This window comes from Paramormyrops kingsleyae, chromosome 11 (assembly GCF_048594095.1).
Source record: "Paramormyrops kingsleyae isolate MSU_618 chromosome 11, PKINGS_0.4, whole genome shotgun sequence".
Taxonomy (NCBI): Eukaryota; Metazoa; Chordata; class Actinopteri; order Osteoglossiformes; family Mormyridae; genus Paramormyrops; species Paramormyrops kingsleyae.
The window spans coordinates 5424323-5531371 of NC_132807.1; the positions used below are offsets into that span (position 1 = coordinate 5424323).

Sequence of the window (107049 nt, forward strand, 5' to 3'; positions counted from 1 at the left end):
TGGGAGGGGGGTGGTATTTGATATTGCAGGAGACTTTTTCAAACTCTGTGACCACTATGGCACTGGCGTTTTGTGGTGGGAGCGTACCTGTAGTTTGTGCACTGTACAGCGAGGATGCTAACTTATGAGGCTGCATTTTGTAATTGGGGTTTGTGTGGTGTTTTTCCTGTATAGCACATATGCTGATTTATGTAGGAGAAAATTATTTAATGTCAAATCAAGAGTTATGCTGCTCAGATGTGATCACTGTACATTGCTACGGTCATGAAAAAAGACTATTAAAAATGATGAAAGACTTTAGGCTTTTGTCTTTTTTTTTGATGAAACAAAATGTATTTTTGAGCATGTTCAGAGTTCCAAATTTTACCAATAACCTGAGCGTTTTGAAAAACCTGGTGAAAGGTGACCATCAAAGGTCAGAGGTCATTCTGAGCTGGGTTATGAGTTTACGTTCCTAAAGCTCTCAAGCTTGTTTTATATACGCTGTGCTCCAAACTGGCTCGCTGCATGACTCTTTGACCCTTATGCATGTTTTCCACCTAGGGGGGATGGTTGTGGAAGTACAGTACTGTGCAAAAGTCTTGGAAAATGTTTAATGTTATTTATCTGGGCAGTAAGTGTATAATAACATTAGAACATATGCACATTAAAAGTAACACAATAAAAATGAACGATTTCTTCTTTTCTCCAAAATGTTACTGATGGCTTGTCGGATGACTATATGGACGCCGCTTCAGTTCCCAAACCTCCCCTCAGGGGCACCTCAGCCAGTACATGCATTTGTTAAATTTCACTATCAGCTCATTTAATTCATTGACTGAATTAGTTAAACTCAATGAGGCATTGATTAGCCATAGGAGGTGTGTTAAGTCACAAAATATATGGGAGCATTGGACAGGTGCTGCAAATACTGTGGTGACTTCAGGAGAGGTTTTGACGTGACAACGCTGGCACGCTTTGACAGACTTATTACAGCTGTACACCAAAATGAAAGGTCATTTGAACATCATTTTCTTTTAAGATCCTTCAGAAGCTTGCTGAAGATGCTGATCCATCTCTGCCACAGTGGCGGTAGATAGTGGTCCAAGTTACTTAATGTTTTTTTTTCCTAGTTGAGGAGATTAATCTCAGTGCTGGTCCTGCGCCCCCTACAGGACGGGAACTGTAGTACAGAATTTATGGCCCCTGCTGACACGGCTCCTGAGACGGCATGTTTGGGACACACAGGGTTATTGGGTAGGGCCAGTGGGAGCTTCGGGTTCGAGACTACAGATTAGTCTGCTCGTTAGCTTTTAGCATTAGCCTGGCTTCTCCATATGAAGTTGGCTTCCTGCCTTCACCACAGCTGTAGGGGTGCTGTGCCCCTCCCTGGGTGGCCCCCTTTAAGTGTAACCAAGCCTCAAGCTTGGCAATTTGACGGACTGGCTCCCATTCAGCACAATTCACTCTTAAAGGTCAGTGTTTTTGATTAGAATGCAATGGGCAAGTCGAGATGATGCAAACTTCCCGTAACCACCGGGGTATGGCTCACGACGCGCGCTGGGCAAACATTTCCTCCAAATGGTGCCGTCCGGGGGAGGGAGGGGGTATTTAAATTTTTATTAAAAATTTTTTTTGAAGGGCGGTTTGGCTTCTTACGGCAGAAGATTGTGATGTGATAATCTCCCTTTACATGCCCCCCCGACCCCCATTCAGCGTTTTGTTCGGGCACATTAATATTCATTTGTACTGTGCTAAATGATGGCAGCTGTCCTTGGTGTCAGACTGTGGGTGGGAGGGGGTACCGTGCCACAACTTTGTTCAGTTGGCAGGGTGTTTGCCAGGAGGGGGCCGAGGGGGTGGGTTCTGGAGGCCTTTGTTGATTTTCCCATCTGATTAAACTAGTTTCAGTTCCATAAGCACACAGTCTTACACTCTGCTACTGAAACTGCTGAGATTCTGGGCTCGCTTCTGAGCATTTCATCTGTTGCACTTGATGAATTCCCGTCCAGGTCATCGATGCAGGTGCTCTCATCTATCTCTTGCCTGTGTTTTGCCATAAACTCCTCTGCCATATTGTAGTAAACCCTTCTCCTGATTTGCTGTTTTTAATCTCACTGCATCTTCACCAGTCACACATTCTGAGGGCTGCCAATGTCCCCGTTTGAACCCCCTTCCCTGGTGGGCCTCTGTCACGCCTACTCATGATTCCGGACAACCATGTGCCGGATAAGCGGCGTAGGGTCTGTGGACAAGAGGCGACGCATCACGGGTAACACCTGTTGAAGCAGCAGGTTCTGAGGGGTGTCTTTCTGCCTGACAGCTTCGGGCCGCGTGGTAACGAGTATCCAGGAACCATGGTCAATCAATCGGAAAGGGGGGGGGGGGGCTGGCGGCCAAGAGAGAGGAGTTATTTACCGGGATGTGGGCGGAGTTACACGATGAAACTGACGCACACTGTCAAAGGCCAAGGGGGATCTGATTAAGGAGGATGACGTGTAAAAAAACACTCCCTCAGGAATTCTGTGTTAAAAGTCATCTCTCTCAGTTCTTAGGAAGCCCTGTATGACATCAGGAACCACACTACTGCACCATCTGCCTAATTGGATCTATGTACCTTCATGCTGGGGCAGCACATTGGTACAGTGTTTAACACTGTTTCCTTATACCTCTGGGACCAGGGTTCGAATCTCCATCATGGCTCCATCAGTTTGCATGTTCTCGTTGTTGTGGGGTTACCTCCAGATACTCCAGTTGCCCCCCCCCCCCACACACAGTCCAAAAACATGCTGAGGTTAATTGGCGTTACCAACCTGCCCATAGTTCTGCACCCTCGCTTTGAGCTTTCTCTGCAGCAGTCTTGTGGGTCTTACTGTTACTCTGCCTGTTCTGCTCCTGCTTGTCATGGGATGTAGAAGTCAAACGTTGGCTGACTCCTGTGTTCCGGTGTTGTTCCTGCTGACGTGAGAGCTCTCTCTTGCTCCAAGAAAAAGTGGTTTCCAGTTGCCACAGAGGCCAACTGTATCCCTGCCCTCCATAATCCCTATTCTTCTGTAAATTAAGGTAGTATCCATGACAACTGTTACCCAGGAGACTGTGTGGGGCGCCTGTCTTGGCTGGTGACGTGTCATGAAAGTGCTGGGGTGGGAATAAGGTGGCCAAGCTTGAGGGTTACTGACTTTAACACCTGGTCAATTGAGCTCTGGGCTGACGGTGAAAAACCGCAAATGTGTTAAGCAACATTCAAGGATTTGCATTTATTACCCTAGTTGCATTTATTACTTTAAAACAAAGCAAGCTTTTTTAATGTGTCACTGTGGGTTTAGACACTGTACAGCACATTTCAAAGCACGGTTCCCGAAGGTAAGACCGACTGCGTCACTGTAATTGGCGTGCTCTTAGAAAAGCTGATTTAGGCATTTGCCAGTAAATCCTGCCAGAGCAACTGCAGGGAGAAGAAAAGTAGTACTCATAACAAAACTTAATCACATGTCCTGCTCAAAGGTCCATTCTAATCGTAAAGGTCTAGTGGTGACCTCAAGCTGAATAAAATTTCTGTATCCTTTACGGACTATAGCCGTGGTCCCAGTGAACCCGATTAACATTGAAGTTAACCTCACAACCATATGCATACCATACATTATCAGACCCACACTCAGGCGCTGTGGGCAATTTGGAGACACAAACTCTCTCTCTCTCTCTCTCTCTCTCTATATATATATATATATATATATATATATAGAGAGAGAGAGAGAGAGAGAGAGAGAGAGATATATATCCAAAACAAACAGGCTATATATCCCGATTGGGCAGCTAGAAACATAAGCATTTTTGATGCATCTGCAGTTAAGTTTCAATCTTCCCAGAGTGCACGCAAGTGGCAAATGCAATTTTTCTCCCGATGGCAACAGCATCATTTACACTTCGTGTAATCATTTACACAGCCTCTCAAGCTGCAGCAAGTGCGCAAAACAGCCCAAGCTAGCGACTCTCAAATCATCCATTGCTATTTTCATAATTATCGCGGTTGTGTCACACATGGTGTGTGCATTGCTTAGTTAACACTAAGCAATGCGCATCTCAAAACTTTAACAAAGATTCCGAATCGCTGTGCTACCAGTTATTGTTAAATTCGTAAAATAATGCCAGACCATCCTCTCTTACCTGATTTCCTTACGCTTCTCTACTGCGATGGGTATGCGCATGACATCACAGCAGGCGGAAATCCCTGCGCTCACACCCATTGAGTGGCAGCGTTAGCCTTCAGCTTGAATGCAAAAATATTAGGGCTGTACGTCGATTAAAAAAATTAAACTAATTAATCATTAATCATTTTTGAGTTGCAATGCATCATGGGACAAATACTTAATTCTTATGTACAGTATTTGTATCTCTATACACATCAGAATGATAAGGAGTGTCTCTATCAACTTACCTAGGCAATTTGTGGGCGCTACGGTCCTGATTTCAATTTTTTGTCCCAGGACTAGTTGTAAGCAAAAAAGTGTCTGAATTAGACACTGAAGGGCACCCAGGTGGCACCAGGTTTTGGGTCGCAGGCTCCTACGGCCTAGAAGCTATTGAAAGAAATCTATTTACCCACTTTTTCCTTTTAAAATGATACTTTAAAATACAATAAAGTGTTAAAAACGAGTAAAGTTCACTGTCCTGTGTATGTCAGGTAGTTGTAGAATATGCACTCATTTTGTAGTTACTGGGTCCCATTGCATTGAAGCTATTGCAAGCAATTAGTATTTTATTATTCTGACAGTAATTCGTTGACGGTCCCTAAATCAGCGGTGAGCGAGCGCCTCGGAGGCTGTGGAATTGATCTGGCCGTCTTTCGACCGCCTTATGCCGTCTAGCGTGAGTGAAGCCCCCCAGCACTGAAAAATATCTAAAAGTTGTCCTGCGATTGATTGTACAAATCGATTTAACTAGAAACAGGAGCTATGTTTTTTACCATCTGCCGAAAACTAAATAAGTAAGTATCGAACGTGAATAATTCACATATGGCCGATACGGATCCGAATATCGGATCGGTGCAACTCTAGTTTATGCCGTAAATCCAGGGGCGGATTAAGGTGCACAGAGGCCCCTAGGCTACAGTAATCTGTGGGGCCCCCAACCCCGCGCCCCTCCGCGCCAATGGGGGCCCCCTTGCAGGCTGGCACACGTGGGGCCCCTAGGCTTAAGCCATATCTAGCCTGTGCGTTAATCCGCCCCTGCGTAAATCAATAATGATTTATTTGCTAAGATGACACAGAATTTAAAAAAATAATTATAGCGATTCCTCTGACCTCCTTAGTATGATCAGTTTTCTGTTTCTACGGATCATTGCAATTCGAACGCGTTTTGTTTCATTCAGGGGAAAAATGTAATCCCGTACCGCAGAGTCTCTCACAATTAAAATGGTTTTGGATAAATCTATGGGTAAATAACATAAAACCAGATAACATTCTAGCAAAATCAATTTTGTGCTGGCAGAAAAGGCAGGTACCATTGAATTGCCGTCAAATCTGACCTGTGTGTAAATAGCCCTACATTTACCGAACTTCATCTGAAACCTCTACAGTAGTGACGCTATTTTATGTACATAACAGAAATGTTGCTATAATTTAAATGATCATTTATGTTACATCCATAAATATATCTTCTAGAAATTCTGTCTTCATGGGGCCCCTAGTTTTCGGGGGCTCCCAGGCAGCTGCCTGCACGTGCGTTCTGGTGAGTCTGCCCCCTGGCAGGAGGGGCTTTTGTGTCCACAGTCACTCCCCACATGAAACATCTGTGACCTCCCATGTGAGGGTGGCCCATGTGACCCGCGCGGTGATGTCCGGCTCCTCGGGCCTCAGTCGGAGGCAGCCTTTCCCTCACTTCCATGCTGCTTGGCCGCTCTGTCTCTCAAAGCCCCTTTGTGTCGTCATCAATACGCCACTTGTTGTGGAAATACTGAATACAGTTTATTTGAGAAAAAAGAATAAAAAAAATTCAAGGTTAAATGTAATTGGTCTTCTCACTTTCATCTCTGGCTATTTGAGGGAACCTGTCCTCTCATCCTGCGGCTGGCGTGGCTTAAGGCCATACTTTTCATCAAGTAATATACAACAGTATTGTTTAATCTGAAGCCAAAAACGGGGCATTCAGAGACAAAAACATGTTTCTTTCCGTGCACATTAAGCACTCTGCCTTGATAAATGAACACGAATCTGCCTTGTTGTGTTATTTACTGAATCTGCAGTAGTGAAGAAAAAGATCATTATCATTCCAGAGCCTTAGCATCAAAGCCAGCTTCCTAAACCAGTTTTTTCTAACTAAAATACCAATAAAATAAACAGATGTTAAAAAAAGAAGTATTGTCTAACATTTTACCTTCTTTCAGGTCAGTGAGAATATATATATATATATATATATATATATATATATATATATATATATATATATATATATATACACACACACACACACACACAGTACTGTGCAAAAGTCTTAGGCAGTGTTTAAAGCTGTTTATCTGGGTAACAAGTGTACTTTGGCTTAGAACAAAAAACACAATTTAACATTAGAACATGTGCAAATTAAGAGTAACACAATAAAAACTAGTAATAATTTCTTCTGTTTTCTAAAAAGTTACTGATATCTAGTTGGATGGCTAGATGAACACCGCTTCAGTTCCCAAAGTTCTCCTCAGGGGCACCTCAGCCGTTGTTAAATTTCACCAACAGCTCAATTAAATAATTAAATAAATTGGTTTAAAAAGTCAGTGACAGATTGACTAACTGTATGAGGTGAGCTAGTGGCCAAGTCAAAAAATACATGGCTGCACTGGACGGTCGCTGCAAATCCTGGGGTGATTTTAGCAGAGGTTCTGAAATGGCTAAGCTGACACACTTTGACAGGCATAATATCATAGTTTTACACCAACACGAGGATAATCTAAACATCATATATCTTCCAACTGCTTATCTGTATAGGATAATGATGCTGTATATTTTGGCTTGTTTTTAATGTACTTTGACAATGCATTAATGCATGTCCAGTGTTTTATATCCTCGAATCTTCAAAGGGCAGAATTATAAGCCATGGCTATTTTTGTCCAGTGCAAACATGATAGTCATACATAGCGCTGAAAATCAGGGGCATGAGGTGGGGGGGTGTCGCCTTTTATACTGATGAAGACGTGCCGTGTGGAACGACTATCCTTCCCCTAGAGGCCTCACCCAGGGCAAACACACTTCTCCTCTTCGCCCTCTCTCTCCTACTCTCCCCTGCTTTCAAAGGCAGCTTGTTTGAGGAGCTGAATTACTCCTTTCACAGTCTGTACAAACAGCTCTCTCCCCCCTCGCCCCATCCCTGGCTCATTGCACGCCTCCCACAACCCATTGTCCACTTATGTAGAAATGTGAAAAATTCCTCGTACACTGTTCGGACTCACGGCCAACCTGCCTCCAGTTGCCCTTGCCCCCCCCCCCCACATGTGGGACACTCTGTCCCCCTAACAGCATCATACCACCAAAAATTCCCAAAACTGATTCCTGTCATCTACTCCCAGAAGCAGCTGGCTGCAGAGTCTGCCCCTCCCGCTAGGGGGCGCCAGCCCAAAAGCACAATCTGTGTATTGTTCCACTTCCCTGCAGCTCCACTTGCATGCGGAGAGATTAACCGAGGCTCGGTTTCCCTCTGCGTTTTTGGAATTACGTCAGGCCCGATTTCCCGCTTGCTATCTGACTGGGGACTGAGAAGCTTCACTTGGAGGAGGGGCTGCCATCTTAGTATTGAAGGGTCACAGTGAGAACGCAGACCTCCTGCGGGGAACAGGACCCGCCAGCTGACTGAGATTATGACTGAGAATGAAATTAAATGAATTACACTTAGCACAAAATAACAAGTACTGGAGTTATTAGAAGCAAATCAGACCACAACAGATGTGGATAATTAGCAGTTGTGTGGGGGGGGGGGGGGGTGTTGAAAATGCTCCTTTAGCCCAGATGATTGAAAGTGCCCCCCCCCCCCCGTTTGAGGTTCTGAGTGACTCTTTCCGGTCACAGATGATCATGTTAAATTGACTGAGGGGGAACCCCCCCCCTCCCCAGCAGCAAAATTTACAGAGTGGGAAGGGCACCCCTGCCTTCCCCCACCGGGTCAAACACCTGCCCATCAAAAAGTCTCTGCACAGCACTGATAATTAGTATGACCTAAGACATATTTATATTTTTATGAAGAAAAGTTGCAGGTTTCAGTGTTTGTGAACTTGACAGAAAGACAAAGGGATACATTTCAATAAATGTATTTTATTGGTGACCAACAGGCTTTTCCCTTTTACAATAAATTTTCAGTAATTCTATTTTTGTTTTAGGTTTCAAAGAGAAATACGGAATATTGCACAGAAAATAACTGAAGTACTAGGGCAAATACAGCGCAAGAAGAGGAACTATCACGATGCTCTCGGTACGGACCCCCACGGCAGGAGGAAGCGGGGCGGGTAGCATGTGCCATTTTCAGAACCATTAAGACAAGTCGTAGTTATTATTATTATTATTTTTAAGACATTTTAAAATAAGTACTTCTTTTCATTTTGTTTTAAACTATTACATACAGGATATAACTCAAGATTACATGCAGAAACAAGCAGGGCTCCTGGAAATGAAAATGGTCGTCTCAGGGTGAAGTTTCTGGAAGATGTAACAGAAAAATGTCTTTGCACTTTATATTGTGTTTTATACAGCTGCTTTCTTACCCCTCTGGGGAGAAAAATGGAATCACATGTAATTTTTAATGCTAAAAATAAAAATTCTCACTAGAATGATTTGATCTTCCAGTATAGCCAGAGTTTATTGTCCAAGTCTGTGTCTCTCTCTCTCTCTCTCTCTCTCTATATATATATATATATATATATATATATATATACATGAGTACACCATTTATTTCTTTGAAGCCTGTTTTGAGTCTGAAGTAGTTTTGCGGTTGAGAACACCTTGAAATGCTGGCTAGCAACGAAAGTGTTTAGGGCAAACGGTGATGATCATATCACATCTTTCACTGAAGCCCAACATTAACTGTATCTGTAAACAAACAGCACTAACCCTTCAGGACACGCTCTGTCAGAATCGGGGGATCTGGGTAATTAAATCTGCATGTCTCTTTTAATGTCATGTAGTGGCTCCTTACTTTTCAACCTGCAGTGTAATCATACTCGATCATTCTTAGTCAAGACTTTGCTCTACTTTCAAACACGCTACTTTACATAAGCATGCTCACTTGTAATGCTACTGCAAGCCTTTTTAGGAATCATCTCTTGTTTTATGTTTGTTGGGATATCTAATTCTGGTTTTGTCACTTTGGCTCCATCAGCGACCTTTGGAATTCCGACTTTAAGGGACCATATCTGTCAACAGCCAAGAGGCCATGAATAGCATGTCCACAGGTGGCGACTACTGACAACAGAGGAGCGTTATCACTAACAAACTACATCAATAAAAACTGCATTCATACTATAGAAAAATGGAAATGGTTACTCTGGATCTGCCCACTGACTTTAAGAGGAATTAGAGCAGGACGGCCATCTTTAAAATCTGGGTTGAATCAGCAAGGCGAGAATTCCTCCATGTGCGACGGTCACAAAGCCACCAGCCACATGAACCATATTCAAACCCTCTACACCAGAGTCTGACTATTTGTGCGTAAGTAGCTGTTAAGTAGACATTGAAAACAGGCAACTGGAAAATGCACATATAGCTCCTGCAGTATAAATGAGGTGCGTGTAAAAATTAGCGCTAGTTTTCACAAAAAGTACAGTAGTAAGGAAAAATTGATGTAGCCATCTATGGTCGCTGACGCCACTGCACCGGCACTCCATCCGAGGGCAGACTGGGAGGCTGGAGTTGCATAGTGTGTCATTGTACGTTTTTGTTTTGTTTTTTTTTTGTTTTTTTTTTGTTTTTTGTTTTTTTTTGCGAATACTTTGAATGGCACAATTTGTGTTTACAAGCAGAGCCACTAACGTCCCCATCGTGGTGGGATCAGTCGTGTGGAATTCATACGGAACACACTAAAGTGTAAAGCCCCCCCCCCAGTCAGTATGGACCCTCTTTTGCCCTACTGTGTGCATCCTGATTCGCACAAAACACATTCCGAATCACCATGTTATGCAGCATTTTCAAGAGAACACTTATTGTTAGACAATCATTCAGCAATAACAGCAAATGTTTTGAAAGAATACAGTCTCAAAAAAAATGCTGTGACCTGACTGTCTGCTTCCCAGAAACAGCGCAAAGCAACACTAAATAAGAACGAAATGTAAACAACATCGAAATTCTGGTTAGCAACTATGGCATTTTGAAACAATAGAGGTTAATAAAAATGGCAACACTGCAAACAGTCATTAGAAAACAGATGGACTGCAATTAAAACCCTTCAAATATACAACATTGTAGTGTTAAAAAAAAAAAAACCTACAAGCAGTTACGTTCAGATTTTTACATGGAAAAACATGGTGCCATCTGTAGAGCTCCTCACGGCACTCTGACACACAACACAGTCCTTTTTCATGGCAGCTAAAATGCACACCCACACCTACAGTAATGCAGACTCCATGACCCCAAATGAACAACAACACTAGTTCTCCCAATTTTCAAAATGCAACCTGGAACCTCGGTCAAAACATGTAGATATTTGCCTCCACAATCCACAGTTTTCTTGGTATACACTACGTCTACCAAGTATAACATAAAACTTTCATTGCATCATCAGTTAACACGCAAGCTTTCATTTTCATTTACAGTCTTTTAACGTGTTTGAAAAGTGGTACAAACGCTGGTGGTCTACATTACATGGTCACCTCTGAACTGATGTTCTTCTAAATTGATACTGTACATCTATAGCCGTTCATGCTAGGCTCTGTTCACCTTCAGCTTCTGAAAAGGATCTTGGATGATTCAGCATTAATTTTGTTCATTTTTAACCTCCATGTTAATGTAACATTCCATGGATGATCCTTGATTCCAACTCCAGGTGTCTTGCTATAATTAAGGCCCACTTAAGATAACTGACCCGGTGACTTCTGTAAGAAGAACCCTGCATACAACTCTCTACTCCAGTGTATCTCAACCTGGTTCTGAGGAATCCACAGCCAATCCACATTTTTGCTCCCTCCCAGTTTCAGTTGGGAACTTGGAGGGAGCAGAAACATGGACTGCTGCAGGTCCCAAGGACTGGATTGACACATTCCAAGTCCACCCTGGGTTAGAACCTCAAGGCACGTGTGGTTGATTCTCACACCACCCATGTAAATATACCCACAAGAATCCTATCTATATTTTCTGTTACAAAACACTGCAAGGTCAGTCATCCTCACACGAACCAGCAGCTACACAGCCAACAAGATGGGACAAGCCTACTTTCTACTGGAGTAACACGATTCTCAGTCTTCTCAGGATTCTTGCAAGAATAAATATTTTCTATTGCTACATTTGCAAATGCGTTGATCTTATTCACATATGGGGAAGTGTTTAAGTAAAATCTGTTAAAATATTTTTAAATTAAGCTTCTCAAATATGTCTGATGTTCACAAGGATTGCTGAAAATAAATCAAGATATAATAGTCTTAACAAAATAGTATGAATTAACTTTATATATTATACCACAAATGTTAAATATCTCAGCTCTGCAAGAGGAGTTAAGTCTTCAACAAAAAACATAATATGGACCATTTTATGAGTTTGAAACATATTTTAAATGTTCTTTTCTTTGTCATTAAGGTACATAATATATATAAAAATGTGCAGATCTGCTTGTCGTAATATATCCTGAAAGCCTCCAACTAGTACAAGAGAAAACAGCATTGTGTGAATATTCCAGAAAATCAACTGATTGCAGAAAAATATCACTGTAATGGATAGTGTGTGAGACTTCTCATTACCCCCCTGAAAAATAATTCCTACCTAAAATCTGCTAATAGTTGTCCTCTTACCGATTATGTTAAAACAGATATTACCATTTATATTATTATGGGGGCATGTGACTATTTGCAAGTTCCTGCAAAACCAGCAACAATGACAGAGACAGAACCAGAATGATTCAAAAGCCCCATTTTTTTTACAATCAGCTCAAGGTATTGTGCACTGATCAAGAAGTATCTATCCAGCATCAAGAAAAACACAAGCCAGGGTCTACAGCCCGTGCTGAAGCTGAAAGCTTGTAAAAGGGTTAAAATCGTTTAGCACAACTAACCAGCTGTCAGTTGACAAACATACTCTGTAGTATACTGAAAGAAGGCTAGTATATTTTTTATTTCATACTTTAAACCACCAGAGGAAAACAAAAAGAAAACTAAATTGACACTCGATCTACTGCCTGAGACGAAATTTTGACTAGGCCATTCCCTACTAAAATTCCTAATTTGTTTTGATGGATGCTTTCAGTCAACTATTGTTTTATAGTGCATGTAATTTCAGATGAGCTCACCTCATGTAACATATTCAGAGAAAAGGACCTCTTCCATTGATATTAAGACAATCATTCCAAAGAGGACAAGGTTTTTCAGGCATTAAAAATCAGCAAGATAAATGACATTTTAAACAATACCACTGAACCATCCTCTCTGTGTACTAAGTAAAGTGCTTAAGACTACACTGGAGCCTCTCATTTGTGTTAGACGCACCTACAACACCAAGCACAGAACTGGTCAGCCACACTGTTTCAGCTCAGACACAGTTGGATCGATAGCATCTAAAACTTTGGAAATGATGACAATGTGCAAATGATTCAGAACTTAATGAAATATACAGCTGAAGGCAAAAAAAACAAAGCAAGCATAACAATTTAGTCAACACAAGTATTACAAGAATACCATCACTGGTGATGATGCAAACTAGCATGACAGATTAGTGAGGACTGTGGTTTGATTCAATCCAGTAACAAGATTAATACCAAATATCTGCAAATAACTTGGTGAGATAGTATCACTGTCCTATTTTATTTCATTTCACTACAGCACATCAAGTAAGTACTCTCTAGAAAAAGCATCCATAATGTTAACCAGGGCAGCCATGGTCATTTTTTTGGCGATTTAATGTACGTCAGCTTTCTTGCATTAAAAAATAAGCCTTTATTCAAATTTTCTATGTTAGCTTGTATGTGCAACTCAGGTCCTCTTTATGGCAAACTCGACAGTTGCTGCGTGTCCTAGCAAGGCATTCAACAGGATTTTATGATGTTGTAGATCAGTGACCATTCAGTGATGGAACCGGCATATGCAAGCATAGACGGCTAACGACAAAACAACTGCAGAAATTCAAAAAATGGAGATGACAAAAATGTTTCGGTATTACTATATGATTGGCTGCAGAAGGCTGGAAAAATCTTCCCTCTTGGGAAACACAGAAATAGGCATGAGAAGCAAAACAGATGAAGAGTCTGAGGGGTCTCAGAACTCGATCTTGCAGGCAGGGAAAGACTCGTCCTGCATGACGACTGTGCTGCTGCTGGCCAGGACCATAACGTTAAGCTCCTGCTGCTTCTCGTGGGTCTGTTGGTACCATTCTCGTGTCACTTCGGTGTCATGGGTAGGGATCAAAGTGACCTTTGGGGGAGAAGGAAAGAGGCTGGGTATGACTACACGATCATGTTACAGGGGACATTACGTCAATTGACGATAAACCTCTGTGGTGGACTGTCCAAGGTGTCATGTGCCCTGTGCTTTCTGGAAAAAGGTCCACGGGCATTGGAACCCTGCATTTAATAGGCAGTACTGGGTTGGATAGATTGATAGAAATAAGGGTAAGACTTTACTTAATGCTGTCATCAATAGTACATTATAGACACCTCTATGATGCATTATAATGTAGGCATATGAATTAATAAAGCATTGCAGCATCTTCTATTGACAGTCAAAAGGCATTATAGTGTTCATTATAATATTTCATAAGCTCCAATGAAGCTCTCATCTATAATGCACTATAAACACCTTCATAATGCATTATAATGGTTGGTATAAGAATTAATAAAACATTACATCATATTTTATTGATAGTCATGAGGCATTATAGTGTTGATTATAATACTTCAAAAAGTCCAATAATATACTAAACATAACCTCATTATGCATTATAATGGTTAGTATAAGAATTAAGGATGCTTTGTACTGCATATAGTGTGTTCATAAAGCACTCATAATGCATACTAAACATGACCATAATGTGATATGCCTAAATATTTATAGCCATGTTTATAATGATTTATGAATGCATTATAATGTGTTATGAATGTGTTCATGAATTCTTATAGAGATGGCATTCACAGAAAGCGAAATAAGCCCTATTTTATTGAGCAAGGCTCTATAGTATTAAGAACACACTTACTATAATCAATCTTGCATGATCAAGATAATAGAAGTAGGGAGAATTAGTTTTTAAACATCGAAACTGCTGATGTCGGCTTAGGGAACATGATCACTGCATCTGGTCTCTGTTTTTCCGAATCCAGATTTCAGTGTTCTCACTGCTTTTACACTGATAATTTGAAGAACTGCAGTGCAGGGGACTCTGTTACTCTGCCTGTGAGTGTACTGTGCCTTTTATTCAGTCTTGTTTAAACTATTGAACTTTATCCTGAAAATGTTCCTTTGTAGCACAGAATGTTCTCCTGATTGTATCTGACCTTCTGCTGGATATTGGGGACATCCGGCATTTTTAAGATAAGATAAGACAAGAAAGGAAAGAAGAAGAAAGTCAAGGCTGTAGAAAGTCGAGTTATTTTACCTGGAGATTGGACCCCCACTGGGCCTTGCCGTCAAGCAGCGCATCCAGAACCCCGCGGCTGGGTTCTCCATTGGCGGTGTCGTTGCCGCTCACCACGTAGTACGCAGCACGCACTCGCTTGAAGAACTCCTGGTCCACATTCTTGGCACTGCAGTGATTGGGGATGTAGGCCAGGTCTACGTAGATGGGGGGTCCTGGTGGTACAACTGAACTGGACTTCTGGGAACTGGAACCTAATGGTAACACATACCATTTTTAGTCAAATAAAATGTAAACGTAAAAACACTTAGACTCATTTACACTAGAGACATTTAGTCCTACAGTGAATAATCAATTTGCTCACACCTATGCTGCTCTTGATGCCATTAACAAGTCCTTTTCCTGGGTTCTGGCTGGACTTGGATACCTCATCTTTCTCCTCTCTGGATCCCTGTCCATCAGACATCCTTGACAATTTAGATGTCTTTTCTGCCTCCTTTTTCAGAGAAGCCCGAGGTGAGGGGCCCTTGGATGCCTGTTTGACAGGGATGGGAGATTTCTTACCTCTGGTGTCGGTTTTGCGAGCGGGGGAGGATGATTTGGGCTTGTTCAGTGACTTCCGCACAACTTTGTTAGTCTTCCCATCCTTCTTCAGCAGTTTGTCTGTATAGTTAGTGTCATTGGGCAGAACCTCTGGATCAACCATGCACACATCTGGGTGAGGAGGATGAGGGAATGGGTCCTTCATGGGCGCAGGTGGAGGATCATGACTCCTTGATGATGACACGTGGTGACTGCTTCCACCAGCTATAGTAGATTTATCTACAGGCAGGTATTCAGCATCCTCGTCAGAGTCCAGGTTGCCTTCTGCTGTAATTGACGGGCACTCCTCAGTCTCAGGTGGTACATCAGAGTCAGACTGTGTAGGCAATGATTCACTAACAGAGGTTGGAGGGGTTTCTTCTCCAGCTAGAGCAAATCCAGCAGCCATGGCACCAGGATGGTGGTGTGACCCAGTGTCATCTCCAGGTTTGCTGTGAGTGTGGTGCCGCTGCTCTTTGCGGGATCGCCTTTTGACAGAGGGCTGGTTGTCATCACCTTCTTGTGACTGGTCGCTCCCTTCATCCTCTTCTTCCTCATCAGTAGAGAGCTGGTGTGGGCTTGGATTGATGAATGATGGTGAGATTTCTCCTTTGTTGTGTTTGTACTCATAGGAAGAATATCCAGCAGATGCTGATGATGTATGTGAGGAAGTTGCTTCCATGCCTACGTCAGAAGGAAGGTTGGAATCATCCCCTGCTTTTCCAAATGCATCTGGCTGGAATGATGAATGAAAGGACTGATCAGCTGACGCCAGGGAAAGAGGCCGAGCTGGGCGTTCCAGTTTCTCTTCCTCCTTGTCATCATCTTCTTGATATTGTGGAGGGAAAGCCTCTGGACATTTTCCTATTTGCTGCTCCACTTCTCCACTGCTCTGTTTCTCCTTCTCATCCTTTTTCTCTGCGTGCCCGATAGGTTTATCTTCTTTCTGCTCTGTGCTTTGTTGACCTGGTTTTTCAGTCCATTGAGAAGCAGTACCTTCTACAGGGACCTCAGATGAACTTGCACTGACCTCCAAGGGTCCATTTGCTGATGCAGACTGTGAAGTCTGCTGTGATGGAGATGTGTATGAGGTAAGCACATCAGGGAGAGTGCTAGTTATGCTTGGTTGAGTGGTCACCTGTTGCTCAAACATAGGCTGTGTTGTTTTCTTTTCTTCAGCTGGGATTGTAGATGAAACTCTTTGGCATTCAATTCGGCATGGTAAGGTGCTTTGTTCCATTTCACATTCATAATTTTCCTCCTCACTGACTTCTGTCTCATCTCTCTGATGTTTTTCCACAGAATCTGCTCGCTGTAATGGAGAAACATCAAACAGACTCCGGGGTGTGGGTTCCTTTGGTGGGAGTTGAGAACAAGGATCTGGCACTCTTGGACATTCAGGTGACTTAGACACATCGGTGCTTACAGGCTTGACAAAGGACTCAGCATGTTGTCCTTTGTCTGTAGTGGTACTTTTCAGTGCTTGGTGGTCTTTAGCTTCTTCGCATGGAACAGATGAAAGAGGTGGGAAAGGTTTGACCTCCTCAAAAGGACTCAGTGGAGAAAACCTTGTAAGACTGGAAGCTGATTCTGCAGTTGTTGTAGCAGGAGTCAGCTTATCAGAAACCTCTAGGTATTCATCTTTTATCAGTCCACCAGAACTCGAGAAAGGAGAGTCCATCACAAGGGATTGCTCCTCCTTAAAAGATGAATACTCAAAACATGCGCTATCCACATCAGGTTTAAAGAGGGTCTCTGAGGTGGTGGCTGGCGTCTCCAGCTCCTCTCCAGATTGCCGGCTGGCTGAGAGAGATGCAGAGGCAGAGGAAGGATGACTATATGATGAGGAAGAAGAATATGCAGTGGCAGAAGTTGTAGCATAAGTAAAAGCAAGAGAAGCTGAATCCCCAGATGTTTTACTTAAAATATCAGGGGTTGTCTGCTTCTCAACCTCATCTTTTTCTCCAAACCCATATTTATCTTCCCTTGGTTTACTTACAGAGAAGTGTAAATGATCAAGAGTTTCATGATCCTGTTCTTTCCTCAGCAACTGGCTAGTTATAGTAGAGTCTTTAGAGTCCTTAGGGTCAGGATGCTCAAATTCATAGGAAAACTCTTTAGATTCTGTTGTTCCAATTTCAGTGTAGTAGCCAGATAATGAGGAAGTAGTGTCACTCATGGTCTTTTTAAGAAAATCCTCAGCCCCTGTCTTTTGGATACTACTGCTAACAGGGGTTTCAAAGGGTTCTGGTGTGGAAGGTTTTACGCTTGTAGAAGGGATATTTTCCTTTACTTTTTCATCTTCCTTTAAAATTCCAGTCAGCTGGACTTTTGAGCTTACTGCATCAACAAATGTGCTTCTGAATTCTTTTTCAGATTCCTCTTTGGCTCCTTTCTCAACATCTGAATCGCTGACACCCTTCTCCACCCCAAGCTGATCTTGCTCATCATCATCATCATCATCATCATCCTCATCTTCCATTTTCAACCTCATACTGTCTTTCTCTGAAACTTCATCCTTCTCATAATACATCATAGATTTAGATGCAACAGTGCTGGTTTTCACAGAATACTCCGATGCCATAATGTTGTCATCTATGTGAGGCTCTGGAGATTCAGGTGACTCAGGATGGAATGCACCAAGTTGGGTGTCTTTACTCTCAGACTTAGCTTGAGGGGACAGATCTTTCTTATCTACCAAGTGACTGGAGGATGAGTCTTGTTCCTCAGCCATGGAGAGTTTCCCTTTCTCTTTCTCTGCTGAATCTTTTTCTTTCACCTCTTCTACTATGGTTTTTTTTTCAGGAACATCATCGTGTGTTGTAACAGTGGAAATTGGCCCCTCTTGTTTTGACTGACTCCATGTTAATGAAGATGACTCTTCAGTAAATGTGCTTAAACTGTATTTCTCTTCTTCCTTGGCCTTAACCTCTGTCGTCACAGGAAGAGAAGAGTGTGTGCTCTTTTCTTCAGTTTTCTCAATATTTGTTTCCATGTTCAAATTATCAAGGTAGTAATCTGGCTCATAGCTGGAAAGACATGAATATGGTTCTTTTTCCAGAGCTGATTTGTTTTCATAAATCTCAGTGTAAGTAAAGGTTTTTCCACTCACAAAAGGTGTGTCTTGCCTCACTTCCCTTCTATGCTCTTCTTGTTGGCCTTTTTCACGGTCTTCATGGTCTGGAAACACACCGAGACTGAAATGAACACTTTTTTCAGTCTCTGTCAAAGTTTCTGCGTGGTAATCAACTCTGCTGAATGATACTGCTTCTTCTTTATGATGTTCCTCTGTAGAGAAAGCTGCTTCATCTTCAAACCTTTCACCAACTGATGAATGCATGGCTGCCTTATTGTCATCCGTAGCCACATCTTCTAGTTTTTCAGATCTCTGTAGTGTCTCAGTTACATCCCATTTATCATCTATTGGTATTTCCTTTTCCTCAGGACTATATTTTGATGTAACATGTTTCTCTTTTTCTTCTGCATCTTCCTTGTCTGAAAATGACTTTTCTACCACATCCTTTTCCAGAAGAAAATATGAAGAAGGTGAAACTACGCCGGGGAAAGCTGGTTCTTGCTCCTTCTCCATTTCCCACTTTGCCTCTTTTCCAGGCTTCTCCTCTTCTTTGGAAGCCAATCCTCGCATTTCATTAGAGTAATAATCTTCATCTTTTTTTGTAATCACTGAGGGCATCAAAATTTCTGGTTGAGAGGACTCCTCAGCACTACCTTGACTGTCAGTGCTAGAAAGTATTGAGCACATCGATGTGTTTTCAATAGTGGTAGGGTAAGAAGTAGGTTCAGTCTTCATAGCAGAGCCACTGGTAGTAGTAGTAGTATCTGCAGAGGAGATTGTTGTGCTGCTCATTTTCATTGGGGATGAGCCTTCCTCCTCTGGTTCAGGTGAGACTGCATGCAAATGTCTTCCTTGATCTTTGGCAACAGTTTGAGGTAACATCTCAACCTCTTCTTTTGGCAGTACAACAGAGGAAAGTGTGGATGCATAGCTTTCTTTTGATTGGTTAATGGTCTCACCTATACCTGACTGTAGGTCTTGAGACGTGTAATCTAATTTGATTGGCTCTACTGATAAAGGTCTAGATCCTGCTCCACCCATACAAACAGCATCCCCTTCGTCATCTTCTTCATCTGAGTCCTGAACATCAGACTTGATTTCTTGGTGTAAATAAGAGGCCTCGGGCGCTTTAACCCCCATTCTCTGTGTGGTTTGCAGGTAGGTAGTCTCAAAGCTCTGCTCCTGTTCATGTCTTTTCACTTCTTCCTTTACCTTCTCTGTACTGAGCAAGTCATCTTCACAAGTATCGTCATCATCTAAGAACCGACTTTCCTTTTCCTCAACATATTTTTTGTGGCTTGCTCTAAAATCACTCTTCCTGTCCTCTTCCTCTTCTGAGTCATCATATACTACCTTTTCTAAAGAAATATTTAATGTTTGAAAATCCTTCTCATTTTCTTTTTTTGTTAGAGATGTTTCTATTGGACAGTCTCCCTCAAAAGAAGTTGGCTTGGCCTCCTCTTGAAGAAACTGTCCTTTATCAGGGAAAATCTCATCTTTCTTTTGCGCTGATGTTATAATGCCTTGGGTATCTTTTTCTAAAAATGGAAATTTGTCAGCATCTGGAATTGCAAATGCTTCAAATTTGTCACCTTTACTGAATTGTAGTTCTGCAATATCCTTTATATCTTCTGCTTTCAAAGCTGGCTGTTGAATTTCAGAAGTTTCATTATTTTCTTCCACAGGTGACTGGTGAAAAGGAGTATGGCCTGCACTAGTTGGCCCAGACTGCGAGGTCATCTTCACAGTGATGTCATCTGGACTAAAACTTCTCTCTTCACTTTCTGCACTGGACTCCATTGCTAAAGCACTTGAAAAAGAAGGTGGCGGGGAGGGAGATTTTTTAGTAACTCCAAATAAGATGTCCTCTTTGGTGACAGAATCCTTCTTTTCATCCATAACTGGGGGATACACTAATTCCATATCCCCAGCAGTTTCTGAGGTGGCCACTGACACGGACAAAGGAAGCTTCTCAAAGTCTTTGTCTTGAAACAACCCATAGCTTTCTTGAAGTTTGCCTAGTGGAATGTCAACGTTAGGTGTTTGGTCTTCGTCTTCTTCTTCCTCTTCTTCTTCCTCATCATGAACCTGTACAGTCTTTATTCCAGCTTCAACTTCCAACAGATGTAGCTGATATTCCTCAGAAGGGGGTGACTTGAAGTACTTGTCCTCTTCTAAAGAGGAAGTAGGTGAAATGGTCCCAGCAGAGTGTACATATTCTTTCCCCTGTGTGGCCTCAGTTCTTGTAGATGATGGAATGCTGTTGACGGTATCAAGTAGCAAGGAGCTTTTTCCAGTTTCTTCAGTCTGAGCAGCTGTCACCGATGCTATGGACTGATCTTCAGCAACAGAAGTGGCAAAAGAGGACAATTTATCACATTCAGTAATTGACGTAGCAGAGGAGATGTGCTCCTCTTCTGCTAAAGGTGCTGCAATGACATTGGTGGAGAACACAGCTAGGGCAGGGTCCTGACCTTCTATGAATCCCTTTGCTGTTAGATCTGACACATCATGAATGGCAGCACCTTTCATCTCTCTCATGCCATGAATGGTATCAAAGGAGCCCGTTTCATCAGGGACAGAAATGTCATAGGCACCAACCTCATAGCGGAGGTGTGGAATCCTGTCCTCAGTCTCTTCATGAATTTCTTCATCAGAAATGGTCTGTTCAGTTTCTGAATAACCAGGAATAGTCTCATCCTGAATATAGGAAACGTGTTCTGCTGCAGTGGCACCCTGTCCTGTTGCTGTAACAGCAGTGGTAGGAGGCCCAACATCAGACACATAAGCGTCTACGTCCTTTTCTCCTTTGTCCTGTGATGTCTCTTTTGGTGTCACAGTGTCCCACTTCTTCTCAAGCTTTTCTTTTTGGCTCTCCTCACTTTTAACTTTCAACTCTTCCTCACCTGTTATGTGTACATCTTCTGCTTCCTCCAGTTCTGCCTTTTCTATCACATCTCCATCCTCTTCCTCATCTTCCTCGGGTTCAATCTTTGCGAGCTGCTCTTTTATTTCAGTCTTTATTGCATATTTTTCACACTTCTCCATCTCCTCTTCTTCATGCTTCCTGTCTACTGCCTCCGTTTCCTTCTCCTCCTTCCATTTTCCTTCATCTTCCTCCTCCCCCATTCCCATATCTTCTTCTTCTTCCACAGTTTTCTTCTCAACTGTTTTCTCTACCTTTTCATCTTCTTCCTCATCTTCTTCCCCCATAGCTGCACCTTCATCCTCATATTTATCTCCAGCTTTTTCTACCGATTCAGCTTTCTCTTGTGTCAGCTTCTTTTCTTCCCGAGGAGATTCAGTTTCAGCATCTGTAGTCATTATCCCTTCATCTGGAGACTCCAACACTGGAAGTTTTGCATCGGTCAAAGCTTCGGAATCGATCTTTTTCTCAGCTTCTTCCTCTGGGAGAGGGCTTGCGATGGCAGTATCACCTGCAGAAAGCTCTGAAACTAGGAGTGCATCTTTTGCAGGCTCCGCTTCCAGACTGGAAACCTCATCTTTTTTGAGTTCTTCAAAATCCTTAGTAAGGTCTTCTGGTGTGGAAACCCTAGACTTTTCATCCACTGTTACCTGCTCTTCAGGTTTGGGCTGGATGTCCTTAGTTTCTGGTACTGATGTGGGAATTTGTTCAGCGACATGTTCCTTGGCATCTTTAATTTTGTTTTTGTCTGTCTTAGGTTTGACATGCACCTTGGCCTTGTGCAGGGTCTTCCTGACCTCAGGGGTAAAGGGCTTCAGATCGGGTTTAGTGATCTTTCTTAATTCTGGTTTAGTCGCCTCTTTCTTTTTGTCCTCCTTCAATTTAGCCTCTTTTTTCTCATCTCTTTTAGCGACATCGTCTTTTTTTATTTCACGCTTTTCCTTTTTCAACTCCTTCTTCTCTTTATCCTTTTTCTCGTCCATCTTGGATGCCTTTTCTTTGATATTTTTCTTGATTGACTTTTCTTTTGATAATTTCTTCTTCTCCTGTTTTATCGAGTCCATTGTTTCCGATTTGGCCTTGAGCGGCTTGACCGGTTTGTCACTCTCTTTGATTTTCTTGTCCACTTTCTTTTCAATCTTGTTCTCCTTCACAGAGTCACTTTTTGTTTCTGCGATTGAAACCTCTTCTTGTCCGTCTGTATCTTTCTTCTCAAGCTTTACCGCCGCCTGTATCTTGGAGGCAGATTTAAGACTTTCTTTGCTGTCAGTCCTCTGCTTCATTTTCGTTTGTTTCATTAGAGGAGGAGGACTGCCGGAGGATATGTCCTTCTGAGTAGCCACTGGATATCGCAAGAACTCCAGGTGCTTTAACCTTTCAAGGCCTTCTAAGATTTTGTTCTGCGGTGCATTTCCAGGAAACAAAACTCTAACGATCTTCTCTGTGGGGCTAGCCGGGAGCCATACCACGAGAGCGGTAACAGATGTCAGATAAGGAACCGATATTTCTCCCTCTTTTCCACTGGGCAGGACAATTCCAGTTTTAGCCTTGCTGTTTCCTGCCCACTTCTGCATGAGGAATTGCATTTCCTTGCTGTCCTTCACAGGATTCAGAACATACATGTCAAGCCTGCCGACACCCATCTTGTGGAATAGTGTGATGGGCTCAATGGTGTTGCTGACCACTCTGAAGAGAGGCTCAGGCTTGATCCCGAGCTTGCTAAGGTACTGTAAGGTCAATGAGGCTTCCTCGATACTCCGTTTCACCTTCAATGTTGATTCAGGCATTCGAAGTTTATCGGGGACATTAAAAAACACCACACCCAGCTCTGGTGAAATCAGGTTCTTCATCCAGTCGCTGTAGGTGGTAGACCCCTGCGACTGCTCCTCATCTTGTTCGGCAATCTTTCTCTGAAGGAGTCCATTGACACCCGGGAGATTATCGGCTCCAATGTGAGTAATGAGAATGGAATCAATACGGTCCAGATGCCTGACAAGCTTCCAGAAGCAAGATCTTCGTTCGGAGCCTCCATCTACCAGGATGTTAAAGCCATTAACTGCAAACAAGGCAGAGTCTCCTCTCCCACCAGGGAAAATATAGCAGCAGGGTTTAGATAGCTTCAGGAAGCCTCCAGAGGTCGGCGGCTCCAAGAGGTCGAAAGGCGATGGAACGTCCACCGTCTCGGAGACGTACTCCGTGAATTCTGTGACTCCGTCCATTTTGGGCAGCACAGGGTCAGGATTCAGTCTGTAATCCAGGGACTCCCGGAAGTGCTGCTGCCTCAGGGAGCTCCAGCCCACCTCCCCCTGGCAGAACACAGTGAGCCTAGCCCGGTGCTCAGGGGATGCTTTTCTTAGCAGACCACCAACCTACACAGGGGAAATGAAGGACAGCTTGGAGAATCAGTCCAAACAGAATAAGGGATAATGCTTTAAATTAACTGCACCTTCATGATGCCTTTATAATGCATTCATAGAACACTCAGTGCACCTTCATAAACAGCATGTAAGTATACTCTAACATACCTTAATATACATTAATACAGTGTTTCTCAAACCAGTTCTTGGGGACCCCCAGATGGTCCACGTTTTTGTTCCCTCCCAACTGCCAGTGAATTGGGGGTCCCCGCAGACTGCTTTGAGAAACACTGCATTAATAACAAACATTATATGCTTATACTGTTTGTTGTTCTCATATAATGTTTGTTATTGATGTATACTAAGCTGTTAAAATATTTTACGATGTTAAGGTATACTTACATGCTGCTTATGAATGTTCTATGAATGGTTTATGAATGCATTATGAAGGTGCAGTTAATGTAAAGTGTTACCAAATAATGGTAGCCACCCAGGTCCATTTCTCTATCACAAATCACAATTCTAACAAATTCTCAGAAATTTCCAGTTTAAATGCAAGAGGTATATTAAATGTAAAAGAAAGCATGTAAAGCGTCATTCTGCACGAGCCAAAAATGCTGAACTTTAATATTCTGCGCTATGGAATTAAACACAGCTGTGGCTTTCTGCTCACCTCAGGATCAGCAAAGATGTCTGCAAAATTTCTAAAAGTAAATGGGCCACTTTGCAGCAGGAGGTCTCCACCCTGTTCTGAGCTTTGGCCACTCAGGACGAGTAGCTTGTGTGCTGCTTGGTCACCGATCAGAGAATGTATCTGTGAATATGGGACAGAAGGATCACATGACACAAGCGTATGATGTTGAGTGTGTTACATATGACTCAGCAGCGGGGTTAAATTTTCTAAACGAATGCAATATCAGGCAATGAGTTGTTGATGTTATTCAGCACTTTTGCTGTTTAAAAAACACTATGATATAGCTAATTGATATAATGCAGGCTGTTTGGCGTTTTTCACTGTATGCCGTACTTCAGAAGTGAGGGAATCTTCTGCTGGATTCACTAAAACCACAGTTTCGAGGACATCACTTTTGTGCTGCAGAGTTCTTTGTCCTGCAATAGATAAACAGTGGAGAAGATATTTTTCAGCTTGAACCTTCTGATAATATGCATACAGAGTCTAACTTGGAAAAAATATGGAGTCTATTTCTCATGAGCTCTGTAAGACGTCTCCTTTAAGACACCACAGACCAGCAAGACCATGACTACAAATGCAGGAGAACTGTAACAGGAAGTGAATCAGAAATGCGTGTTATCTGTGGACAAGATTTTCCAGCTATAGAGCAGGAAATCAGCCTTACATATACACGCTATTGTTGTTGTATTATAGTTTTATCTGGTGGTTTAAATCAGTCCTCAGACATTTTTTCTAAATGCAACAGCACCAGTAAAATTCCTTCTAACAGGCTTTCAGAGGCCTCCTGAAGACTGAGTGGAAGGCGAAGTACTCTGCTGCCACAGATCTCATTAAATCTTCTTAGCAGATGGATGGAAACCGTCCATGTTAAGCGTTTCGCTCTTGCCAGAAAGCATTAAACATACCAGAAGACCAAAAACAAAACACTAATCAGAGCCAAAAGGGTAATATAAAGCAATGAGAGAATAAAACGATTCAGACTGAACTGTAGGAAAGTGATAATATTCTGCAATGTCTTTCTGTATATAATAACTGTAGTTATGTAAACCATTTAAATAAGTATAATTTAATGCCCTTTAAAGGTCATATTGAATGGAGGTAATTGTTTGTGTGTGTCAGCAATGATCATTCATTGTGTGAAAATAGGGACTTTGCATGTTTTGTTTGACCACCAGTGCATTTTCTAAAAGTATCCACATTTGATGACGCTGATTGTGTTATAATTTATTATTTATGCTCATTTTGCTGCAGGAGCAGACCAAAGACAGAGGTGTAGCTCACCATATGAATCTCTCGGTATTTGCCAGCGACCTTGATTAGTCTGTGATTAAGCAGGTAAGCAGCACTGGAGCACTGGAACACTGGAGCACTGGAGAGCCAAAAGGACCCTAATGCTGAGCTACGAGAATATTCTTCTTAAATCTTGCTCAGGTATATATAAAACATATAAAAATGAAATATTTAAAAATGTGTTTATAAATTCGGCAATCATTTGTTTCATATAGACTGTATGCATGTGTGCCCCCAATCCAACCCTTCTGGGGTTCTAAAGTTAAAACTATACTGGTTTTATCTGAGGAATATTCCTGTGGAATGCACTCAACAAGATACCTAAAGTACCTACAGATATATGAACATATTAGCTGAGTTTTCTTTGTCTTTAATTAATTTCACCTAAGAGAAGAAAGCTCACAATCACAGAAACTAAGGCAGAAGAAAGCAGATTCTTTTCTTCTCTGCATACCTGAGTGTGTATTTTGGTATAACCCCTGTTTCATAATCTGCATTACGAAACAAGTGAACTTACTAAAGCTGTGCATAAAATAGGAAAAAAAAATGGAGGCACATGAACGATATGTTTATTCTCTCACCAAGATGTTAAAAATCAGATCGTTAAAGCCATCTCGTCTGCAAAATCCTAAAATAATTGCTGTTATTCATTTCTAATCCACCCAGCAAAGAAAGACGCTGTTATTTCATCAGACTGTTTCGGAAAATCTCAGTACAAAGTGAGTCTGAGAAGCAAATGCAGGGAGTCAATCAGAACCATTGAACCAGCCCCCGCTGTCATTCCATCGCTAATCTAGATGGTATCCTCTCTGTGAAACCTCTCCGGGGTTGGGTTCCGCTTATATTTTTGCCTTTGGCAGGCAGATTACAGAACGTGGGCCAGATAATCCTAGCAGCAGAGCCACATGCGTGTTCCACCCGAGGCCTTGGCCAACAAATGCAGCTTTTCCATTGGCCGTTGCCATAGGAACGCCATGCCGGCAGTCGCCGCCAGCTCCGTTACACTGACCCAGTCTTTTTTTTTTTTCCGCTGCGAGACGCATTGCAGCATTTCTCTGCGAGGGGGAAAGGAATGTGCCTTGGTGCAGCGTCGCATAGAACGGGACCCAGCGAGGAAGTGACTTTTAGGTGCTTAATCAGACAAACTATATTTAACTGGAAACACTCGTGGGCTATGTTTAACTCTAAAAATCAGAACGGTTCACTCCGCGGGGAGCGGGCCATTTTCTCCGCAGCCTGCTGGGTATTCGGGCAATCAGGGGCTTGTACAATGTGTTAAGGGAGAACGAGAGCAGGGAGGCTAGGCCTGAGGTTGTTTGGCAAAGCTGACAGAACTTTGGGTTTTATCCAGACGACAGACTCCGGTTACCCAGCTGCTGGACAGGCCAGGCAGTGGGGAACAGGGTTACCTTCCATCACAGTGACAGCACTATTCCATACTCCAAAAGACTATACTCCAATGCTACTCCAAAGCAGCCAGATAAACAGTCAGGTGAGTTTTCCACAGAGTCATGAACCAGACTAGAGGCTCACTGTGCCAGTGGGCCCATAACAGCCCTTCGGTACTGACTCCAGAGGCCGTTGCAGCAAGTTGCATCATCTCGTCACATCTCATCCTGTCCCGTCAGCGTAGATGGGAAGACGGCAGCATCAATCAGAGGGTGTTTTCCCAGAACGTTCCGCCACATTTGTGCCAGGAAATCCAAACACATACCTACAAACCCACAGATTGTTACTACATTGAGCTACATTGAACACTGAGCTCTTACTTGTTTTATTTTTTGCTACCTCACAAGAAACACAATTATTTTTCCCCACTTTGGCAAGCAGGTCCATGTAGTCTCTTCTGTGAAATGCCCTGGTTTGGCACTGGCTGAATGAGCCCAGTTCACAAGAACCATGACTGTACTTTCTAGCGGAGTAAGAGAACCAAACTACTCCCACTGTGGTTCTGATACCCAGATGCCTGCAGAAAGAGGAAGTGCATCTCTGTCAACAAAACAGGTGGAGCATAATTCACTGCCTCCATAACAGAGCTGTTGTCACCCTCTCAGTTATAGACAGCAGCCATTCTTTAAACGTGTTACATTAGACAAAGACTGACCTTAAACCACCAGCCAATGGCATTAAAATTTAACACCAAGAATTCTCAATAGCCACTGTTATTGTTATAAAATTGTTATAAAATGTCTATTTGGACAGGACATTATATCAGATCATGATGGATGTTTCATGCCTATGCCATTACTTGTGACAGATTTACAAGTAATGCCCCCCCCAAAGCAGGAATTGTTCTGTGGGGCTGGAGAATGACTGAGGACGGGGGACTGAAGCTAGCCTCATTGGCTTCAGATGACACAAGCTGTAGGCTTCATACCATGGGAGGAAATAGTAGCCTAATTAAAGCCCTACTGAAGCCTCAGGGTTCTAGACCCGGCCCAGACACCCCTAAACTCCTTACAGTTGTGCGGGACACTCCCCTCTACACCCCGGAATTCTCCCATGATGCCATTCTCCTGTGTGTCTTGCATCTACAGTGAGCCACTTACTTTTGGGAGTTCAGGCAAAGCAAAAAACACAAGTTTGTTGGTAACTAAACCAAAGACATATATTTAAGACTGTTCTGCTATTAGTAAAACGTGTCTGCAGATCACAGTGTCTCCTCGTGTACGTCAAGACACATTCCAGCTTTTACTCTACCCTGGTATAAAAGAAAACCAAACAAAATTTTGGAAAGAAAATGCTACACTTAAAACCCTAATCTTAAAACCCTTAAAGCCCCAAAAGTGAAGACAGACCACTAGGCTGACTCTATATTCGACATCCTTAATTAATTAGTCCACCATTTTCAAAGGGGTTCAGTGTAATGCCACCTTCTGCACCACCCATAATGTTAACTGTTCATTATAAAGACAATTCCTTTGTCTCAATGGCCAGTGAATGCTATTATGAAGGTGGACCCCGGCGGTTTCAGAACCCTGGACAGTACCTCTGTCCGCACTGCATAGATTGGCAGCAGAGGTGGGTAGTTCAAGTCCAGAGAGTAAAAGTCCAGGCCAAGATTTTATTTCAACCAACCAGTTGAGTACTCTGTGACTATGACTCTTTATACTCTACTGGTAAGTTTAAACAGAATCTTGATCTGGATTTTTACTTTCAGGCTCTGAATTACCCACCTCTGATTGGCAGCCATTTAATGTGTCAGATGACATATTCCTGCAGTTGGTGCCTAAGCATGTGCAGTTTCACAAAACAAACATGGAAACATTTGCAAATTACAACACAAAACCTCTAACCCTAACTCTTTTTGACCCCAGTCGCTTCCCCTCCCTCTGGCTCCTGAGCATCACTGCTAGTATGCTCCTCACCTACATCAGCACTCCAGCAATGTGGTGAAGAAGGTGAACTTTAGTCCTCAGTTACAATTCACCTCAAGGATATCAGTGCAGGTATCTAGGGCTTCTGTGGCAGAGCTATAAAAAGTAGGTCTATATGTATACGCAAGAAACACCTCTAAATTGGTGTGGATTTTTTTTCCGCGAGAACTACCAAGAAGAAGGCATTAAATCACACCCACCAAATATGTTTCATTTTCAATTAGCTGTTCACGCATCGCCCATCATGTGATTTAGAGCTGTGCAATCTGATGATTGTAATTAATGAAACCCCCCCCAAGCTGTGAGCAGCCGGCTTTGAAGACTCTCTTACACGAGCGCTGTGTGGGACAGTCGCCGACGCCTTTAATCCCTTTAATGAGCTGTGCCAGCCAGCCCCAGTCCCAGCTCCTGGATGTGTGTCGTCCAGCTGCTGCCAGTTTACACTGTTGGTCTGCTCCACACTGCCCCAGCCTGAGGCTCATCTCTGCAGTTGGAACTAACCACAACTGTAAGGTCAGCGCTCATTCACTCGGAACCGCATGTTCTCTCTGCTGGGGATGCTCTGTAAACAAACCTGCCAGGTCTAGGATTTTAAACACACCATGGATCCACAAACAGGCTCAACCTGATGACCATCGAGATGCAGAACGATCCTATGGTTCTACAGAAAATAACAATCAGAAACCAGCTTTTCGTTTAACACAAAATATGTGAGACATTTTCTGTGCCTGACTGTTGAAACCTGCTCTTTGGGTGTAACATTTGATCTCACATTATAACAAATAAATCAGCAGCAAATAAAATTTACCACGGCCCACAAACGAGTACAATGCCATCTGATATCCTGAAGAAAAACAGCTGTAATTAAAAGTCATCCAAGGATGAATTGGCTGTGGTCACGCCCCCCCATAAGGTGGGTATAAATAACCTTGCAGCATCAGCAATGTGCAGGGATCCGCTCCGCAGGATGAATCAGCCGTGTCAAAGGTCATGTTACCATCAGTCGTCCTTAAGCTACAGGAACCGAAGGTGCTGCCAAAGCTATGGCAACTTCCAGAAGCTCGTCCTGGAAATGCCGGCAACTTCCAGAAGCTCGTCCTGGAAATGCCGGCAACTTCCAGAAGCTCGCCCTGGAAATGCCAGCAACTCCCAGAAGCTCGTCCTGGAAACGCACAGCAACCTCTCCTGAATTTCATGGGGTGCCTTTTCAAGAACCCAAGAAAACATGAGGGCAGCCCAAGACCTGCGGGGTTCAACCATGGGGGGGGGGGGGGGGGGGGGGTGAGTGACGGAATCTTCTGGAGCCTCGACAACTCCCTTTCATCCAAACAGCCATTTTCTGTGCCTGCCCACCCACTGTGGCGCTGAACAACAACTCTCGCTACTTTAACTTAAACACCCCCCCCACCACAAAAAATAATCTAAATAAATAAAAAGAGGCTACATTACAGCACTGCGCCGAACTTCCACCAGTGAGCTGTTTGGCACAGGGCAAGGCCCCCCTGGGAGGGGGACTGAATAAAAGTGAAAGAAACAGAGGGCCCAGAAACACAACATACAGGTTGGAGGACCGTGACTAGTGTCTGTAGGTCCAAAACCCAGGAAGAAACCTGCTTTTGTCCATTTGATTGACACAGCCTGAATTAATGTAATAAATACGGATGTGTGTAGATGAATGGAGTCGGTCAGTTTGGGCACAGAGCCAGCCCGGGGAAATAAATAATGTTATGTAATGAAGGGATAGTGTGAGAGAGAAGGTGAGATCAGCACCAGTGGGTGGGGGGGGGGCAAGCCAAGGGTGACTCTCGCTCACAGCGGTCTGCAAAAGGGGGCCTCCTCTACCCTTTGTTTCCTCCCCTGGCGGCTCCATGGCGACGCACTGCTAGGAGGAACGAACAGCGCCAATGGTGAGGTCAGCGCAATTGGCGAGGGTGCCCACTGCTCTGCGAGGGGTCCTAGTGAGGGGGGGATGTCTCACTGGAGTGGGAGGGGGGGATGTCTCACTGGAGTGGGAGGGGGGGATTAGCTAGTTAACCAATGGGGAATCGTCCTGCACCCACCACGGTTTTATATTAGCATTACCGTGGTCCATTATCAGTTCACTTAAAATCTAATGAGATGTGAAATGTGCTAACGGGTCCTGTGCCCCCCCTCCCCAATGCAGCTAGATATAGCTGCCCCCCCGACTCACAAACACAGCAGGGGAGGCGACATAGAGTGGACATGGGGATGGGGAGACATCCTGAGCTGAAGTAGCTCATCCCCAGAGGTCAGATTAGCTCATTTGTAGGTGGGGGGTGTTGTCATGGAAACGGCATGGCTGCAATACCATCCATCAGGGCTGACAAGTCATTCATAAGGGAGTCATCATCCCATCCCTGACAAAACCAACCAAAAAGAAAAGTGCAGTGTTTCCGTTGACATGATCCGAAACCAAACACAGTAAGCATCTCACCCTAACGAGTCCTGGTGCTAGTTAATGCTGATGCTCATCTATCTGCCTTTACCATTCACCTACTAAAAGAAGTCAGACCTAATGCTGTGTTCCATTTACCTCAGTGGCCGTAACTGGGAATGACGTCACACATGAGTTGCGTTCCAGTACAGCAAGTACAGCAGGGACCTGTTTCAAATAGCAAGATTTCATTCTTAGTCAGATAACTTGTGCTGTTTAAGGTATCCCAGATTAAATGGCCTTTATTTTCATCCATTTAGATTTAGCCCAGGCTACCTTAAATCCGACAAGCTATCCAGCTAAGCAAGTAATCCTGCTTTGAAACGGGCCCCAGTTCTAGCCCAGTTAATTGTTAGCCTTTGTTAGCAATATCAGTTGATAACAACACATTATGCGGTATTTTGTGCATAACAACATCGCAGCAACACGTGCACAGACAGTGGTTGGACAGTACTGTGTGTATAACTGATTTAATGAGTAACAAATAAAACTCAAGTGCTAATAAATAGTGTAAAACTGCAGCTTTAACTTCTTGGATAAATGGGGGCAGCCATCTTGAATTCTGAGCTCGGGGTTGAGTCGGTTTCTCCGAGTTCAAGGGTCAGAATCCCTGCTTTAGTGGGCATTCTAGTTCAAATTTCCGACTAGGACCTTGGAATTTCCAAGTTACGAGTTCGAATGGAATGCAACATAAATATGGTAAAAACACTATACAAAGGATGTGCTATGTCAAGATTCATCCTGGGATGACAACGCAGGCCAAAAAAAAACAAAGCATATTGATGAAAGGAAACCATTAAAGTTTCCGGCTTATCCGTGGGCGGGTCCTTTGGAAAATATATCCCAAGAACCAAAAAAAATAAAAGCAAAACCAGAAAAGGGCTCTCGACAATGAAGGCCAAAGGTGGATTTGCGCACTGGCGGCCAGCAGGCCCATGGAAGCTCAGCAGTTGCCGGGCAACACTGCTTTAGCTGAAAGTACCAAATGCAAAAAAAATAAAAGTTCTCAATTTCCTCATGACAATCTGGGCTCATTTAAAAACTGCCATAAATCTTAGTGCTGGGGATAGTACAGAAAATTCCACCTAAATATGGCTGAAAACAAATGTTAGCAGAGTGTGAGGAGCACATCGTGTGCCTGCACAGAATCAGTCATTCAGTACGCTCGTCCCATCCGCCGTTTGGCACGCCGTCCTTCACTTTGTGAGTTTCAGGCTGTCTGCCAATGCATGACGTCACTCCAGCCTTCCCAAAAACCCAAATACACACACAGAGCCATGCAAAATACTTTCCTCCTCGCTGTGTAAACAATTACCAACTGAGTCACAGCTAAGAAATTAGCCATACATGGCTGATCTACTGCATACTGGGTTTGTAATTATTTACTTATTCCCTATCAAAGTTTCTCATCTATAAAAATGTACAGATGCCTCAATAAATAGCATCAGCACAGAGCAGATATGTCGAAGAGTCCTTCTTCATTTTTAATCCAAAATAGAGGAACATGGAGCAACTTCCCAAAACGTTTGGTTTTTTTTTCCAAATCCCCATGGCATTGCCAGATGAGTCATACCAACAGCTGACTTCTGGCTGTAGGAAACAGCAACTGGGTGTGGAGCAGAGGTGGACATTTTAGGTCCGTAAAGTAAAAATCCAGACCAAGATTTTGTTAACACAAAATATGTGTGACATTTTCTGTACCAACCAGTTGAGTACCGGTACTCTGTGACTGTGAAACTTTATATTCAGCTGGCTGGTTGAAACAAAATCCTCATCTGGATTTTTATTTTCCGCACCTGAAATGTCCACACCTCTGATTAATCAACCCCTTCAAAAACCTGACTGAATGAATTATTCTAGGTTTAGAAATCCAGTCCCAGATAAAATGTTCTAAATCAGACCACTAAGTGACGTAAGCTGTAAATACGTAAACGCTAACCCTGATGTGCTAGTATAGTAACTCATAAATTACCATAAGTACTCCTGCTGACACTGAGGATAACAATAAAAATAATGAGGTTGACGGCAATTAGGTTTAAACAAAATGCAAGTTACATGGAGAAAACTTTGAGAAAACTGAGGACCAGAGCTGAAGCGTGAGCCTTCGGGAGGGAAACAAACCCCCAGGGGCCAACTGAAAGCCCAGTACCAGCTCTTCTGATACTCATATGTGAAGGACCTGCTCAGCTAAGCACTTTCACCCCTTCTGGTTGCTCACTCTCATTACGCCACAATCAAGCCCAACGCTGTCAAATTTTAAGGCTAAAAAGAAATCCCGTGTGGCTTTCAGCAAGCAGCCACTGCAGTCAGAAAAAAAAAAAGACGCAACTTATATATTAAAACCTAAATTGCCATTTGGACGTCACTACCAGCTGGGAGATGGTGACCCAGGGCCTTCTGCTCAGCTCACACCCCTAACCCTGACCAGCGAGTGTAAGTGTGTGTGTTTGTGTTTGCGTACATGAGCACAGCTCCCCTGGAAAACACACCGTAACACGTGTGTACAGGCAAACACAAATGTAGAGGCAAACACCCTGCCAGAAACCCCTTCTTTGTCCCCAAACTCATCGGAATAAGGTGTCTGTGACGAGTAGGCAGCATACCCTCCTTAGGACATAACTTCCAGCTATATTCTTCGATAGAACCTAAGATTTTTTGACCAGTTAAAAACCTTTACCCATTCATTAACAAGCAACATAGCACAAAACTTTTCAATTATTCCAGGTGAGTTTTTATATGAACTTCCACTTGTCACATTTTTCCCTGTGGCCTCTAAATTGTATTTATTTTCTTTATTTTAGGTCAGCCACATTACCAACATTGATAAAAATGCTTTAATAACATAATGGTAATCCATTAAGCATTATAGGCTTAATTGCTTAGATTTTTAACCTTTGTGGGTACGTAACATTCATCTGGTATTTCCCCCTTAATTTTCAGTGCTTTCATCCATAATAACTTGTAACAAAAATTCTCTTAGTAAATTACATCCAGCTGACGTATAGGTATAAACAGTCTAGATGGCTATTAATATTACAGATGTGTGAAAAATTGGGTATGAAAAAATAAAGACATTACTCCGCAGTAAATAGTCCCAAGAGCGATGAAAAACGAATCACGGTTACAATACAGCAGTTCTGTGGAATAACCCCAAAACGATAAGTGACACGTGCCTCGCGCCCGTGTGATGGGGCACTTCCGGTTCCGCCCTCCACGCGCACCTGCGACAGTGCTACCCCAACCCTCCCGAGCCATTAACGGCAGCATCCATCAAGCCATTACAGAGTATAAAGTAAAAACAAAGATAGAAAGATCATGATATATTTAACTGGCAGGTGTTACAGTCATGAAGTATTCCAATAAGTATAATATAACACCTATACTGTAATATTTTTCATACCATTATTCATCCAGCCATAATTTGACTTTTTTGGAGGATTTTTTCATAAACAGATCGCAGCGTATACGAGTAAAAATACCCCAGCATCTGACACTGTGAGTCTGCCCGGGTAGGCAGCAGTTTATACAGCGTTTGTCAGCATGCTTCACCTGTTCGGTTATCAAGCAAACCTGCGTTACTTCAGACTGACACAGTCTGCGACTCCCTCTCTGCTCGTCCCTTTTCAGCGCTGGGACGTTTTAACGGGTCATCCAAATAGAGATCGTCTTTTATTCATTTAGGACACATACTGTGGTTTGGTTTTTTTTTTCATAAGAGGCCTGTCATATTAGGCAGCTCTTAAGAGAAAATTCTGTGTAATAAGAGCGCGGACAGTCATTTTCGCAAAGAAACCTAAATATTAATTACAAATAAAACTTAATTCTTAACAGAATTTATACAGCCTATCTCTATTTTATAATATATTGTTTAATGTGGACGTAGCCTACACGCGATTAGGGTCCAAGGCATTTCTCAACAGGTATGCAGGTTGCTTTCACGCGGCCAGTTCGGTCCAGTTTACGTCTCGTAAAGTGTAAAAAGTCTGCCTTTACGCATTTTGAGGTTTCCTTCACTAATCCGACAATGCAGTAAAATTTTCCTCCGTGATGCGATCGAATGTTATTTAATAGCCTACTGAGCGGTTGAAGGCGCGCTTCGGTCTGCCTACCGCAAGTCGCTGACTCATTCCGATGGGAGGACTGGTTGGAAAGCAGGACGTCATTATCCCAAACCAACAAAATTATTTTAAAAAATACACATAATATTAGTCTGTCGGCATTTAGAATTAAATAGAAAATCATAGGTCTGCATATATGGATATTTGTAACGCTTGTACCGAGGTTGTCGTCATCCACTACAAGCGGGCAACAGCGAGAAACTGGTGCCGACTGGCACTTCGGCAAATGAATATTGTCAGGAACGACGGCGGAACAGATTATTACGACTTGACAGCACGTTTAAAATACTGAGGCAAACAAACCAAATAATAAACCAGGAAAATTGATATTTATACGAGTTTCTTGCGTTATAGTCCTATGAAACTGCCTGTTCTAGGTCTATTTTGTTATTTAATAGCAGGCTAATATTTACAGCACCTCTGCTATTGGTCAGGCCTGGACAACGCGCTTAATGTAAAATGATGTGTCATATATAAAGATGTGCCACAGAAATAGATCACATGCCTAAATTTACCCTTGCCTCTTACAGAGTAAATTAGTACATTCAGCTATACTGGGAACTGTTTTGCCACGCAGTGTGTCGGTATAGTGGATCCGTCAGTGTACCTGCCGATCGTATACCTCTGATCTGCCTTCATCCAGATTACGGTCGCGTCGCAGTACGGACTGGGAATCGAGGCTACTATCCTTGGCCATCTGTACCGCTGTAACTATTCTGGTTTCGCCCTCTTTTCATCAACAGAAACGAACAAGGTCACGTACCTCCTGCGAACGCACCTTAGCCAAAGACATAACCCCATTTTAACACTTCGCTTACATAATAAACATCGAGCACGGCCGAATGATTTCCCTGGGAAGCAGGTGCGCTCTCTTCTTTTGACAACCAGGAACAAATGAGAGATGCGAAGACTTCTGTATACTTACTAATAATTATATGGAAATACAGACTGCAGACTAATTATTTATTAATAACTGAACATTAGCTTGCATATGATTATTCAACCAGATCTGAAACGCCCCTCGGCTTAATTAAACTCCCAAATACCCATTTGTTTTTAAATAAAGGGCTAAGCTGTAGGGAAAACCGCACCTGCGTATATCTTGCCAGGCTTCGTTAATACTTTTTTTAAATGTCATTTATTATCGACATGTTCTGAGTTTGATCTCAAACGTAATCTGCGATTCTTCTCTTTTAATCATCGACACGAACTGAAAAAGGGTCTTACATGTTTTTTTTTTATTATTAGAAAACATCACAGACACACATGTTCTGGCAAGAGCCACTGCGATTTTCCGTCCAGCCTAATAGATGACCAATTAATGGCACAGCAGCAACATCGCACTATACTAATATTATAGAGACATAACAAATGTTCCGATAATTACTTTTCGGTCAGAGTTTTTTCCAGATATGGGCGCAGCAGCAGCAGTAGACGCAGGATATCCGGAGGGATACGTACCGTCGCTGATGTCGGGCTGAGATAATCGCAGAGCTGAGCCTTTCGCAGCCGGAGAGTGAAGAGGCGCGCAGCCGCTCGGAGGAGCGCCTGTCTGGCGGACAGAGGGAGGGGTTCGGATGGGCGGGGAGGGGGAGGCGGGTGCGGCGGCAGGGATGCAGAAACGCCGCCTGCAGCCAGGGAGGAGCCGCGGACATGTCCTTACGGCACACCGGCCATTAACCCTTCCGCTGCCGACCTCAGCCCAGCTGTTGCTTTTAGGTTCAAAATGCCACTGCGCGTCTTGTTATGCGGTGACAGTAGGTGCTAGTGTCGGGCTTCATTTCCCCCTGATGCGTCTCATTAAGCCGCTCTGTCTGATACAGCGGATGGAGGGAAGCACCGTCGGACGCCAGCCCCAACCCCAAGGGGCCACGATACGTGTGTCTGTATCTGTTCATGTTCATTTTACCGGCACGTAAAGAGGATGCGGGGAGCAAAGCGGTGTCACGAAAATGGCCTTACAAAGATGATTTCGAAGGACTCTTGTCCAGCTTCCCTTTAAACGAATAACTGATTAACTTTCAGTTTCAGGTGTAATATAATTTGCTGGCATATTTCTATTTATATATGGAGCACTTCTAGCTGTATGTATATATAGATATATATACACACACAAACCAACTCTGTATTAATGCAGTTTTCCTGAAATCACTGCACATTTTCACTGCCAAACCTTTCTTGTGACTGAGTGCATGTGCAGTCCTGCATGCCTCTCCATAGGTCATCCGTTTGAAATCTCAATCTAATGTGAAACCCTTTAAAATTCCATGGGCCACCCGACACATCACAGAAACAGCTATGTACCCCCAATATTTAGCTTCAATAGATAGATAAATAAATAGATAGATAAATAAATAAATAATCCTTTGCATATATCAAACTCTCTCCTGCGCTCTTGAGCAATGGTGGTAACACAGACATTTCAGTCTATTTTACTGAAATATCCAGAGCTTGGTGTACCTTGGCGTACCTTATTGTGACATTTCAGCACAGTCCGTGTCAGCTACAACAGTGTCAGAGAGATAATGTATTGAGCATTGATACATCATGTTTCTTTACTCGTACTCTACATGTTATTCCTCACTTGTTATTCTGAATTGCCCGGGTGGGGGGTCTCAGGTGGGGGTCTCAGCACTCAATCACCATCACGTTCACCAGTCAGGCTGACTGCGTTCTCATCACCTTCATTTCAGAAGTAGCTGCCCTTCAGAACAAGACTCCATGGTGAATAAGCTTATCTGTCCTCTTTCTTGAAACCTACCCAGGGCATCGCTGGTGGGAATATCAGTCATTTTGGGAAACCTGGGCACACTTTTATCATGGCAATTATCAGTCAATAATTAGCAGGAAATAACAACATTCCTCTTGCCGATTTCCAATGACACAAAAAATGATTCGTCTGTTCATACAAAGTCCACTTTGTTGATGTCTTATTCAGTTTTGCTACAAGTGTTGGACAGTTTGGGCACAGAAACACATACATTTTAACGTGTTCTCATGTACCAATAATCTATGATTCTGCTACAGACATAAGCAGCTCAGGTCGCTGCTTCAGTATTAACAGAACCAGAGATCTAATTGTTTCTTCTGAAGAAGCCAACTGACCCTTTAACGTAATTCTACTGAAAATGTAATATGATTAGCTATGAATAAGTCCTCTGCTTGGATATATGTAAATAACCCCTTGGAGTTTTTTTAATGGTACTGCATTACTGGAAGCTTTCATGGCTGTAAATCACAGGCTCGGATATTTCCCTCACCTAACAAAGGAAATCAATACCCTCCCCAAGCCTATGAGAAGATGGACACAACCGGAGAGAAATGAAGGTCTTCTAGGTGGCCGTAAACAGTGGCCTAAACCCCCAACAGTCTGGTGCCGATGTCCAGTGCCACGCCCAATCACAATCGTCCTCACCCCTCCAAAATGACCTCACTCACCCCCCCTCATGAAACCCCAGTCTCCTCTGAGTGGCAGCTGGCTATCGTCACATGACCACACTCACGGGAGAGCCTGTGTCACTCAGAAACATTTGCAGCAGCGCAGAGCCCCGCCCCCTTCAGAGCCAATATTGCCCAGCCTCTGCGTCCTTCACTGCTCACCACAATGGCTCCTTGACCTCTGACCTCCCGGCTACCCCCTCCCCCCCCAGTCCCTCCAATCCTGTTTCCTGCATCCTACCCCACTCCTGTGACCGTCTGCGATGGGAGCCAATGTGCTCACAGGTCTGGATTCAGTGCTGCTCATATCTCTCTGCTGTAACACACTAGCATTCCGCTGCTCTCACACACACTGCAGAGGGGATTGGGGTGGATGTTAGAGTCACGTCATTATATCTGCTGTGTCTGGTGTGTTTCAGCTGGATGACAGGTAAAGAATCTCTGAGTTTCTGACCGGCTCCATTATTAAGACTCCGAAGGTCTCGTCTCTCTGCGTAACAAAGTTTGAGATCCAGTTCAAAGCCAAAATGAATCACTTTTTAGTCAGACATGTTAAGAGAATCATGCTTTCATTTCTGCTGCAGGGGCAGGGTGTGTCCCAGGGTGTGTGTCCCCCCCGTATGTCCACAGAGTAAGATCTGACCCTTTGGTGAAGGGACCTGTGTCTTGGGGCAAAGACACACTGTGCCAGCCTCCATGGTTGGGGGCTGCATACTTATTAAACGAGAGGATCGATGACCTGCGCTCAATTATTCATCTGCTTCAATAATGCATGAGCCGCTCACACAATAAAGGATGCCTCACATGCGTTTGATGTCGTTTCTCAACCTCCGTGATGCTTATCCCCGTTTCTGATGGAATCACGCACACTCCTGCCAACTTGTAGTGTAGCACCCCAGAGACTAGACTAATAATTCATGGGAGATACCGACATTTAAATGTACTCGCACGTGTCACCGTAAATCCACTGTGTCTACTACTTCCTGGCACATTTGCAGACGAAACATCCCATTGCCATATTGCAAACCACACATCGACATGTAGACCATCATGTTTAAGTCATGCATGTGTTTTGTTCATCTAGATGTTAAGAATATTCTACTACATCATCCCTAAACATATCTCTAGGCATGAAATGTTCACAATGCAGGCAACTCAACAGCCGATATTGCAAAAGCAATTCCCTTCCATGTTCACTAATGCATAGAACTTAGCTAGAGAATTATGGCATTGTTCTTGGCGAGGCAATGAACATTCAATATAGCTCTATGCTGTCATGACAAAAACAAGGCCGATAGGATTTTATTCCCAAAGCAGTGGAGCAGTAACACACAATTAATTCCATAAAGCAGCAATGCACTGCAGTCATTTTTACTGTAGAGTTTGTTAAAAATTAAAATATCGTGCCAGCTATATTGTGCGAAGAAATGGCAAGGAATTAACAACATAGAAATAAAAGACAAGATTAAGGAGTGACAGAATTATGACAGATTAGGTATTACTGAGGTGTCTTGTACGTGCAGCACACATACATTTCTTATCCTGTTTAGTAGCCCCTAGTGATTGTCCAACAGTGATGAGTAAAGCAAATTGATTTCTCTAAAGGGTCGTTATGTCTGCCTCCCCATTCAATGTCCCTTTTTTTTTGCCAGAGCCAACTGGAGCTTTATAACTGACGGGTCTGGTTTGATCATGTTCATCCTCAACTTTCTTCAGTATTGTGACAGTCGGTCGGCACACGGTAGATACAATTGAACGGGCAATCAAAGCAGTTTTGTGCTGACATGCTTTTTGTTTTCTTTTTTAATTTGCTTTTTGTTGTTTTCGCTATGAAAGGTAACTGATACTGCAAACAGACGATACGGATGGCTGTTTATCTGTTTCAGTTCTTCCTCACCATCGGATTTCTGGTGACAAAGCTGTTTTCTTGGCCCCTGCACCTTGTTCCAATGATTGTTCCAATGTAGTGAACAGCCGAGGAATGTGGGGGTTGGGTAAAGACCGGATAAAATCAAACCCCAGCGGGTGAATTCCCTCCATTTTAAGCGGAGAAGCCATGCTGCCCCAGAAAATGAGAAGCTGATGATTTCTGACCATGCAGCTGTCTTGTTCCTGCTTGTACTCACCTGGCCTTAGTGTATCTTTACGACAGGTGATCTGTAATGTTGTCTGGGGGGTCAGTCACTCCCCCGTCACGTTCAGCCCCCAATGGATGACTTAGGGCCCAGAAGTCGGGGATTTGATCGATGCCTTATATGCAGTGACACACGTGACCTGCAAAGAGCTGCATGGCCACAAACACCGTCCACTGGCTGAGCTGCGGGTCACATGGGGAGTATTGGCGTGAGGATCTGAGCCGCGGGTGACATGGGGAGTATTGGTGTGAGGGTCTGAGCCGCGGGTCACCTGGGGAGTATTGGCGTGAGGGTCTGAGCCGCGGGTGACCTGGGGAGTATTGGCGTGAGGGTCTGAGCCGCGGGTGACCTGGGGAGTATTGGCGTGAGGATCTGAGCCGCGGGTGACCTGGGGAGTATTGGCGTGAGGATCTGAGCCGCGGGTGACCTGGGGAGTATTGGCGTGAGGGTCTGAGCCGCGGGTGACCTGGGGAGTATTGGCGTGAGGGTCTGAGCCGCGGGTGACCTGGGGAGTATTTGCGTGAGGGTCTGAGCCGCGGGTGACCTGGGGAGTATTGGCGTGAGGGTCTGAGCCGCGGGTGACCTGGGGAGTATTGGCGTGAGGGTCTGAGCCGCGGGTGACCTGGGGAGTATTGGCGTGAGGGTCTGAGCCGCGGGTGACCTGGGGAGTATTTGCGTGAGGGTCTGAGCCGCGGGTGACCTGGGGAGTATTGGCGTGAGGGTCTGAGCCGCGGGTGACCTGGGGAGTATTGGCGTGAGGGTCTGAGCGGCGGGTGACCTGGGGAGTATTGGTGTGAGGGTCTGAGCCGCGGGTGACCTGGGGAGTATTGGTGTGAGGGTCTGGCTGGGTTTTGCACCACCTTCTTGGCTTTGTTAGTCAGCCCGAGCAGCACAGGAGGCTAATTAATCAGGCAGTTCGACCGACCGCTGCCAAACCTGGCAAAAGCAATAATCACACCCCCCACTCCACCCCACTCCGCTGCCCAGGATCGAACCCCATGTGGCATCATAGGCATCACCACCCATTTTCGCTTTGCACTGATGCGGGGGGGGGCTAGGCAGTGAGGTAAGCGTCAAAGCCCCCTCAGAAGATGGCACCCTAGGTCACCTATAGGGTCGATTGCCTCTAGCTCCGTCCACCAATTCCAACGTCCCCAATTCCTTTTATTTCAACTTAGGGTATAAAAAGACCCCCCCCCCAACTGCTTACAACATGTGCAGTTTTAGGGTGGGGGGTTGAGACCTTAAGGACCGTGGGTAGTCAGATGGTAAAATCACCGTTGACGGGCGTTTCCACCTGTTTGTTTATCTGCAGCCTTAGGACTCCGCTTTCATTTATGCAGCACTGCAGCAAAAACGGCTGCAGCGCCTTGATTCACTGTGAAAGAGCATGGTACTGCTACACTGGAGGGATGGCAGCCTTGCTTTTACAATATAATGTAGAACGTCATTGGCAGGAGAAGGCACAGACCTGGGGATCCACCTGAATGATCTCCCATGTCCACCTCAGAAGCCTTGTGCATACTGGAGAAACCCCTCTGGCCTGCTAATGTTAGCCTTCTGTGGTATGATCACTCCTTAGCTCTCCACCTGCTAGGGGCAGTAGCTACCCCAATAGCCACAATGCTTTCTTGGGTCGTCCCCCTTGCCTGCTGCCCCCTCCATCCACTGTAACTCCAGACCTGTTGTACATGCAGGCTATGACCTTATTATTTAGTGACTGCTTTCCACAACCTCTGTATCTCCATCTCCGTCCCATACATGTACCGTACCTCTAGAAGCTTCATTACGATGTCCTAAAGACTTTCCCCGCTGTCCATGTTGAAACAAACTAAAGTTCTAAGCTTGGTAACGCTTAACATTAACTGCACATTCATAATGCATTCATACAACATTCATAGAACATTCATAAGCAGCATGTACGTACACCTTCACATCTTACCATATCTTAACATACATCTTTAATATACATTAATAACAAAGTATGTCAAAGCATGGTTCGAATTACGGGGGGTACTTTACCCCCCGATCAAGACCCAGACCCCCCCAAAGAAACAAAAATAGCAATTTTTCTTTTGTTGTAAAAAAAAACAAAAACAAAAGATAGCCTCACCTTGTAGGAAAAGTTTATACAAAACGATTTCAAACACCCCTAATGTGGACCGTACCATTTTAACCACCTCGGCGCTAGAAGCAGCTAGCCAGTCGGTTGCGTCATTCATTCTCATTAAGTGGAATGTTGGTAAATGTAAGTAGCCAGCAGAAGTCTAGCCTGTTGAAAATGTGTTATTTTACAACCTTCATTTATTCGTTTAAGTGTTTTATCTACTAATGCAAGCTGACGTCTTTATAAGTTGAATTACTTACCATTGTCCTTCTGAGGCCGGTGTTCTGTCGAGTTGAGCTACTTTGTCGAGGTTTACTACCGTAGTGCTAATTGATAGCCCTAACCATAGCTTACCTCGACAAAGTAGCTCAACTCGACAGAACACCGGTACAGTCAACGTTAGTTACGTTAACTAGCAAGATAAGCTAAGTTCTCTATTTAAACCAGGTTTATTTGGTGAGGTAAAATCGATCATGGTCATTTTCCAAGGAGATGAACTACCTATGTTTTCATTCTCATTTTATCACGAATAAATTGTGCCATTCTGAAATTAATTCGCCACTTAGCCTGTGTGGTTTGTTATTAGGCTAATGTTAACGCATAAGAAGGTCTAACGTTATGCTCTGAAAAAACATTACTATAAGTGAAACCTATAGGGGCAACGTGAAAAAAAAACTAGCTAGTAAATAATAAGCCCTATTATTTGAATTTTAGTGGTATTGATTCTGCATTCCACAATTTCATATTTATAGACATTTTTAGAAGCTTCATCTGATAGCCCAGGTACTGTTTTGTTAAATATAGATTAGATTCCCAGATTTATTCACAGACACACTATGATGGAGACATCAGACACTTTTTTGGTGGTAAAAGAAGAGTAAGTAGGAAATATTAATGTTAAGAGCTATAGAACATTACACTAAAAGTATAGGCGCAGTTCTGCAAACTTAATGTGTATGAAGGAAAGTGGTGGTCAGCAGGAGAGGCACAGGAGCAGGCAGCAGGAAGATGGTGGGATGGGGACAGTGTGCAGGACAGTGAGCAGGCAGCAGGAAGATGGTGGGATGGGGACAGTGTGCAGGACAGTGAGCAGGCAGCAGGAAGATGGCAGGATGAGGACAGTGTGCAGGACAGTGAGCAGGCAGCAGGAAGATGGTGGGATGGGGACAGTGTGCAGGACAGTGAGCAGGCAGCAGGAAGATGGCAGGATGGGGACAGTGTGCAGGACAGTGAGCAGGCAGCAGGAAGATGGTGGGATGGGGACAGTGTGCAGGACAGTGAGCAGGCAGCAGGAAGATGGTGGGATGGGGACAGTGTGCAGGACTGAGCAGGCAGCAGGAAGATGGCAGGATGAGGACAGTGTGCAGGACAGTGAGCAGGCAGCAGGAAGATGGTGGGATGGGGACAGTGTGCAGGACAGTGAGCAGGCAGCAGGAAGATGGTGGGATGGGGACAGTGTGCAGGACAGTGAGCAGGCAGCAGGAAGATGGCAGGATGGGGACAGTGAGCAGGCAGCAGGAAGATGGCAGGATGACAGTGTGCAGGCAGCAGGGAGATGGCAGGATGAGGACAGTGAGCAGGCAGCAGGGAGATGGCAGGATGAGGACAGTGAGCAGGCAGCAGGGAGATGGCAGGATGAGGACAGTGTGCAGGCAGCAGGGAGATGGCAGGATGAGGACAGTGTGCAGGCAGCAGGGAGATGGCAGGATGAGGACAGTGTGCAGGACAGTGAGCAGGCAGCAGGAAGATGGCAGGATGGGGACAGTGAGCAGGCAGCAGGAAGATGGCAGGATGAGGACAGTGTGCAGGACAGTGTGCAGGCAGCAGGAAGATGGCAGGATGGGGACAGTGTGCAGGCAGCAGGAAGATGGCAGGATGGGGACAGTGTGCAGGCAGCAGGAAGATGGCAGGATCAGGACAGTGTGCAGGCAGCAGGAAGATGGCAGGATGGGGACAGTGAGCAGGCAGCAGGGAGATGGCAGGATGAGGACAGTTTGCAGGCAGCAGGGAGATGGCAGGATGAGGACAGTGTGCAGGACAGTGAGCAGGCAGCAGGGAGATGGCAGGATGAGGACAGTGTGCAGGACAGTGAGCAGGCAGCAGGGAGATGGCAGGATGAGGACAGTTTGCAGGCAGCAGGGAGATGGCAGGATGAGGACAGTGTGCAGGACAGTGAGCAGGCAGCAGGAAGATGGCAGGATGGGGACAGTGTGCAGGACAGTGAGCAGGCAGCAGGAAGATGGCAGGATGGGGACAGTGTGCAGGACAGTGAGCAGGCAGCAGGAAGATGGCAGGATGGGGACAGTGAGCAGGACAGTTTGCAGGCAGCAGGGAGATGGCAGGATGAGGACAGTGTGCAGGACAGTTTGCAGGCAGCAGGAAGATGGCAGGATCAGGACAGTGAGCAGGCAGCAGGGAGATGGCAGGATGAGGACAGTGAGCAGGCAGCAGGAAGATGGCAGGATGGGGACAGTGTGCAGGCAGCAGGAAGATGGCAGGATCAGGACAGTGTGCAGGCAGCAGGAAGATGGCAGGATGGGGACAGTGAGCAGGACAGTGAGCAGGCAGCAGGGAGATGGCAGGATGGGGACAGTGTGCAGGCAGCAGGAAGATGGCAGGATGGGGACAGTGTGCAGGCAGCAGGAAGATGGCAGGATCAGGACAGTGTGCAGGCAGCAGGAAGATGGCAGGATGGGGACAGTGAGCAGGACAGTGAGCAGGCAGCAGGGAGATGGCAGGATGAGGACAGTTTGCAGGCAGCAGGGAGATGGCAGGATGAGGACAGTGTGCAGGACAGTGAGCAGGCAGCAGGAAGATGGCAGGATGGGGACAGTGTGCAGGACAGTGAGCAGGCAGCAGGAAGATGGCAGGATGGGGACAGTGTGCAGGACAGTGAGCAGGCAGCAGGAAGATGGCAGGATGGGGACAGTGTGCAGGACAGTTTGCAGGCAGCAGGGAGATGGCAGGATGAGGACAGTGTGCAGGACAGTTTGCAGGCAGCAGGAAGATGGCAGGATGAGGACAGTGTGCAGGCAGCAGGAAGATGGCAGGATGGGGACAGTGTGCAGGCAGCAGGAAGATGGCAGGATGGGGACAGTGTGCAGGCAGCAGGAAGATGGCAGGATGGGGACAGTGTGCAGGCAGCAGGAAGATGGCAGGATGGGGACAGTGTGCAGGCAGCAGGAAGATGGCAGGATGAGGACAGTGTGCAGGATCTAGAGGTGAGTTAGAAATTAGGCTGTACTTTAAGATCTACTGTATCATCAAGACAGATATTAGCCTAATAGGTAAATATGTATTTCTGAAGGCTGTTGGAGCTGGGGGGACTGAGAGGGCAGGAATAACAGCAGACTGCTGGACCAGACCAGGCTGTTTGTAAATGTATAGGCTTATTACTTTTACTAGTATAGTACTTCTAGGATAATTCCTGGGAGTTAGGGTTAGGGTTAATTCTTTTGGATAGGGATAAGGACAATGAGATCTTCTGTATTGATTCTCATTGTGTCGCATGTCCAGACCATGACCGTGTGTTGCATACATGTTAGTAAACACCCCTGTCGCATCTTGCACTCTTAACATTGATCCTGGTGGCTATTCGTATTGACGCGGTAGCGGACCATAATGGTCATAGAAGTGTTATGAAGGCAGTACCCACCAATTATGGAGGGGTAATTCACACTCTGTGTCAAGGTATGTTAGGATGTAAAGGTATACTTACATGCTGCTTTTGAATGTTCTTTGAACGCATTATGAAGTGTGCAGTTATGTAAAGTGTTGCCAAAATTTCATTAAGCCAGAAAAGTTCATTAAGATCAAAACAGGTTACTGGCTTTATTTATTTTTCCCTTTTTATTTTTCCCTGATGCTTCAGTATAAAAATAGTGTCAGTTCTGTAGGAAGGCTCCAGTTTTACACAGAGCCCCAGATCCTCAGGAGATACAAACATTCCGATGCTGTTTAGCAGAAAAGTCTGGGGACAGGTGGTCAGCATAGTAACATGGTTAACTGGTTAAAATTTGCAAGCAGAGTTTTGTCCCCTTAACTCATTGTTTATGTAACTGGAAGCTTTTCATCTTTGCTTTGATTGACAGGCACATTTCTACCTAGAGATGTGCTTTGTTTGGCATGGATCCCCGGAGGTACTGAGCTTGCTGCCTGATGACAATCTCTCCAGGGGACATCAAAATGTTTTAAAGAGGAAGAGGTGGGTATGTGCGGATTTCTATTGTGGGATTTGGAGGTGCGTTTAAAACCTTCCCAAATGTCTTGCGTGAGTATCAGCAAACTATTTTTACTTTGAAATAAAAGGTAATTCATCGGAGGGACAAACTGCTTCAAGCATTGTGATTTTATTTGGTTAAAATATTCTGCACGTATCAGATGCTGTGAGATGTTTTTATTTTTTGACAGCGGGATAAAGCGCAGCCTGATAAGGAGACTTCATCGCCCTCCTCTCCCTCCCACACTCCTCTCTCTCTTTAACCCAGCTGGCTCGTATAAAAAAAGTTACAGTTCAAAGAGTTGAAATGACCTAGTTGGGAGTCATTTGTGAAAAACAAAAGCACAGAACCACAAACTACCTTACAATAAAGGAGTAATTCAGTACAAGAGCAGAAGGAAATAGGTAAACACTGATCCCTGAGGTCTGATCGCAGCTGCCTTTTAAATAGCCTGAGCTCTGACCTTTTAGCGTAAGTGTCTTCTCACGCTCTCTCCATGGCAGTTCACTGCAAGACACTGCCCCCCCCCAGGACAAACTCCATCACCCAAAGTTATCCTTGACTCCCGTCTGAGGATTGAACAGAAAAGCTTTGAAAAAAACAATGGCTGCTTTAAGGCAGCAAAGCAGATTAAAAATGATCTGGGACACCTGCTAAGGAGATGGAACATTCACTTTTGCGACATATGTCACCCCGTTGGGGGGATGCCCGTCAGATTCAGTCTGCTGGGCAATAACTGGCACTCTTTGCCCAGTCAGGAGGGTCTCTTCGCATGGGGGGGAGGTTTAAGGGCAGCTTGGCCCAGACTTGATCTATATCTGCTGAGACAACCTTCACTGGACTCTATCCACCTTCTGTTAACCACTGAGATGAATGCGTGCCAACGTACCGCGACACCAGCTATGCCAAGCGAACAGACCATATTATTTCACATCCTATGGTCATCAATGATGCTCTGGTTCCGTCTCTAAGCCGACTGAAACCCAGATCCCTGATGAAAACCGAAACGGGCTTGGCGCCCTTTGGGTGGGTTTCTCTGGCGCCCTTTGGGTGGGTTTCTCTCACACGAGACAGCAAGGAGCACTGACAGTGGTGCCCGCTGACCCCTAATGAATCCTGGAACTTGTGAGACCCCTGTCCTTCTCAGATATAGTTGCATCCACATGGGAACTGAATATAATCCATTTTACTGGAAAGATCCCCCAGCCAGTCATAACAGTCGTATCTTAGTAGGGACCATCCATTCATTTCTGTGGAAAAAACCCTAATCGCAACAATAACGACCTGAACCCCTACCCAGCCCGAACCTTAACCATAAGCAACCAAATAGTAGTTTTTTGATTTCAGTCACAGATTGTTATACAATTCAGTTTCTCCTAGTGGGAATGAAAAAAAATACCCCCTGGAGCATTAAAATAACAGGCTTTTAACACATTGTGGAGACATTTGGTTCATTTGGTCATGCAATATATACTTGACCACAAACAGACACACACATATGAACATCATTAAGGTCATTATATATGAGGAATTCAGAGAAACAAGGCCATGGACGATGTTACAAACCCCAGGGAAACTATCTACGGCTCTCTTCTTCATTTTCGGTTCCTCGTTTTTCCCTACAAAACACAAATGAGGGTAATTCCAGATACTCAGGCCTGAAGGAGGTGCCTGATGGTCTCTCACTGCTCATCGATTCCCTTTTGTTAGCTGTTGGCAGGAGTTTTAAGTAAAACCTTGGATATGAGCTGAGGGCTGTTTATTGCTCCAGAGCCCTGTCATACAAAACATGCTATTTGGAAAATGGCTGTTAGCAAGAAAATAGAAAAACAAACCCTGAGACATTTGTCCTAATAGAACATGTTCCTATTTCCTATTTTCCTATTCAAACAGCGGCAGATAAAAATTGTGTTCAAACCACATTATTAAAAAAAACAACAATTTGCATTATTATTCATAATAGCAAAATATATATATATATATGCTACTTCAACATTAACACAAATCACACAAATTAATAAATGCTTTAAATTGCACTTTGACTTTTATCAGATCTGAACATGATAATTAATTCAGCCAACAGCTCAATCGAGGCTAATTAATTAAGAGCTCAGCGGGACTGGAAACCAGCTTAGCATAAGACCTGGAACCATCCGCCCTTTCTACAGAGCATCCGTATCAGTGTTTGCAGTGCACCACAGAGACCCAGCAAAGCTCACACTGCTTTGGAGACGCTCTCTCTCCACCTGTCTCCCTCTCAGCCTTCACACGCTGGCCTGCAAAGACACCACGCTAGCGGCAAAAACCGCGGAAACACTTCCAGTTTTTAGAGAACTTCATTCCAGTTACTCCAGGTACTTATTTCATCATCCAATGTATGATATTTGTAAACATTCTTTGATTGTAAACATAACTGCCAATATTCATGTAGTAATTTTTAAAACGTTTCCACAGCTTTGGCCACTAGTGTAGACTGGGCTCAAAAATATTATGTACTTTAATAGATGTCTCATCTCCACACCGTTGCTTTTTTTCCACCAAGAAAATAATTGAAGTCAAAGGAATCTGAAAACCCATTGATGAAATTTACTAACACAAGTTTCTAACTTGTTCAGAATGCTATACTAATTTACTTTTGATCAAAATTAATTAATACTTATAATATTGATAGGTAAACGTGTCCTTAAAGCTAATAAAGTGATTCTTCATGTTTCTGAAAATCGCCTTCAAAAAAAGCTTCATGTTTCAGAGTCCTGACAGATGTAATCTAACCAAATTACAACAGATCCCCGCAGTGGGGTTAGGAAAGGGCTGCTCTTGAATTACATCTTGGGTGAGGGAGCTTCCTATGGCTAGAGATCCGCATGCATTTGCAAGGTGACGGAGAAGCAATGAGCACAGGCTTGTCACCAAGGTGGGCCATCTTGGTACACTTTCTTGTTGTTACAGCCCTGACAGCTGTTTGCATTGAGGCTTGAGTCACGCCGCTATATTTACTATGAACGTCTGCCGTTGTGCCTACGAAAGCTAAAACAAAAGCTGAAGACAGTTTATTTGGACTTTAGTAGCTGGGCAGAGATCCATTTGGGCCTCATGGGATCCGCCCCCGATTCACAGCACCATCTACCCAGTTGTTGGTGTGGCCCATAATCATTTCTCAGTTGGGCCTTATAACTCATTACTGGCCGTGGTTCCAGAATATGCCACCAAACCTCCTCAAATTGTCCCTTTGAAACTACAGGTGTTGCCTTGCAGTTCCTGGATGGTTTGAATCTCCTAAAGATGCTAGAGGCCTGTGAGCCGCTGCACTGACCGGCCACCTCCTGAACGTTGTCAGTCCCTCCACCGCATCTAGGTCACTACAGCTCAGCTAACTGGGACATTGACTGACTCCTGTCTGAATGCTTCTGCTGGGGCAGTCCTGTGTATATCTGCTGGACCATCAGTGGTGGGACCAGCGTCTCTCAGGTTCATCACACTACTTCAACTCAAAGACACAGAATTTAGGCTGTTTCTACGTAAGTGTAACTATGTACAAGGACAAAACGTTGGATTGAGCATTTGGGGTTGAAGTTTCCACCCATTTACGGAGGTCCAAGGGATTATATTGATTATTTGATTATTGATTATTGTATTTGATTATTAGGGGGGATTCAACTCCCCCCCATCCCCCCATAATTTACACTCATGACTGTGTGTCATATGTTAATTTTTTGCTTGCATTAATAAATTGTATAATTTAGAACAGGTCTATTCATAATCATGGTGCTCAAGGGCCGAGCCCTGCTGATTTTCCAGCTTTCCTTTACCTGTGAGCTTGGTGTGAAGCCTCTGGCCAATCAAGAATCAGTATTTATTAAACTAACTACTGGGAGAAGTGAAAACAAGGCCTGGATTTGGAATCGAGGGTCAGATTTGAAGAGCTCTGATTTAGAACCTCCTTAGTAGTACTTTAAACATATATTGGATAATCTATGAAAGGAATAATCATTAAAATTGCACAGCTTGCTAAGTTTTTATGACAGAGTACTTAAACCCCCCCACGCTATAAGATCTGTACAATATGAAGGTATGAAATCCTGATCTTAATCTAACTGACTAGTGATGTGAGAACTGCATGTGTGTAACATGCGATGTTTGTATTAATATCACACATCGACCGGCCCTATAATATACTACAGCCATTTTTCAAATCCAGTACAAAGTACCCCACCTCACGTTGTGATGTGATTCAGTATCAGTTTTTACTTTCAGTTTTGCTTTTCAAATACAGGGCCACAGCAAGCCTGCAGCCTGTCCAGGGAAGCGCAGGGCACAAGGCAAGGGACACCCCAATGAAATGCTAGTCCAACGAGGAACACCCCAATGGAATGCTAGTCCAACGAGGGACACCCCAATGAAATGCTAGTCCAACGAGGGACACCCCAATGGAATGCTAGTCCAACGAGAGACACCCCAATGGAATGCTAGTCCAACGAGGGACACCCCAATGGAATGTTAGTCCAACGAGGGACACCCCAATGGAATGCTAGTCCAATGAGGGACACCCCAATGGAATACTAGTCCAACGAGGGACACCCCAATGGAATGCTAGTCCAACGAGGGACAACCCAATGGAATACTAGTCCAATGAGGGACACCCCAATGGAATGCTAGTCCAACGAGGGACACACACCACCTCACACAATATCAGCATTTTAGAGACTCCAATTCACCTAATCTCAAGGAAGCATGGAGAGAAGATGTGAATTTCACACACACACAGCTAGGGGTGGAAGTCTGACCCAGATCCATGGAGGTGCAAGGCTATGTCACCCCCACTGAACCACCGTGCTACCTCCCCTTCATTTGCGTTCAAACGGCGATTAAACTTTGGCTTTGCTTACATGCGAAATCTGCTCAGGCGAGACCTGTAGCTCATGAAATAATTGAAGCGCTCCATGGCAACACAGCTGTGTGGGTGTGCTGTTGGATATACCGTAGGTGCACCCAACGTGACCGATTGATTTTTCTTACCGTAAAAAAACACATTAGTATCAGGGAAACTAGTGCAAAAAACATGGTGACTAACCAGAGGCTTGTAGGAGGAGAATGAGAAGACCTTCTATTACCTCTGAACATTTCTCTGCATTCATACACCGTTCATCCAGTCAGAATGAATGGTGCCATTAAAGCTGTTTAATCATTCGCTCTTTTTGATTTTATAGCTTGATCTAATAGGTTGTCAATTGGAACTCGCCGTGTAGGACTAGTGAGGCACTGTGTGGGAAGAGGATTACTAGTTTGTCTGCTGTACAGATCTTCATTTATTAACCTCCCCCCCTCCTCCACAGCAAAGCACGATGCTAATCCCTCAAGACTCTCCACCTCTTGGAGTGGGAGTCAAGCTCGTTTTGTTCGTTCAGCTCTTGGTGAAGGCAGCTTCCGTCAGGTCCCGGGCGCCGTGTTACAGACGCCTTTAAGCCCTGTTAAAAAGCAACATCCTTTCTTTGAGAATTATTTTAGGTTTTAAAATGCTATAGTTATTTATTTAGCAAGAAGGTCAAGAGAAAAATAGGTTGCAATCGATGCAACTGTTTTTGGCCAGCAGGTTTTGTGGTGTTCCCGCTGATGTGTATTCGCTGCCCTTTCTAACGATTCTTTGTAACGAGACGTTAGACGCAACGTTTTCTCTCCGTGTTATGTGAGGCTTAGAGCTGTTTGCACAGACTGCTCCCAGTAATCCCGGCCTTATGTCTGCCTCAGCACTGGGTATTATGGACTGTCGGGGGGGGCTGCGTGACTATGGATTGCCAGCAGTTATGCCACACTGTACGCTCTTAAAGAGAAACGCTGCTAGCTCCTCACACTGTACGCTCTTAAAGAGAAACGCTGCTAGCTCCTCACACTGTACACTTCATGCTGCCTGAATGTATGCATCCCACTCCTTACAATCTGTGTCCAGGATTCCTCCAGTTATGTTCAGCCCCCCCGGTGGCTGATGGGATAACTTCCTGAACTTCCTCTACTTTTCAGAAATCATTAACATAGCAACAGTGTTGACAGTATGGATTTCATCTACAGCCACTTAAAATATACCTACTGGTGCTAAAAAACACCTGGGAGAAATGTACAAACCCACGGGGAAACAAGATTAAAAAATTAAGTCTGACAACTTTCCAGCTGTTTTTGATTGTTGTGTAGATATTGCTTCGGGCGAAACTTCAGAATCATCAAAACAATCAAACAACACCATATATTGTGACCTGCTCTTGCTGTGTGGAGGATTAACAGAAGTGAATGTGTACAGAGGTATGAAAGGTGTGTACAGCAAACACACCACCTGGGCCAGCGGGGAAAGCCCCTCCCTGCACGGGATCAGGGTGTGACCCTGTTTATAATGACCATCAGCACTTCCTGTTCCCCGTTTTCTATTAGAATGGCTCTTATTCTCCCGTTTGGAAGAAGGGAAAAGAAAGACAAGAGGTGGGAAGAGAGACAGGGCAGGTCACCCGTCGATCAGAGAGAGGGATCACCGGCAAGGGAACGATTGCTCATTTATTATTCACCAGAGCGCAGAGGACAGGGAGGCGATACAGTCACGGGGGGGGGGGGGGGGGTTGGGGGGGGCGGAGGCCGGGATGTGGGCCTGCAGAGAGATGAGTCAGAGAAGCAAGGGACTGAGCGTCTGAAATGGACTGACACCGTCTGAGGGGGGGACACGTTGAGCCTGCTCTCGGGGTGGGGGGGGGGGGGGACTGCATGTGTATGCAGGGGCGGCTGATAGGGAGGGGGTGCTTTACTCAGCCTTATATTATGTTTATCTGTCTATTTCATATATATGCAAATAGGTCTGGCCTGATCTACAAAGCATGACCCTGCCTGGAGAAGAAGCCTTTGAATTTGCCAGTGAGATGGGAGAAGGTGGAGATACAGGGGGAGAGAGAGAGAGAGAGAGAGAGAGAGAGAGAGAGAGAGAGAGGGTGTTTTTTTCCTGCTATTTGTTAGGTGTTTTTATGCTGCTAATGTGTATTTCAGTCTTTCTGTGTTATATGAAAAAGGACCCCAACCATATTGAAGTAATAAGTCACAGAGCCCCCCCCGTAATAAGCAGAGGGTGTGAGAGTCATGCAGGAGGTAGTGTGGAGCCTGGCTTTACTGTGCTGCAGTGCAAGTGGAAACCAGGTCTGCGGCAGTATACGTTACGGGCTCATGAATATTAACACCAGCCTCTGCACCGTCAGGCAGCAAGCGGGACGCCCACGTTTCAGAAGATGCTGTTACGCGATGGGGCTAGGCAACAAGAGCCCCCCCCCCCCCGGGTCTCATCTCTTATTCAACAAGCCTTGGGAGTCAGTTACCCTGCATGAGATGAGATCTGGACACATATGTGTGCAAACACGCCATTCTTTACTGTTAAAACGCTCCTTTTAATGCTGAGTTTAGACACTACAAGGAGTGTACGTGTGCACATAAAACAATTTCTGTAAATCCAAACTGGAGAAAAAATTAGCTGGCAATTTACTTGTAGACCTTGTCCATGTTTAGCCCATGAACACCTCTAGCGGGCAGTGCAGGCAAGATCCAGCTTGCAGTACTCAGTATTGGTCTCTAGGGGGCAGTACAAAACATTGTGGCACACAGCAAGGCTTTGTTATGAGAATCTTGAATAATATTTGCAATGCCATTAAAATAAATTGCCAGACTAATTTCAGCATTGTTATGTGTTTATCTTCATATCTCTGGTTTATGCTGATAAATTGACTGATCTGTAAACCCTAATTCTGCAGACATAGCCCCCACAGTCGTTTCATCACCATTAATCTGAGCTGCATGGAAATCTGCCCTCATCTGCCTGAGGCATTTGAAATTCATCTGCCATTTTTCTGAGCTTTCATGTCGCAAAGTGATAGTTGTTGGAGACCCTATCCCTACCCATAATCCTCAGCGAATAGAAAATAAGCAGTTTATAAAAAATCAAAAAGTGTGTAAAAAAATCAGTGGGGCAGCCTTTGGGGTATGACAGGGGGTGATGGCGTCTTTGAGCCATGTCCACTGCAGTGGTCACTAGTGCCTCTCCAAGCCGTCTCCGCCATGTCACCACCCACGCAGCCCTCCCTGCAGCTTCCATCAGAAGGTATCGTCTGTCATAAGGGTCACTGATGCACGCTGCCATCAAACCCGAGAACATTATGCAGATCGATACACTTTCCAAAACACCCCCACCCACCCCCCCCACCGCACCCTAACCCCCCTGGCAGAAGTCTCAGGTAACTGGGGAAACGGGGGCCTTGAAAAAGCCTCAGTCAACACAATCCGATCTGCTCCCAGCATGCACTTGTGTGTGTGTGTGTGGGGGGGGGGGGGGGCGTGCGCAAACACTGGAGGGCAACTGCATTGCTCTGCAGACACAATTAACTCCAGCAGGCCTCAGACCTATCAAAGCTATTCTGGACAAAATGGCCATGCGTGACTCCGTCTGGCTGTGGGGTGCCGTCCCCATTGTGCTGGTTTATGGTGCTTCGAGTTCAGCACAACAGCCGATGTTTTTATCTAAGTACCAACCTTGTGACATGGCAGCTCTGTGAGTAACATGGTTGCCTCAAACCTCTGGGACTGGAAGCTCAAATTCTACCTCCACTTTTTCTGTGTGCAGTTTGCATGTTCTCCCAAACTCGTGTGAGTTTTCTCCAGGTACTCGTAATTTCTCCTGCAATCCAAGGACATGCAGCTCCGTTTATTGGCGCCTCTATTTTGCCCATAGTGTGTGTATGTGGCCTGTGATGCTCAGGAATTCAGATTCTCGAGAGCAGCAGGACCCGTACAGATTGGCTGCTGAGCCGTCACATGGTGGATGACACATGAATCTGTGATTTGCTACTGTTATAAACCCCACCCTCCCCCATGCGGTGATCCCTTTGCAATCTTGCGGTATTCAGCCCCACAATGTTTGGGACAGGTAGTGATTTCCTACTACTTTAGCATTTCTACAGCTTTTTTTCTCATCAGGACTAATTCCAGTTAGGAGATCCTCCCAGGACCTGATCCACTAACCTTCAGATTAGGAGTCAACGTGCTTAGGTGCTCCTGCTGGAAGGCGGAGAGGTGCTGAGCTGGCAGTGGGCGGTTAGCTGACAGCCACTGGGCCTGAGGGGCGCCTCCGATACACGCGGCCACGCCCCTCGCTATCACCCCATACCACGCGCCTCCCCACCTCCTCTCAGCGCCTCTCACCTGATGCTCCGTCACCTCCTCGTCTCTGTAATCAGAACGCTAACAAACGACCCCCCCCCCCCCAAACAGCTGCTGCTCCAGACCCAGGCAGACTCCAGTAATTCAGAACGACAGAACCCCATTTAGACAGAAGGGCCCAGTGGTCAGGTTCTTTCCGGATGACCTCAGATGGCAAATTTCATACGATACACATTTGGAATACAAAATGTATTCTCTTTGTTCTGACTGTTTTATTAAACACTTATTAGACAGGTTAGAATCTGCAGAAGTACCTGGAAATTTTAAATTGAAACTAAACGAGTTTCTGGCAAAGAAATACGTAAAAGGATACACAAAAGGATGACACTGATCCATAGATGATTTTGTATATGTGTGTGTGTGTATGTGCGAGCGGGTTTACCTATCCTTATGGGGACACAATGTTTCAACCGGTTTCCTGGTCCCCATAAGGGAAAACTCTATTTTATAAAAATCGGTGACTGCTATGAAAAAACTAAAAATGCAAAAACTCTTGTATTTTGTTTTGTTACTTATGGTTATGGTTAGGGTAGGGTAGGGGTTACGGTTATCATAGTTAACGTTAGCATTTTTCCCATTGAAATGAATGAGCGGTCCCCATAAAGATATGCCTACCCTACATGTGCGCGCGCGTGTGTATGTGTGTGTTTATTAGTTTCAGGCCGGGGTCACCTTCCACTTTGAAAAACCTCTAAACTCCCTGAAGTCTCACCTCTGACTTCAGCCGAGAACTGGGCAGAGTGTCGGCTCACGAACAGCTGCAGCTGTTGGTTCAGGTCACAGGAAGTGAGGTCGACGTCCCAGGAGCGGATGCCTGTACAAGACAGGAGTGAGGAAGCTCTGTCAGGGGCACCAGATATTTTCTCCCCAGGAAAGAGGACAGACTGTCACGTGAAGAGGCTTTGTGCCACACTTGATGAGACAGCGTGCATCATGGGATTTGTTTACTTGGTCGACTGCTCTGAAAGTCGCCTGAATCACAAGAGACAGCAAAAAAGGAAGATTTCTATGTAAAACCCGGTGGATAATCTCTGTTACCTGTGGTCAGGCAACATCTTAGGCTTCCACGCTGCCCACAGATGAGTAACGGAGCTTAACTCAGCAATTTCTTATATTCTATATATTCTTATATATTTCTGTGGGTGCCACATTTTAATTCCAGTCCAAGCACTGTACTGCTTTGTTCCATAACAAAATCGCTTTAGTAAAATAACACATGTACTTTAAAATGAATATACTCTTTGTTATGTTAAGTTCTTTGTTGTTTTATTGAAAAGTGCTGTAACATATTTAAACACCGCCATTATACTTGTATTAATTGTCATTATTCATTTGGACTGATGTTGTACAAAAGAGAACACATTATATTTCAGTCAAGGGCGTAACTTTGGCTGGAACATTGGGGGGGTTGAGGTCTCCACCCATTACGTGGGAAACATGATTATTGGGGGGGTTGTATTAGCTGGTTTTGATTTATTGGGGGGGCTACAACCCCCCGTAATTTACACCCATGATTTCAGTAGAAAGACACATCTGCGAAGACAGGACCCAACATGGCTGCCGATGGCTGCCATCCGCAGGAATACCCTGGACCACTTTTTTTTCAGGACCACACAGGCAGCGCTGCGGGCAGCTAACAGACAGCGGTCACCCTTATGGACCTCAGTCACACGTGTGCTTTCTGGAAAGTCGATAAGTCAATAAGACTCCGTATGGCTATGCACATCTGTCCATTACCTTCTCAAACAGTCACAAGTGCCACTTAATAAAATCTCACACTTAAATATTGAACTTAGCGTTATCTGTGTAAAATAAGTCTGCTTATGGAAGCACTGTTTATTTTTTATCTTGTGTTACGGGAGGTTATGTTCTAGTGAAACACAATAATCGATCCTTCAGCTTGAGCTGCCTTTGTTTATGCTTCAGTTGATCTCTTTTTGTTCGCCAGGAATGTTCTGATGTCAGCCGGTTTCCATACCAGACTCTGTCCTCATCATTCCGTCTTTGTCCACCCTGAGAAGGGGGATGGGGGAGTTTCAGCAGGGCATGAGGGCTCGGTTATTGAGTTCGGGTCCATGCCGTATCTGTGGCTGGCTACTTCCTGTCATCAATCCCCAAAAGGCATCAAAGCACCAAGGATCCTATTCCCTAGGATGCCACCCCCCCCCCCCACGGTCGTTCTTCACGGCTCCCTTCACGGAGGACGTTACCTTGGCAGAAACCTACTAGTTTAAACTCAAGGGCCATGGACAGATGGATCTGATAATCATGTGTTTTTAACAACCCATCGACACGCAGGAATGCCGGCTTCTGCACGCTTACCGTGGGCAACAAGAATTCCCCTGACTAAGCATGCGATGGTGCTACTAATTAATAATCCCCCAGTGTTTTTTACACTGGGACTTATGAACGTGATTTAATTCAGTTTATCTAAGACAGGTATCACTGAAGTCAATGTAGTTTTGTCAATGTTGAACCGAGAGGCCAAATTAGAGCTTAAAAAGGGAAGCTGCACTGAATTCACAAGCTTCAGCTGTGATAACCTGGGGGACCCAGACTGCATTACTCTGCATGCTTACTAAAGCCTCCCGTAAGCCCACAGCATTACCTACAGCAGGGCTCTTCAAATCTGGACCTCGATTTTAAATCCAGGCCTTGTTTTCAGTTCTCCCAGGTAGGTAGTTTAATAATTACTGATTCTGATTGGCCAGAGACTTCACACCCGTCTCATAGGTAAAGGAAGGCTGGAAAATCAGCAGTGCTCAGACCTTGAGGACCGTGATTTGATTAGCCCTGACCTATAGGCAGACACAAAGTGACAGAGCGCCCCCTGGGGGCCTAGCTCGGGGCCTCTCACACCAGCATGGCATGACAATGCCCTTGAACATGGGTATATCGCATGCTTTGTTTATGTAGAAGAAACCCAAGAGGTGCCAGGCTTGCACGGAAAAAATTATTCAGGAAGTGTGTAACGTTATTCGCTGACATTGAGGAGTAAGGAGGCCCTGGTGCTGACAGACTGCTGATAATCTGCTTCGGGAAACAGAGGCGTGATTCTCTCAAATCCCAGACATTCCCGTGTCGTTCCTCCACGGCCCTATAGGTCAGAGACAGAGGTCTGGGGCTTCCAAGCATATAACTAGTTATCTGTTATCCATACCACACATGGCATTATGGTCCATCTTAATGAAGCTGGACACACAAACAGGGACGCCACTGTTAAACCTGTCACAGGACAAGGAAGAGGTGTAAGCAGAATTATGAGTCCTAAACACTGTTGTGTCCCTGAGTGTGTAACATCAGCGTAGCCGATAAAGTGCTCCATTCTCAGCGATCTGATGACTCGCTCCTGACACGACCAGCGCGCGTGCGAAGAAAGAGCCGTTTGTCTTCTGATGAAGGAAAGCATTATTGGGAGGGGAGTCCTTGGGGAGGGCCGGCCATGTTTTAAATCCGCAGGGGGGGCACAGGGAGCGCAGAGCCAGCACGCCCTGGCGTGGGGGTTGGGGGGGGGGTGATCCATCAGAGGACCATCCTGTGGCAGGACAGGAGCCAGTCTGCTGACGCTGCATTAGAAGGCCCAGCTGCTACAGCACCCCCTCTCCTTACCCCCCAGCGCTGGAGGACACAGACAGAGTGCAGCTCTCCTCCATCTTGTTCACATATTACCATGGTAACACGGTATTGCCGGGTTGTAATTTGCAGCCAAAATGCAAACCCACTGCCATTTTCTCTATGTATCCCCCCCCCCCCCTCCCACAAAGCATGGGCGGTGAGGAGGTGGGTGCAGTGGCTCAGCAGAGCCCCAGTCTAGGGACTCCACGTTGCATGACTAGAGATTGTGGATGAAGGCATGACACACGCCATGTGGTACCGTAACGAACCACTGACCTTAATCACCACGTCACGCACAAAGCTAAACATGCACAAATATACAGGTACAACTGGAATAGGGTAATACTAAACAGAATTCATATATATTCACACATAATGGTGTGAATATATATGAATGTGTGTGCGTGCATAAATATATGACAAATATTGGGCATCTAAAATGCATCGGTGCAAATCTACTAGGATATATATGCGCCTTAACCTTCTGGATACATGCAGCAGCTACATTTTTCCTGTTAAATACAAGCCAAAGTCAAATTTTAAATTAAATTCAAATTTCGCATGGACGCTTGATAAACAATGGATACACTCGCACAGAGTGTAGTTATTCAAGTTTCTAAACATTATCGGCATCTTTTTTTGTGTTTATACGTCCATGGATGTTTAAGTTTTTTTTCCCTCATTTTCACCGCAGTTAACATGGTTATTAAGACGTTTTTATTATCACATTCTAAGGACAAGAAAGACTTCGTTTCAAAATATTGATATCGAGATGATATCGCCTGGCTTATCATATTTAAGATCGTGATTAAAGCGTTTTGAGACATGACGCAGCGTATGGATAGATGAAGTTGTCCAGTAGCGACGCATTACGCATTTTTAACAAGTCCAGGAATTACGGCAGCGCCACTGCAATATCCTCATCGTCATACATACGCGTAGTTATAACTTCCTATAACAAAACCCGACTCAAACGAGGATCGAGTATCAAAGAGGTGTCACAGCTTTTAGAACAGCGTGTATATTACTTGACAGTTTAAATAATAATTAGTTATAATAAATGATGCTGGTATCCTTTCATTTTTGGCTGATGTGGTACTTTTTGTTCCAGCCGATTGCCACTTCATAGTTCTTCCTTTTACCTTACGTACTGTGTTACATTTTCAGAATTTAATACAACTGCGAATTATTTATTTTTAAAAATAACGTTGTGGAGACCTTAAGTTACGTTAATATTATTGTATTTTTTTCTGGTTGTGTACTGCAGTCTATCCCCTCTATGCACGTGCTAATTACTGCCATGTGCAATTTCTGTTGATAAACATCCCTACCTATATGTTTTAGTGGTGCTGTTGGAGAAGTCTCTCACCCTGTTCAATGTGCTCTCTGACAGCTCGGAGTTGGTGCTCTGTCGCGATCTCTCCGATGACAATCAGCATGTAGTAACTCCGCTGACAGAAAGGTGGTCCCTCATTCAGGTGCTGTCCGAGGTGCTGAACAACCCCGCTCCGCTCTTCGGGCTCCAGATCTCCGCTGATCGCGCCTTGCACCGCTACAGCTATTGCATCCCGGGTTGCGATCTCCATGGCAACATCTCCGCGGGAGGACGCTGGATCCTCTTCTATTTCCATGACAACTTCTGCCACGAGCACTGCGAACCTGGGAGTGGCACGGTGATAAAGTTTGGAACCATCTGGCCTTTGTGATTGGCTAAGGATCGAGGAGACCAGCCTACTGGGGGAGTGTTTGGAAATCGGCGTATCCACCAATCCAAACACAGAGCGTTAACTTTTAGCGAAATGACAATAATCGTTTTGAGTTCTCAGATAATCACCAAATATTTCTCCAGTATTTATAAATATTCTGTGGGTATTACCAAATAAATATAATATTTCAATCATATTTCATGGAACGACAAGTAAAGAACGTAAGTATATCCACCTATACCATATTGATCCTCGTGGGGAAATTCTCTTTACGCTTCCCCCAACTTGCTCTCTGTACTGTAGGTGAGAGCGAGCTAGCTGGGTACGAATGGCACTCATTCACAACTGATGCATAAAAATGTTGAATTATGTTCAGAAATAAGCTGTCAGAATAAGATGTCGAAAACCGAAATACCAAAATGAAATAGGCCTATAGAATTGTTTTGTTCAAAGAAATTTCTACATCTGTGCATTGTAATGTTGCCAAAAATGTGCACGAGCATAGTTACAGTGCAGTCAGCACAAAATCCTACAGCCTGTTCGCCATCGCTGTAAGATGTGTCACAGAATAGCATTAATGACGCATTAGAGGGACCTTATTTGAAAAGGAACTCGCGACGACGTGGTTGTTGTCGCCACGCCTGCCAAACGCATGCAACACTGTTGAGATTTGTATAGTCCTGAGACAACGCGGTTAACCCCAGACCAGCAGCTGGACGAGCTAACTTGAATATATTCTTCTGCTTTGTTTCTGTTTTTTAAAACGAGCCTTACGAGATTAGTTTGCCCCCATCTCAGATTCTCTGCCTAGCTGCTGACGCAGGACTAAACCCTCGATATGCTTTTAATATGTGGATGCTAACTGACTATGGCACTCTTAATCTCAAATAATATGTAAATATCGTGTGAATATATGAGTAAAACTGTGTGTTTTAACTATTTTCTTTTTTTGCCATTGTGCTCGTCTTACTTCTGCACTGTAACAAAATTACATGCATATAAACTTGCCAAGTTAGAGAAATAGCAATGTTGTACCAGTATTGTGTCATGAATGTCAAAGAAAAAAATACAACGTTGGTTATACGTTGTAAAGGCTGGAAAGTACTAGCTATCCTCAGCACAACACGATTGGCTCTATAGAACGTAAACAGGGATTATATTTTATCTGTAAATCATGCCGTGTTATGCAGAGTAAAAATGCAATACTACTGAACTGAAAAACATTTCCAATAGTACATTCTGAATGACAAGGCAGAAAAGCTGTTAACTGAAAGCTGAAACGCGAGATGTAGGAATGTCACCGTCTTTGGCTTTTATGGGAGATGCAGGAGCGATCTGACGCCCGCTCGTGCTCCCCAGTGATCGTATCTGCACTGCAGCAGGCGGCGAAATCCGGGCGATTATCCAAGATTGAGAGGAAAGGCGAGAAAGGAAGAATTATAAAGAGAGAGCCCAAGACAGACGGGGGAAGCAAGGAAGCGAGGCTATAAATAACAGAGGAACGTTCAGAAAATAATAATAATAATAAATGACGGCTACAAAAAAGAAAAAAAAACCGATAAGCGAATACCAAGTTGGCTTTCTATCTAGATTTAATGTGAAGGATATGTCCTGTTATATGATATGGCTTAATATTAGATATGGGGGTTAGAAACTATAAATGTAGGACAGTAATCTAGATCCGTATCCATGCAAAAAGAACAATAATTACTTGATATGTTGTTTTGTATGCCTTTTTTAGATGTTTTTGTTTTGTATGTTTCATCACCCAAGGAACAAAGGGCCTTATTCTTGGCAGCGAATGCAAAGATTTCTGTAATGTGTCCCTCGAAAAAAAATGATAATTGAAGCATTGTTTAATGTAAATGCATCATAACTCTGGGTTGGCCATATCTAATATTTCTGAAAAAGTGAAAGTAATGTACATTTATAAGCATATTCGGAGAGCTTACAAATCGGAGCTATTAGAAATATTTAGGATAAACCTTGAGCAGAACAGTTAAAGGGTGGGACCTCACGTTTTTTAATTAGATCTGGTGAGATTCTCGACCCCGCCCCTGAATACATTTAAAGCGTTTCATTGGCTGCTTGTGGATGTGAGGCAGCTGTGCCAGCGCCTTAATTTTGTGTAATCGATCACATTGGCTCCTCCTCATCGACGCTGCTGTATTTTCTCTGCATTCGTTGCTCGTCTCAGTGAGTCAGCACTCTTGAAAGCCCACAAGACGATCTACTGCCATCTGCTGGAATAACATCGAACTTCGGATATATATTTCCGGTCAAATATTAAGCAGATGATGTAAATTAATGCATGAATCGTTTGTAAATAATTTTAAAAGAATCTAAAAACCATCCAACCAATATACTGTAGAACCGAATAATATACCGCCCTGTCAAGCATCTTTTGTTAATCAGATCAAATCCATAATGCTGCTGATTTGGTGCAATGGACTGGACCTAGTTCATCCATAGTCTACAGTTTGTAACAGTGCAATATACGGACTCCTGAGCATAAAAATCCACCTCATATTTTACACAGTGTTAACTGGCAGGTCACCAGCAGTGGTTATGGTCTCTATTACACCATCATCACACTCAGCAGTGGTTATGGTCTCTATTACAACATCATCACATTCAGCAGTGATTATGGTCTCTATTACAACAAGTATCACACTCAGCAGTGGTTATGGTCTCTATTACATCAGAATCACACTCAGAAGTGGTTATGGTCTCTATTACATCGGGCATCACATTCAGCAGTGATTATGGTCTCTATTACCCCAGCATCACACTCAGCAGTGATTATGGTCTCTATTACACCAGCATCACACTTAGCAGTGGTTATGGTCTCTATTACACCAGTATCACACTCAGAAGTGGTTATGGTCTCTATTACACCAGCATCACATTCAGCAGTGGTTATGGTCTCTATGACACCAGTATCACACTCAGTAGTGCTTATGGTCTCTATTACACCAGCATCACACTAAGCAGTGGTTATGGTCTCTATTACATCAGCATCACACTCAGCAGTGATTATGGTCTCTATTACACCAGCATCACACTCAGCAATGCTTATGGTCTCTATTACACCAGTATCACACTCAGTAGTGCTTATGGTCTTTATTACACCAGCATCACACTCAGCAGTGGTTATGGTCTCTATTACACCAGTATTACACTCAGCAGTGCTTATGGTCTCTATTACACCAGTATCACACTCAGCAGTGCTTATGGTCTCTATTACACCAGCATCACACTCAGCAGTGCTTATGGTCTCTATTACACCAGCATCACACTCAGCAGTGATTATGGTCTCTATTACACCAGTATCACACTCAGCAGTTCTTATGTTCTCTATTACACCAGTATTACACTCAGCAGTGCTTATGGTCTCTATTACACCAGTATCACACTCAGCAATGCTTATGGTCTCTATTACACCAGCATCACACTCAGCAGTGCTTATGGTCTCTATTACATCAGCATCACACTCAGCAGTGGGCCAAACAGGCAGTTACCTAAGATCGAAGAATTTCCTGTGCTGCACAGGAAGTGAAGTGATCATCGGTTTTCCTGGTGGGGGGGATTCCAAAATAAAGCTTTGCCAGGGGCCCCTGAAAAGGTTGAGATGGGGCTGATCGTGGGCAAAGCATGTTTGTACGCGTCAGAATAAATCCCTGATGAAAGGAAATAGCATTGAATAAGTTATTTGAAATGCTGTATGCGGGGGCCTAGTTGGAGATCCTGGTCCCCTGAGAAAATGTCACCTTGGGCTGATTTTGCTCAGCAGGGAGCATTTTGGGTCCCCGGCAAAATGCTGAGCCCCCTGAATCTGTGGGTGTCCAAGCCCCTGCGACGCCCCTTGCCCTATATGTTAAACATTTTTTTAAAATTATTTAATATGCCATATTATTTGAATGATGGCTGATTGGATTGCACTGCGGCCTCATCCTCCAGTGATGTGAGCCCCTAGTGCTGTACTGGGAATCTGCATGCTCTCCACATGTGATGGGGCTCTTCCATTGCCTCTACAGGCATGTGGTTCAGGTGAATTAGTGTTTGGAAACTGCCCTTTTTTGTGTGTATGATTGTGTGTTCTCTGATGGATGCCTTTCCAGACAGGGGGTCTCCCGCCTTCTTCCCAGTGCCTCCTGGGATTGGCTACAGGCTCTCCAGTGATTCTGCATCAGGGTAAAAGCAAGGATTGGCAACATGGCGAAAGTCGGCAATATTCAGCCGCATGTTAAATGATATACTTCATTCTGTTGGTTTGCAATCCCAATTATTAATACATGATTTAAAATATTGCTATTTATAATTAGAATTATAATAGATAGATAGATAGATAGATAGATAGATAGATGCCTGCATGAGAAATTTCAGTAAACATAAAGGTTACAGTGTTACACTATTATTCATATATGTTCCGCAATTTTCCCAGCAGGAGGCACCATGCTCTTTACAAAAACAGGTAGAGTTATTTTTTACAAAACCATGCATAAGCGTTAATTATAGTATTTTAAATCAATATGATAAGATACGTAACGAAATATAAGCATGTGGACAAAAACCTATTGTTGGGGTTAGGGGATCTATTTTGTTGCCAGATAGCTGCAATTGTGGATAGAAGTAAATCAAGTGACTTAATTTACTTAATTTACTGTTGTTCAAAACTCAGTTTGACTTTCTTAATGACGTCATATTTTCTCAAGGGCTTTTCCCTATTCATTTTGATATGATTTTATTTTATTTTAAAATATTTAAAATAATATTCATTTTAGAACTAATATATCAATCTGTAATATTACAGTCGACATTAATTTACAGTTAATTATACTTTAAAACACCTACAGAGCATGGTAAAAAAAAAAGTTTGAGCACTAAACCATTCAACGCCATAATTCATAAAGATCCTTGGAAACAAGAAAGGGATGCCTCTGTCACCATAGCAACCTTTCAGATTATATCATGTATGGAAGGTTCGCAAAACATTTAGATTATTCAGAATCGGTGATTTTACGCTACACATTTGTATCTTAGCTCTGTGATATCGTGAATTATTATTTGTTATTTCAATAGTGTCGTTTTAAAGGGTACTTTGTTTCACTGCATAGGCACAACAGTGGCTCACAAATCTCCGTTATTGGACAAAAGAAGCGAAAACAATTTAACAGGCTTTTATGTTTTGTATGTGGCCTTAGCTTTTGAATTGTCTGGCAAAATAAATAAATAAATGAATGAAGCCGACGTTGGTCTTGCCCACAGTCACGTCTTTTCTGATGGGCTTTTGGTACGTAGGGATGAGACAACGACTCATTTATATGTTAATTGGAAACCAACAATAGATTTTTCCGAATAATAAACCACGGTTGTATATATATTAAATAGATCCACACAGGGAAAACTGTACATAGAGTACATTTCGGAACAAAATTCTGAGTTTATAACGCCTGGTTGTCGTTCCTCTTAGGTCTGTTGGCTGTCCTGTCTCACAATAAATCTTGAATTTGCAAGACGTGACAACATACGGGCTGTTATAAACAAGGCAGCCGCATACTCACACATCAAAAAATGCCATTGCATCTTTAAGTGGCTCTCATGTATCCCACACCCAAGAGTAGCTAGGAGGGAGAGAGAGACGAGAGAGAGAGGCACTGCTGTTCAAGCCAGTTGCAGCCGGGAAGCAAAATTAATACAGACATTGTATTAAAGTAACAATCGGCACTGAAGGAACGATAACCTACTCTGCTTAAAACCATATTAACTTTTTTTCAAAGGTAAGCGAAGCCATCGTGTTTAGATGAATATATGCTTATTGTCGTTAGATTGTTTAAAGATTTATTCGGATTTATGTTCAAGGACGACTGCGATTTCAAACTGATTCCTCTATAAAACCGATATTTTCCTTCTTTTATCTTATACGCATTTCATGATTTGGGTGTCAACTACATAGACGAAGTCCGTTTTCAGTAGCCTACTGACTGCATGGATACACGATAGGATGCACTGTAGGCTATACCTTTTATAATTATGTGCGCTACATCACACGGATAGTTTCTAAAATTATTCTCTTGTTCAAGCAGGTCAGGTCTGTGTTTCGGGCGTGGGGTAAACTTGTTCAGTCCTCAAAATGAAAGCACAGACGGTAGCCTATTTGCATTGTTAGTATAGTTAGTATAGTAGCTTTGGGCAGCTGAGTCATGTTTATGATATGTTCTTAAGTAACGATTTTGTGCCAATTTCTCTGGATTTTATCCCCACCCTCCACCCAACCCCCCATATTTTCTCTGCTGTTAAAAGGGTGGCTCAAGGATGTAAACATGGTTGTTGGTAATACTGGGGGCACCACGCACGTAAAACCACACTGACGTGAACTTTGATATTTTTCAAGGACTGGGTGATGAAGCGAGGGGTGATGACCCGGCGTTACCTCGCCCACGCCTCGTCTAATTTAATCGAGGCCTTATTATTTCGAAATTATATAATCCATTCCAGTGGTTCCAAGACTTAATACGAATTCGGAGGCACAATTGTTTGAATTTTATGGTGTGTCCAGGTGTAGCTGCTTATTAGTATGCGGACCGCATCGATGATGTTAACAATCATCTATCATCTATCTGTTGACTGACTGTTATACAAAAAAGGAAGACGATCCGTCACCTTCATGATCTTATGTTCACTTTACCGTTGTTGCTCTCGTACCTCATGAGGATATTCATTTTCTGCAGTGCATGTATTTTTGCTAAAGGAATCTTTAATTTAGCGAGAAAGTATATTGCTTCTTTGTTTTTCTGTTCAATTTGAAATAATTGTTCAGATGTTTCCCTTATTTGGTGAAGCTGAATTTGATATTAATTGCATGTAAAAACGAGTGGATTTAACTACTGAGTTAACTAATGACTCTTTTTTTTACCTATATTGGCATCCATACTATACTTTTGTAGTATTGTTATATGTAGGCCAGTTCTCGTCTGTATTTATATTAGTTAGTTCATCCATCAATCCATCCATCTTCTAACCCTTTATCTCGGTAAGGGTTTCAGGAGTTGTTAATTTATTTAATTGTAAATACTCATTAAATAGATTTTTTAAATTACATTTACGCATATTTCTTTAACAATAGCACAAATTAAGTTATGATGCATTAACTAAAGAAATGTTCTGTACCAGCTGTATATAGCTTATTTAATATGTTGGTATCTATAAAAGTAAGTGTGCAGTTTGCTCCTGGGTTCTCTTGCAGCCAAAAAATAAGTTAAAGTTTAAGTTAAAGAACCTGTATTTTCAGTATTATTTGCAAAACCAGGGCATAACCTTTTCATGGTTTGATTAACGATGTATTTCTATTGTATTTGGGGAATGTATGAAAACAACTCGATCCAAGATTTGTTGCCATAGTAACATATGGTACCTAAATTGCGTGGCTCTTGGTACAATCTAAGCAAAAGCGACTAGATTGAACAATTTTAGTGCAGTTATCTAATAATTGGCATCACACAGACAGTTATCTACCTTGTATTTATTTTTATTTTATGCTTCACCGAGACGTACCGTGATAATGTATAATTAACCCATAAATATTTTTTTCTTCAATTTTGTTAGGACGATGATTATCATTAGGTGATACTAAATCCCACAGAACCTACTAGCACTGTAATAATCCGTCCCCGTATACAGGTCTGATTTTTAAGGCTTAACCGACAGTACATTAACTTAAATTGTCGCTGATGTTATGGGAGATACTTGGATTTCCGGGAGGAGGACTGAATTTTGCTATATCAGGGGACGAGAAATAAAATGCGTAACATACACCATTTGTTCGGTAAAAGTGAAAAAGGAATGTGTATAGCGCTGGCTGAATGGCTCAGGAAAATACAGTACAATGTTTCCTTCTCTATTGTTCCACTCGGAAGAGTCGGACTTAAGAAACGTGAACCTGCGCCCCCGCTGGTGAAGAGGTTCCGTCCCAGGCCAATAAACGCGAGAGTTTTTCAAGACGAAAGCCAATCAGAAGGCGAGGAAGTTTTTGTGACGCGTAGGAGCCTGGTGCCGCGGCCTATCACAGCGCACAGTGCCAGGCTCCTTTGCCGCGAAGACGGCCGAAGGTAAAAAATGGAGCTTGAGGTCGCACGTTTGTAGCTGGCGATGCAGCGGTTATTTGTTTCCTAATGGAATGGACTTGGTATGCATCGGGATGGTTTACTTTGCTCAGAAACTACTAACGAGCTGACTGGGTCGTGCCATTGGGGAGTTTTTGCAAGCCATAGACGATGAAAATCGCTAGATAGCTGCTCGATTTCAACATGTCTGTCTTAACTGTTTGTGGCAAGATCGGTCGTCCAGACATTGACGGACAACACCAAGGCAAATGGGGAGGTTGTGCTGATGGTGGTTTGGCTTATGTGTGAGCGAGTTTGTGACTCTTTTGCATTTTATTTTATTTTGCGTTAGAACAATAGTTAACTAAATGCCTTAGGGAAGGGGATAGTGTGTGTGTGTGTGTGTGTGTGTGTGTGTGTGTGTGTGTGTGTGTGTGTGTGTGTGTGTGTGTGTGTGTGTGGGGGGGTATATAGCTTGGTGGTGTGGTGGAGGTCGCATATTTTTAGATGCACGTTGGAAATTCGCTCATTTATACTGGAAATACCCACAACTTGCTTTCCACGTTGGTTTTGTTGTTTTCATTTTATGCATATGGGTTGCAAACATACGTAACTTGGTTGATAAAGTTCGCTATACCTCACTTCCTGATGCACGTTGCATTGAAAGCTGTATTGACTACTAATCGCCATGTTAGTTGACGCAGCATAAGATAAGTTCCCGTGTTGTTGTTTTGAACGTTGCCTGGGCAGGTTGGTTCCAAATAGTGTTAACGACACTGGTGAACCAAAGTCACTGACCGAAGTTCCGCCGAGTTAAACTCTATAAAGATACATATTTGTATTAGTTGGGGGGGGGGAACTGTGATGCCTAGTTTGGCTCATTTAGCTCTACAAGTGCCTATCGAAGTGGCAGTCCTGGAGCTAAAACAATAGGCTGCTCTTTCTCAAACCCTGTTCTTTGGGGTGTCTCGGTAGGTGTTTGTTTACAATACCAACAAGGAAGAAAGGCTGGCCTTTGTGGGGCTGGGCTATTTTTAGAGAGTCTGCTCTGCCTTAGTTCTTCTTTTGAAGTGTCTCTCTCTCTTGCTTACTACTTGTGATCGCAGGTGTTCCGTGGCGGTGTCAGCCGAAAGTGGACAGTACAACATCTGGCTTCAGTCACATCCGCATGGATCCGGGAGGAAGTGATCTGGAGCCTGACTTGTCTCAGCTGGACAACCCCTGCCTAATCGTAGAGGACTCCCAGCCGGACAGCGCCGCCCTAGAGGAGGACCCGGACAGCAGCTATCGTGCCCTTCTGACCCGTCGCCTCTCCAGCCTGCAGCCCACCTCTCACAGTCCTGTTCTGGTCAGTTGGTTGGCAGACAAGGGCCAGTCCATCACAGTACTTGTATAGTTCCTGAAAGCTGTAATTGTGAGAAAGCTTAATATACACTGCAGAGAATTTCTGCACGCATTGACCAGCAAACTTGCTGCCTCTAAGCCCAGTTAATAAATTTCCCATGTATGCTTACAAGGTCATACGCACAAACCCTTCTGTACGTACTACCCTTGTCCATGGATGTAGATGGTTTGAATTGGATTCAAACTTTAATTGCCAGTGCAACAAATACAGAAGTACAAGTACATTGGTATTCTTGCACGGTTCCCTTCAGTCAAATTAAAACCACACAGCAGTGATATTCCACCAGAGCAGGACAGGGCAGACGTATTGCAACAAAACACAAAAACAAGCAGTGTAGTGAAATGGGTAAACCTGTATGAACAGTTTAGAAGTTGCTAGGCTGGGACCTCCTCATATAGCTGCTCACCATAGTAGTTATAGTTCTCTACTTCTACTTTTTTTCATTTACCTCTGCTGTGTGAAAGTCAGTGCTGCCACCTACTGGAACCACCCAGTCAGTTTCCTTGCACATTTGCACAGATGCCTAATGTCCATCAGACTGAATCTGCGCTGCGAGCACACAGTTTGTCAAACGACCTGTATGACAAAATTTATGACACGCCAGAAGCGCTTGTGGAAAAGTGAAGTATGAATTGGCCTTTAGCCCCATAATTGCATAAAAATGGCCCTCACCTACACCCCATGTAACGTGCTGTTTGTGCAGGTGCCATGTTAATATTCCTACACTGCCTGTGGTCTATGTATGTGGGGTACTATGGGCCGTGATGGCTGTGGGCAGTGGTGGCTTAATGGTTAGGGACACGCACTTGTAATTGGAAGGTTGCAGGTTCAAATCCCCGACCAGCAAGATACCACTGAGGTATCCTGGGAAGGCACTGCTGCCCGGTCACTGAATTAGCTGCCCCCTGCCATGTCACATATGGGTTAAATGCAGAGGACACATTTTGTCATTGTGTGTCAATGTTCTCTCTGTGGATCCTGTGATGGACTGATGTGTCTTTGACAGGTATCCAGCTGATCTGTGCGTTCTTGGGTTACCATCATGCTTATTGTAACCCTACATTACCTAATCAGTTAAGAGAACGGATGGTGGTGGTTGAGTGTCTTTGAAGTCACAATAGGTGTGTTGTATGTGTTTCTATAGTATGTATACTGAAACGTAGCCTCCTGTGCATGTCACTAGATTTTCAGCTCTTCCAAATGCATGTCTGACCGCTGTCTGGCACTAATTTTGTTGCAACTAGGAGCTGATATCGTCGCCGGCTGGAAGCAGGTGTTCGCAGATCGACAGCCAATCAGCAGTGGCACAGAGCAACAGGCCGCACAGCCCAGGTGGGAGGGGGGGGCCTTCTCGTCTTCACTGCGGGCGCTGTCGGGTTTCTTTTCTGACGTGCTTCTTTTTTTCTAGCCACAATGGAGTCGTCCTCTGCTCAGGAGGCCAGTCAGGTTGTTGAAGTAGCCCCGCCCACCATTCGGAAAAGGTCAGCACGTCGCCGTCACGCCCGGAAATTACGCAGCTTGGCTTTTTATTATCCCTCTGCTATTGTACGGGTCTTAAACCCAAAGCACTTAATCTCCCAATAAACATTTGTAAGCTGTTCATAGTTGGGAAATTTCCTGACAAATCCCACACAGTCGCTCCTTGGGCCGTCCTGTGCCAGACACAGCGCCCACTGCTTCCCATAAATCATGGGCACAGTCGCAGTCACTGGTGCCACGCTGCGCGATTCCCCCAGTTGGGACGCAGACACATGCTGTCACATGGTGGAGGCTTTCAGTAACTGAAGAGCTTCACGGCTGTTAGCGCTGCGTGTCACATTTTTAATTCTGCAGAATCAGATGCGAGGTAAACAGTCTGCAGTGTAGCAAAGAGTCTAGAGTTGCAGAAAAGCCCTGTTCCAAGGGTGGTATTTGCCTTTGCTGGATGATATTTAAACTTGACTGAATTTTGTGTGAAGGTGGGGGGGGGGGGGAGGTAGTTAGCAGTCCTGAAGGGATCTGAGCTCTCTCTCTCTTGCTCGCTCTTTCTCTCTTGCTCGCTCTTTCTCTCTTGCTCGCTCTTTCTCTCTTGCTCGCTCTTTCTCTCTTGCTCGCTCTTTCTCTCTTGCTCGCTCTTTCTCTCTTGCTCTCTCTCTCTCTCTCGCTATCTATCTTTCAGAGATCTGCCAGCTGCCAACGGCAGACAGTCAGAGGAGGGCATGGAGATGGAGAGTAGAGCGGATTCCACCACCCACTGTGTCCAATCAGAAGGTAGTTAAGACTCTCAAACTCCATTTCAGAAGGGCTGTGTCTGTTTGCTTTTTGTTTTTAATCATGTTTTCCATTCCATCATACTCAAATCTAACTGTCAGATCCAGTAGAATCTAAAATACCAAATTAACAGAGATAATGGAGTAATTCAGGGGAACCTGCGTATGCACTCCCCTTAGACTTCTGTGTTCTTACTTCCTGTGAAGCTGTGATTGGTTGCAACGTTGGGCAGGTGATGCTTGAAGAGTGTATTGTGCGTGTGTTGGGGGTGTGGGGGATGGGGGGGGGTCAAATGTATATATTACATTGTGGGGATAAAATGTTCCTACTTTGTGATGAAAAGCTGTTATTTTGACCTTGTGGGGGCATTGCCAAAAATGCCAGAAGTCAAATATTTTGTTTGGTTACTCCTGGATAAGGTTTCGGCTAGATGGGGGTTACGGCTGATCTGGCTATCATTAGGATTGTGCCTATAGAAATGAATGGAGAGTCCCCACAAGGGTGTAGATATCTAATTCGGTGTGTGTGTGTGTGCGCGCGTGCGCTCAGGTGGGGATTGTTTCGGCTTCCTCGAGCTGTCGGAATCTCAGACAGTTGACGGTGGGCTGGACGCCGAAGCCCCTGCGGCCGGTCGGGGGCCTTCGCTGGGAGGTCAGTGCCGCTTCTCTTCCCCCTGTCAGTGCCGCTTCTCTTCCCCCTGTCAGTGCTGCTTCTCTTCCCCCTGTCAGTGCCGCGGAACCCAGCCGACTCACTCACTCCGGTGTTTTTGCTAAACTGTGTTAAGGAGCGGAGCAGAGCCGTGCGGAGGGTGACGCCGCTGACGACCAGGGCAGCGCGTCCAGACGGTAACCTCCTCTCCCGTGTCTCTCCCTCCTGTTCCTGCTCGCCGTCTCGTCCTAATTGCCTGTGGCTACCGCTGTTCACAGCCGGCATTTCGCTGTTTCCTCCTGCTCTGATAAAGGCTTTGTAGTGTTTTTTTTGTGCCCTCTACAGCGCCGGCCTTCATGGGTGTGGTGCAGGTTACTCTGTAGGGGGTGACAGGGTGTTTCTGGCTCTGGGAACATGTTCTCCCCCACGCTCGTCCAGGTCGGAGGTGAGCTCCAGCTGTACGGAGGGGTCGGCGAGGAGCGTCCAGGAGCCACGGAACGATCAGGGCCTGGAGCCCCAGGAAGTCCAGCAGCCGGAGGACGACTCTGATGTGCCGTCCTCCCAGGATGACATGTTCGAGGTGGAGAGAGGTGGTATGTGCGATTCTGCCCTACTGGTGAATTCTGCTTGGACTGGGACACATGTTTGATGCCCCCGCAGTTTGACGTCTTTTTTTTTTTTAACCTAAATCACACATGCATGCACCCCCCTCTCCCATTTCTCTGCCAGACGCCACAGGAGTGGACAGCACGGTACCCGAAGCAGGACTCTGCCTGCTACCAACGGCAACCCCAGCAAGCAGCCTGCACCTTCTGCATCTGTCAGGCCAGGGCACGCTGGTGCAGGAGAGCCTCTCCCAGTAAGATAAACGTCAGCAGCTGCACTGGCAAAGCTGGGGCATGGAAAAAACAGGAAGTGGTGCTGCTGTGACCACATGATGTTCACCACTGCAGTCGTTCTCTCTCTCCCTCTCGCTCTGTCGTTCTCTCTCTCCCTCTCGCTCTGTCGTTCTCTCTCTCCCTCTCGCTCTGTCGTTCTCTCTCTCACTCAGGAACTCTGTGGAATTTGTGGCTCCTACTCAGGATGGTTTGAGTCAGACGCCTCTAATTGTGCCGAACTCACCCACAGATGAAGGTAATTCATCATTGTTATGGGAGAATAATGACTCTCCGTGACGGGGGTGGCAGATGTCACTTGCAGGGTGGTGGTTTGGAGAGTCAATCGCATTCTCTCACACCTGGGTGGGGGTCTTGTACAGTGCTGGTCAGCTGGTGGTCCCTCTAGTGAGTGTGCGTGGGTGGCGGGAATTTTGTCACAAAAATGGGCATGAGGACGACAGCGCGCACCTCAGCCCGCCTCCAAGTCACATTGCAGCCGGATGCCTCTTTGTGATTCTTACAGCTGTCGAGGAACCCATGGACACGTCGCTGCCTCCGGATGAGCCTCGGTCCTGTCACCGAGAGGAAGAGCCCATGGAAATGGATCAGGCCCCTTCCCAGTCCAGCGGCATCCCCAGGCCGGTTCCAGCCGCATCCACACCACTGTCCCAGAATTCTCCGGGCTTTGTGCTGGAGAAAAGCCTCTCTATGCCAAGCCAGCCTGACTTTTCACATGTACGTCTGTGTGCTGCTCTTCCTGACCATCCTGCAGCCGGCCACCTTCTGGGGTTTGAACCAGCAGACTCTGGGTTATAGTTCCATATTTTTAACCAGAGCTGACTGTGCTAGTCCTGTTTTGCATCTTATAAGAGATGAAAATGTGGGTGTTCTTTTTTTAAACAGGATGTGTTTGTCCCAACACTGAGCCAGGGAGACGGAAAAAGCAGCACAGGACCCGAGACGCTGATGGAGAAGGTTTCCCCGGCAACAAGCAAGGCGACGCCCAGTGAGCAGGAAGCCGGCATCGCCGGGCGCTCTCAGCCCAGCCTGTGCCTTGAGCTGCCTACAAGCAGCGCCCTCCTCGAGCCGGTGCCGGAACAGGAGGGGGAGCAGCTGGAGGACAGTCAGGCCACCCAGATAGAGGAGCCCCTGGGGGTCGTTGGGTCTGTACCCACCGTGGATCAGCAGGAGGAAGCCGGTGATCCTCCGACACGTCCTCCAAATCAGCCGGATGGTACCACGGCACCTGCCACAATCAGGCCCGACGGCAAGGAAACGAGGAGATCCACAGACGACCGCGCACGGGAGCCACCCTCGGAGGCCAACAGGCCCGACGGCAACGAAACGAGGAGATCCACGGACGACCGCGCACGGGAGCCATCCTCAGAGGCCAACAGGCCCGACGGCAACGAAACGAGGAGATCCACGGACGACCGCGCACGGGAGCCACCCTCGGAGGCCAACAGGCCCGACGGCAACGAAACGAGGAGATCCACGGACGACCGCGCACGGGAGCCACCCTCGGAGGCCAACAAGCCCGACGGCAACGAAACGAGGAGATCCACGGACGACCGCGCACGGGAGTCACCCTCGGAGGCCAACCGGCCCGACGGCAAGGAAACGAGGAGATCCACGGACGACCGCGCACGGGAGTCACCCTCGGAGGCCAACAGGCCCGACGGCAACGAAACGAGGAGATCCACGGACGACCGCGCACGGGAGTCACCCTCGGAGGCCAACAGGCCCGACGGCAACGAAACGAGGAGATCCACGGACGGCCGCGCACGGGAGTCACCCTCGGAGGCCAACAGGCCCGACGGCAAGGAAACGAGGAGATCCACAGACGACCGCGCAGGGGAGTCACCCTCGGAGGCCAACGGGCCCGACGCCAAGGTCGTCACGGAAACCATCGACTTGACGACAGCCGCTGATTCGCAGGCTCAAGACATGGTCTGCTCGCAGAATGGCGCCGCGTCGTCGCAGGAAGCAGAAGTTGTGGACCTGACAGAGAGTGAAGCTCCAGTGCAGAGCCCCCCGGTGGCTGCGCACAGGGACTGCGGGTCGGACACCGGGACGCAGTCACAGTCCGTGCTCCCAAGCGAGCGACCCCGGGAAGAGAAGGAGGAAGACGTGGTGATGGAGGTTCAGCCGAGGAGTTCGGAGGCCTGTGAGGAGTTGGGGTCTGAGGCCAGCCGTCCTGAGCATGACGAGGGCATGGATGAGGGGGAGGTGGCCAAAGGCTCCGGCCTCTGTCTGGCTCTGTCCCAGAGCCAGGTGCTTTCCCCTGAACCCATGGAGGAGGATGGCCACCTTGAGTGTGAGGAGCAGGCCGCCCCCATGGAGGCCTCGACCTCCGCGGGGGAAGGGGGGTGTCATGGCAGCAGCGAGGTCGCGGCGGAGGTTGCCGATGAGTCACAGCAGAATAACGCGGTCACGGCGTCGCGGTCAGATGAAGGCCGTCCCCCGTCCGAGAGCCGGAGCCCCCAGGAAACCAGGCTGCCGGAAAACGTGGCGGAGAAGAAGCCGGTATCCACCACGAACGGCATGGATGGGCCAGAAAGCTCAGGGCCCAGAAAGGCGGCAACGCAAGGCGTGATGGCCGACGGGGGGGTGACACAGGTCTCCGGCAGCGGGACCCCGAGTGACACCTCCGGAGGTACGTCATCGGCAGAGACCCGGCAAAGCCATGCGTACAGAGCGGTTCCGGCTTTAAGGTCTCTCCTGTTTATCTTCCCTCAGAAATCCCGTTTCACTTCACTCTACCCAAAGAGGGGGAGTTAATTCGCCCGGTAACCACGGCGACCCCTCCATTGATCAGCCTGCTGAAGCAGACCCCCCGCCACAGCACGCCTATCGGTAGGCCCTCCCCCACCACCCGCTGCTGTGTACTCCTACCCGCCCCCCCCCCCAAGCCCCTTCTAAAATTTTCTTTTGACCTCACTTCTTGTTCAGATATGAGCCCCTTTTCTGAGCGGTTGCCGGGCGATGTCACTGCGGAGGTCGCCATGGCAGCCAGTGAGATTATGGTGGAGGAGAGCGGAGAGGATGGCAAAAACGAATCAAACTTGGGTGAATCGGAGCATAATGGCAAGCTGAGTTTGAGGATGAAGCTGGTGACCCCGGTGGAGGAGACGAGCTCTGGGTCCGAGCGTTTCAGCCTGCAGAGTAAGAACGGGCCCTCCCTGCGAAAACCCACAGAAACACCAGCTTCTTTTTCTTTTTCCACCTGAAACACTGCTTGTTAAGTACTCTACACTTGATATAATTTGGTAAAACTGCTTGTTTTCATTGTTTTCCCCTCAGAACCAGCACTATCAGACAGCGAAGTCTCCGTTTCCAAGGTTACCACCGTTGTCAAGGCCGTAACCAGGTAACGCACAGCAGTTGCTATGCTAGTCTGCTTATTTATATAGGGTCTCGTTTCCGTGTGGCCGCTCAGTGTGGCTGCTGAATCACGGCAGCTGGGAGGACGTTCACGCTCGGACTCCTTGTTTCCAGGGTGACGAGTCATTTTTCAAGTCTGATGTCGTTTGTCAGTCTGGAGAGAGGGCCGTTCCCTGGAAAATGACCGCAATCGATACGCTTAAAATCGTTTCCCAGAAGGCTTTTGCTCAATGAGGGGCATTTCCATGCGGGATGTTTTTCGGTGACCCCCGATGTCTCTGTTGCAGCTCCCTGCCCAGCCCGTCGGTGTTCAGCCGGGTTTGTGAGGTGCGGAGGCAGGCAGAAGCCCCTCCCAGTGAGCCCGGCACTCCCACCAGGTAAATCCTAGCAGGACTGCACGCCAATCAGCCTGCATGCTCCCAGCTGCCAGTCACAGAATGACTCTGCATTGTTTTATCTGCACTGCAGCGACCCCTGCTGGTCATTCATATTTAAACCTAATTCAGAAATTATTACTTTTTAAAAAATCAAAGTAAAGATTTTATTGTTGACCTTAAGTTCCTGAGGAATGTAGCCTTAATGGTTTATAATCCCTTAAACCAAAGCAGTTTTTAGATTACTTAATTCTGGAGGACAGCTGCTTCAGTGTATCATTTACCTAGTTATTCAGTTCCACTATATTTTCCACTATATTTTTTATGCTGCTGTATCTGTTTGCATTCACATTGCACTATGTATATACACCCTTGTGTCTGTATATCGCATCCTGGTGGTGGGTCAGTGCTATTTTTGTACCACTGTATGCCTGTATATCAGATAAGATAAGATCATCTTTATTAATCTCACAGTTGGGAAATTTGCATTGTCACAGCAGCAAAATGAAGAGAACAAAAGGAGTAAATGCAGCACCTGTAACCTAAAGCAATAAAGAAAAATGTACAATATATCCATAAAAATACCACACGAAAACAACTTGACCTGATTTTGCCAGGTGGAGACCTTATAATTTAAGGATGTCAGGATTGTTGTCCTTCTGATTTCAGTCTCCCTCTGCTGCTGTAACCTTGCTAGTGGCGGCTGTATGTGTCTGTGTGTGTATAAATATATATCATTTTAGACACCCCCGCGGGGTACCATATCTTTAGAAGGCTCTAAGTAGGTTCTGGAGGGGCTCTGCCCTCACCAGTGGTGGTGGGTAGCTCTTGTTTGACCTAATTCCGAGGGATGGATGGAGCACACAATGCAGCTCCTGGGGCTGCCTCAGCTGAGAAGATGGCGGCGTGCCGCAAAGTCAGGGCAAGGTCGCTCCAAGGTCACTGCTGGCGTGTCCTTCAGCTTGCGGTCGGCAGTGCGTTGTCCTGACAAGCCGCCCGTTTTCTGGCAGGGGGGACCTGTTTAACTCGCCGCTCTCCCAGACGGGCGACTCGGAGCGGGACGTCCCGGGTCTCCTCGCTCAGAAACCCAAGAGTTTGCCCAGGTGCGGCGCTGTCCCAGAGCCCAGCCGGCCGGGGGACCGGTCCCCCCGCTCCCAGCAGGATGGGCCAAGGCCAACGGAAGCGGCCGGTGGCGAGGTCCGGGAAGAGGAACCTCCCGGCACGCCCAGGGGCGCCGGGGGACCGGCTAGCCCACGCAGGCCCGAAGAGGGTGAGGCACCCGGCGTGGAGACCAGTAGAACACCGCCGGGGCGGAGAGCCGTGTCCCAGCAGACCAGCTTTGACGCCTCACCTGGGCTGCCCAGCAGAGTAAGGGCCTTGGACGGTGGAGGACTCGGGTGTGAGGGGACTTCAGGTTACGCACCGACTGAACTCCCCTCTCCCCTGTTCCAGCTTCGCCAGAGAGCTGTGTCCCAGCAGACCAGCTTTGAGACCCTGGAGCCCCAGTTCCCGACCGCGCAGGTGAGTGACGCGAACCCATCCAGTTGGCTTGTTTTGGGGGCGGGACTAAGAGCCGGCGCTCACCTGTTTGATGGGGGCGTGCGTTTCATGTGGGCGGACAGGGCGAGCCAGAGACCCCCCCCAGGCCCTCCCACGGGCAGGCGGTCCGCAGGCACATACGCACCATCCGCGAGGTCCGCACCACAGTCACGCGCATCATCACAGACGTGTACTACGAAAACGGCCAGGAGGTGGATCGCAAGGTCACAGAGGTGAGGTCCGAGAATGTCCACCCTCACGCCAATTTGAAAGTGAGGATCCCCAAAATCTCTGCTAGCTGTGTGGCTAATCGGTGCGCGTGACCCCGCCTCGTCCCCTCTTACCCCGGGTGTGTCCTCAGGAGACCGAGGAGCCTCTGGTGGACTGCCGCGTGGTGGAGAATGACGTGTCTCCGTCACGCACTGGCAGCTCGATGACCTCTGGCGATCTGGCCGACGTGAGCTCCCTGTCCTCCAAGGCATCAAGCCTGCAGCACAGCTCCAGCGGAACTAGCAGCGGGGGGGCGGGCCCTGGCAGGCAGGCCGACTTCGTTGTGCCCATGGGCCGAGGGGCCAAATCCCTCAGGTGGGGTCCTGCCAGAATCACTCTATACAGCATGACCTCCACCCCCATTAGCGTAACGGACTTGATCATCACTAGGTCAAACTTCATTGAATCCCAATTTCGTATGTGGGGTGTCTCAAAGAGTGTCTGTCCTTCCCCAGCCCTCGGAAAATGAGTGGCCAACAGGGGGCACCCTGGGGGCCAGGAGCCTCGGAGTTGATAGAAGGTAGAGGGCGGGCCCAGGGCCCTCGACCCCACACCCCGTTAACGCCCCGTGGAAGGGGCCGTCGGGGCAGGCCTCCCTCCCGAGGGGCCCTCAGGAGGTGAGGTGACATCACCCTGCCTGCAGGGGGCACACTCTGGGCTTTTTAGTTTCCCACTTTCTCTTTCTCCCTCTGAGGATCTCCGACCTTGATTATTACTGATCTGACCCTTGCCCCCCTCAGGGCTGCTGGGAATCTGACCAAGGATGACGCGCAAGGCTCCGCCCTCACTTCCTCCCCAGAGGACGAGTCTTACGCACAGGTACACAGCCGCACAGAGGACAGTCCCGGCGTCCCAGACTCCCCAGGCACCCTGTCGGACGGCGCGGGCTGTGCCAGTTCCAGCAGCTTCGTTGGGCTCCGCGTCGTGGCCAAGTGGTCGTCCAATGGCTACTTCTACTCGGGCTGCATCACGCGCGACTCTGGAGCCGGCCGCTTCCGCCTGCTCTTCGACGACCGGTACGAGTGCGACGTGCCGGGGAAGGACATCCTGCTGTGTGACCCCATCCCCCCGGGGACGGAGGTCACGGCCATCTCCGACGACGAGTACTTCAGCACAGGTAGCTCGGTGCGGAGGTCACGGGGACGAGACCGTAGAATGAATTCTCGCTGCCCTCAGTTTGATTTCCCTTATGTCCCTCGCTGACCCCCCCAGGTGTCGTGAGAGGTCACAAGACGGAAGGCTCCGATTTCTTCTACAGCGTAGAGAAGGACGGCCAGCAGAGATGGTACGGGCGGATGGCCGTCATCCTGTCCATGGAGCAGGGCAACCGGCTGAGAGATCAGTACGGCCTGGGCCCCTGTGAGCCGACCACGCCCCTCACCAAGGCTTCCGACATCAGCCTGGGTGAGAACGCCATCCAGGAAGGCTGGGGCCTCTGCGGTAGAAGCTTGTCATCCTTCCTGCAGCCTCCATGTTTGCTAAGCAACAAAACATGTGCAATAATAACAATCCTATGGATTCTGTGCTTCGGTCGCAGATAATTTGGTGGAGGGCAAACGGAAGCGGCGAGGAAACGTGGGGGTCAATACCAGCCCCGGCCGGAGCTCCAGCGACAGTCCCAGAACCCCGGGCCCCTCAGGGAAGAGGAAGCTGATGGCCTCCACGGAGGAGGAAAGGACCCCCTCCAAGCGAGGCCGTAGGTCCACAGGGGCCAGAGCGGGTACGGGATCCCCGGCCCACCAAGAGGGCGGCGCTCATCCGCACCCAGCAGAGACGCTTTCTGCTTCGTGACGAACATCGACGTTGAGGATCAATGTGCATTTTAACATTTTAAGCTTTTCTCTTTTTTTTTTTTTAAATCCGTCACATATTTCATATTCTTTTATGATTACGTACTTTTAGATTTTTAAAATGCCCTTTTGTATGGCATTATGGAATATTTGAATTTTACTTGTTACTGCATTTTAAATAAATGTTTGGTTTGACTTGAGTCTCTGATGTTGTAATGAATGAAGATGCAGACATCTGCAGACGTCAAGCATCATCATGTGTCCCTCATTTACAGTCACCTGTGGGACATGTCTTCCTGTTGGAGGCTGTTAGTAAATTGTGTTGAACCCTTTGTTTTTATTTGGATGTTGCCTTTGAACTGAAGCTCCGCCCCCACTGCTTGTCCGGTATGTCTGCCGCTCCATTTTCACGGTGGTGTGGGAGCGTACGATACCCGGGAGGAAGCGGGATACAGTTTTCGTCACCCCGATGAAGTCTGAGTGGGCACCAAGTAGCTGAAACTCACTGTGGGTGAAAGTGGGTGTGGCCTCATCTTGAAATCAGGCTCCGCCCCTCACTGCCCACCATCTTTCTGGCACAGGCCAGCGTGGAGGCGCGTTCAACACCTCGGGCAGCGGCACCGACCTGCCCTCTGACCCCAGTGACCTCGAGGGGACCCACGGGCCCATTCCCCAGAGTGCCTCGCTCTTCTTGGGCTACGCGTTCCTACTGACTGCTTCTTCGGAGATGGACCGTGAAGCCAACCAGCCGACGAGCGACGCGGAAGAGGGTGAGACGGCCTTCGACGTCACGCTACGCTTGCATCCTACCTCTGCCGGATTTACTGTCCGGATGCTGATCGTGAACTAGCTGAACTCCAGCTTCTGTTGTCGTCCATCCACACTATGTAACCTCCCAGCATCACCATGATGTTTGTTTGAAACTGCCCCCGTTTTGCCATTAGAATACGTGCAGACGGCTCCCTACAACAAACGGTACACAGAGACCCAGCTTGAAGCAGGAGGGGGGTACATTCTCCAGGACTTCAACGAACAGCAGGTGAGCACCCAGGGCCCTCCTCTTATGCTGAACTCCAGTCCGCAAGGGATTATGGGAAGGCTGACTGCCCACCGTCGCACCCCCAGTGTAGCGCGGCCTATCAGAGCATCCTCATCGCGGACCAGCACTGCCGCACACGGAAGTATCTGCTGTGTTTGGCGAGCGGCATGCCCTGTGTATCCCACATGTGGGTGCGGGACTGCTGCCATGACAACCAGCTGCTCAACTACCGGAGCTACCTGCTGCCTGCTGGGATGGATCCGGACGGCAGCCTGGTGGAGTGGTGAGTCTGAACGCCTGAATCGGACTGCGGGGGGAGCCCTGAGTTTGACTGACCTTTGACATCGCAGAGGAACCTATTTGTCCCCCCCCCCCTCCCCACAGTTCTGTAAATAAAGGAATAAATTGTTTAAAACGGGGGTGTGATGCTGCTGGCCCTGAATGCGGTGACGTGGGGGTCTGTTCCTCCAGGCACTCTCGCCGGAATCCTTTCAAGTCCATGAAGTTTCTGCTGATTTCTGAAGAGGCCACAGCCTTCCTGACCGACCTACTCAACATGGGGGGAGCCTCCTCTGTATGCCAGTATCAGGGGGATAGTAACAATTCAGGTGGGTGGGAGGTCTCTCTCTCTCTCTATTAAATCTTTAGTGGGGGAAAAAAATGCAGTGTTGTTCACTCTGGTCTTAGCTGAACAAATGCCTTAATAAAGTTCCTGTAAAATGTCATGGTGAGAATTTCCTTCCGTTGATGTGTTCATGCGCAGACCCCCCTGAGGGTACGTTCAACGTGGTTCTGGCGGACCGCTCCTGTCCGCCCTCTGTGCAGAACTGGGCCGTCTCTGTGGACCTTCCCCTGCTCTCCCCAGAGTGGCTGATTCAGAGCCTGATCTGTGGCGAGAAGCAGGACCATCGAGCCCAACCCCGGTACCAGTATGACTATTCGCCCTGAACTGCAGCTGATCCCAGACCAGCGCTTCTCAAGTATTCTTAGGTCTAGTGCATGCGTTTTATGTACATAGTTTTAATTCTGACGTTTTTATGGAAAAATAAATTGTGATTGTTTCACTTTGTTTTTATTCAGTCTCCAGAGCGTTCTTTACAGTCTTTACCGCCTATTTACAATTTATACACATCAGCTGCAGTGAATAACTGGATGCCACTCTTACACTCTGTTGCGACCACCGACTGTCTCATCTTTCAGTCACATGACGCCAAGAAAGCACAAATACTGGTCCGGCATGGATGCGGTGGCAGGTCGTCACGTGGCGCTTCATAATCCAAAGCTGCAGAAGAACGATATGGCATTAGCACAGTGGTGTCCCTTCCCCCCTCCACCCCCCCATGGCAATCAGAAACACCCCTACCTGCCCAGCGTGCCCCCTGACTGGGTATAGTACTTGTTGTAGTCCAGCCTCAGCAGTAGCTGTGCCAGATCGGAGTTAATCTGATGGTTGCGCACACTGGATAAGATCTTAAACAGCAGGAAGGACTGTCTGCTGAATCCCTAGGATGATTAAGAACATGCATGGCGATGAGTGTTTGGAGGTCGGACTCTAATTGCCTTTACCAACATTACAGCATTCAGTGGTAATCTCACCTTGACTAAGATGTCCAACTGTGCGGTGCCCCTGTCATCCAACGGGCCCAGGTTCTGACTGACCAGCGAGCAGAAGTTGTGGCACAAATCCAGGATCTCATTCAAGCAGTGAAACACCTGACGAGAAAACAACCGAGCTTCAGCTAGCTGGACGTACAAAGCTCCCTCACTTAAGCTTGTATGTTACTGTGACACCGATTCCTGTTTTAGGTCCACGTACAGGTTTGAGCAGGATGAAGGACTGAGCCAGCAGGTTGCTGAGAAAGTGATCGTGAGCCAGCCTGATGCTCTCAAAATCCCTGGTGGAGTTGATCTGTTGCAAGAGCTGAGAGAACTGTGATTCGAGCACGTCCACCTGTGGGGAAGTAGTGGAACGGTGAAGCTGAATTTTCAGCATAATCTACCTATAAGCCACTTACATAAGCAGATCTGTCAAAACCTTCAGTGGTTTACACTCAATTTTTATCTTGGTATCAGGCACTATGGTCCCTTTGAGTTTATATACCATAGTTTTCTGGAAGGGTAATTTATGGTGAACCAAACTGGTGCTGCTCAGGATATAATTACTAAGCTAATGGTACTATCCAGAAGAAAGTGCTAGATACTCCTCATATCTACCTGGAGATAATATTGTAGATTGTCCACCAAGAAGGCCATGTGGTTGCGGAGTCTCCACTTGACAGCGTCGGTCTGGTTGGACTTCAGGTGTTTCCTCTGCATCTGGAGAGCCCAGCAGTGCTGCAGTTCTGACTGGACTCTGCGCACACTTAGCAGGTAGCGAAACACCACGTTGTACCTGGGGAACAGTGATGAGTTTCTCAGAGGTAGGCCACTGGAATTAAGAGTGCATGAAATACGGCTACGATCAAGGACAACCTGTTTGCCAGAGCACATCAAAGAACTCACTTCTCCAGTACAGCGGGGGTGAACAGGATGTGTAAGGGCCACTGCACCTTGTAGGCCAAGCCCAACGCCGCCCAGCCAGTAGATGGAAGCTCTCGAGGAGAGATGTCTTGTGGAGGAGTAGCTCCTTCACGATTACCTGCAGCCTCTGACAGAGTAAAGAGATTGTTGATGACATTGACACCCTTCAGCTGCTACTGGCACGTAACAGCTGAAAGGGATTCGATACCTTTGGTCTCTTTCCCTTGGTAGTCAATGGTGAGGTGTAAGAGGGGCAACAGGTTGTCGTCATCCAGCAAGACCTTATGAGCTGCTTGCTGGAAGGCCACATTAACGTCTACAAAAAAGCAAAGAAATCTGAATGAAACAACCACTTGCTGAGATCTTTTCTGAGGGTTCTGGTATGTATGTCCCAATGCCGTACCATGCTCTGTGACCGCTGTGGGAGGAGTCTTCAGCATGTGCTGGGCATGATCAATGAACGCCTGGAAGAGCTCACCTCTTCCAAGGAGATAAAAGTCTTTGATGATCTTGAAGGACAAAACGAGCCACCCCAGTGTCAAACAAGATGGCAGTTTAATGGATTAAGTAGAACTGCAGTCTGGTGCCAGACCCACCCACTGACCTTCAGCTGTCCCAGAAGATCAGATTCCTCAACCATCAATGTCCAAAGATGCTGTGCAGAAAGAGGGATTTATTTGTAAAACTGGTTCTTTAATACTTCTAATTCCACCAATTCCAAAAATCAGCCATATTAATTATAGCCATACCTCTGCCACAGTACTGCGAATGCCATCAATGAGGTTCTCGAAGTCTACCAGGCTGAAGAGTGGCTGCTGTTTCAGTCGGTGAAGTTCTGCAGCAAACGTGTCCTCCTGGTGCTTCAGGATGGAGCCTGGAGGAATGGTCAGAAGCAATGTTACATGGCAAATGAAAAAGGTCAAAATCTCTGGTCACGGTACAGGTATGACCGCTGGCTCTCTCACCGGCACGGGGAGGGTTTTGGGTGTGGTTCTCGAACATCTGGACGGACTCGCCAACAAAGAGGATCTTCTCGGCCACGCGCACGGGGATGTAGGAAGGCAGCATCTCAGTACGGAGGGAGAACTGCTGAAGCGATGGTGCCAGCATGTTCTCCTCCTCAATGAGTCGCTGCATCGGTCAAAATGGGAGAGGAGCAAAACTGGTTTGTCCAGGAAAATGACTTATTTCCAAAACAATGAAAAACAACCACTAGTCATTGTTCTGAGGGAAATTCAGCATCGAGCAAGCCTTCTTGATGATACCGAAAGATCTCACTAATTGACACCTCCACTGAACAGCCCCTTGTTTCGCCTTTTCACGCCCGAACGCCACCACTCTCGTACCAGATCCTGCAGCTCCCTGAGCTGTTTCCCGCTGAGTCCACCAATCCCCAGGTCTTCCTCCTCCTCTTCCTGGGCTTGGCCACCCCCCCCTGCACTGGGACCTTGCTTGACAAAAAATTCTTCGCTCTTGTCCAGCAGCAGTCCGTGCAGCATCCAGGCGGCCAGCTGCTTGTACATCACTCCGTGACAAACCGCCAGGATCCTGAAATGTAACCAGCTGGGTGACTCTTTGGGGGAAAAATGCCTGCACAAATAGTTCGTTTCCATACTTGTTGCATTGCGGAAACATCCATGTTTTCTGGTGCTTTTTGGCCACATCGTGGACGTTCACTTACTTCTCCAAAGCCATGCGGACAGGGGGCAGTCCTCCGCAGCTGTGCTTGTAAACAGTCTCCAGAATCTGGCACCCATGAACCTAATCCACAAGTATAGGGGAGACCATGATTTACTTGTCAGTTTAATTCATCATAACCTTCCCTCACCCTTACAATTAGCTAATGGCACAGGATATAGATTCTCGTTGTGAAGGTCATACCTTTTGAGATTTGATCGTCTCCACCACCACCATGACAGAGGGGAAGAGGAGCTGAAACTGAAGGGCAACAGGAAGACCATGTCTGCATGCATTGCGCCACATTTTAGTACTGGTCATATAAAACATACAAGGTCACATATATTAAAAAGACGTCACATGCATTTACCTGATCCAGCATGTAATTCACATGTGATATGGAAAGATGTGGATCGGCTAGGAACTGAAAAGAATTTTAAAATATCAGAATTATACTGCATATTCCCATTAAAATCTACATTTTCTGCTAAGTGTGGGATGTTGTAACTAACAAGTACAGCTTTTATGGATAATGGTCTGTATATACTGTATATATGGGTTACTTCCTACCTCCTGCTCTAGATCGAGTAGAGCCTGTCGATAAGGCTGCAACATGGAGTCCAGTCCTGTGCAGAAAGCGCGGAGGTAGACCCCATGAAGCCCAGCCTGACAGGGTTGATTGGGGTGGTGCTCCTGTGCCACAGTTAAGTAGTATACGGATTAAGGACGATCACATTACTCTGCATACTCTCACTGACTAAACCATGATCAAATGCCAACTAAAATTACCAGTAGTTCGGTGATAAACGTCCAGGGATGACTACTAGGGAAGTGTACCAACTTCACATTTTATATAATGGGGTTTTCAAAAATCTCACCTGCTGGTGTACATGGCCGGTGTGTTGCTCAATGAACTCCGTAAAACGAATGTAGTCGGAACCTAGTTTGCATAACCGGTTCAGGACGCTCGTCTCACTGGGATGGAGAAACGGCAGGTCTTGAGAAACCTTTGGAGAAAAGTAACAAAAAAAACGCCATTCAGCTTGTGTGCAAAAATACACTAAGTGTTTCGCATGCAACTATAGCAGTGTAGTCGCAAGCAACGCATGAATGTATCTATTATGTTCCCTCATGAAGTGGTATCCATCAAGAGAAACTACTGTTACGATATCGTCATCTGGTTCAAGTGATGTGTTCTATTACTATAATTGGTAATGCAGATGAAAGCAGTAACACAGAATCCATCAGAGATGTTTTCTAAGTAAAGCGCATCAGATTCACCTGTAAACCGGTCCGTTTATTCCACGTGAAAATTGTCCCAGGGTACCCACTCAAAGCCAGCAAAAGCTCATGAATCATCGCGATTGCAACTCTTTACAGAAACATAGGACCTTACAACAAAACGATTGTTTCTATCATTTGTGATTAGCTAGTTGTTCGCAGTGCCGCCGATTCCTACTTGCGTCATCATATTTCGCCCATGACATCAGGCCGCTGAATTTTGGTACGTGTAGTTTTTCCGCCTTTGACGTTTAATAGCTATGAGACGTAAACGATGACTCGTTGCATAGTATTTTTTGTGTACAACCCTAAATATAATTCTTCATGTCTTCATTTTTTAAGCATTTGAAAAAGTAACCGCTTATGACATGTTTATTATCGAATGCTAGTTTGGCTTTTAAGTTCAAATTGATTGGGCCGCTTTGCAGGGCATCTTGGTTAATGTAGTATTGCCATTGAGAGTCTATTAGTGCTTCTCAATGCCAAGAACGCAAAGCTCACACTTGTGATGGTCGCCAACATGCCTAGAACGAACTTGGGCCGCAGTGAATCATGGGATTGTTCTCGTTCGGTAAGGATGCAACCGATGTATCCTTGATATTTGGGGCGGAGCAAGGCCAACATCCGGGGATTTTTTATTTTTTATTTTTTTTTACCGTTCTCTGTACTTCTGTTCTTGAGTATTGGAACTAGTGTTTGGCAATGGAAGATGACGTAAACGGGTACACGCGAACGCGAGTACGGTCAAGTACGTATATAGAATAACACGCAAGGTGTGTTGCTGGATGTTTGCTCGCTGCTAGTTACGGTTGCCCTGCTAGTTTTGTTTATGCCGGCTAGCTGCCCTAGTCCTAGTGCTAGCCAAATGAATCTGCTTCCGTGAGCTGGACTCCTCGCTGCACCGCTAAAAGGAAATGTCAACTTGAAATTCGTAGGTCAGCCTTTTGGGCTGTGGGCTAAGCTAAGGCGTTTCGGACTGGTCGTTGGTGAGCGAAGTTTGCGGCTAACTAGCTAACTTGCTTCCTTATTGTTTTATTTAATTTAACGTTATACATTACATGTTTACTAGAAATATATTTTTTATTTGGCGATCCCCAAGAGGGTTGAAGCGTGGCGCGGGCCTAAATGCCAGTCAGTATCAAACATGCTTCATTATTTAGCATCGAAATAATTAGAAGAAACCGATTAGCACGTCGACCTCGAACTCTAAATGACTCTAAAATATATGTTTTATTCGCGGCCGGTAGGGGACGGAGTTTTAAAAGCATATGCATAATTTGTTATGGGCCAGGCAGCTTTGCAACATGTGAACTTTGAATTCGCGGCTGGATGTGCAATTTCGCACCAAGTGAAAATTATAACGTAAAAAAAAGCTGTGCGGTTATGTCGTCCGTACGTTTTACAAAATACTAATTGGGGGGATGCTTTTAAATAACTGTAGAGACGCGTTTTGCACGCAGTTAAATGTCCACGCAGCTAAAAGATTTTTAAAACTTCAGGGGGTACATGGGAAATTTCAAGGCTCTTCGTACTTAGCCAGACACGTTTGAAAAGTTAATCATTTCTGTAATGTGAAATGTGCTGTGTTCACAGTGATGGCAGAGGAGAGGCAAGGCGAAGATGTGGTGTCCGAGTTTCTGGGACAGAACCCTCACCTGGCCAGCTGGGTAGAGTCCCTCCAGAGCCAGTGTGAGACCAACAAGCAGTGGCGGGCCCGACGAGAGTTTATCCTGAGAAATATGGAGTCCTTCCCCACTGTCCAGCCTGGTGTTGCTAGTCCCAGTCTTGATAGACTCCTGTCACTTTCCATGGTCTGGGCTAACCACATATTTCTCGGGTGCATGTGAGTGATGCAGCCCTTCCAAAATGGGTGTCACATCTGCTCTTTTTGTTGATATTCTTAGTCCAGCTTGAAAGACGTCTGTTTATTTCACTGATCACCAGACATTTAATTTGTTTAATTGGATTTGGGCAAGTCAGTTACAATAATTTATTGCTTTAACACACCTCCAAGGTCGCTGCTTCATTTCCCACCTTGTTTCTGTGTGTATGGGATTTATGTGGGTGTCTTCCTGGTTCTCTGGGATATGCGATGTAACTGAACTGGTTTATGCAAATTGCTGCGTGTGGATATGTGATTTACTTGCATCTCAGCCAGTGTGTAATCCCTGCCTTGTGTCCTATGCCTCTGGGATAAGCTTCAATCTCACCCTCACCTTGCTTTGGATTAGTTGTTATGATAATCTGATGGCCAATGAACAAGGATAATTACGGACCAACATACAGAAACGGGGCCTGGATCCCAGGCAGAACACGACATGAAGCAGGCACATCTTCTGCACGCACACACACACAAACACTGATTTAGATGTTTAAAAAACGTGTGAAACAGCAATTGGGAGAGTTCCAGCACTTGTATGGATTTATCTCCAGCTCTGCCATACTGTATAATTTATAAAGAGAACAGGAGTGAAAAAAAGTGTGTCCTGATATTTTATTTGCAGTTATTCTCAAACCATAATGAAGAAGATAACGGAGATGGCTGAGGGGATTGTGGTCCGGGATGTTCCCGTCAAGAAAACCAGGGATGAAATAATGGGGAAAGGGAAGAGACCTGCGATGTGCGGTATGGCTGGGCGGTGTCTGCATTGTGTTAGGGCCCTTCCCATGTGAGCCTGCATGTTTACTATACAGAATGCAACTCAGATAAATAATATTAATAAGCAGTGCTGTAGTAATAGCTTAATAATTGATTCTCAAGGAATTAGCATTAGGTTAATATGTAATTCATGATTTGTCCATTTCTTATGAATGTTGTCTGGGGGGGGATTTTAAAACAGTCTTCCAGGATAGTGGTTCCCAACCTTTTGATGACCGCTGATTGACATACATCACTTATTCATTTCATGGAATGGTAGAACTGACAGGTGCTGGGGGTAAAACTTGTCAAGTTTATTTTTGGAACTTGGCCAGCCCCCCCAGGCCAGGGATTTTGAACCCCTGCTCTGGAGTACATAGGCATCACCTGTACTGGCTCTTCCCCACTAGCTTGTGTTTTTGTAATCAGGTAAATTTTTTATGGTTCTGTGGATGGATGGATGGATGGATGTTACATTTATATATCGTATTCCATGGTGTTAGATGTTTCCTGAATATATAGTTTGGGCCGAGCAGTGGCACAATCACCTTTCAGCTGGCCTGGACAAGCAGTCTGGACTAATAGCACAGCTGTGAATTTAGCTCTGAGTGCAGTTGCAGTTACTCAGATATTTACAGTGTTACCAGGGAACACAGTTGTCTGAAAGCTGAGCAATAGTGAGAAATTGTACCTTTTTTTTTTTTTTTTTTGTTCTGCTAACCAACAATCTGTAACTGATCTATTTCTTAAATGCCTATTCATGCTTCATTTTTCCATGTGTCATTATGGTCTGCACGCAGGGTGAGTACATTTTGTCATTGTGTGTCTGGCGGCCGGTGTGTGCACAGCCCACATTTTTATGTCTGACATTATACACACTTTCTGTGAATGTGCAAGGAAATTGAATAGGTGAATCCAGTAGGTGGCAGCACTGACTTTCACACAGCAGTGGTCAACGAAGAAAGTGTTGAAGAAGAATAGTTCCTATGATGAGGTGCGATCAGATTTTTCATACCATCCAGACACTCTACCGCAGTATACGACGATAATCCGGCATTCTGAAATCTTAGTGACAAAATTTACCAAGCGGGTGGGTGAGTGTGGCGGTCCTGGCCGTTTTCAGAATACCTTGGTGTAATTAACCCTAATAACATTAAAGCCGTTCCTAAAAGTTTACTCATTACACTACACTGCTTCTCTTTGTGTCTGTTGCAATACATCTACCCTCTCCTGGTCTGGTGGAATATCATTGCAGTATGCATGCGCTGACCTCCACAGTCTGCGTCATCGACTAATATAGTATGCAGACAAGAGTCCCTGCATATTGCCGAGCAGACTGTAACGACACATGGAAAAGTGACGTAAGCCCTAGGCTTAAGTGTGGCTATTGCTGCAAATGATGATATTGCTACTTATATCCACATTAAAATGCTTCGCAGGTTGGTTCCTGCTTCTCAGTACCGGCAGGGTCCGCTGCAGCCTGCTGGCTGTCTGGTGTTTGTGCTGAATGAGAACAATTTCTTTAAAGAACCGTGGAACGTGCTGGCAGATGATTTAGTTTTTTTTTACAAACATGCAGTGAATGGCATAGAAGCAGCCCGATCTGAATGAATAGAATGTGGTTTGTCTACAGTATTTCACTACATGAGCAGAGACAAATTGGCTGCCTTTGGCTAAATACTTTTCAGTGCTGATTTTGACTGTTAGGCTTGCAGTTTGTTTGGGAAAACTTTAGCCTCTTGATTTGCTAAATTTGGGTATTTATTATAATAGTGGTTTATTTGAAATTTAATTCTGTCCACCCCTTATGCTGAGTAACAGCTTTGAGAATGATAGACCTAGAAGGCAGAGGATAAAAATTACAAATATTTTTTCATGTTATATGTAGATATATTAGTAGTTTATTATTTTTTCAGCATTGATTTGTGCTCTTTGGAATCTTGTATTAAAGTTTTTGATGTTTTGAGGTTTCGTTCTCCGTCCTTTCGCTTGGTTTATTTACTGTATAGGGCGTGTTAAGGATGGCTTACAATCGCCTCTGTGATTCCATTGGCAGAGATCGAGGCAGAGAGTTCAGCGAAGAAGCCCAAGCCAGCAGCTAATGAAAGCGAGAGCAGGGCTGGCGGGAGAGCCAGTGCACGACCAGGAGCTGCGGCTGGAGCCAAAGCGGGCCTTCCACCACAGGCCCCGGCAGAGCACCAGCCTTTCTTCAATCGCCTCTACAAGGCCGTGGCGTGGAAGCTGGTGTCAGCCGGTGGGTTCGGACCCAACCTGGACCACTTTGAGATCCTGCGCGCCTGCGTGGAGTCGTCCAAGGCCAGCCTGAGCTGCGTCTTCGTGCCGCTGAAGGACATTCCCGACTTGCCGGTGAGCCGCACGCAGAAGGAGGGCCAGGTCTGCGAGCTGAGGTGCCAGACCGTCTACATGGGTACTGGCTACGGCCGTGACGAGAGCAGCGCCAGGGCCATGGCCTCTAAGGAGGCCTTGAAGGTGTTCCAGGGCCGCAAGGTGACGGTGAAAATCTGCCGGCGGAGGTTTCGGGGTCGGGACGTCGAAGACTTGGTGCTGTTGGACGAACAGCCGCGGAACTCGGGTCTCCCCCCGGCGTTGGACTACCCCTTCCAGTCAGAGCAGCCGGTAGGGACGCTCTCCTAGCAAAGGCTGCCTTTGTGAAGCTCTCTTGTTCTTACCCACATGTGGAAGACATAATGGAATGATGGACTGGAGCCGTGGTACATTCAGCAAATGAAGGAGCCACAAGGACTGTTGTGAAGATTATTCTGATTATCGTCCAGGGTTGCTTTAGGGGTGATTAATTTCTCAGTTCTTAGGTTCAACATAACTAAAAAGAAAAAAAAAAACACATTTGCTTTATTGTAACCAACTCAGCAGTGGCAGGTGAGTTCCTGTTAGTGGTAAATGTAGATATTTATGTTAAGTTTTTCAAGTACCTCGTTAATTTCTCAACTCCAGTTTTTCAGGTCTACTTTGCATTAAAGACTTGTTGCTGGAAGATGTGCAGACATCCTTCCTCGCCTGTAGCCTTCTGATGTCAAGATCTGCTGTAACTGCATATATTGCATATATTGCATTGCTAGTAAGTGTATCATTTGCAGCCCATACGGTTAAAGAATTACAAGGTTATGTGTAAGAGCTGGCTGCTACTCAGAAGGAAATGTGTGCACATCTGTTTTACATTCCAGTGGTGAATGTGCAGTAGCAGCAACTTAGATTAATGTAATGAGTATTAACAGCCAGTAGCTGTTGAGGCCGCAGTACTGGCAACATTAAAATCTGAATTCAGGGGATTGAACCTGTTGGAAAAGTGTAAGCTTATGCAGTTTAGGTGTCAGACGTTAATTAAATTTTTGGTTTTGGGGTAAATAGCTTTTTTTTTTTTTATTAAAGTTTATTTGAAGAGACACTGATAATTGCTGAGGCCGGTATAGTGGATGTTTTCTCCCCATTTTGATGGAAAAAATTTGAGTCAAAAGTTGACTTTTAGATGGGCAGAGAGAATTCTGATTTCCTGTCTTTTTACAAAACATGACTCTTCATTTGTCGCAGGTCGTGAGTCATGCTACAGGTGCCGGGGACGGAGGGCACTTTGGTGAAATTGGTTTTAGTTGGGGTTAAAAGGTTCCATCTTAGAAAGTTGGGTGATCGCATCTAAGTAATTGATATGCTTCATGAAGGTCACATTTTTGTGTGAACGACTAGAAAGAACCAAATAAAAGAAAATAAAGAAAAATTCCCAGCAGTGATTTTTCTCCCAAGTGTTTGGTCACATTTGCTGTCCAAGTGGCTGTTTTTCCTCATACATTCTGGACTTTTCCTACTGTGGTCATGTTTCCTTTATGTTTTTGATAAAACGAAACATCACAGCCAGGAAAAATTATGTTTATGTGTGCCACAGTCAAAGGTGGCGAAATACTGTTTATTTTTGTTGTTTGATCATCGGCTGCCACAGTGGCCCCAATCCTTGCGCGTATGAAGGAAGCCTCCGTTGGAACAATGTAGCCTCCTACAGGACAGCTGTTTGCGTTTCGTCTGTCAGCATCACATCTGTGTTCATTCCGCCATCAATCCTGAAAGGCTGCCTTTGCACTTCTGCTGTGTATTTTGAAGGAAACAGAAACGCAGAATGAATGCTGACAGATGGGCAGCTGAGTTGGATGTTTCTTCCAGTCACACCAGGCTGGTTCTTTAGTGACTGTCCTACTCCTGCTGCACACCCCACAGTGGCTGGCGAGCTTGATCGACAGGGTTTGGGTTGGTCCCTCCCATTGTGGAGGCAGGTAAACCACAAGCATAAAAAGATGCTCAGTTATATGATCAGTTGAATTTAAATACTTGGTGAGGCACCTTGTGATGAAACTCAGTGTTGGCATTAATAATGCAGGCATTACTTTTAATATTTGGGAAGAAAATTTCAAACATCCACCTTCCAATCTAGACTCAATATGTCTGTATTCGCAATAAATGTTTATTTCATATGGCTACAGTTCTATTTAGACTAAGTATTTCATAAAGCACGGAGTTTTTCATGGTATACAGTGTAGGTAGACTTTGTAAAACACAGTATATGCTGGGCCGGATCTAGACTGCACAGGCTTTTTCACACAATAGGCCATACTACAGTGCAGTAGCAGCTTGTGAGCAGAGAAGGGGGGGGGGGGACACACATGGGCATTTTCATATTTTCCATTTGAACTACAGTACTTATGTACTCCACATTATGCTCTCCTGGTCATCTCAAAAGACAAATAATTATTATTATTGTTATTTTTATGTGATTTCTGTGAGGTGCTTTGGACAGAAGTGTCTGCTAACCAAACATAAACATAAGCTTATCTACTGGCATATTAAAGGCAATTTTGGAACTCAAACTCATGAACTGGCATATAAGGCTGTAAGAGCAAAACATGTAATATGAACAGTAATATAGTGGGAGGAGGCTCCTTAAAGAGAAAAAAGCATTAAAAGATAATTACCAAACCGCAAACAAGCTGACAGCTTTCACAGGCGGCTACAAAAGCTCCGCAGAAGAATACCTGATGGGAGGAATGAAATGAACGTGATTGGGAGATGCAGATGGATAAGGCTAAAGGTGACCAACTGAGTGGGCAGAGCGGAAATTTGGGTGGTATTTGGCATTGCCCACCCCTGCCACCTCTAGATCCGGCCGTGAGTACGTGTGTCTGTGCACGTGCATATATGCATGTGTGTGTGTGTGTGTGTGTGTGTGTGTGGTGGAAGAGTAAGTTAATTCAGACCGAAATGTATATAATCTTGCACTATATAAATGTGCGTGTCTCAGGGGTTTTTTTACTTATTGAAAATTATCCGGGGCTAAGTCAGGTTTACCTGGGGCTTGTTTTTTGAAGGAAGATTGGCATCGGGGCTAAAATACCTAACAACGCCCATGATGTGTCTATGTGCATGTATGTGTCTGTGGTACAGGTATACCTTACCTTGTGGGGACCAAATGTCCCCACAACGTGATGAATACCCGTTTTTTTACCTGGGAAACTGTATTTTATAAAAATCTGTGACTGCAATGCAAAAGCTCTTGTATTTTGTTTGGTTACTTATGGTTATGGTTAGGGTTGGGTAGGGGTTAAGGTTGTCATATAGTTACTAGTTAGCATAAGCATTTTTCCCATAGAAATGAATGAGCGGTCCCCAAAAACACGACTGTGTGTGTGTGTGTGTCTGTCTGTCTGTCTAATATACACATACGCACATAGTGCAAGAATAAATAAGTCAATGCAGACTGAACGTGAGCCGCTCCTAACATTTGATATATAAATTACGCCGGCGATAATTTCAGTCGATTCACCATTCATCTATTTCTGGTTCATAGTTTGAAGCGAAATGGAACAACATAACATGTTCTGTTTAAAACAGTCGCATAAGATAGGTCTAAAAACTGAACGACTCATTTTAATTTCACTGCTTACTGCGATTAATGTGCCTAAAAATCGGTTTGAATTATTTCACTAATTTCTTCTGTCCGTCCAATGCATTTTCTTTAGAGCTTCTCCTCATGCCTTGTTCCTTCCACGCTTTGTTGGCAGCATGTGTAACGTGAAAGTGGCTCAGAACCATGGCTTTTAAACTTGGGGGTTTGGTGAGAGGGTCACATATCATTCTGCTCAAATAAGAATTCAGCGATGACATAGGCTGCTCTAGAAAACAGGACCACATGTTTTAATATTCTTTATGCTCACTTTCAAATACAAAATACAATACTGTGCACACGACGAATATGCCTATTTAAAGTAAATCAGTAACAGCAGCCGTGATTTTTTTATATTAACTTTAGTAATTCTATAAAATATGCAAATAATATGTACAATATTTAGTATTATTGTTATCGTTATTATTATTATTTAGTGGGTTTTGCCTTCGACCCCAAACTCAAATAAATTTCACAGCAGACTCGGTATTATAAACATTTCAGCAGGAAGAAGTTGCAAAATGCCCCGCGCGGACAGTCGCACATTTTGCCGATCCTGGATCCTTTTCTCACCGCGCACCGCCTCCCCACGTCGCACTAGGTAAAGACAGACAAATAAGCGGCAAGTGTTAATACACATCGTTCTACTTGAAGCGATTCAATCTGACTGAACGTTTCCTTTAGATACACTTTAAAAAAAAAAGTTAAGTACTTCGTGAAAATGTTACTGTGAAAGACAAACAGCTTTAGAATCGTTAAAATGCATACTAAGGCGTGGTATTGTTTTATTTACCGTAGGAACTTGACCGAATTTCTTTTCCCATGATGGAATTCGTTTAGTCTGTAGCTTTTCCAAGACTTCTTGAAGAGCCCCAAGCTGTTAAAATAACAAAATACTTAAACAGATTCACACAAACGGATGAACAAATATTCATGTTTTCGTGGTTATTTTTAGGATTTTTATTATTTTATCCATAGCTGATCCAAATGTCACACAGATATTCAGGGAAACGTTTTACTGGAACTTAGGTCAAGTACTCGGGTGTGCAGGAGCAGACCCACAAAGCCTTCATTAATTTTGTATCAGGTAGGCAATCATCAGTCATATTGCATGTATCCAGAACACTGACAATCAACGTGTATGTTTGAGTAGAAATGTTATCCAGGACATTACTACAATAACGGATTATAACTTACAAGCTGCTTTTCGGTGGTCAGATTTGGGTCTTTGGGGTAGAAATCTGTTAAAGCTCTCTCGTCCAAGTCCAGCTCCTTATCCGAATCCTTAGTTTCAGCCCTGGTGACTCCGAACAGCAGCGCGGCGCAAACGACGGCTTTGGTCCAAAGCTTGGGGCTTTCCATGGTCCTGTATCTGGAGGAGACGTGAGACATTCCTGCTATAGCGCAGAAGCGATTGAAACACCCAACCCTCACAGACAAACCGGCTTTTTATCTGCTCTAAGTGCTTTGCACTCATATTCAATTCGTTTGCCCCTCCTCAACCACTGACTTCTTTAGTAGGCTGCGTAAGTACGACGCGTGGGTGAATCACTGCGTAAACACGACCAATTTATACATTTTATTAATAATACCCCCTACTTCTATGCATTTTACCTGTCATGACTCGTTCTGCAGTTTACCCCATATCAAGTTTATGGTTAAGCAAAGAAACCTCTGAACACTTAATGCGGTAAAAAAAAAAAAGAACAATTCTCTGAAGTGCTAGGATATTAGTCTCTATAATGAGTTCGATGTTAATCAAGGAATTCCTTGAAGCAGAAGATTAAGGGAAGGAGTCTTACTGCTAGTCTACCTATAACTTATAGTCTTTATTATCATTATTACTATCTCTGTAGTCATTTAATGAAGGCCAACGCAGGTGTTTATGTGATAGCGCACATTAATTGAACGATTTAAAGCGACAGGGAATGCAAACAGTGATACGCACGTCCTTTTTCTGCTATATGTATTTAGTACCCAGTTCGCTGTAGAGTAAGGCCACAAACCATGTTTAAATATAACTAACCCTCTGCACACCTGATTCAATTAATTATCGGCTTGGGAACTAGATGGATACTTTTTCTCACAGTCGGTGGGTGGTATATAATAGTTGCATGGAGTAGCTGTGGATGAGCAAGGAGAAATTTTGGGATCCGCTGGATTTGTTTAATGGGGCGAAGTACTGCGAGATATTAAATGGATAGGCTATTTATGTATGAGTCACCACTGATTGTCATTATCACGAGAAAAAAAAACCTTAAACCAGCAAACCAATTCAGGTGTCCTAAAAATTATTGGAACTCATCAGAATTTTTATTTGGAATTAGGCCTACCATAATTACGTTGCATTAATCTCTTTCAGTTTAAGATAAATATAAGATAAATATTGCATTTTTATTAACTACACAACCAAGTCAATTTTTTCTGGGCTGCATTTGAGTTAGAAAAGTTGTCGTTTAGCATTGATCTGTGGCCTCCATCACAACCGATGGAGACGAGATCGTGAAAGGAAAGATGAGGCGACTGATTAACGGTCACACGAGACTGAAGGGCCGCAAAAGCGTGACTGGCGCAGATTTTTTGGTGTGGTTGATAGCACGTTGGCGAAAACTACACTGTAACCAATTGCTGTAAATTTAGCTACAGTATTTTACTGTATTTTCATAATACAGTAAAATACTGCACTTTTTACAGAACTCAGAAGCCAGGCTGTAAATCTACAGCACACTTGTGTTTTCAAACCGATCCATTGCAAATACAGCAATGTGCTGTATACTCAAAGCATTCTGGGATTGATTTTTCTTCGCGCTCGAGCTGACCATTTAAACGTCTAATGTAACGGTAAGTTAAATTCGACATAGTTTAACATACTCCCTTTTCGACCGATTTCTTCGCGCTGGAGCTGACCGTCTAAACACATCATGTAACGGTAAATTAAATTCGACGTAGTTTAACATACTCCCTTTTCGACCGATGTGCTTCTATATTCTTTTTTCCCATTTCGGAACAGGACTCCGTTGGTTAACCGTGAAGCACTTGAGTCTGATGTGGTGGAAAAAGTTGGCGGGCAGTCGCCAAAAAGTACGACCAAGAAAATATTACCTTCATTTGGACACGGTAACTTTTCTTTTCCAGTTTAAACAGTTTTATTATTTGGGACATTTTGACGAGCATACGGTTATCGTTTGTTAGCCGTGCTAAACAAAAATGTTGCTATGCTAACATTTAGTTGTGTCCGAACCTTTTAGTTATGTTCTTCGAATAAATCGGTGGTTATCTTCACACAAGTGTTGTCGTCACACAAATTTATCTTGCATGTCTAGAATTCTATCTGTCGTCAAGCGCTGTTACTTTCAGAGGGAAGACGCGACGTTAGAACATTTCATTAAACTTTAAAATCTAGGTAAGCTAAAGTTGTTAAGCTAAAGAGCAAGGCAAATGTCTGTTCCATCTTAACTGGAATTAAAAGACATCTCAGTTAAAATGTTTCTTCCAATGTGAATTTATAACATTTTAATGTGTCACTGTTTTCATGCAGTTGACTTTGATATTTCTCAAAGTCAACCTCTATTGAAGGTGGTGATATGTGCCTTCTCACTGGCATATTTATACAAAGGTAAACCATTAAATGGGTGTACTGTTGCAACCCTATTCTAGAATAATCATAATGTTAATTGCTAAGTATCCTCAAATGGTTGTATAATATGGTCAAGTAAATGACACTGAAAGTGACATGTATTGTTTTTTTTCTTTTTCAGGACAGACTCTAAGCAACCAGAAGTGGATGCTAGGCATTGAAAGTCAGATTGTCTGTGAGGGAGTACAAGCCAGCTTTGCATCTAGACTCTCAGCTCTATTTACTTCATATTACAACTTTAACCTCCAATATCAAGAAGAAGCCGCATGCACCCTTGAGTTTGTGCAAAGGTGAGAGAATTTAATGCATACACAAGTTACAGAAGGATACAGTACATTGTGTGTGCATTGTTTAAGTTTTTAAATGTTATTTTAAACTATCTTTATTTTAAATTATACTTTTGTCTTTTTTTAACTTTAGGCGCTTCATTGACATCAACCCAGAACGGGGATCCAAAGCCAAGCAGGGAAAAGTGGTATCCAAAAAAACTGGCAAAGTTGTCCAAAAAAAGAACAATGCTGTGAATCCTCATGTTTCCTCACTGCTTCGAAAGTTGATGGACTTTGAATGGGATTTTGTGTAAGGCATATAAAGGACACAATTTTCTTTTTCCAGTTCAAGCTTAAAAGTGGTGCTGTCCTTTGTTTTGTTGTATCATTTTGTTTAAGTTCTGAATCACTATACCATGCTAAGTGAAAGAATAATAGATTGAAGGATAGCTAAACATAGCTGTATTGTGCTTAGTGAAAGAAAAATTATGTTAAAGATATCTAAACATAGTTTAAAGATGGTAAAATGTAAACTATTTTAAACAGCATTCTAAAAAATAAATGTTTAATAAGAAGTAAGTTTTCTTCATTTTCTCAATTGAGGTATGCAAAAAATATTGCTTCTGAAAAAAGACATTTGCAGTATGCAACACAGCATAATTCTGTAAAATAGCAGCAATGTACTGCATTATATATTACAGTATTACTGTAAATTTTACACTTCTACAGTAACATTCTGTATTTTGTAATTGCAGTATTGTACTGTAAATATCAAATACAGTATGTTTGCTGTAAAAATACAGAAAATGGCTGGCAACTCTGCTGCCAGTATTATGCTGTAAATTTACAGTGAAATTTTTTACAGTGTAAGGATGTGATATTGAAATATCAACTCTTTTGACCTTAATGTTTCATTTTAAGAATCAGTTTTAGCGTTAGAATATCGATTTTTTTTTTACCGGCTTTATCAAATGATTATATTAGTATAGGGAATAAGACACGAACTAGGGGCTACTAATATAGAGATTGGCATGTGTGCTAAACGGTGACTATAATCAATAATCAATGAATGCAATAACTTGTAAATTACATCACTAACATGCGTCTAATGTCTTATCAAGCACACCCGACGATCTGTAAACTCCTTATATAAGTCATGATGAGACAGACAGATGCTTCGCCGAGTAAAGCGTCTTTCCCCTTGTACCAGCGTTTACATATGGTCTGCGGGTTCGGTTTAAAGCCAGAATAATGCCGCCGCCCTGTTTATCAACTACAGGTGCGCAGTAGGTAACATCGATTTCGTTCTTCCATCTACGTAGCTCCCCTACACAAGAGACACGTGTTTCTCCCCAAAGCAGAGTGTCGGCAATCCACTACGTGATATAACTTCATACATACCGAAATTTGCAAAATGATCAAATTATACCGTTTAAAAGTTTTGGTATGGCTACACGATACTCATAGGCCTACTCGTATATCGAACAACGTTACACTGTACAAACATAAAATCATTGTGGGGGAGTCACATTCTTATCTGTCAGCAGTCTGAAACAGCCTGCTCCTGTTTTCTGGAGGTTGAATAAAACTGTTTTAATAATGACGTTCAGCGACAATGGCTGACGTTGAACTTTAGTGCTTGGTTTCTCAGTTAATTGCAGCTATGGCCATAATTTTTTTTCAGGGAAGTGTGCATTTCTCCAATTGAAAATTGCACGCCAGTCAGCTGACCAAAGTCGGCTAGCTAATAAAATTTCAGTAATACTGTAGCGCTGGTGAGTATGGAGGGATTATTCGGACTTCGGACTAAATAAACGTGTGCATTAATAAATAAATATATTATGAAATGGTAACGGTAATAAATAAATTATATGAAATATGAGCATAAAAAATATCTGTTAAGAAAATTGTTTATGTCTTCCTGTTTTTATTTATCTAATTATTTATTGCAGGCTTTATTTATTTATTTATTTATTTGTTTGTTTATTTCGACGATGCCGCACATGACATAGGCCTATAATAAACCTTGAAATGTAGACTGTCACTTTCACCCATGAAAGTTTTGAGGGAGGGCTCTAGTGAATACTGGTTTTTGATTGGTGGATCATTCACTAGACAGTCTAATGCAGCATAGCACACTGGTTTTACAGTATAAACCTGCATCCGCGATTTCATTTCGCGGTGCACCGCGGTACGAACTAAAAATGGTAAAATTGAAACTGCTTTCATTGTTCGTCCGTCCTTTGAGACGTATGCAAAGCATGGTTTTAATTGCTCCGTCATTCCTTAATACATGATATTTTTAATTTCTCTTGAGGATTTGGCTAACATCTCAGAATCTCTCTGGATCATTCCAGAGAGCACAGTTGTACAGTACTGTATAATAATGTACAGTGTATTTTATTATTACCGTTTTTAATGTTAATAATGTCTTACTGTGAGTAATTTATAAATTACCTTATCTAAGTACACGTATGCCTATATGGGGTCCGCAGAACTTAACCCCCAGAAGAGCTTACTATAGGCTAACTGATAAGAAAAATACTTATGATTATAGATGAAATAACAGAACAATACAACAGACTTCAGACAGCAAACTGAAAGGCTGTGGGTAGAAACTGCAATGGTGGCAGCTCTAAGTGCAAAGGAACAGGCTACAAACGAGAATATCTGACTGCGGCATATCACGCCCTGGGATACGTCTCCCACAAGCATAGTTGCTTACTGAATGGGTACAACTATATGTAAGTTGCTAACAGGAGCTCTTGGGACACGTGCGCCATCCTGTGAAGCTGCTTAGCAAAGTAATTCAGGAGAACTTTCCGTGCGCTCATGTCCAAACGTGCGGCTCATTGCTCGATTGCCCCAAACTGCAACCACCAGAGGCGGATCTCTTGGAAGCACTCAGTCAATCACTGAGGTCTCGGTATCTTAATGGGTGAAAGTGACAGCTTGCATTTCAATGCTTATTTCACGCCATGTGCGGCATCATTGAAATGAATGAATGAATGAATGAAGGAACGAAGAAACAAACAAATAAATAAGTTAACAGAAAATAAATAATTCAACAACAAAACAAGATGAAAAACAATTTTAACAGATTTAGGTTTATTTGTGCTCACATTTCATATCATTATAATTTATTTATTGCCACATTTCGCAATGTATTTATTTATTAATGCATCCATTTATTTAAAAACTCCGAATAATCCCTCCACGGGAGAGATGGCCCCGCAGAGCGGATTCTGTTAGCATTTCCCGGCATGCTCCTGAGCCCTGTAAATAGCCCCTGTGTTGTGTGTTAAGGACTATATAATAAGGAGTGTAATAAAGAGCGCTCGCTTAACCGAAGCCGTCTTCTCTTGCCTCTGTCGCACCGCGATGCCTGGGTCTTCCAAGCGCTACAATACTACAATATAGCCTACAACATCATTCACCAATAAAACATTATTAGCAATAGCAGGATTATATCCGTTAAAAAGGTTATATCTGAGTTTTTACAAAGGAAACAGACAAGTGGACATGACTTAATGACCCCATGCCCCCCCTTTTCCAGAACGTTCTGCATTCCAATAAGGTAGCTGTTTTGGTGTTTCTAAGAAAATAAATTACGCTCTTTCGGTAGATGAAAATATACACTATTTCGGTAGATGAAAACGAGCACAGGTGAATTCCGTGTCGTATTTTACGAGCTTTTAAACACAACGGACATTGCCATTGAATTCTTTTAGATCAGAGGACCCAAATTCAAGTAACCTGGTTGCAGCTGGGAGGCGGTGTGGGGCCTGGCAGTGTTAGTGGTGGTGGCTGCAGCGACACTGGCCTCATTAATCCTGGCTGTATTGTTGCTGTGCCGCCTTCATTTACCTCATTGAGCGCAAGGAGCATCTTTGCATGGTCCAGCGTGCCCTCTAGGGGGTGCTGTGCTGCTTCTACTTTGGATTCTTGTTGGCCCAGGGTGTGAGGGTGTACTGGTTGGTGCAGGGCACCCCTGGCCCAGTTGGCATTGCCCTGCCATTGCTGGCGGTGGTCTTGGCAATACTGGATCTTCTTTGCATCCTGTTCAGTATGGTGCCCCTGGCCCGGTGAGCCTGTTAGCACCACCTGCTGGACGTCATGTTCACCTGCACCTGTGTGCTGGTCTTGCTTCTGATGATGCTGGTGGGCGTGACCTGAGGGAGGTCAGCTTTGAAGAGGGCATTCCCCTGTCCTGGAGCGAACCAGGACAGCAGGTCAGGTACGGTTGTTTTTACTGCTGTGACCCAGTCTGTGTGTGTTTGAGCGAGAGCGAGAGCGTGAGCGTAGCTCTCACTGTTTCCACTTACCCTCATCTGCAGCTTTTTCTGGAAACATCAACACAGGAACAAGGCCCAGCACTTCACACACACACACAAACACACACACACATAAACTGAACTGAGAATACAGGTTTGGTCTATGGGTCTTTCCCTGTTACTCAGATCTCACCTGACCAGAGCCCACATACCGTGCCTGAAGGTCACGTCAGAGCTGGGCTGCACTCCCGTCAGTCCAAATAACATCATGCTGTTAAGGGGCTGCATGCATATGATCCCAATCAAAAATTTCAAGTGTCACCACTAAGCCGCCGCAGGACTTTTACATGATCACGAAATACCCGCAGGTGCCCCCCCCCCCCCCCCATGCTACGAAGGCAGGTAGCTTTTGTGAACACTGGGGAGGGAGGGGGGAGGAGTCTAATTACCTGACTCCAGGACTTTGAGTATCAGCTGAAGGACGTTTGTGTGTCATTTCCCGCTCTTGTTGTAGGAGTTGTTTTCTGAGACCGTGCCACCAACAGGAACTACTGCGCAGTGCCGTACAGAAACATCTGGAAACCAGGGAGGGCTTGCATGCTCCTTTGGTTATGGACAGACTGTGTGCTCAGAGCTGGACTGGGAGGCTCGATTAGGCTAAGAATTCTAACCCCAGGCTACCATAATCTACCATAAAATACCATAAAGTACCATAATCTAAGTTAGGCCAGTACAGACACCCCAAATTTTTTGTGCACATATGAACTCTCAAACCCACAAACACTATCTAATACACACTCTTACACCTCAACAGACATGAGGGCTATTTATGATTCAGTGTCAGTACTTAGCTGACTGTGTCACACCTTATAAGGTCAGTATGGGAACCAATATTGCCAATACTGACCTTTGTATTGGATCTAATTGGATTGTAACGAAAATCAGTGGTTTCAGGTTCTGTGACATTCAGATACCTGAAAAGGCTTTTTTGTTGATAAGTAAAAACCCTTTAATGTCACCATCTGGTTACGTTGAGGTCAGTGCAGTGCAGAGCATCAGGTCTGTGGTTGG

General features: G+C 45.1%; 5 protein-coding genes and 1 long non-coding RNA gene across 22 annotated transcripts; 3 read left to right on the plus strand and 3 right to left on the minus strand.

The window, feature by feature from the left end:
- Positions 1–8250: 8250 nt before the first annotated feature.
- Positions 8251–61997, minus strand: map1aa (microtubule-associated protein 1Aa). Of its 5 annotated transcripts, none has more exons than XM_023813974.2 (7): positions 61705–61997; positions 57433–57534; positions 24683–24765; positions 24329–24469; positions 15081–23667; positions 14736–14968; positions 8251–13558 (listed from the first exon to the last, which is right to left on the minus strand). In XM_023813974.2, exons 1-7 carry the CDS (start codon positions 61964–61966, stop codon positions 13403–13405), a joined length of 9564 nt encoding a protein of 3187 aa, XP_023669742.2. In that variant the 5' UTR covers positions 61967–61997; the 3' UTR covers positions 8251–13402. The 5 variants fall into 5 exon arrangements, with proteins under 5 accessions (XP_023669742.2, XP_023669743.2, XP_023669745.2 ...); XM_023813975.2 differs by having other exon boundaries at positions 15279–23667; positions 61705–61996; XM_023813977.2 differs by lacking the exons at positions 57433–57534; positions 61705–61997 and adding an exon at positions 37051–37179.
- A 111-nt stretch (positions 61998–62108) lies between these two features.
- On the plus strand, positions 62109–84795 carry tp53bp1 (tumor protein p53 binding protein, 1). 6 transcript variants are annotated; one of them, XM_072717893.1, is made up of 29 exons: positions 70233–70448; positions 71250–71491; positions 72793–72880; positions 72957–73029; positions 73707–73798; positions 74348–74449; positions 74583–74643; positions 74885–75039; positions 75176–75305; positions 75498–75580; positions 75848–76059; positions 76228–77980; positions 78064–78180; positions 78277–78489; positions 78628–78694; positions 78996–79085; positions 80093–80450; positions 80535–80603; positions 80705–80854; positions 80983–81206; positions 81347–81508; positions 81632–82008; positions 82104–82295; positions 82429–82611; positions 83263–83451; positions 83626–83720; positions 83807–84003; positions 84192–84328; positions 84484–84795. In XM_072717893.1, exons 1-29 carry the CDS (start codon positions 70430–70432, stop codon positions 84666–84668), a joined length of 6015 nt encoding a protein of 2004 aa, XP_072573994.1. In that variant the 5' UTR covers positions 70233–70429; the 3' UTR covers positions 84669–84795. The 6 variants fall into 6 exon arrangements, with proteins under 6 accessions (XP_072573993.1, XP_072573991.1, XP_072573992.1 ...); XM_072717892.1 differs by lacking the exon at positions 70233–70448 and adding an exon at positions 62109–62262 and having other exon boundaries at positions 80093–80603; XM_072717890.1 differs by lacking the exon at positions 70233–70448 and adding an exon at positions 67679–67821 and having other exon boundaries at positions 80093–80603.
- tubgcp4 (tubulin gamma complex component 4) lies at positions 84771–89724 on the minus strand. Of its 2 annotated transcripts, none has more exons than XM_023813982.2 (18): positions 89377–89724; positions 88796–88924; positions 88488–88610; positions 88288–88341; positions 88122–88178; positions 87922–88001; positions 87587–87788; positions 87206–87371; positions 86990–87114; positions 86845–86895; positions 86644–86749; positions 86449–86556; positions 86223–86367; positions 85935–86112; positions 85537–85671; positions 85317–85433; positions 85084–85223; positions 84771–85002 (listed from the first exon to the last, which is right to left on the minus strand). In XM_023813982.2, the coding sequence occupies exons 1-18, from the start codon at positions 89386–89388 to the stop codon at positions 84990–84992; spliced, it is 1941 nt and encodes a 646-aa protein (XP_023669750.1). In that variant the 5' UTR covers positions 89389–89724; the 3' UTR covers positions 84771–84989. The 2 variants fall into 2 exon arrangements, with proteins under 2 accessions (XP_023669750.1, XP_023669749.1); XM_023813981.2 differs by having other exon boundaries at positions 89199–89722.
- Positions 89725–89789: 65 nt separating this feature from the next.
- On the plus strand, positions 89790–95600 carry cdkn2aip (CDKN2A interacting protein). 5 transcript variants are annotated; one of them, XM_023813983.2, is made up of 4 exons: positions 89790–89946; positions 90792–91041; positions 91703–91824; positions 93893–95600. In XM_023813983.2, the coding sequence occupies exons 1-4, from the start codon at positions 89901–89903 to the stop codon at positions 94489–94491; spliced, it is 1017 nt and encodes a 338-aa protein (XP_023669751.1). In that variant the 5' UTR covers positions 89790–89900; the 3' UTR covers positions 94492–95600. The 5 variants fall into 5 exon arrangements, with proteins under 5 accessions (XP_023669751.1, XP_023669756.1, XP_023669753.1 ...); XM_023813988.2 differs by having other exon boundaries at positions 89845–89971; XM_023813985.2 differs by lacking the exon at positions 89790–89946 and adding an exon at positions 89953–90184.
- A 2426-nt stretch (positions 95601–98026) lies between these two features.
- Positions 98027–100868, minus strand: LOC111845073 (cocaine- and amphetamine-regulated transcript protein-like). Its single transcript, XM_072717894.1, has 4 exons — positions 100758–100868; positions 98996–99170; positions 98592–98675; positions 98027–98395 (listed from the first exon to the last, which is right to left on the minus strand). The coding sequence occupies exons 1-4, from the start codon at positions 100796–100798 to the stop codon at positions 98288–98290; spliced, it is 408 nt and encodes a 135-aa protein (XP_072573995.1). The 5' UTR covers positions 100799–100868; the 3' UTR covers positions 98027–98287.
- LOC140593429 (uncharacterized) lies at positions 100423–102279 on the plus strand. Of its 3 annotated transcripts, XR_011993752.1 has the most exons (5): positions 100433–100727; positions 100809–100915; positions 101122–101201; positions 101557–101725; positions 101856–102279. It is a non-coding gene; the product is annotated as an uncharacterized lncRNA (long non-coding RNA). The 3 variants fall into 3 exon arrangements; XR_011993751.1 differs by having other exon boundaries at positions 100423–100727; positions 101122–101725; XR_011993753.1 differs by lacking the exon at positions 101122–101201 and having other exon boundaries at positions 100447–100727.
- Positions 102280–107049: the final 4770 nt, after the last annotated feature.

Coding starts and splice junctions, on each gene's coding strand:
- map1aa (XM_023813974.2), bottom strand. CDS start 61,966: ATGGAAATAGAAGAGGATCCAGCGTCCTCCCGCGGAGATGTTGCCATG. Junction 14,969..15,080: donor TGGCATCAAGAGCAGCATAG/GTGTGAGCAAAT, acceptor TGTTACCATTAG/GTTCCAGTTCCCAGAAGTCC. Junction 13,559..14,735: donor AGTGGGGGTCCAATCTCCAG/GTAAAATAACTC, acceptor TCTCCCCCAAAG/GTCACTTTGATCCCTACCCA.
- tp53bp1 (XM_072717888.1), top strand. Junction 78,695..78,995: donor GTTGTCAAGGCCGTAACCAG/GTAACGCACAGC, acceptor TCTCTGTTGCAG/CTCCCTGCCCAGCCCGTCGG. Junction 81,207..81,346: donor CGAGGGGCCAAATCCCTCAG/GTGGGGTCCTGC, acceptor GTCCTTCCCCAG/CCCTCGGAAAATGAGTGGCC.
- tubgcp4 (XM_023813981.2), bottom strand. CDS start 89,276: ATGATTCATGAGCTTTTGCTGGCTTTGAGTGGGTACCCTGGGACAATT. Junction 87,372..87,586: donor TCAGGGAGCTGCAGGATCTG/GTACGAGAGTGG, acceptor TGACCGATGCAG/CGACTCATTGAGGAGGAGAA. Junction 85,434..85,536: donor CCTTCATCCTGCTCAAACCT/GTACGTGGACCT, acceptor TTTTCTCGTCAG/GTGTTTCACTGCTTGAATGA.
- cdkn2aip (XM_023813983.2), top strand. CDS start 89,901: ATGGAAGATGACGTAAACGGGTACACGCGAACGCGAGTACGGTCAA. Junction 89,947..90,791: donor GCGAACGCGAGTACGGTCAA/GTACGTATATAG, acceptor CTGTGTTCACAG/TGATGGCAGAGGAGAGGCAA. Junction 91,825..93,892: donor GAAGAGACCTGCGATGTGCG/GTATGGCTGGGC, acceptor TTCCATTGGCAG/AGATCGAGGCAGAGAGTTCA.
- LOC111845073 (XM_072717894.1), bottom strand. CDS start 100,798: ATGGGAAAAAAGAATATAGAAGCACATCGGTCGAAAAGGGA. Junction 99,171..100,757: donor GCACATCGGTCGAAAAGGGA/GTATGTTAAACT, acceptor CGTCTCCTCCAG/ATACAGGACCATGGAAAGCC. Junction 98,676..98,995: donor TGACCACCGAAAAGCAGCTT/GTAAGTTATAAT, acceptor TTATTTTAACAG/CTTGGGGCTCTTCAAGAAGT.